This window comes from Netta rufina (assembly GCF_964035555.1).
Source record: "Netta rufina genome assembly, chromosome: 3".
In the NCBI taxonomy this organism is placed as follows: domain Eukaryota; kingdom Metazoa; phylum Chordata; class Aves; order Anseriformes; family Anatidae; genus Netta; species Netta rufina.
The window spans coordinates 71,358,205-71,502,383 of record NC_140125.1 but is presented as its reverse complement, the minus strand read 5'-3'; the positions used below and the strand labels follow the sequence as shown (position 1 = coordinate 71,502,383).

General features: G+C 39.7%; 1 protein-coding gene across 1 annotated transcript; it reads left to right on the top strand.

Moving 5' to 3' along the window:
• The first annotated feature begins 40,714 nt into the window (after positions 1-40,714).
• Positions 40,715-140,187, top strand: PREP (prolyl endopeptidase). Its single transcript, XM_084284109.1, has 15 exons — positions 40,715-40,950; positions 41,985-42,059; positions 48,740-48,873; positions 50,524-50,654; positions 52,001-52,210; positions 53,413-53,534; positions 63,043-63,148; positions 88,425-88,616; positions 98,848-99,045; positions 102,679-102,782; positions 123,170-123,306; positions 129,940-130,034; positions 132,384-132,515; positions 136,935-137,091; positions 139,368-140,187. Exons 1-15 carry the CDS (start codon positions 40,741-40,743, stop codon positions 139,660-139,662), a joined length of 2,298 nt encoding a protein of 765 aa, XP_084140235.1. The 5' UTR covers positions 40,715-40,740; the 3' UTR covers positions 139,663-140,187.
• Positions 140,188-144,179: the final 3,992 nt, after the last annotated feature.

Here is a 144,179-nt window from a genome sequence, read left to right as displayed (position 1 = left end):
AGTGGTTTGTTTAAATACCATTTATTTGAAGGACATTAAGTCTCTGGAGTTCAAGGGTAGCAAGGGAGATAATGTCAAGGTAATGATATCACATCTCTATTTTATGACACTAGCTGTGCCATAGATCATACTTTGTACATGATTTAGGTGTGGAGAACAGCTATTCTATTAATCCATTTTATCCTTCACCTTCTATCGTGACAGTTCATATTAAAAAGGGAGGTTGGGAGGATAAGCAAGTTAGCGCATTAGACATAAGCAGTTTTTTTGTCAAAGCTACAGTCACTGTGTCCCAATATTTTTGCTTCAGAGTCCACATTCTTGCTACAGTGCCTTAAGTCACGCACCCTCGATTCACCATTGACTAAAAAAAAATCAATGTTTTGCTTAAAATTAATCATGTTTCGCCTGGCAATATTTGGATGCTATTTCAATGCTCACTCTAGAGATGCTATTTTCAGAGGTACCACAATTTACTTGTCTACTAAAAAGCAGAATGGGTGGAAGCCTGGCTCCGCGGAATTGAGTGGCAGAGCTCCAGTTGAATGAATTGAGGCCATGATCTTATCCCATGATGTTCCCATAAAGTGAATTAAAAAAATAAATGTGAAAGTAAGACACAGCAGAGCTCTCCATGATCATAAATTTACACCATATCCTGCCATTCATACACAAGCAACAGTGCTTTTGAAATCACTGGGTCAATGAGAGGCTTGCCTGACAAAGAATTACAAGATTACATCCTCAAATTGTTGAAGTTTCATGTGTGTAGCTGAACTGAACTTCCTTTGAAATCAAGACAAAAACCCTTGTAAGGTTAAAAAGTGAATCTGAATTTTATATTTTTCTGAGTATGTAGTTCTTGCCTTGGGTCTCATTTTCAAAAACACAGACTTGGATGTGACCCAAAACTTTTTCAGCACTTCATCATTATTAACTCGGTGTTTCTGCATGAATGTAAATTTTCCAGTCCTCAGTGACTAGACAGGCAGACAAAGCTAAATCAGTCAGGGCATGTTTGACACATCTACAACAGCAAACAAAGAGTGGAAGAGCTTTAAAATAATGCATCAAAACACAAAGCAGCTAAATTCACCTTACCAGGGCAATAACAGAGAATCAGTTAAAATGATGACTGATAGGAAGCCCATAGGAAGTAGCACTGAAAATGAGATGTTTAAAGCAATGAGATTTACCATAAAACAGCATTTCAGTTTACCAGAAGCCATGGGAACTAAAACAGCTGCTGCGTATATGAATGATACTCATCTAAATAGATGGTTTACCATGGGTTTCCTTAACTTGCCAAGATTTTACTGTTCATTGTTTCACTGTGACAGCCATATCATTTCTGACCAGAGCATCATACATAACATAACATAAACAGAGTAAAGCTTAATCTACAAATGTTCACAACCAGCTACTTATTTCTGACATACTGACTCAGATAGGCTTATTTCAGCATCTGTTTCTTTTTCACTTCCACCTCTTGCCCAGACAGTGATGTTGGTGGGCCAAGGCAAAAAGAGGTCAAGTGATTTAGACAGTCACACACTGAGTCATACCTGTTAAGGTGGGATTGCAGCCTGAAATTCTCCCAGTTCCCACCATTTCGCTGCAGCCACCGGGCTTTACAGCCTGCCTCTAGGATGAAGTGTATGGCATTGAAGGTGCCCAGCTCCCTTTCTGCCCCAGCTCCCCATTCATGCCCTGGGCCTGCCCCCTTCCTTGTGTTGGCACCAGCACTTATGAAGCCCAATGGAGGAACATAGTTCAGGGAACTGGATCACATATAGTTGATGTGACCCACTCAAAGAGCCTATACAGCTCTTTTTTTCTGGACAACTCAGCTCCTCCTCACTCTGGTCAAACAAAAGCCTCCAGGAAGGTGGGTGGATGAGGTGGGAAGGAGTGGCTGGGGCGTACATGCAACCAAACTAAACAACGTTTGTTAGAAATAGACAAGTCACTAAGGATGTGTGTGTGTCTATAGGTGTCAAGGAAACAGAGGAGAGACTACAGAAATTAGAGCCAATTTGTGCCAGATTCAAGAAATCAATGTGGCATGAGTACACCCCTCATGAAGCACCAGAGGATTCACATGGGAGACAGAAATGGTGAATGAAAGCTCGTCTTGCATGGAAATCTTCAAGCAAAACTCACACCTTAGCAGACATCAGAGAACCCAACCACAAGACACAATTCCTCGCAGACCAGCCTCTATCAGCTCTGCTGTTCACAGACCTACTCATTTCTTTTTACTCCCAACGCTTTGATAAGATCTAGTGGTTCACTGCAGTCTAACCTCTATGCAGCAGATGAGTGAAAAGGAACCAGGTGATCAGAGCTTTTTCTGTTCTTGCATAACAAAGTGCAATAATTCCTGCAGAGCTGTCAGAATTGTTAACGCTACCTGTCAGGCTGCTACAGCAGCAGTTTAGGAAAGATCCTGATAGCACCTCCTGCCTTTGTTTTCGCCTATTTGTAACTTGTCTGTATCAGATTTGCAGTGCTGGTTCTCTTGCTTAATTTTGAAAACAGAATGAGCTCTTTATGAGAAGAAATCTCATGAAAGAAGTAAATCAGGTTGATCATGAGGATCAATATTATGAAGATGCAGGGTTGTCCTAGGGTCTGGTGTTTTATCAGATCTAATCAAAATAAACATGCTTTTTCACCAGCTCCTATGGGAGACAATTCCATGTGGAATTGTAGAACTTAGATAAAATTTTCCTGCTTATTTCTTCCCATTTTTGACATACATATCTGTATGACCTAAAGTTCTCAGTTATTAGAAATGGTCCTCCTTTAAAAAATGCATATAACACCTCTGATCTGTAAATCCTCTCTCATAAATTAATCCTTTCAAGACCCCTCATCATTTTTCAAGTAGTTTAATCTGATTGCAGTACGTGTTTTTGGTTAGCAGAGAAAATAACTATTTCAGTGACATCTGTCTGTGCCCAGCAGCCAAGAATTACGTTGGCCCTTTCTTGTGACCCTGTTGTTGCAAAATCATATTTAACATTTTGTCCATAAGAGCTGAACAAAAATGGTAATAATGCTTCATGGCGACTTTAGGAAAGATGTACTAATTTCTCATCTTTTTTCATCCCAGATTGAATTTTAGACTAGGATTTTCTTCCTTTCATCTCTTCTCCTTTAAATCTCTTACTTTATTTTTCCAGTGAACTGGAGAAGAAAAGCAAGAAAGAGAAGAAAATTTGTTGAATGACTTATTTGTAGTGTCATTGTCCTTACTTATTTCAGAGGGACATGGTCTAGAAATCTTTTTCCCCATAGATGTAGTTACTAAACCCAATCAATTTCACCTCTACAGCCTCTTTAACACTAATTTATTGTTCTCTATGATCCCACAAAATCACACAGAATGGCTGAGGTTGGGAGGGACCTCTGAACATAATCTAGTCCAATCCCCCTGCCAAGCAGGATCACCTAGAGCACATTGCAGAGGATGGCATCCAGGCAGGTTTTGAGTATCTCCAGAGAAGGAGACTTCACAATGTCTCTGGGCAACCTGTGCCAGTGCTCTGTAACCCCCACAGTAAAGTGCCTCTCATATTCAGATGGAATATTCAGATGATCACTAAGAAAACTAGACCACTTTTCTCCCTAGCTACTATAGTCCTCTTCTTTTGGATCTTTCTGACATTCATCTTGGCCTATTCCCAACTTCCCAAAATGCATCCACAAGACTTGTTAAAAAGTAAACAGCTGCCACCACTAGCAAGATTCTGGGGAATTGAAAAGCTAATTTGCAAGTGTGAAAAATTTACTTAGTGCTACCTGGAAATGACTGGTTTCCGTCCAAGTTGGCAAGAAACAAGATAGGTATGTTATCAGGATGCTAAAAAGCTGATGGCAAAGCAAGCAAAAACAAACGCTGGCCTGCTTTATGAAGCAGGATAAAGTCAACACTGCCTTGAGACCTAGTTCAGCCAGAACAGATTCATATCCTTGCAATTAAGCCTCAGGTATACAACTGAGATACAAAGCAAATATTCATTGGACATGCTGAGTTCAATATAGGGATTTGAATTAGGTTGTCTATTAAAACTCACATTGAGAGTGTTGATTCGCATTATCCTCTCCAGAACCTGCCTCTCAGTCTGGTGAAGGAAGTTAGTTCAGCCCTGCCTTGGTTTTGGTATTTGAGGTGTCAGTCACAGGCTGGGAGATTTCCAAGAACCTGTAGCTGCTGTAAATTTTGCTGATGGCATTGTTGTCTCCTCTCTGCACCTACATCATGGGCCAGCAAGTGGTCGGAAGAGGCTCTTCTGCTGGAGCTTGTACTGCTCTGATCAGCTCTAACAGCAAAAGCTACCAGGATATTCTGTGCAAAACATAGATGTCAGACAAGATGCCCAGACAGGATCTAACTTCAGTTTGTAAGCACTTCTATTCCCCTGCTTGTTCCTCCTGACCTTTCATTTCAATTATTGACAGAGGGGGAAAAAAGAAAAAAAAAAAAAAAAAAAAAACACAAACAAACCTCAAACCACAAAATCAAAACACCTACAGTCCACAGGAGAAATGCAGCAGACCACATAAGCACTGCATGACTCACGTTATCCACCAGTATGTCCTAGCAAAAGACAGGGATAGGGAAAATTGTGGGCCAGACAACAGAGCTCTGGACTAGCCACCTTCTGCACCCTTTCCCCAGGGCTGTCTGCACCTCTGCCCAGCAGCCCACGGAGGACACAGCAGCCAGACTCCACCTACACAAAGTTGGCCTGTCTGGTTGCTTACATGCACAGAGGAGGCTTCTCCCCTTTCTTCCCTCTGGGATTTTGGAGCAAGGACACAGGGCATATACAACGAATGAGGTGTGGGCTCTCTTTTGCCATTGCCAACTGGTGGTGCTCACCCTTGCTGGGACTGCGCACACGTTGGCGTGAGAGGACTTAGGACTTGTCCTTTCCCACGTTACCAGGAGATGAGACACAGGTCAGTAATGTGACAAAGCCTTATTACTACTGGGAGGGAAAGGCTGTTAGTACTGCCTGGAATAAAACACACACGTTCTCCCAAATTGTCACGGGCTATGAGTGAGGGACTGGCTTTCCAGACTGCCCCCATGGGACAGGACATGTATAAGCTATGCCTTGCACCCTCCAGGATTCACAAAAATACTCTGAAGTGGAAAAAAAAAAATAAAATCAACTCCCAGGACCCTCACAAGAGGGCTCCGCAGAGGACAGGCATTTGCAAGGAAAACCATCTTGCCATGCTGCAACATGCCAAGTGTGTCAACATCATTTCATCCAGCACTAACACTCACTCTTTCCTTTCAGGCCAAGCTTCAAATCAGACAACTTAGCCAACAGACCTGGAAAAAGTGTATTGGGCAATGCAGCTTTGAATAAGGAAACCCTCTTCAAAAAACAGCATCCCCATACCCTCCCTAAGGCCTGTGTTGTTTGACTGGCTGTCCGGACCAGCTCGAGTTCCTAGCCCATCAAAGAACTGTGTCTGCAAAGAAATTTGCTTTGCAGATGGTCTTCGGCAGCTCTGGGAGATTCTCAGACACATTGTGGAATAAAATTAATAATCACTTAAGCTATTCCCAAGACTCTCTGAATGGTATTCATTCCAAATTGAGGAATCAGTGGTACAAATGATGTGATTCCCAGATTGTTCCCTGGGTCCAGGATCTCCCTAAAACAACTTCCCAAGGCATCTCACAGGATGTCTTCCAAGAAGCATTGGTTAGAAACCAGGAAAGTACAGAAGTGTCTCTCCAGCACAGAAGTGTCTCTCCTTCTCTTGCCAACTCAGCAGCCAGAGTGGCGCAGAGCTAAGAAGCCCTGGGAGTGGGCAGTTCAGATGACAATTAGTAGCAGTGTTTTGGCTGCAACTTTAAGAAGTGGAAGAAGCAGGGAGAAAGGTGAGGCCAGTGAGAGAGCGAAAAATAGGCCCAAACCAACTGCCTGCAAAGGTCACAGCACTTCTGAAGAGTATTTCTCTGTTGGTTCAGACCCTCCCCACCCTCTGCATGCCAGGCCTGTGCCCCAGCATGCTAGGCCTGTGAGTGTCTAGGAGGAGCTGAGACCAGCCCCACCATGTCCAGAGTGCGCCTCTCAGAGGTGAGCCTCGTGCCTGCTTCAGCCCTGGCAGCTTCACAGGCATCTCCAGAAACTTCAGCATCATGCTAACCTATTCATGATTGACAAGAGGGAGTGCAAAGGTCCTGTGCTGTCTGGCAGGGAGCGATGTTGCCAGGCCAGGCTGCTGGTGTGTGTTTGTGCTGAGTGTGTGACCCGCAAGAGCCAGACAGTCAGCCCAGAGCCTGTGTGTGGCCCCACGTTGTCTCACCCCCCTGCCTGCTGCTCTGGGGGTGAGCTGGAGGGAAGGCAACCAGCGAGTCAGGACACCACACGTCCCAAAATCCATGCCTCATGGGGAGTGTTTTGCATCCAAAAAAAAGACCACACCTGTTCATGTTTTTTGTTGTTGTTGTTGCCTGCCTGCTTGTGCACTTTGGCTGTAGGCAGTGCTTTTGCCCATTCAAAACACCCGGCTGATGGGATCAGCTTCTTCTGGCAGATGGAGGAGGCTGTCTGAGCAGCCTATGATGGTGTGGCTGCACCAACACAAGGAAGCCCTGCTAGGAGCTGCCCTCATCTCTGTCTGGCTGTGGTCAGTCACGCAACAAACACAGGGAGCATGGCACTAGTGCAGAAGGGTAGCATGTTTTTTTGCAAACCATGGTCCAGGAGTGTGCAGGTCCCACTGAATGGCAGTGGGAGTGAGGAGAGCTCTGCCCCTACCACAGATGTAGGATTGCCCTTGGGATGCCCTGCCGTTAGCGAGGCTGGGGGTGTCAGAAGGCAATGGGTTGGAGTGGCAGTGGTTTTTGGAGTGCTGACGGGTACCCTGTAAAAGGACACCATGGACAACACAGATTAAAGTAGTCAATGGTGGGCATGAGCTCAATAGCATCTTGGCCCTGGGCTCACAACAAATAAAACTTCTTTCATTTGAGGGAGAAGAATTATTTTTCTTTTTTGATTTGTTTTGTTGGGTTTTTTTTTGTTTTTTTTTGTTTTTTTTTCTAGGCTATGCAACAGCAAACCAGGGGCTGACAACCTATCTAAGGCCAAGTAAATATGCACTAATTTCTGCTTTTTAGAGAGACATTTCAAAAATAATGTTTGAAAGTACTAAAGAACTAGTACCAATAAATTTCCGGGGGGGGGGGGGGAAATTATTTAATTCATTGTTTTAAATTCTAATAAGAAATGTGCTGTAAGTTTAATTTATGAATACAGTTGTTGAACATAAACATTGTATGAAGTGAACTTGGGCACGTATCTGTTGGAGAGCTGGAATTTAAATCCTTATGGTAGGGATAAGTGTATTGGTAAAATGCTTAGGCATATCCTTCCTTTCTTCACACCATTATAGAACTTCTGCCTGGATGACCAGCTGATATAATTCTGTAATTGCTTTGTTGACAAGCATTTGAGTAAGGACTTGCCTACTAGGGCAGAGAGCAGAGGCTGACAACTGACTCACCTCATGAAATACTTTTTCTGGGCAAGCACTTATCCTGTTCTCCAATGACAAATTGCCCACTGAGATTAGATTCTGAAAACAGAAAATCCAAGCACAGCAATGCCTGTTTCATTTTCATGTGGGTGCACTGAGGTCAGGAAATCTACTGTGTATCTACCAGACCTCTTTGCCAAACTGAGCCCAGTCTGGCCTTTGATCAAAACCAAATGGTTTCCAGAACTCTGGACAGAAAAATCTTGGCATACTTGGCTGATAATGCGTTATGTTGGCCTACTCTGATTTTAGTTCTTTTGAACAAGGGTCTAAGTCCACATCAGTGCCCAAGCTCACCAAAATGTTTTGATAAAGCCAGTGGTTCCAGTGAGAGCCTTCAGCAAACCCAAGCTCGGAGAGAGGAGGAAGCTGGTACACGCTGCCTGGCCTAGTCCATGTCCACATGCCCTCGTTGCAGTGAGGGCAGTTGCAGCACAAGAGAGGCCAAGCAGGCTCAACGTGTGTTTCCAGAGTTGATCCCGGAGTGCCTTGCAGCACTGTCAAATAACCACACTCAGGCAAGCGAGCCAGTGCATGCTCCTTGCTGAAAAGACCCGTGTCATAGGCAGCCAGATCCTCTGGGAAAGGCAGGGCACATTGATTCTGACCTGCCCCAAGAACAACATGGGTACGTTACACCCACATGTTGGCATCCCGGGGACAGACATGCAGCCTTTAATCATCCCCTGACCTGTGTCTCACCTTAGAGAGTTCATGTACTCAAAGAAACTTTGATTTCATATGTTAGGACATACTATATCTGGCAAGAAACAAGTACCAGTGTAAATGTGAACTCTTCTGAAGGATTTTGGCGAGTCATTGGTGAAATTTGCTGCCAACCACTCTTGTTAAAAAAATAAAATATAATGTAAACACTAGCTTCTTTATTAGTTGGGTCAATGGTTTGCTAGCTTAGCCCCAGGACTAAGTTGCTACCTGTTCTTTCAAAGCGCAGTGAATACATGTCTGACAGCTAGAAATTGGCTGTATAGCTTAAGAATTGGGAGGTTATGACAGTCTGAAGAGCAGTATGGACAGTTATAGCTTCGTAAATGACACTAAATTGTACCACTTGACTTATTTTTTAGTGATCACTTTGACATTTACTCACTACTCTCTTCAAAAGTTGTTCAACAACTGCAAGACTTAAACTGTGATATGAAAAGTTAGGTGTGTCTAGGTACATATATAAAGTGGCCTTAAGAGGAAGAATCAATGAAGGGGAAAAGTATCTCCTGTACAGAAGAGAAAATCCTTTCTCACAGGTGGCTTCAGTCAAGGACTAGATGTTGTATCTCGTACTTCGTGTACTTCTTGGTATGTATTTCCAGCCTGAAGAGCCTGGGGTTTTAAATAACGTTATCCCTCTTCAGAAGGAAAATAATCTGTAGTTTTCACTGAAAGGCTGATCTTGAGAGAGTTTTGTCCTTCAGCCTATGAATGAAATAAGTCACAGATGGAAGAAGGCTGTTAATTTGGATTCAGTTACTTCTGTGTGCACGTACTCTGGTGATGGTAAATGAGGAAGTCAAGGAAGACTAGAGAGAGTGTAGAAAAATACAGCTTATTCAAATGTATGTGGATATGCCTCTTTGACCTCTGTACATTTGTAATGAGAGAGATTTGTTAAGCAGACTATAACACTGTCAGAGAAAAGAATCATTGAAATGTCATGAATATTATAATTATCTGGTCATCAGCAAGTATGAAGGATTAAACGCAAAAGCTCTGCTTTCCATGTAAAGGGAGATAGGATGTGCCTTTATGACATGAACATTTATCTGAAAATAAAATACATAGCAGAAGCTATATGACTGCTAGTGGAAGTTTCGAAACCTAACTATTTGTTCATTACAGTGTAGCTGAGATCTCTTAAAAGTATTTCTTCAAAATAAAATAAAATAAATACCTCTTTCAGCAGATTTACTCCTTAAAAATGCACTGGGCTAACTTCTCTGAATCATTGATGAAAATTGCTGCAGATCAAATATGTTTACTTACAGGGTGTTTCACAGAAGAGTTGGGCTAATTACTGGATTGAACATATGGAACTATGCTGTGTGAACAGGTTTTTCTGATGTTTTTCTTTCAAACTCAAAAAGAAATGTCTGGCGCACAACAATCAGCTTATTCATTTCAAATATTTAGGTCTCATGCTGGATGGCTGCTGATAGCTTGCACTGGTTTTCTAACCTAAGGCTGGGCTGGCCATTTTCATGCAAATTATCTGATTTAATGAGACTTATTGGATGCTAAAAGTCCATTCCCTAAATTCAAAATCCATCTTACTCTCCATCTTCCAAGTATCTTTCAGAGACCACTTAGCCCACTTAACCTCGATCATGGAGCACCTCTCCTATGAAAAAAGGCTGAGAGAGCTGGGGTTGTTTAGTCCAGAGAAGATTCCAGGGAGACCTTACAGCAGCCTTTCAATACTTAAAGGAGGTTTATAAGAAAGATGGAGAGAGACATTTTACAAAGTAAAAAGGTATGTAGTGACAGGACAAGGGGTAATGGTTTTAAACTGAAAGAGGATAAACTTAGATCAAAAATAAGGAAGAAATTCTTCATTCAGAGGGTGGTGAGGCACTGGCACAGGTTGCCCAGAGAAGCTGTGGATGCCCCATCCCTGGAAGTGTTGAAGGCCACATTGGGTGGGGCTTTGGGCAACCTGATCTAGTGGAAGGTGTCCCTGCCAATGGCAGAGGGTTGGAACTGGGTGATCTTTAAAGGTCCCTTCCAACCCAAACCATTTTATGATTCTATGATTCATTCTTTATCAAGTTGTTTCTGAGATAGTCTTATCTGGGGAGGCATTGCATTACCTTTCTGGTCATTCTTCCAGCAGCTCCCAATAAATAAGCACAGTAGTGGTATATAGCAATCACTTTACTAGACAACATAGCTGATTTCATCTGTCTCCAAAGCAGGATTTTGCAGTAGTGTCCTTGAAATTATTAGGCTTTCCTATTCATAGGCTCACATCTCTGCTTCATACCTTGGCCATGACTCTATGTGGCATTCATTTCATTAGCATGCTATAGCATCTCACTTTTTCTTAAACCAGTGCATCTTCTGTGTGTTATCAAGCCCAAGCTGCAGTCGTTTGCAAAGGTAGTTGGAAATCACCTCAGCTAAATTTATACACCTGCGCACATAACTCCTCTGGCCTAATTTAGACACGTACCTCCAAATGAGATAAGTTGAACCCCCAGATGATGGCTGTTTCTCTTCACTGCTTCTAAAAAGAGCCTTGACAAATAACTCAGACATAGGACACCTACATGGTAAATATCTAATTGGGGGCCATAAGTCCCACCCAGTATAACAACAAAACAAGATTCCTCCGCGGCTCCATTCTGAGCAAGCCAGACATAAGCCAGGTCCGTTCTGAAAGTCATGTAGCTGTGCTATCATGGCAGCAAGCCCACACTAATAAACCATATTGCTGGAGGAGTATGTGGCAATAATAATGTGGCTACCTGACTCCTGGAAGGGAGTAGGCTAGGTAGATACAGCCTACTCTCATTATAAACAGAGTGAAAAGGCAGCTGTCTGAACTTGTTTTTGTACCCTTTCTGCATTGTTTAGTCTTTATAAACATTGTGATTGGCACTGGATCTGTTCTGGATTCAGGACTCTGATTTAAGCACCTGAATCAAGTGCTTTCTCCAATGTGCTCATTAGGTAAATTCTAGTGTATCACATCAGCGCAGAGCAAGTTAAGATGCTTACACCTTGCCAACTAAAATGTTATCCAGCCTACGACTTAATAACTCTTAAAAGTCTTGCCAGCTTTGCTATGAAGTGTGAAAAATTCACCTGAAGCACGTAGTCATGCCAGAAGAACTCTAATGTAGATATAATTATATCTGCAAAAATATCCTTCAGCTAGTGTAGTTTATTTACGTCAATAAAAATTATAGTTGCTTATAGCTATATTTAATATGCATCTTTGTGTATGCAGACGATCTTTATATATACATACAATACATACACCAGCAGCTACAGTACAAGACATACAGCAGACTATCATTAGTGAATACAAAGACAGCTGGAGGAAGATTGCTGGGTATGCTCTTTGCTATGCTTGAAATGCTCATGGTGTCTATGGAAAGATGGATGCTTTTCCCATTCTTTCTTAACAGGATATAGGTATAATGTTACCAGAGTAGGTTTTTAACTTGTTGGGTGCTTTTTATACAACCTAATTTAGTTATTTTTTTCCTAAATTAAGAGAGGTAAGCTATTCATAGCTTTCCTAGTAAACTTAGAATGAAAACAAAGTATGGTTTGAGACTCAACATACAACAGTTTAAGTATTTGAGTTTATTGGTTTGCCCAAGGCTAATTAGGTCCTGATCCAAAACCCATATGAAGACAGTGGGAGTCTTTCCATTGGCTTTAGTAGTTTTTGGATTAGTCTTTGAAGGCTATAGGAAAAGAAAAAAGAAAAAAAAAAAAAAAGAAAGAAAAAAGAAAAAAAAAAAAGGAGGGGGTGGGAGGAGAGAATGATGTCACAATTCAGCCAAATAAATGAAACATCTGTCACTTATCATGATTTGAAACTAATTGCATGGAAAATTAGATTTATGCCTCTAGAGATCAGATGGAATCTGGATTCAAGCACTTTCTTTCTCTTGTATTTTAAAATACTTCATTTTCACTTTGTTAGCTCATTTTCAAGAAATAATCTCAGTCCCTTCCTGTAAAAAGAATAGCTCAGTCCTGTAAGAGCCAAAACAAGAATTGATAATCATGGTTTTCCAGAAAAGAAATTCAATTCCTACTTTGTTATTGTGATAATAGCAAGCTTGTTTTTGTCTGTGAAAAGGGTGAGTGAGTGGGCTGAGAACACAATAAATAGGGTACCGATTTTTGTTGCTTTTGTGAGCAGCATCAAGTCACTGGCACTGGCCCCCAGCCCTGCATCAAAGGCCATTTGCTGCTGCCTACTGCTCTGCTGCTCTGGTGGCACAGGAGAACGGCCCCCTGCTTGCATCTCAGGGCTGGGCACCCAGGCTGTGCTCTTAGTCATACTGCTTAAATGATTTGCGAAATAAATAAAATATCTTTCTGACCCATCCTGGAAGTGATTTGTGAAGAAAATGAAGTCAGTGCCTTTCTTAGACATTCTTGAGAAATGGTTTATAAAAAGCACGAAAGTGAAAATGGGGCACTCCTTTCAATCTCGTGTTCTTGCTCAAGCAAACAAAACACTGTTTGGTTGTTTGGGACAAATCTTCAGCTTGGGCCAAGCGGATTTGCTTACTAGTCTGTTCACTACCCTAAACAATTATTCTGCTTCAGCAACCAACAAGACTCAGCCTGCTATTTCCATGAGCTTGCTATCAAAGGAGGTGAGCTGAAAAGCGCCCTATGTGAGATGCTTGTGGGGGATCCAGGGTGTCCTTCTAACAACCCGTGTTCCAACAGGCTTTTTGATACACAGCCACATTCCTGCATTTCCCTTATGAAAGGGAGACATGCAGCAGCACATCCTCGTGCACACTAACCTGAGAGCCGCAGCAGGCTGTTTGTCAGGGCCCTAAACAAGGGATGGGTGAAATTGTTTTGTCTAATTTCCAACCCACTTGAATGTCATGCGTTTTAAAGTTCATCAGCCTTGAATGGTTATTTGGTTTGCATTCCACTGAGGTGAGGATGCAAGGGTGGGGTGAGGCAGAGAGAGGTCCTGGATGAAAAATGGGGCAGAGGAGACAAACAAAAACAGAGAGACAATGAAAACAGGAGTGGTGGGAAGAAAACAGTTAAAAACAAATGAAGCGTGGCCTATCGTTATCCTCTGTAGGGCACCTTGCTCTATGGGATTGATTGTGCTTGAAAGCCAAACGCAATTGTATTTATGTTTATAAAACTCACGGCCTTAGGGGAAGTTTGGGGGTAAGAGAGGGGAAGAAAAGAAGGGAAAGAATATGGAATAATGGGTTTTCCACACCTCAACAGATTTTTTTTTAGTGTGTGTAAACAAACTAGAGATGGGGTAAGGAAAACAAAAACATAAAAGCGGGGAGAGTCGTGATTTATTGAGTTGGAGTTTGGTTTTGGGGCTGGGATTTAATTAGGAGATTAGTTACACAGCAATGCAAGGAAGGGACATGAATTACAGCAGAAGTTCTGGTGGCAAGGAAAAGAAGGGGAGCAGAAAAGAGGGAAAGGAAAATTAAGGAGAGCATTGGAATGGAGCTGTGGCGAATCTCCTGCAAACCCTGTTGTTGTGTACAAGTATTGTCTGTCTGGGAGGCATCATAAGGGACGCTGCTGAATGATCCTAGCTCTCAGTGGCTCTCCTTCCCCCTCCACCAGGACCCAGGTTCTTCACCCTTGTCACCCCTATCCTGCTCCCACTGCCCAGGCGTGGTGGGAGGCTCTCCTGCGCTGTGGATGCCCCAGGGACAGCGCAGCTCTGCACCACCCTCCTCGCCAGCCTGCCTTTCAAGAGTACACCTTGTTCTTGGCTATGAAAGAAGGGCCTGGAGGTGTTGTGTGTGCTGCGGGACACGTGCATCGCACTCGATCACTTTTCAGCAGAAGGAGTGCCATCAGCAGCTGAGCGGGTGGTGTGAGGTAACGAAACATTGAAAGAGCGTACGCTTTTTTGGCGCGCAGAGAGCACCGCTCTTGCATCACTGACAGCGTTTGGCTCTGCTGGGAAGGGAGGATCAGGCACCTCACTGCTCTGTAGCCTCGCCTGCAGCTTGCACTTTTCCTCGGCATGTCACCACCCTGACTGACATCAAGCCGTCACCACCTTCCCTCACCTCACAGGTGGGGCAGGTTACTCCTTTTGTGCTCTCTTACCAGATAGTCTGAGGCTTTCTGGTGGGATGCTAATGAGAACTGACAGCAAAGTGGGTGCAGGAACAGAACAAATGTTAATGGGATAATATCCTACTTTCGTTATCTCCACCTGCCTTCTATGTTCACTTACCTTCAGAGATAATTCCTGGCATTTAATTTAATGAGCTTTTGTGTAGGCTTGCTTTCGATTGTATTTTTAAAGCAGAAAAGCATGCTTATCAGGCAGGATTTTTCAGTCTCTTGCAGCTGCAATTAAAATGTTCACAGAAAATAAATAAAAAAAAAAAAAAAAAAGAATGTGGTAAGTTGTTGATGACATGCTTGTGGTCTGCATTGTTTTCTGGATCCAAAACAACCCACCACTCTCACCTCACAAGATAAAACCTGATAGACAGGAGGATCTGCACGGGATGCCTTCCACAACTTCTCCAGAGCAGAGGTCTGAAAGGACTTTTTTATTATTTGCTTAGTGTTTTGAATAACAGTTGATAAAGTGTGTTCACTTACCAGAAACTTTTGGGAAGGCAGACAAAAATGACACTTCAGAGAAACTCTCCCTTTTCTTTGTTTTGCTTGGTTAATGGGTATTGGCATAATATATCTGTTGTGCTTTCCATTTCTGACATTGCTGTTTCTTCAACAAAGGAAGAGCAGCTTGGTTTTGTTTCGTTTTGTTTTGTTTTGTTTTGTTTGTTTGTTTGTTTGTTTGTTTTTTATCACTAACCTTTAAGCAGACATCTGAGAGCCTGGCTAATGTCTATCACTGAAAACAAAGCAACAGTTATTGTACAGGTATATAATTCGATAGACAAATTCAGGAGCTAGCAGTGAGGCAGATGGACTTAGCAGAGCTTTTCATTATTGTTATGGTAGCCTGAAACCTGGCGTTGCCATTCAGTTGCCATTCAGCACAGACACCCAGTGTGACACAGTCCCTGCTGCAAAACCTTTGTAGTTTAGCTGTATCATTCAAAGGACGAGGAGAAAGGAAGCAATGCTAGCACAGGCGGGAAGCTGAGACATCCAAGGGTACTTTGTGGGTCTGTGTCAGCACAAAGCCCAGGACAAGCCCTCTGAGGTCCTGATCAGTGCAGTTGGCTTAAGGTTGCATCTCCTTTTTTTTCATCAATTGCTATCCTGTTAATGATTTGGGGGTATGACAGCACCAAATACTTTGACATCTTCAAGGTAGACCTGAGAAGGTCTATCTGGCGATGCTTCCTCCAGCCCATGACACCTCCTGGAGCTATTTTTTGACCAAAGGCATTGCCTCAGACAGCCGAGGGACACAAAAGTACTTGCTGCTCTGCTCCTCAATTGAGCAGACGTCACTTAGTGCTGCCCTCTCTGCCCACTTCCTATTTCTCATAGAAATCACCAAGCATCATACCTAACCTATCAGGATGTATCTGTGGCATCGTTCCAGGCAAGTAAACAACACTGGACAGTTTGGGAATACCAGACCAGGAAGGGTTTAGAAGCACCATCGTGGGCTGTCTCCTTCATTGTGTTAGCAACTGAACCACCCAGTGCTTGTTTCCTCCAAATAGCAGCCCTGTAATTGTTTCCTCTTGTCTAGTTCATTTTTAGAACTGCTTTAATTTTGCCTATTGTTGACCCTGCTAGTTTAGTCTATAAAGCTTTACAAACACATGGAAAAAAATAACAGCACCTAACTTCCTGCCTTCCGTAGCCTCAAGAGTAACTCTCAGGCTAATGCACATACGGAACTGTGAAAGATATATTTTAAGCTGTGATACCGCCAAAGTGGCAATTTAGAAGGTTAGTCTGGCCGGGATTTAAGATATGAAAGGGCAGCTCATCCTGTATGTTGCTCACTCACATTGCGTGCTCTGTGGGACAGCGAGTCTGGGCTTATGAGCTGCAGAGTGAGATGCTGCCCAAGAACCGGATTGTTGAAGCATTTTATCACAGATGTCTTTGGTTTTATTTCACAGGTCTGGTTTTCCCCAAGACAAAAATTCCAGGATTTTGGTAAAATTCTTAGGAGATTATATTACTTAATATTTGGATCTAAGTTCTCCAATAATTTTCCTTAATATATGTCCTTATCTTCCTGTTTGGAAAGAGTGTAGCATCTCCACTCCAAACCATTTCAAAAGAATTTCATCTTATTTCCCAACAAGCTTACCTTAGTCTATTTTAGCAGTCTACTATCCGGTGTTAGTTTTAACAGTGTATTAACTTAATATTGCTTTCTAATAGCTGGCCTGTGCTGGAAGAAAAGCTCATTTTTTTTTCCAAGAGGCCAACAGAGCTTTTCCTTCATTTGAAATGGCATCAGTTTCTGTCTTTGACCCCTGTAGACTTTGGAAGGTGTCCTGGTTACTGAAGATCTGATAGTGTCTCTCTAGCATGCTGTTGCCATACATGTCCACACCTGGACTCATCCATACCTGGACTAATCCATACCCCGATTCCCCCCCCAGTGACATCCCAGTGACCTTCAGCACTTGAAGGCATGTGTTGTCCACTACAGAGCAAGGTGAACAGGATCACACCAATGCTAAGCACCTGTTACTTAAGAAGACCAGTGTTGTGACCAAGGTCCCCAAAGGAATTTTGGTCTTGTGATAACCTGCACCACAGAGCTCCTCCTGGCTGTGGAGTGGGACTTCACGATGCTGGGTGAGGGACCTACACCCCTAGGTGGCTGAATGGAGAGAGGTGAGCACACAAGAAGGAATTCACAGCACCAAGCACTCAGCATGACAGGACTTCTGAATCAACCTAAGGAAGTGCTGAAGAAAGAGGCTTCAGGAGTACTTTTCTCTTGCTTGGATTTGGCGGCCTTGTGAAAGTGGGCTTCAGAGCCTCAAATGCTTTTCTGTACTCAGGCTAGCAATGTTGTGCCCTGTGTTTCCTTAAACCTGGATGAAGAAGAAAGTACCTATGCTCACCCTGGGCATGATGCCGTAGCCCCCTCATCCAGGAAGCAGGAAACCTGGCTTGTCTCCTCAGCCTCAGAGGGCTGGCCTCCACAATTCCCACATGCCAGAAGAGCCCTGTAACCACCAGGAGACTGATTCTTCTGGGAGAGATAAACCTCCACCCTTCCTGCTGGAGATGAGTCAGGGTGAGCTACAACAGGGCAAGCCAAAGGTCCAGAAGGAGAGTAAATAAGAAAGCACCTGATGTTGCACTCTCTTGAGGAGGACATGCAGCAGGGGAGATGGCATATTCCCCTCTGCCAGAGGGACCTGCAGCAGGGAGCCCCAGGTAGTGGCAGCTCACTGAGACCCTTCCTTCTGCATTCACAAAACTGACTCCAACGCTGAGGCATTTCGGTTGCAAACACTGTCATGGGTTTTGTTTTCTTTTTCCAAGTAAAATCTGTTTTCAGTTAGCTTTACATAAAAAGCTTGGAATAAGCTGTGTATTTTGGGGGTTATTATACTTAAAGCAGCAAGCATATAATGTACAGACAGAAAGAGAGAGATGATATATGATATATTTATATACTCAGCCCTTTTGTTGACAAAGCAATTTTATCATCAAGAAGAACTGTCATGACTCGTAACCTTAATGACTTTCCCTTGTATACAGTAGAGTGACAAGACATACATACAAAACCTTGCCTTTGGTTTTCTATACATATTTCTCTTTTTATCTCTTCATGTTTTGTTTCTTTCCTGAAACCAGAAAGCAAGCTGAAGTCTTCAGTTCTTTTCAATAGCATTTTCCTAATTCCAGTTTAATTTCACAGAGTCACAGACTGGGCGAGGTTGGAAGGGACCTCTGAAGATCACCTAGTCCAACCACCCTGCCAAGCAGGATCACCCAGAGCACATTGCGCAGGATGGCATCCAGGCAGGGTTTGAATATCTCCAAAGAAGAAGACTCCCCAACCTCTCTGAGTGACCTGTGCCAGTGCTCTGTCACCCTCACAGTAAAGAAGTGTCCTCTCATATTCAGCTGGAACCCCCTGTGCTTCAGTTTGTGCCCATTGCCTCTCATCCTCTCACTGACCTGAACTGAAAAGAGACTGGCTCCATCCTCTCGACACTCTCCCCTCAGATATTTCTACACATTGATGATGTCTTCCCTCAGTCTTCTCTTTTCCAGGTTAAAGAGGCCCAGCTCTCTCAGCTTGTCCTCATACGACAGGTGCTCCAGTCCTCTAATCGCCTCAGTAACCCTCCCCTGGACTCGCTCCAGTAGCTCCATGTCCCTCTTGTGCTGGGGAGCCCAGAGCTGGACACAATTTCTATTTTTATATTTAAAAAGTAACATGATAAAGGGCTATGAATGCATAAAAACAGGCTAGATCAACTTAAGGTGTTCTCTGTGAGCAAAGGCATGGATGCAGTAGAGGGACCCAAGTCTCTCCCACCTAATGCAGCTCCTGCCAGAAGCACAGTTCAGTTGCAGTGGGAAGGATGCCTGGCACTAGCTGGCAATGGGAACAGAGAAAAAATTGTGTCACAGCTTCAGTTAGGAAATGCAGCAAGATTCATTCATGCCTATATATGCTAGCTAGCACTCTTTGGTTTGCTGCAGATACAAGCTCAAAACTTTTTCAAAAACTATTTTCAAAAACTATTTTCAAAACACAGTTCCAAAAATATCCCCTTAGAAGACAAAAGGACACTTCTTCATGTGTGCCAGTGGTATCGTTGCCAAGCTCTGATTCAACAGTAATGTATGCACATTTCTGAGAACTGGAGACTTATTTATTTCTATTTCAGGGTGCTGCATTAATTTATCATAAAGTATGAATCATATGACACCAGCATTTACTTGAAGTGCAAGACTAAGTCTAATAGTTCCCAAATGCATTCAGTTTTCTTCTTGTCTTTGTTCAGTGTTTATCTCACAAAAATACTTCTTAATACTACTGTATACTTCGTCCAAGTATTTATACATGAATGAAACATCACACACAATATACTAATGAATTCTGAGTCAACTCTGAACATAGATTTTGCTGTTGTCAAACAAAGCACTAGCAACAATAGTGGAGCATCCAAACAATGAAATAAAAATCTGGAAGCTTTCAAGTATTTTGAAACCAAGTTTGTGAGGCCTCATATTAAAATTGGGACATATGGTTTCTCTGCTCACCAGGCGTGCTTTTACCTTCATTGTAACAACATGGCTCTTAAGAAAAAGAGGCCTCTTGAGCTCTTCAAAAAGAGAAGTGATAGTAGGTGGAAATTTCAGCCATTTGAAAAGCTGTAAGCATGAACTGCTCTGCAGTTCTTTAGGCGCTCCTCAAAGTCCAGTGCTTTGTCTGTGACCCTGAGTAATGCGAGTGATGCGTTATGTAGAGCAGAGTGACAGAGTTTGCTAACATTCCCATTTGTAGAAAGCAAGAAGAAACCTAATCCTAAAAGGATCCTGACAACGCTGGCTGCCAGACGTTTTAATTTTCAAGGAAGGGAGAGCTACTGGGTGTTAACTTGCACATGCCTGCATGCTGCTGCTTGGAGAGTAATGCATGAGAGAAAATCCATTTATCAAGACTCTGGATGCATGTTAGTTTGCCCTAAAAGTAAATACATGACAGCTTCTGCTTGCTCTCAGTGCAAGCTTCTGAGATTACAGTACTGTTTACCCATCTGCACATGGCTCAGCATGTTCCACGGCCTTTGCTATGATATTAAAGTTGGTGCTGTGTCACTCGAACGCCCTTCGGTGCATTAAATGACACAATGAAATGAAGCAGAAAGACTGATGTGACATTTCTCAGTAGGAAGTGTTTATCTCTGTTCCATCAGTGTTTAATTGCCTTGCAAACCACTCAGGGCTCTGCAAACATTGCGTGAAGAGATCTTTAGCAGACAGTAACACTTTACACCAAGTGTCTTTAAGTACGTTTGTTCATAGTGTAAATGTTCAATAAATAACAAAACTTAGGTATGCACACTGAATAGTAGCAATGCTATTTAACTTTGAGTTCCCCTATCTATACAATCAAAGGAAATTTACGCTTAGCATTTTAACAATATTTATGGTGTTACACAGTGAAATCTCTATTTGTCCCTATTAATTTGTCTTACGCAATTCCAAAATGTGCTTTGCAGTCTTACAGCTTGATCATCAGAAGTTGGTAAGTAATTGCTATGAATGTATTAAGCTGCACGGTTAGTGTCTATCATATGCTGTTTGTTTTCTCATCCATTCCCCCAGAGGAGAGGCATGCAGTGAAAATGTTTGGGGTTTGGTACAAAGTTCTGGCCTTTTTTTTTTTTTTTTTTTTTGCCTTCCTTTTTTTTTTTTCAATATACACATTACTATGGAGGAATCTAAGACTATCCCACAGAATGGGATACTGAGAACAGGCCTAAAAGGATGCCGAGCACATGTATTCCACATGTCTCCATGTACCACAAGCCATATACTTCTGGCATGCCACAGAAAAAAGATTTGTGAAGATTCTTGTGGAACTGTGTAGTGCCACAAGAAGGGAGCAAGTGAAACCAAGATCGATGACATTGTCCTCTGTATATTTGCTATTTGTCTTGCTCACATGATCATGGAAAATGTTTTATTTTTCCTGTTGTAAAGAAGTCCACACTGTCTCCAAACCACCCATTGGCCTTAGCAACATGGTGTGAGGGAAAAGTGTACCTGATCTCAAATCTGGTGATTACTTTATGTACTTAAGTTGGAGCCTCAGCACATCCTGCAAGATATCCTTGGTCTTACTGTGGTCAGTGTTTATTGCTGCAGGGGGAAGCAAGAAGAAATGATTTTGAGAACAAAGTGAACTAGGAGCCAAGTTTAAATCAAGGAAGACAGAAAAAACCTTTGGTCTCTGCAGGTGGCCAGCAGAAATATGAAACCTTACATTAATGTGACATAACTCATCAACAAAAGAGATCACATCTACTTTCAGTAATGATCAAGAGGTCCAAAAATGAAGCAGCCAAATACTGATGTCTTAAACATTAATCTGTATTCTGGGTTTGTTTTATCTTTTCATATAATCCCATCCATAAAGTTATCTTTAAAATACTTTTTTATTCTTTCCCCCACAATTCAGTAGAAAGTCCAATTCAGAACCCGCTGTCTCAGAGGTTGGAAAATGTTTCCTAATTCCTGTTCTAAATGCAAGTGATTAGTAGGCCAGGTCCAAGAAATGGGCCCCCATGTGCTAGGTCCTTGGAAATGAGGTTGATGGAATTTATGGTAACCCTCAAACTCCCCAGGAGTTCATTCTTGAGTCTGACTATTTGTCTTCTGCAAAGATTGTTATCCTTATTACACACAGCTTTACTACAGCAGAGGAAAGTTTTTGCTGAGGAGCATGAGGAGCTCTTGAGTTATGTGCATAATGGTTTGCAGAAGCTGGAAAAGAAACATATTTCAATACCTTCAGGTAATCTATGTACAGTAGTGTCCTGCACCCTTTGCAGTTTCTTCTGTGCTGAAAGCCTGTGAACATCACGTTGCTGTAGCCTAGCTAAAGGACATAAATAAACAAAGACACATGATCGTGTACTAGGATGAGATGGAAATTCTTCACTAGCTACAGATGACAGAAAAGCAGCTATATTGTCATTTATGATGAACAGGACTTCAACAATATTTCTATATCGCAGGTTGAATTAAAGACAAGAAAACTATTCACTTTGGCCACAGGACCATCCATCAGATTACTTTCCACTACCTACTCACACAATTTCTGTCATGGCTTTATTTCAGATCTGTGAAACTTTGCTCATAATTTGATCTGTCCAATAAAAGGGTTATTCTGGTAGCAATAGTGTAGTAAAAGAAAGATGGAAGAGATGTAAAGACTAGGACTTTCTCCAGGGAGATAGTGGTTTCATTCATTGATCTAAAACCCTACCAGTTCTCTCAGTGGAGACAACAAAGTCATGGCCATCATTTTAAAATACTAAACACGGGGTCTGGAAATGCAGGCATATCCTTATAAGCACACCTACTGATTGGAACTAGGAAATAATCCTTAATATTAAAGAATATATATATATATTTTCTGGATCTAAATATTAGTTTCAAGTAGATGAGCCTGTAAATGGCATATAACTCCTCCATATTTACAACTGGGGGATTTATCTAAGAGTATCCATCTATGGTATGGTCAGATGTCTTCAGTGCTAAGAAGCAAACTATGCATTTGATAAGGGCAAGGGATACTCATTCTCTGAGAGAGATATCGGCAATGTCAGTTCAGAGGTCCCGCAGTGGAACTTTTCTTCACAAGTCAGGAAAGACTGTAAGTCTTGAGCTAGATTTGTCTTGGGTGCTTTACTTCAAAAGTAAATTAAAGAACAAGCTGTGCAAATGAGCTGCTGATTGATAGGTACCATGCTGTTTGAGAAGGCAATTTGCATAGGTGTGATATTTTTCACAAAGGCATGAAATATGTTCAGACTCTTCCCTAAATGCTCTGTCCTGAAGTAGGCTGCAGATGCTCAGAGTTGAGGGAGATATTTGAATAAGGTTTGGTATCTTCTGTAGACTAGATATAAGGATACTCCTGAAGTGTAACATAGCTCTGGCATAGATTTTTGAGAGTTTATTGTGATTCATCTGTCTGTACAAGCCAACGTGTCTTTTTGGATCTGTAAACAGCATTGTGGTAAAGTGCATGACAGTTTTTAAAAGCAATCTATGTCAGTCCTGCAAACATTTTCCAGCTACGTTACTACAAATACTTTCCTTTTGAATAGTCTCTACTGTCTTCTTTATTTAAAATAATCGCAACTAAATTTCCCTCAACAACCTGATTAAATATTTTCAGCAGGAACTGAGGAACAGTTAATGACAAAATCTGCAGAATTTTGTGCACCACTCATCACATTTCTGTTACATTAATAATTTTACCTGTTTTACTTGCTTTCTTTCATGTGAACTATTCTTTGTGTAGGCATGTTTTGGATGCTGCAGGTTTTTCCCTCTGTTTGCATTGCATTGCAGGAAAATGATTTAGAGAAGCACAGAAGGGAAGAGGTGAGCAGGACACCTCAACCTCTTCTGGATGGAGGTGTGAGGGTGTAAACAGCACCTTCCCCTGCTGCATGCACAGCCAAAACAAGGAACCCAACACTCAGCCCTGGGCAGACAGGGCTGGGTACAGTGCCCTGGTTTTGGAAGGGAATTTGAACAGAACTTTATGTGCTAAAAGCATGGAGCATATTGCTTTTCTACCCTAAACGTCAGTTCCAGGTTAGTGAAGACTCTCCATATGGTGCATGTTTTCTAGTACCTTAAGCAGTATGTTAGAGCAGTAACGTGTGAGCTCTTGTTCTACCAGCTGTGCAGGTCCTTCTGAAATAATGTGCACTGCAAACATAAACAGTTACTTTTTATTACTTAAAACACCCCTTTCAACTTTCATTGTCACCAAGACAAAATGGCTTCAAACAAAAAGTCCCTCTAAAACAAACAAACAAATGAAGGGTCACGAATCCTCAAAAATAACAATGCTGCAGGTCTATTTTGGTAATGCTCTTGGCAGAGCAATATGGAAGCTTCTCTTAAATGAACTGCTTCCAAGTTTCAAGGGAACAGGTCATAAATAGATTGCTCAGGAAATTCACAAAGTTTGGGTATGGTAATGAGAAAGTAGTTAATTAAAGTTCAAGTGTGCTACCTGACTAGGTAACTTGCCCCCCAGACAGGACACCAGTGTTTCTCTTTTTTTAACCCTTTGTTTGTTTGTTTGTTTGTTTTTTCTAAATTAAATCTCCATCCTTTTCTTAAAGAAGGGTTTTATCTCTGGAGCCAGCAATAGCCTTTGAGCCAGGCGAGGAGAGGACACGCCACAATAAAGGACATAGAGGTCTTTGTGATGACAACAGGAAAAGCTCAAGAACGAAAAGAGAGTGGTGCTGAAGGACGTATGCCAGAGAGGGACCGGGGAACAGGGGAGGGAGGGGATGCAGGGGCCAGGCAGGGAAGAAGCTGAAGGAGCCCTGGAAGCCCCTGTTATTTCAAGAGATGGCACAGATAGGCAGAGAGCAGGCTGCAGAGCATGGCCGCTGACCTTTGGGGAGCTTCATGTTACAGCAGCCCTCGGCGGCAGCCCTGACAGAGCTGGTCCGTCCCCAGCAGTACCCTGAGACATCCCGAACTGCACCGCAGCCACTCATCCGTCTGCTCGCTTTCCACAATTTCTTATTTTTAACCCCCATGAACCTCCCCGTTGCTCAGGCAGGCTGCCTTCATTCAGCACACAGCTGGGAAAAGTTTGACATCGCAGGATTTGGGGAGGAAAGGAGATTTTGATTTCTCCACCAAAACATGCGGTTTATCTTTAATCCCTGTGAAAGAAATCCAAAGGGAACTCTGAAGCACTTCCAACTTTCCTCTTTTTGAGGGGAAAATACACATAAGAGTGATTCCTTCATCAGGAAATAATTTTTAAAGAAACAGAAATTATGTAGGAAGCCTTTCTCTTCCTTTTCAAAACATTTTTATTTTTCTACTGAAGAAAATACTCCTACAGACTTAATATTATTCTCTTTGCAAGAATAGGGAAAAGTAAATATTTCTCAGTCATTTCTCTGTTTAAAAATTTGCAGAAGTAAAAAGATTAACTCTCTTCTGGATATCTGTCCTTCTATTTTTAGATTAGTCATAAAAAGAAAATGGCACTTGTGTTATCAATAGTAAAAATATATATACATTAGCCAGGATGTTTCCTTCCAAAGTATCCTAAAACATTTTAGATAAATACTCTAAGGGGTACCATGATATATTACTGACATTCAGTGATTCGTCTGCTGAAACTCAGCACCTTGTCAGCAGCAACACTACCTGGTTATTTAAGACAGGAAGTGAAATATATTTCACTTAATTGCAGGAATGATATGTGTGGCTAGAGTAATACTTTGATTTGGTATTTGGTCACGTCACACATTTAGTAGCAGTGTTATTGTGACAAGTGCCATGCAATTCTCCACAACCCCAGTGGTCAACATCATTTTGTCTGAATGACGGCATCCTCAAGTACCGAGTACTGCCCGAAACATCACCTGGGACTCAGAAGGGCTACACTAACCTGCCAAAGCGTTTCAAACACCATTCTCTATACATGTTTCCTGGATGTTTTCTGCTCAAAGCAGGGTCCTTCTTAAAAGTACTAGTTTTGAGAGCTGAAGAAGAGCTAGCATATAGGGTGTGGAAGCTTCCTTTAGTGAATTAGAGATGCTACTCACTCTTTCTTTGCTATTCTGGTCTAGGTATGCTGGCAAAACAAAAACAACACAGAAAAACAGTGCAAGTTCTGCAAAGTTTCAGCACAGACTTTATTGTAATGTGGATAGATCCTCAAAGCAACTTTCACTGAAATCCATTCTGTTTTCCAGAAAAAAAAATCACAGAGTTTTCTTCCTTTAAAAGTGGGATAAGTAGCAAGGTAAGTCTTGCAAGGAGCATCATTCAAACTTGTACAAAAGTGATCATTTCCACTGAATACTCCCACATGCATCGCAGAAGGTACCACATCAAGAAAGTGCAGCAAAACTTCTTGTGTCCTAATAAAAAATAAAAAATAATAATAATAATTAAAAAAAGGATGCCGTGTTTGTTCTTTGCAAGTATTCTGTATTTTTTGGTCATCCCCTTGTCCCGGAACTGTTTTCTAAGGTATTTGAAGAAGCACGGCTCTTAGTTTCCTCCCCCAGCCTGTTTTGTGAGAGTAAGACAAGTTAATTGTGCCTGACGATATGGATGGCCCTTTCAAGTCATGTAAAACGATACTGCTTTGCTTATCGCAGGTAGATAACCATTAATATTACATGTGCCATCTATGGGAAGAGAAAGGGTCTTGTTTGTTTTGAATGTTTTCAAAGGTAGGAAACAAAGGGTTCTGTGGGGACACCAGCACACAGCAGACAGTGCAACCGTACAAACTGAAATTGGAAGACAGGAACCTGTAGTAAAAATGGGTGAAAGACAGAAACTGTCTGTTTCATTACAAAAAGGATAAGTTATTTCATTGAGAGGTGCAGCAATACAGAAATAGAACAGCATTGTGTTTAGCTCAGGCAGAGCTCCAGGCCAGAAATCCCTCTTGATCAGTTAATACTTTTACTGAATAAAATCCTCAGGTCTGACTCGTTTTTAGACTCGGTACACCTCTTATCATAATTGGTATCTCTCAGAATTTGAACCAGAATGATTTTGTCCAAGAGCCAAAGAAATGAGGGTGTAGAGATGAAGATTTTTTTTACTTCTAACTGGCTTTGGCTCAAGCTCCAGAAGGTTTTGAAAAGACATCCCCAGTGTCTGAGGGCTTCAAACAGTCCCACTTCTCAGAAATGGCATTTCTGATGCTATTTTAAAATCATATAATGTGCGCCGCATCATAATAACACGTAACATGATAACAAATATCAAGTCTAGATTTCATCTGACAGATTTTGAGCTATCTGTAGAGAAAGAATGTAAAGTATAGAATTGCTGGGCAGGCAAGGAGCTGATTGAGGGGAAGGATCTCTCAACAGAGCTCAGTGGGACCATGGTGCTTCAGAAAAGAATGAAGATCCCAGATCCCCGGTGCCGAGGTCATTTGGAATAATTAGGGGTTCACTTGCTAAAGGTCAGATCATCTCTTTGACCTCTAAACTTTCTGATCTTTAGGAACCTCCTCAAAACAGGCAAAAATCAAACAAGAACTGCCTTTTCAAGCAAGTACTCAGGAAAACAAAAAGATGTGATTTCTCTGAAATTATTCAAAACGGTTTCTTTTTTGAAGCCTTTCAAAAAGGTGGCCGTTGCCTTTGTTGAGTGAAAAGGTAACATATCTCTTATATCTTGCAGAAAAGAAATGCATTTTAAGATTGCTCTAAAGGAAAATTACCTTTGAATCATTTTGCTTTAAAAAAAATAAATAATCTTTTTCACCAATAATAGAAAAATCTCCACTTCATGGTGCCTGGAACACTTTTGTAGTATGTGAACAAAGAGACATAAAAAATGATGAAGTTGGAAACATGTTTCATTAATGTTTCAAATGAAAAACTAAAATTAAGCTCTTGATAATGAATAGCATGTGCATAGCTGGTTTGCAGAAGGTTGCAAGAAAACTATCCAAAAGAATTTTCAGAGCAATAGGACTCAGTATTGATCCTGCAGTGTTGTATTTGAGTAATAGCCTATTTTAATGGCTACACGACCTAAGTTCACTTGTAGAGAAAGACTTCAAAAAAAAAAAAAAAAAAAGTTTAAAAAAGCTTTAAAAACAGGAAGCTTTCAACTTGAAAGAAAATTATACCGTTATTTGCTGATATTTTTTGTGTGTTTTGCAGAACAAATGGTTCTTTTGATTTTCTTTGGACATACCTGATAATGCCATAAAACTTCTCTTTAAAACATTGCATGAAAACTTCTTCCTTTTCAAAAAAATCTTACTACTATAAGAATTTCTCCAACAGCATGCATACCTTTCACTAGAAAATAAATAAATAATAAATTAGCACCTACAGAGAAATTAACAGTTTCCCCACTACCCTGAAAAAATACCTCTTAAAAATGAGAAGTGCCCAAAGCATCATGAAATCCCCTTGTGGCCTTGCTTCTGCTATTGATTTTATGTAGAGGGCACATAAGACTTCAAAGATACACATGCATCTAGACCCTCTGAGATCATGACACTTAGGCACTTAAATACCTTGTAGTATTTAAGCTTTACCTGCAATGGTAGGCTGCAGTGGGCAATTCTTGGGCAGAAAGCCATGCTCTTTCAAATTCCTTTTCAAAACTACTAGGAATACTTGCTCACTTTAGTTTTCAAAAGTAAAAATTCAATTCAATACATTTTTCATGTAAGGATTCATTTTATCTACATGAAATTCCACAGGTATTTTGCTGAATCCTCTAGGAAAGGCCCTATTTACTTACTATAACCTACATGCAAAATAATTTGCTAGAAACCACCGTGAGCATAAATTTTAGAGCACTCATAAAACATTATGCATGGGACAAGCGGGGCCATATTACACAGAAAAATGGACTCTGTCCATGGAGTTATCAGTTAGGTTAGTGGTTAATATGTAATCTTCAATCTACAAAGCCTGAAAAATGAACTCTCCGCACTCCATATCACCTCAAAAAATGTGTGGGTATAGTCACTTTCCATGATCTCATAACTTTATCACTGATTTTGTTAACTTCACAGTATTAAGTTGAACAAAAACTCTACTTCCATCTATTTTTCTGCCATGCAGAAACTTTTCATGCTAGAAAGCTACTTCAGTAGTTCTGCTGAGAAATGCATTTTTTTTTATTAGAGCATTTTTACTTATATAAAGAATCAAAACTATTATACTTTTTTGTATATTATATGATCCAAAACTGTAACATGGAAATTTATGAGTATCTAGAAGATGTATTTTACTTAGGTCATTCAAGAATCTAATATACCATTTTGTATAAGATCCGTGTGATTGCAACAAATTTGATCAAACAAGGTGCCACTAGTTTTAAAACTTGATGGCCTTTTTGTTAATATCTTTTTAAAAAGCCATGCTGTATCTTGCTAGCCAAACATGATTTAAATACAGAGGTTGTTGTACTGCATTCTCTTCCCACAAACCATGGGATAGATACATGTAGTGCAGAATTATGCAGACACCTTTATAACTATGTTGTTTGCTGCTACTGCACACTAAAAGTAGAAGTCTGAGAGAAATACTATTTGTGCTAGGTAGGAATGGATTTGGCTACACTATTTTCCTTTAGTATGATCCATACCCAGAGGAAACTGTTACTCAAATAGGAATGGGAGCACATACTTCAAGCTTCAGGGGGACGTTGTATTCCCTAATGAACCCTAAATAAAGACCTTTTCCCTAAATAAAGACCCAACAAAACCTGCCTAAGAAGCTACGGAAGTGACTGAACTTTTATTGAACCTCGAAGTTTTGGCTTATCTCTTGGGCAATGGCTGGGCTGGTTCTTATTTATATCCCTATTTAAAACAAGCAGATTAATTCTTGGGTTTGCTTTCAAATTCAGTCACACATGGAATGTCTTAATTGTTTGTTAAAGGAACAGCAGGTTGTGGTCAGGGTCAAATGCCCTTGTGCTCAACAGATTTTAACTTTGCATAGTACTAACTCTTGAGACTATGATAAGCAAGCAAAGCAAACCCAGAGGAAGATCTTCATGCTGTGTATGAGGGAAGCGCTGAGTGTGCAGGTATGCAAGGGCAGGGAAAAGGGAGGAGGGAGCCTGAGCCCACGAACTGGGCATTTTTTACCATACTGGGTGGTGTGGTATGTACTGGTACATGGGCTGTCAGTGCATGCACTTCTGTGAGTATGGGATTCTGCAAGATTAGCAGCAAAATATTGCAAGATGCAGAGTTGATCTGAATCTTGGAAGAAGAGTTTAGGGCTGGAAACGGTTCACTCCTGCTAGAAGCTCATCACCTGCTTTGTACTGGAGCTGCAGGCTGGACCTCAGACCTGCTGAATGCCTTCCTACAGTGCCATTCCAGAATTGCCTGTTGCCCTAGAATGGGTGGGCTCCTCTCTGAGTCTCTGGTGAAGGATCTTGAGATTTGCAAAAAAACAGTGACTCAGGAACCAACGCAAGTATTAGAGAATGGCTTTTCTCACCCAAAGTAGATTTGATGCAAGTGTGGAAAAACACAGCCAATTGTTTCTGTTCATGTATGGTGGGGATGTCCTTCAGATGTACATGAGCAAAAGGTGAGGGCCTGGTGGAGTGACACAGCCACGAGACACCGCAGGAGAGCTGCCCATAGACATTAGCCCAGTAGTTGAACCAGCACAGCTGGGAGAGCCGTGGGCTAGCTGCCTGGGTGCTAAGGCAGAGCCCCAGGGTGATGGGGAATGAAGGCTCTCCTCACCACTTCGTCAGTGGCCTTCCAAACCTGATCCTGCTGATCCTGCCTGTGCAGGGATGGATTATGAGGGGGCCTGGAGTGGTTGGATGTCATCAGGGAAGACACAGAGAATTCCCTTTTCAGGTGACCTAGGAAGCATCAGACACAAGTGTAGCACTCCCTGCCATCACTGGGTCCCTCTCCCAACTGGCAAGCAAATCCTCCCAAAAAGGAGAAGTTAGCAGGAGTAAATAAGGGGGGTTCAATATCCCTCACCACAGTGGGCTGGGGGATGTGGATGGCTCAGTGGGAAACTGCCTGGTGGCTGGCCCAGCATCTCACTTGCGCATCAGGCAGCCTCCAGGGAAGAGAAAAAGGTTATTTTAACTCAGTCAAGTGTGGTTTCAGCTCTATGCTCTTCTGCAAGAAGTGGGGGGGCTGTCCAGTGTTTGGGACTAAGGCACTGCTTATGTTTGTTTTCCCATGGAGAAGATGGATTGCCAACTTTTCCACCCCTTGGAATGAAGGGGCTGGCTTCGTTTATTTTCAGCACCCTCCAGGAAATGAGGCTGTTACATTTATTATCCTGGAGCTGGAAGGCCAGATCGGTTTCTTAAGTAGGTGTAGGGGCACGGTTACTAAATTTACTATGCTTTTTCCAAAGGCTGAGCCTTGGAGCAAGTCTGTTATTCCCACTAATTACCTGGTGCCTCCACGTGCCTTTAGCCAAACCTGCCACTTCAGATCGTCACCTGCCAGCATGAGCAAAGCCTTTACAAAGGGAGCAACCTTCAGTTAGTTCTGGTAAAAGAGAAATCCTATGAGCTGTGTAGAAATGTGCCTGCGGCTGGGTCTGTATGATACTGGGCACGGTGGTGGTATCACTCTGGAGCAGTGAGGGCCAGCTTACAGCAATGTGTCAGTCTCCTGCAAGACAAAAAGAAAATCCAGGTAGCATTACACAAGAGAAAGGTACATTTCTTTCTTCGATCTCTTTAGTGCTTACAAGATTCAGATAACACGCTTATCATGAGGCAAATGGAGATATTTTGCAAGTTTTACTTGGTGTGGTAACCATTATTACCCTTTATACCTTTGCAAATACCCTGACGTCCGCAAGAGTAAGGGCATAAATAAAGCTAACAAACACAGCCGAGCTCCAAATACCTCCTGGCTTTTCACATACATACCTAATTAAATGATGAGGATGATTTTTTGTGAGGTTGTAATAAAATTCAGTTATTTAAGTAGATATCTAAGCAAAATAGTCACATTGCCATCATATCAACATCTTTTTTTTTGATTACTGAAGTACATTCTGGTAGGAGGAAATGAATAATACTAAAAGATTTAATTAGTGAATTCAGAGAGAGGCTATTTACAGCACGAACATCAATGACGTTACATCTAACGGGATCGAAAAAAGCCTACTACAACACTAATATCTAACATAATTAGAGATCAAAGAAATTCTACTAGGCAAGCAAGACCCTTCTTGCAGTAGAAAATGTGGTCTCCCAGTTCTTAGTTCTTGCATTACTCTCCTTTAAGTTTCTTCCCCAAGTACTTTTATTTCATCTCAAACACTTAACCATAGGCAATTAAATAATTTTTGTAAGGAATCAAATGAGCTGCAACAGTCAACTGTTCTACAATGACTGTAGTGGTACTTCAGGGTACCACTACCTATGAAAGTGCAATGGGAAGCAGGACATGTCACTGTTATTTCATACATAAGCTAATTTTTTAATTTCCCCCTCTCCCCCCAAGATGCATAAAAGGTCCTTCTGGGTAATTTCAGCAGAGCTTTGGAATAGTAGGTCTGCCCTATAACCAAAGGTTATACATTCACCTTGTCCTGTGTCTTTTGATGACTCAGGCATGTGCAGGATTAAGAATAGGACTCCTGCCAGAATTTGATGAATTATATGAATTAGATGTTTGTGAGGATTTTTTTTGTGCAATTTTCTTCCATCAAAATGTGTCACACATATTTCTGCAATTTCCCTGATTTGCTCCATGTTTTCTGGCTGTACTTGGGAACCTGTTCCAGTCAGTGAAGAGGATGCCTCCTCCACCTAAAGTGAAGGCACAAGAAGAACATCTAATAAAAATGTTCAGAGAAGGAATTTATTTTCACAAACCTGGTCTCAGTTTCTCCTTCCCCTCACTTCCTGTCAGAATTCCAAACCCTATAAACATAAAAATTAAAAAGATATGAAAGCTTGAAAAATCATGAAAATTTCCAAGTGAAAAGAAAAAAAAGTTATACTTATTTGAATATCTATTGAGTCTTTGGAAGTCCTGTTCCTTTGAAATCACTGCACACTTCTCCATGAGTAGGAAATAAAATCTATTCAAGGCATTTGTTTTCAGTAATATTGTTTTAACCTGAGAAACTTAAAATTCATCTCCCAAAGTGACTATTTTCTCAGTAAACAACAAAGGGTTTCTGTACCAGCTCTGCACTAGATTAGAATCTGTGTATTAAAAAGTTTTGGTGGTAGGATTTAAAATCACATAGGTATTAAAAGCATTTATTATCTATAAATCTTACACTAAAATAGGTGAATGATGTGTCCTCCCTCTGCTGAGGGCACCTCCTCTCTGGGTAAGCTCATCTCTAAACACAAGACCGACCGCCCATGCTGATGACTCAAATCCACTCTTATGCTCCCTTCTGTCCAAGCCCAGATCTCAGCCTGCTTCTCTCCGAATGTCTAGCCATCGGCTCAAGCTTAGTATGGCTCACCAGAGCTCTTAATCTTTCTTCTAAGCTTTCTTTGCTGCTGCTTTCTGCAGTCGCTGTGGCTAACACCACTGTTCCGTCTGCTGCTTAGTCCTTGAATTTGTCAGCACCCTTAGACTAGATCTTTATCTGCCTCGGCTTCTCATATCAAGGTTCCGTGTAAATCTTGATACGTAAGACTTCAAAGCTATGACCTCCCTCATACCTTCACACAGCTAAAATTATCTGTCCATGTTTCATCCTTTTACATGTCTATTCCCACAAGACGGTCCTCCCTAGTTTTGACAGAGTCCTTTCCCACTCTTTCCTCTTTACTCACAATTCTAAACAGATTTCCTCTCTCCTTGCTTTGTCACACCATCTTCCCCATTACCAAGCACAACATAATTTTCCTCTGTGCAGATTCCAGCCCTACTGTCATCTCTGACAACCCAGAGATGTGCCAGCAATCATCACAGCTTTTACACCATTACTTTTTCTACATTGTCCTTCCAGTCTGGGAGGAGCAATCTGTAAAAAAAAAAAATCAAATAAAATTAAAAAAAAAATCACAGTGCATGGTGAAACCCTGGTCCGTGCCTGAATCGCATAGACACTGCAATACTAGAAATACAGAGATTTCACATGCAGCTATACAAATGTTAGGAATGTGTTCTTTGGATACAGAACTAGGTTTAATTCAGACTCTCTTAAAAGAGGTGATACTAAAATCACTTCTAAATGTAAAAAGAATAAAAATAAAATTGGATCTTTAACAAATATAAGTATTTAGTGTCTACTGAAATGTAGTGCCTTTCTTAGAAGGCACTTCTGGAACTAAAATTACATCTTTCTTTTAATTTTTGTCTCCATTATTGAATTGTAGTTACAGTATTTTAACTCAATTGTTATATGGGGTGGCCAGAGCACTACAGTGAGTGATAACCTAGTACATTGTCCAATATCGTTTCCATTTCCAATTCAGTGGTCACTAAATTACAGACAGTCTTATTTCCTTCTTTTTCCCATGTATTGAGAGGTTCTTCTCAAAGGCATGAACAAGTCTTGTTTGGAATCATGTTTCTGGTGCTCCAAGTTTTATTTTTTCTTCAGGGATCTATAGTTTCTATAGCATTATAACCCAAACCAAATGTTTTCTGAGGCACAACGGAAAGCTCTTTTTCTAAGGTATTTGAACACATGTATTCAAAATGGATTAAGCATGGATAGATGATGACTGCTGAAGAAGATATTTCTAAATGTGGAGTCTTTTAGAAGGAGCTAAAACTCTTTTCCCTTCCAAGAAAAATATATCAGTTTTTCTATGTTTAGTGTATTTCAAATTCTGTCAACAAGTCATAAGCTGTTAACAGGAAGCTGCCTTCTGTTTTGCTTGCTGCCAAGATTAGGGGTGACATTCCTATCCTCTTGAAATTAATGACAAAACTTCCTTTGACTTCAGTGGGGAGAATGTTTCATCCAGAGCAAGAAAATGATACTTTCTCATATTTTCAGAACTGGAAGAAATAAAAAGCCTCCTTCCAATTCATATCCCACCCCCCTCTTTCTTTTTTTCTTTGTTTCTTTTTTTTTCTTTTTTTTTTTTTTTCCCCCAGATACTGCCATGTAACAATTATTTATACTGTCATTCTTTACAATATGGTTTTAAGACACAAAATTAGCTTATATCTTTTTCACAGCATAAAACACCAAAATAAAAAAAAAAATAGAAAGAACAACAACAACAAAAAAGTCCCACATAAAAATAAGCACCTTTTATTAATACGGATTTGCAGTCTTCCCACACAAAAGGATTAATATAATTTTATTAGACAGAAAATTATGCTTATAAAGGTAGAGTTCATTTTGAAGAATCGTGTTTGGTGGGAGGGAGGAAGGGTTGATTGGTGAAACGTGGGGTGAAAAAAGTAGGTAGAAAAACTTCTGTTGACTGTGTGGAGCTTTATGTCACACCCTTTCTTGCCTATTAAATGGTGTGTAGCAACAAAAGTTCAAAGCCTTCTAACTTTTTTGAAAAAGCCTTCTTCAGAAGAATAGCAAAACACATGAACTTTGGAGTCCCAGCTGAATTGTAAAAGATTAGGATGCACTTCCAGAAATGCTGAAGGGAGTATATATAATCTAAGTGTCAGGAATAAACCATAGTCTGGTGGATAAGTAGATAGTTACCTAGCCTTTCAAACTCTGGAGGACTCCCTGATAATTATAAAAAGACCCAGATACACCAAATTCAGTAAAAGTTGAATATTCAGTACCTACTCAGGGATACAAGAGCCCAGATTTTCCTATGTTGTCTCTGGTGTTTGGTAAATCCTTCTTTTAATGGCCAATTGTAATCAGATAACAATTGGGGAACAAAAACAAAGGGCCAATTAAGAAATCTTTGGTCATTGACCTCTTTTAGGATTAGAATTTTGTCCATTCTTCACTTCACAAGGAAGGTCACTGTGGAAGGAAAAGGTAAGCCTAAAACAGTTTAACTCTTACCTGGCTGAAAAGATTCCTGCAGTTTAAGAAAATATATTTTAATTGAAGGTAGTTATTCTAAGATGATATTTATGTTGATACTCATGAGCCAGTTTAGATGTGGTTTATCACACTATACTCATGATAGATTTGCCCAAGGTACTTTGAAATAACTATTCTGTAACTGCTATTCGATGCTAACTCCGTGTGTGGATATCCCTACATTACTTAACCGACTTCATAGCACCAGAATGTAAGCATACCAGTCCAGAACACCAGGGTGAGTAGAGTAAGATTCTGTAGCATGCCACTGACTTTAATGCACCCATCCTGTCCCTTAATGTGCAGAGCAGTAAACGTCAATGAAGTAGTGCTTTGCTTGACAGTGCTTTCAAATGTTGACCAGTCCTACATCACATAGTAGTTCATGTAACTTAAATAGTAAAAACATATTCTGTGTTATGTAAGGTACTTTATAAATCATCAAAAAAAAAAAAAAAAAAAAAAAAACAACCTCCAGATATCCATAAACGATACTGAATTTCCGAATTTTCACATGTAAAATGTACTGTAGGGGAATAGTATTTAGAAATCAGATTCACTGGAAATCAGCAGGAGTTAGTCTTTTGAATCAGTGCTTTCAAAATAGAAAACCAGCAGGGCAGACACTTTTAGAATCACATTCCTCTGAAACTTGAATTATTTGTACACCTCAGCACGTTCCTGTTAATGAAAGACTGAGGTTCTGCTGACACCTGTTGATAAATGTCTGAACAGCAGAACTGGTGCGTTACAATTAAGTAAATGACATCTTAAAGACTAAGAAAACGAGAGCAAAGGTACAAACCTGCCTTTTTGCTATAGCAGAAAAATTTCAAGTCATTGTCAAGTCATAGTGGTAGGGTGAGGTTGGGGAAAAGAATGAAAAGGAAAGGTGAAAAGAAAATTTGATGCTTTTTTTTTTTTTTTTTTTTTAAGATCTTCCCCGACGAGGATAATGAGGTCACTTCCTACTGAGTCAATACACAACTTGCAGTGAGTCATTGTGGATATGCTGACTAAGGTGAAAGAAATTTACTAATGACTGGATGATCAGCAGAAGTGTAATTAATATCAGCAGACATGAGAATGTGTTTCTCAAATGATCAAATTCATGCTAACATGGGAGTGTGATAAGATGATAAAGAATACCGAGAGATTTTCAAACTTTTTTTTTTTTTTTAAAGAACAGGAAGAGAATTTTTGCTTACTCAGCAGCGTATCCTCAAAACTCAGCAAATATCATATCTGAACTCTACTGGGTTTTTTTAGGCCCAAGAAAAGGTAAAATTTTACTAAAATTTTTACCTGCTGCTGCAACACTAAACAATTAAACTAGGCTTCGGAGTTATGATACAATCCTAACATTAATCCCTTTTAACTTTGTGTTAAACAAACATACGGAAAAAGGGAGAAGATTGCTACATCTTTTGTAATAAGTACCTCTGTTAACAGAGTGCACACTGCACTCCCTTTCATTTGTACAGGGAGTACAAGATCACTGGTAAGAAAAACATGTCTGGGGCAGTGTTTTAGACACTGTGTAACCTGTAATAACTGCTTTTCTGATAAGAAAAGTTCAGACAGTGTAGATTTTCTCCTTTAGCTATTGTTCACATGCAATCTCTTCCCCCACCCCCCACGCCCCATGAAACAAAAGAGAAATTTACATTAAAGAAAAAATTCACTCTCTGCCTGTCCCTGGTGCTCACCTTTGAAAGAAAATTACTGCTTGTAAAATACAGGCCCAACGATCTTATCTCAGACAACCATGTACTTGGGTTTCTTTGTACATTCCCGCCTTCTCTGTATCCAGGATGAATTGGAAGGTATTATAATGGATAATTACTGTGATTACTGGATGCTCGCCAGCCCATGCAGTAATTACTGTGCACTGGTTGGAGAGGGTTGCTCAAGTCTGAAAAATATGGGCACTCCTCTGGGTCAGCCGCACAGTGGCATGCAGTCAGCCTGCCCTCTCCTGGCAGGTCAGATTTCTTCATGTGCCCAAGGTACATCTGTCCAAAACTTTAGTACATGTCTGCTGGGCTACTATTACTGCATGATGCTGATCTACAGATACCTTGTGGAAATGTCTGGGCTGCTCGGATGTATGGCTGCTCAGTCAGAGCTACCTGCAAGTTTGACCAAGCTGCTAAACATCCAGAAATTCTGGACAAATGTGAAATACATTCATTCTGGACAACATTTTAAGGCTGAAAAAGAAGACATTTTCTGCAAGAAAACTGAAATCAGAAAATCTGAATCAGATGCAAGGCCTTTGCTATGTATGAAGTGAATGTGCAGTTGAGACAACTCAAAATTTTCAGCTAAACAAATGTTTTGAGACTACTCAGAACTCGCTCGGCTGAACTGCTGGGCCTGGAGGGCAGTGGTCAATGGTGCAAAGTCTAGCTGGAGGCCAGTAACAAGCAGAGTACACCAGGGGTCAGTACTGGGTCGAGTCCTGTTTAACATCTTCATTAATGATCTGGATGACGGGGTAGAGTGCACCCTCAGTAAATTTGTGGGTGACACAAAACTGTGGAGAATGGCTGACTCACCAGAGGGACACGTAGCCACCCAGAGTAACCTTGGCAGGCTGGAGAAATGGGCTGACAGGAACCTCATGGAGTTCAGCAAGGAGAAGTGCAAAGTCCTGCACGTGGGGAGGAACAACCCCAGGCACCAGGACATGCTGGGGACCACCTAGCTGGAAAGCAGCTCTGCAGTTCCTGGTGGACACCAAGCTGAACAAGAGTCAGCAGCGTGCCCTTGCTGATAAGAAGGCTAATGATATTCTCAGCTGCGTTAGGCAAAGTATTGCCAGCAGGTCAGGAGTGGTGCTCCTTCTGCTCTACTCTGCATTGGTGAGGCTGCACCTGAAGCACTGTACCCAGTTCTGGGCCCTCCAGTATGAAAGAGACCTGGACATACCAAAGAGAGTTGAAGAGGGTCACAAACATGATCAAAGGACAGGAATACCTCTCCTATGGGGAAAGCCTGAGAGATCTGGGACTGTCCAGCCCAGAGAAGAAAAGGCTCAGGGAGATCTCATCAATGTGTATCAATGTATACAAATGCCTGAAGGGAGGGTGCAAAAAGGACAGAGTCAAGCTGTGAGAAAAATCTCAAATAATTTTCTTCAGACAGGATCTTCTGTGAAGCTATTTTATTCGTGATTGCAATGGCGGGCGTCCCGTCAATCAGGAGCACATTTTAGTAAACAAATCATAACCTTTTATTCCCTATTACCCAACGCCTGATCACCTCCCCTGTATCCTCATTGGCTGAGTATTACAGGTTCACAAGCTACTCAACACTCCTCTATACCATATATGTACAATTTTTTTTTTTCTCAACCCTTTAATTTCTCCTTTCTTGTTTTGAGAACTTGTGATCTTTGTTTTGCTGTTCTCACACTGCTCATCCTGTTTTTCTCAAGCTTCTACCTTATTTCGGAACAGTGAGGCATTCTGCTGTCCACTTATCTACGTAGTATTTCTCCTTATTATGACTACACAACTACCTTGGAATACAGAAAAGTAATTCTCTACTGCAAAACCACAACTTTGTTTCTCACACAAGCTCTTTCCAGTTGAGCTGAGTGCCAGGACCAGAGGCAAAGCGCATGAACTGAAACACAAGAGATTCCATCTGAACACCAGCACTTCTTTACTGTGTGGCTGACCAAGCACAGGCACGGGTTGCCCAAAGAGGTTGTGAAGTCTCCCTCTTTGGAGATCTTCAAAAACATCTGGGCAAGCAGCTGTCAGTGTCCCTGCTTGAGCAGGGGCAGGTAGCCTCTGGAGGTCCCTTCCAACCTAAACTGTTCTGTGATTCTGATACACAGCACACATGGCAGTGTATTTGTGTAGTACACGGGCAAGCTTTACAGAAGTATTGAGCTAATTCTCTATACGATAACAATTAATGTGCATATATGTTCTGCCTGGGTAGCTTAGCCTTTCCTTTTCAGTATTTATCCGAGCAAGTCACTGAGAAAACTAGCAAGCTTTTGGCAGCATTGGGACCATCAAGGCATTGCCATTAACCATATTGGTTAATGTTTTAAGTGCTGGAAGAAAAGGTGTAGTTGGCAGGTATGCTACAGCCTTACACAAGAAGATTAATAGAGCAACAAGGTAAGAAAGAAAAATGACCAAAAGAGGAGAGACAAGAAGCCATATGGGTGTTGTTTAGGATGTAAATGAAGCTGAGGAAGATAGTTATGTCACTTAGTAACAGTGATCATTATTGCATTGCCTTGTTTCATCGTACGTACACAATCCTCCCCCAAAGTATGCCCAATTACAGATGGTAACTCCTTTCATTAAGGGAAACTAATCAAGACACGTTTCTGAGATGGTAAGTATGACAGTTTGATTCAACATCTGGGATATTTTATATCATTGTCATTCCAAACTGTGTCTTTACTGGGGACTGTGAACACTCCTTGGTCTGCTCTAGCCTTTAGACACCACTGTGTGTAAACATAATTGTCTCCAGCTTCACATCACGCGACACACATAAACATGAGTTTACCTTGGGGAAGTTCAGTTAAACCCTCCCCACAGCAGCAGAGTGATTTTGTGAGGGCTATGAGAGGAAACTTCGAATCAACATCAGTTTGGAAGGAAAGCAGCTTAGCCATGATGCTGGTCAAAGAACCACCAGCCCATCTACTGCATGTTTCCACTATTTTTATGACATGAGAGTCCAGTAAGTCACTTACTTCAAAGGAAAGGGCTTTATAAGCTGTACAATATGAGAAGCCCTATTGTAAAATAACCACCTGGCTGAGGAGCTCCAAAGTCATTGATCCAAAACTTTCACTGGGTGAACTTCCACCCTGGCCAGCCTCTGTGCGGGACCAGAGCTGGGACACCACAGGGACTGGGACAGACACCAGTTGGCCAGGGTGCTGTGCGGGAGCCATGGGTCTCACAGGGCCTCTGTGGCCAGCTAGGACATTGTTTTTGGAGTGAAACCACATCTCCAGCAGCTTCCAGGCAGTGTGAGAGAGAGCAGAGCCCAAGCCTCTCCCCCCAAACAGCATCAAGGCGGAAGGAAAGCAGACCCAAAACCCAAGCATGAAAACGCAATTTTATTTCATTTTTTAACCTAAGCAAGGGTGACCGGTGAGGTGCCAAAGGGGAAAGAGCCCCCTCAGAGGGGCAGAGGCTGCGCCAGGGGCGGCGGCTCCCAGCAGAGGGCGCCGGGCTCCCGTGGCCGCCGCCGGCCTCCCCCTGCGGGGCGGGCCCCGGCCCCATGGCGGCGGCGCGGGGCGGGTCCTATGGCGGCCGCGCTCCGCCTGGGCCGCGCTGCACGCCTGCTGCCGGCCGCTGCCTCCCCGGCCTCCGCCTCAGCGCTGCGGCCGCCTCCGCGCCTCGGCTCCTTCTTCTCCTCCTCGTCCTCGTCCTCCTCCTCCTCTCCCCGCCGCCGCCAGCCGCCCGCCGCCATGCAGGCGTTTCAGTACCCCGAGGTGTACCGCGACGAGACCGCCGTGAGTACGCGGCCTCCCGGCGCCTCGCTGGGCCGCGGGGAGCCGCCCCGGGCGTGGGGCGCGGCCGCTGAGCCGGGGGCAGGGGAAGGGCAGGGGGGCTCCCGGCTGCTTTTCAGCCTCCTGCTGCTCGTGTCGGGCCGGCAGGGCCGAGCCCAGGGTGTCCCTGGCAAGCCGGGCCTGCCCCGGAGGGGAGCGGGGCTGCGGGGTGAAATAAACCTCTCCCCGCGTGTCGCGGCCATGGCTGGGTGCACACGGGGGTTGCCCTGCTGTCTGGGTTAAAACCCTGCCAGTCGTCTCCTTCCACAAAGTGCCGTGCCTCAGGCACCGGTCCAGGCACCATTTACAGAACTAAGCTCGCTTTTGAACCAAAACGTGTGCCGGGATGAGCCAGCAGTGGAAAAAGCTTCAGTGTTTCTTTTAGCGCTTAAGTGAAAGGCAGAACTGTGCAACCCCCAACAGCAGGTATCTTGTTTGGGTTTATTTTTTGTATGCTGCAGAAGGCATGCAGGTAAAAGACCTAACCTGCATGGTAAAACATGTGGTTTTACGTCCGTATTGCTGTGTGTGCTTTGCTTGGGTGTTTGTGAGGAACATTAGCAGGAGGAGGCAGTTAATTACCGAAAAACCAGAGGCATAACCAGAAATTACATTTTGGGTGTATCCCATAATCAGGTTTTGTGACTGCACTTGAGCATCTGGATTTGGAAGAGGGGTTGTGTTTGTTTGGTTGGTTTTTAAGTCATTCTTCTCATCTAGCTTGTGGAAGGAATTAATGTTTGTGTTCTGCATCTCCCTGGTGCCCTGTGTTTTTTTTCTGATGATAACTCTGCTACCTCATTTCTTCCACCAAAAATGATAAAATTAGTAACTCACCTGACAGCAAGGTGCTGCTTTCCTCATCTTTCGCTTCTTAGCCCTATGTACTTGTGTGAATTTACAAATACACTTAATTTTGATGCAGCTTATTCCCTGATTAATATAGTTTGCTTGTACGCATATCTCTTTTTATAAAGCATTGTTTCTTATAAATGCAGGTGTTGGATTACCATGGGCATAAAATCAGCGACCCATACTGTTGGCTTGAAGATCCTGATAGCGAGCAGACAAAGGTAACCTTTCTTTTTTGAGGAATGTCTATTTCAACTTACATCTTTCTTACAGGCTAAGTACGTGGGTATTCTGTACTTTTTTAAAACTTCCTATTGTGAATGTAGGTGTAATGTGGTGCACCTGATACTTAAAGGTGCCAACAGTGTAGTGCTGTTATTTTGCACCTTTGTGTTATGGTGGGGGAAAGACTGAGACGCTTGGTGTAACCTAGGTGGGTCACGTGGTTTGGAAAACAAAGGCCCTACTTGACTTGCACCAGTTTTTCTTAGGCAATTCAAATGTTCAAGGTTATATTGGCATATTGAAGAGAAATGTTCTGATTTTAGAGCACTTTACCTCTGTCCTAAGGACATCTAAAATTGCCATAAACAGGTAAGAATGGGTAGAAAGAAAACTTTTCTTGGTACAGTGACAAGTGTGTGATTCCCCCTTAGAATAGCTGATAACTTTGTGACAGCTGTAGTTCCAGAGCTGCAGATCTGCGTTCTGTCTGGTGTGCTTGACTGTGTGAGAAAGAAGATAGAGGGCAGGTTCTTCGTTTAGAAAAATCCTGTAAGGTATCTTTCCATTCGTGAGATTCCTCCTAGGTTCTCTCATATGTATGCTTACATGATAATATTTTGATGAGCTAGAGGATGGCTAAATGTAATTTACTTTAACAGTTAAGAGTAAAACGAAATGTACACAGATTTAGAAGTAGGAAATAGGAGGCTGTCAGTATTTATAAATATTCACCTGAATTAAAAGGGTTTTGTATTTTAGTGAAAAACTCAGCAGTGGACATTAACAAGGGAAATTAGATTGGTAGTATTTGATCTTTTGATTCTGTTATCCTTAAGAAATGGTACACATAGGATAGTTTTATGTCAAATTCCGAGGGATGTATTTGTCGGGGGTTATGGTTCTGTCTTTCTCTTATAGCAACCGTATAAATACCCATTCAGTTGGTCTCAGAATCCTGTGGAAGAGAGGTAGGATTGAGAAAATGACAATACATGACTTCTTGAGTCCCAATGTTCAATGTTTTTCCCACATATTGTGAACAGATTGGGGAAGAAAAGTTAAAGGAGGCTGAATCTCCTCCAGAGGTTGTAGCTTATAGCAGACAAAATAAAGAATGGGGAATTGCAACATCTTTATTAAAAAAAAAAAGAGAGAGATGCAAATGGGAGGGAGTTCCTGTTTGTGTTTGAGTAGGTCATCTTTTTCCTATGTTCCAGGAATTAGTGAGCAACAGGGAATTTCTCTTTCCTACTTCTTTCACAGAAGAGGTCAGAAAAAAGTCTTGAAGTGCTAAGCCTTTCATCTACTTTATCGCTCGCTTTCTCATGCTGTGCAGCAGAGGTTGCTGACAACCACTCTTCATTGCTAGCCCTTCTCAATAGTTTTATCTCCGTGTCCTTGAGATTATTCTACAGGACTCATGAAGCGTAGCTGTTCTGTACCCACCAGATCAAATAATAACCAGACACTGGTATAGAAGCAGGCTTCAGAGAGAATTTGGAGCGTACTCTGTAGACTTTCCAAGCCTTCAAGTCACTGATCTGGAGACCTGTGTCCTTCCCTACTCCTCTTCCAAGTCCCCCTCTTCCTTTATGTGCTCCTTAGTATCCCACACTTCCATCTGTTTGAAGAAAAAGTCAAATGTCTGGTGTACACTCCCCTCCAATAGGCTACCTTTTAATTTGCTACATATTAAATACAGAACTAGAAGAATTCCTGAGGCATTCATGTTTATCTGCAGTGAAAAAGCTCCTACTCAGTTCCTGTTTACAATACGCTTGATTTGTGTATGTACAACAGGGTGAATTCTGGTTTATGCTAAAAGCAAAGGGTGAACTTCAGGTAAGTGGCTAGGAGTATTTCCTCACACAAAAATAGTGTTTAGTGTGTGCTGTTGAATAGCTGGACAAATATGTTTATAATTCTACTTTTGAATTCTAAACATTGTAGAAATAGTCACATCAGGCATTGGTGTGGTCATAGAAAATAAAAGGGTAGGCTCGCTTTTTTCTGTGTTGACAGGTGTCAGTGAAACATCACTTAGAAGAAATTATTCTATAAAAGAATTTTTTGAAATCAGCAGGTGGGTAACCAGGACTATTTCTTGTCAGGTGAGCAGTTCTGGAGGTGATGAAGCCAATAATCAAGTCACATCCTCAGTCTCTTGAGAAGCTGTTGTTCAAGAAATGCACACTTCCATGTCCATGATCTGTGTGCTTGCTGTAGTACTATTTTTCTTGTGTGCACATGGTGGATGTAGTTATGCGCAGTTATAAGCAACTAAAAATTCCTTCTGTAGATAAGTAAATAGAAACAGAAGCACCGCTCAGAGGAGGAAATTCCTATCTTTGGAGAAAAGAGGACGGACAGTGGGTTCCTGCTGTACTGTTCATTGACCTTTAAGACAAACTGAGGAAACTTCCCTGGCTCAATTGCAGTGTTCTGCTGCTCTGGTAAAGCACTTACGGTGATGACACAGGCCACAACTGCAAAACCACACTTCGCTAGTGTCTTGGGTTTGGCTTGGTTGGACTTCTCAGCTTCTTGGCTTGTTTTATACTTTGTGGGATATAAGCTCCATTTTGGTCTAGGAAAGTCTTTTGCTTCTCTAAGTTAGTGATATACAACATCATACCTTCCTAAAACAGCTGTGTAGACAGGAAGGTGTAGCTTGTTTCACACATGAGGTGTGGACAAGGGATTAAAAAAAAAAAAGGGATCGTGTAGCAGACAGTTGACCTGTGGTATTATGAACAGGTGGGTGTTTGGGCTGAGACTAGAATTGAAACTCTCAAAGCTAAAATTAAATGGATTTGTAATTATAAGTGAACAGACTTTTATTTACTTTTTTTTTTTTAATAGTTGTGCAATTGCACTTTGAATTTTGCTTTAGTAAATCCTAAAGTAATACTAAAAGTAAATGCTAAGGATCAAGCCACCAGAAATCTGCTTAGTTTTATTTTCATAGAATCATTAAGGTTGGAAAAGGTCTCCAAGATCATCTGGTCCAACCGTCCCCCTACCACCAGTGTCACCCACTAAACCAGATCCCTAAGCACCACCTCCAACCTTTCCTTAAACACCTACAAGGAACAGTGACTCCGCCACCTCCCTGGACAACCTGTTTCAATGCGCAACCACTCATTCTGATAAGAAATGTCTCCTGATTTCCAACCTGAACCTCCCCTGGGACAACTTGAGGCCATTCCCTCTTGTCCTAGTTTTGTAATGTTTGATACAATGTATGTGCCCTCTTCTATTCAGAACTGCACTGAGAAGATACATATGGAGGTAACTATTAAACTGTAAATATTTACAGGTTAATGACAAAGACTGGTAATGCTTTAAATACAATTTATATCCTAAGAATTCTCCTTGGAAAGTATACTGTGAGCACCTTTGGCAATTTTCTTCTTAGGTAGAAATCATTATCTTGCTGAGAGAATAGCATGCGGAAAGCTGATGCTTTGTAACAAAGCATGGTTAAAAAAATGTCACTTGTTGTTCAGATAAAAATTAAATATGAAGTTTTTAAAAATAACAATTTACCAGCTCAAGTGATAACCAAATGCTTCAGCCTTAAATAGAATGTCTCTGCTCCTACTGCCACGCTTTAGAAATTGTCCTTTCAAAGTTAGGTTATTTTCTGAGGTGTGTGTAAGCATACGCCTTACATTGACCCTTATTCTGTTCTTCTAGTAGTAAATTCATTGCTGGGTCAAGGCTGATGATAGTTTGTCAGATGTGGATTTCAACAGGTAAAATCTTTTCTGTGGAGGTTCAGGAAGGTGTATGGACAGCTGTTGTTAGTCCTATACCATGGGTGGCATCTGTTTAACTCAGCATGGTTGATACTGAGTTGATACTTCAAATATATAGTGACTTTTAAATATGAGTGCAACCACATGATCAAATATCTGAGAACATATCCCAAATTGCACAAGATCTCTTTCAAAAACCCGTAATTCCTACCTCATTTTTTAGATAGCAATGATATTCCCTTTTATAGACTGGAACTCTTTCGTGCGTTATCAGTGGAAGTTGGGAAAAATGTGTGAAACTGCTGTAAAAGCAAGATTACTAGTAATTCAGTTGAGTGCAACAGTTGATTTGCAAGCATGTTCTTGTGCAATGAACACTTCAAGGAAAAGTTTCTCTCCTTGAATACCAGTGATGAAAGCAAATGTGGTGAAAGGGTGGCTGTAGGTAAAAGTGAGTCACAATGTGGTCCCATTATACCCTTGCGGCAATTCTGCTGTTTTGGTCGCGTTATTGATCTAGGAAACAACGATCCATGCCAATTTCTGTCCACTAAATACAACAGTAAAGTTCTTTTGTCTGTCTAGTACAGTGGATAGTTTTATACATCTTTTTAATAAGACAGGTTTGCTCTGGGAATGTCACAGCACTTAAGAGTAGGTAGTGTGGTATGTGTTGTCTGGTTTTTCGTGTCTGTGCTTGTTGAAATCCATGTGCTTCCATTTAGAGAAAAACGGATTCAGATATATGTAATTCTTGGGTAGATTTGATAAAGTTCTTTCCTCATTTGGTGGAGGTGGGGAACAGAGTGGTACAAGGTGGAGGCTGCAGCCTGTTCTGAGCAGAGCAATGTTTTCACTTACCACTGGGATGTGCTGTGCTGCTGTGCTGGATGCTAAAGCTGCCTATGCCAGTACCATCCTCAAAGGGAAATCGGACGCAAAAAATCGGCTTTTCCTTAGCAATGTATTTACCTCTTTCCTTCTTCTGTCTCAGGAGATAATTTCCTGACTTTGTCCTCACTGATGCATGGAGTCTAACTTGAGTAAAGGTCCGGAAGTTATTGCTGTTAGCCCTCTGTACCTTTCCCTTTTCAGTGCTGTGGTAGTCATTTTTTTTGTCATACTTGAGCGGTGACTTGCATGTAAGCAGCCCTCATGTTCTTAAACCAGTGCATTTCAGCACCTTGCCAAGTGTTCTTGGAGCATTACTAATTCTGCACTTGTATTTAAAGCTTATCACTTTCTGTATGCTTTGTTGGACATGAACAAATACCTCTCAAATGGAGAGTGGCCATAATTAATGCACTTTCTCCCTTACCTTGTAGCCTGACAAGTCTCCGAAAACAAAGCTTGGCATGCAGTGCAGCTCTTGGCCATGTAATGCTGTGGCAGCAAGGTGAATGAGAGAGGGAGTCTGTCATTCTCCTTGCTTCATGGAGTCACTTTTCACTGTGTGAAATGTCTGTAAAATACCACTGAAAGAATTTTATGTTCTATTCTTTTCGCTTTTTTACCTGAAGAACTGATAAATGGGTAAACATTGACCACAGTTGGTACATGTGTGTCGGGTGCTCTGTGGAGCAGGTGGCGTTTCTGAAGAGTCGTGAAATGCAGATTGTAGAACATGGTTTGTAGCCCACCTGCTCCTGTAGATCATACCCTGCTGTGAAATGCAGCTCAGGCATTACCGTGCACTGATCTGCTTGCTGCATGACAGAATCAGGACAGGTAAAAACAATGACCTCACTCAAAGGAACAGGGGAAGAAACCCTTGTAGGCAAGAGATGGGGTCTGGGATTTCAGCCTGGAGTCCTTGCTACATTGCAATGACAGAGGATGGCTTCTGTGTGGTGCTGCAAAATGCCAGCATCACAAAGCCCGGCTGTGATTTAGAGCTCATGTGCTGTCCTTTCCACTCCATCTTAACAGAAAAGCCTGTTTGTCTGCTTCTTAACAGCTGTGGTTCACGCCGTGTCACCTTGAGATGCTTAGGTATTAACTTTATGTTAATGTACTGTGCTGTAAGAAGGGATGGTGAAACGCCAGCATAGCACCAGTTTTTCCATCTTCCTCATGGGAGTGGTAGCCTCTAACAAGCAGCTGTAGTGGTAGTGGTTTTGGCCACTGTAGTTACATGTTTGCATCTTTGAGGTAGTGTTTTAAGGAAACCAGACCCCTTGAGGTTACTTCCTTGGACGTTACATATTCTTGTCTTTTGTAACTAAGATGGGGTGGGAAAAAATGCCTCATCTGTACTCATGAAGGACAGTACTTCGGCCCTTCCAAGAAATACTGGCTGGGACTAATGCTAAGTGTTTTGTTAATAGGGTGACCAGATGGTGCACATGACATTTTATATAATTTTCCAGCTCTTCATGGTTCCAGGAATGATAGTCATAGATACGGGCAAAAGGATTCATTACCAATTTTCTAATTGATCTGCTCTACAGTATTGGAGTATTGTGTATTTGTGATGAAGTAAGAAATGAATTTTCCTAGGTGTTTTCTGTAACTTAGCTTTATCCATACCATTTAGATAAATACAGGGAGAGTTGGTTTTTTAATAAATAAATAAATAAATAAAAGAAAATGAGCTTTGGTGGTTTTGTTTGTTTTTGATTGTTTTGTTTTTTTTTTTTTAAAGGGGAGTGGCAGGAATCTAGCTTGTCTTTGTCCTGACCACTGCTTACCCTAATGTGTGATGGAGAGGTTATTCAAGATATAAAATCAATCTAGTTACAACATTGCAGCATTTAATGATACAGCCAAGTATGTGAGGCTGTTCAGGTGTGACTCTACACACCCTATATGGGGGAAAGATGTTGGCGATGCATTGCATCAAAAACAGTGTTTCTTGTGGGAAGTGTAAATTTGTGCTTGAACTCATGTATTCTGGGGGGATTCTTTTCTTACAGGCATTTGTGGAGGCTCAGAACAAGCTTACAGTACCCTTTCTTGAGCAATGTCCCGTCAGAGGACTATTCAAAGAACGAATGACTGAACTCTATGATTATCCTAAGTACAGTTGCCACTTCAAGAAAGGAAAGAGGTAAGTGAGGAATGTCTTTGTAGATGATGAAGAATATGGAGCAAGTCAAAAGCAACTACAAGATAAATTGGAAATCATGCTTGCCTTTATTCCTTTGTTGCTGGGTCCTAGGAAAAGTATGTGTCAAGCCAGTATTAATATGTTGCATGATGCAGAGCATAAAATGCTTGATTGTCTCTAATTCCCAGTTATATTATTGTCCTGTGGTTTTGTCATCTTTTTATAAGAGAAATAGTGAGTTTATCAAAACTACATTGTAGAAGAACAAGTAAAAGTAAAACTCTGAGGAATTCCTTTCCGGGCCTGTCAGGGAGAGGCACTTAATCCTAGAAAAAGCACAAGTCTGTCAGGTGTACGTTGTTCTAAATATTTTCTAAAATATGTTGGTCCTACTTTGAGCAGCTGGTCAGACTTTTATTTAGTCACAGCCAGTGAAAAGCACTAGGAATTCCTTTTTTCAAAATGGCTGCTAAAATCTTAAATTGAATATGTACCAATTTTCTGCTGAAGAATAGTCACTAAAGGACAGTGTCTGAAGAGATGTTCTGTAGGATCTGCAAAAAGGAGGAGTGTCCTCCTGTCGCAGTCATATTGTTTGACCTTTGCTTCTCAGCTTATTGCTTAGCATAGCAGAGATAAAATTGGCTAGAAAATGCATGGTCAAATGGAAGATGACATATTTTTGTTGCTTTGAATATTTCTGTTTTCTTGCTCACTGAATGTACGTTTAGTATTTGAACATTTTCAATGTGCAGATTGTTAGCCAGGCCTTTGCAAGTGTAGTTCCCCCTTTGGGGTTTACGAGCTTCCTGTGTCCAAGTACTAGACATCCTTAGGGAATGGGTAAACTTATATTTAGGCTTGAGCATTACCCCATAACTTTCCCTGCTCCCCTGGGTAAAGCTGCTACTTGGTCTAAGTTGCAGGTTTGTTTAGAGTTCTTGAAGGAAACTAGTACCTATGAATTACATAAAATACAGTTATTAATTTTTCTTCTCTAGTGTCTTCTACTGTGTACAGTATCTCTCACTGAAGAGAATTATGTAACTCCATTCCTACAACTGTTTCAAAATGCACGCCCTGTTATGGATCTTGGGAAATACAGATGAAACAATTTCAGTTCTGTTTCATTTGAACATTTGCCTACCGCCCAGTGCAGCTTGAAAGCAGCTACGTGAATGACAAAGCATAGATCATAGGAGATGGGAACCTTTGCCAACACTTGTAATAGAAACGCTAAGGCTGCCAGAGCTTTTTAGCAGACAGTTACTTGGAATTTATAGAATGTTTTGCTTTGTTTGAAATGCACTGTGGTAAATGCAGTTTTTATTGCTCAAAGATATTATAGGTGCATCCTACAGTCTCCTTTGTATAATCTCTATATCTTGTTGAGTTGAGATTCCTCTGATCTTCATGGAAATTGGTGTCTGGGCTTCCTCTGTGCCAAGGAGAGAGCAAGGCACCTACTAAGGATGACTGACTCCCTGATGGCCAAAGGAAAGACGTGGTTCTTGCTCTACTACAAAGCTTGTTATTCTATATATTTTTATCTGCCTTTTATTTCTTGACAATCTCACACAAATTTGTCTTGCTAGCCTAATTGAAAATCTGAGTTCTTCATACTGATTTTACCCTCTTCTGTTCTTTTAGGTATTTTCACTTTTACAATACTGGACTACAGAATCAGCGAGTTTTATATGTACAAGACTCCTTGGATGCTGATGCCAAAGTTTTTCTTGATCCAAATAAGCTTTCTGATGATGGCACTGTGGCTTTACGAGGTTGGTGAAACAGCAGTTCCTGCTGAACAAAACCGGGTTTTGTCTTTCCAGCACAAGTTGGAAATGGTTTGCGGCTCTTCATGTGTAGAAGTATGGCTACAGTGGTGTGTTTGCATTAAAGCAGGCACAGTAGCCATATGTGGATTTGTACAGCCTTTCAGAAGAACACTTCTAAATCTACATTTTATTCACAAAATACTGCAAAAATGAACAGTTTTTTTTTGCTCACAACTCTGGAATGTATTTCACTGAAATATAAACTGATCTTGATGCTGTCCATAGCTAAGAAAGAAAAGTTGATGCATTCATATCAACTAATTCTCTTAACGTTTTAAAGCCAGCAGGTTGATGCAAGATGCTTTGAAGGAACACAGTGTTAACTTCTTTGGGAACAAAATAACTTGTGTTCACTAGGGTATTAACTCATGTTATCTGTCCATTTTCCCACTTGCCATTGGCTTTTCTAAGTTCAAGAGCCTTGCTTCTACAAAGTCTTTGAAGTCTGTACAAGATCAATTAATAAAAACTATGCAAGAAACTTTTTCTAGTTGTAACTTTCAGATGTTGATAGGCCTGCAGTAATTCAGTCTCTTCACTTGAGTTGATTCGCAAAAGTGAATTTGATCCTTGTTAACTATGATGGAAACTTTTCTGATTTTTTTCAGAATAATTTATTCTTCACAGTTCAGATGGAACTACGTGTATCTTAGATCTTAGCTGAGAATACCAGCAATGAACCCATTAGCTCGCTGGTGGGGAGTTTTTCCAGTTACTTCAGTTTTCGTGGTTTTGCAGGGTTTAGTTTTAAGTGATTCCAATATTGAAATGGTAGCTGCCTTATATCAGGTTTTACTGTTTGCATTTCAATTCATGTTGACTTCTTTGGTGCTCTTATTGTCTTAGAATCTCATTTTATGGTCTATACCTATGTGCATTTTCAGTCTCCATCCCTTACCCCAACCTCAGGGAAGCAGAAGAGCTATTACTCAAATTGTCTATCAGATGTTGGACATGAGTAATATTACTGAACAGATTTCCTGAGTGTGCATGCCTAAATATGGATCTATGAATTATATGAGAAGTCCACAGAGACAGGGAAAGTGCTGCACATCCCAAATAATAACATGTAGCTGCTTCTACTGTCTTTTAGAAAATAAATCCTCTCTTCTTCATGTTGAGTAAACACAGTGCTTTTACCTGCTTTCACAGTTTTACTTCCCTTTTGTTGGGATTTGACTATTGTGTAGTAAATAGTAAAAAGCTGTGTGGCAAAATAAACACTGTATTGAAAATACTGATTTGTTGTACTGGTTCTTACCACATCTTGTTTGGTTCCAATTTCCTAGGTTATGCGTTCAGTGAAGACGGCGAATACTTCGCGTATGGCCTGAGTTCCAGTGGTTCTGACTGGGTTACTATCAAGTTCATGAAGGTGGAAGGTCCTGAGGAGCTTCCAGATACGCTGGAGAGAGTTAAATTCAGTTGCATGGCATGGACCCATGATGGAAAAGGAATGTTCTATAACTGCTATCCAAAACAAGATGGGAAAAGTGATGGTAAGTATGGCTGCACTGATTATACGCTATGAGGAAACAAAATGACCTTTTCAGTAAACTGGAGCAACAAATAATTAGATATACTACTTTATACAATTAGATATCAGATTGTCCTGTATGACCAAAACCTATATTTAATTAGCGTCCCTTCCTTTCATAAGGACACTCTTGTCTGCCTGGCCCTGTCTGTCTTCTGAAAGTTTACTGGTCCTCTTCTTTTTCTCTGCAGTGTTTTTTCTTTGCTTTCATACAGGGTGTTGTTGGCTGGAATATGATGTCTTGTGACAGTTTATTTAATTTACTTAGTTTGCTGTCCCTTACGTATTTTTATGGCTATAGGTGAACTGACTTGGGAAGTTGACTTGGTGAAGAGCAAACTGGGGCATAAGGTGTTTATTACTCAGTCAGGCTAATTCGTCTGCGTTTCACTGCCCAGTTTAAGCTAGCAGAACTCTAGGAGTAGCGCAAGAAAGGAATTTAGCAGCTGTTACTGTAAGGCAGTACTACTGAGAAGTTTCTTCTGGAGCTATGCTCTTTATTAAACCCTACAGAGACCACCTAAATTTCGTCTATATTTATATTTGCAGCCTATAACTTTGCCAAACTTGCAAGTTAGGTACACACCATGTGTTTTCTTTACTTTTAGGCATGTTTGTAGTTCAGAAGCTGAAGCGTTGCATTGGAAAATGCTGCAAGAACAATGTTAAAAGGAAGAGACAAATAGCACTTCCTGCAGCTCTTCAGAATGCTTTTTATTTTCAGCAGAAGGAAGTAAGAAAGTTTCTAGGATTAGTAGTAGTTCTCCCCTTGATTGTCCAAGATGAGATGGGAGCAAACACATCGTTGAATGATGTGGCAGAGGCTGTTGTTTTTCTTTGCATGTTTAGTATTTCTAGAAAGTGAAGCTTGAAATGATGAATCCTGACATTTGAAGAAAGTATCTGAAGTAAACGAAAAGGGTAACTGAACAGGTCTGCCATGTGGTTCCATGTGGTTTGATGTCTTATTTTATTGTGTATAACGTTGCTTGTTTGCAGGAGAGTGGTTTGTAGACTTGAATTGCTCCTAGTTCTTTTTCCTGAATGGTTCTCTTTTTTTTTTTTTTTAAAACGTAGAGGGTTATTGAAGGTCCTGAGGGTTTTATGTGGGTGTTGTTGGATTTCTTTGACAACTAATTAGTTTAAATATCTACATTTCACTAGGCACTGAGACCTCCACTAATCTGCACCAAAAGCTGCATTATCATGTATTGGGAACTAACCAGTCAGAAGATATCCTATGTGCTGAATTTCCCGATGAGCCAAAATGGATGGGTGGAGCTGAGGTACGGTAAACACTGTGAAGCTTATCATCAAGTCTGGCTTTTCAGGTTCTAACGGCTGGTAGCAGCTGTAGAGTGGAAAACAGTTTGTTAAAGAAATCTTTTTATTAGCGTTGCAGAGCTGAGCATTGAACTAAGAATTACTGACTAAGAATTGCTGAAAGTAAGACTGGTCTGCTTTAAACCAGTCCTCAAGTCTTTAACGACACCGTCATGTACTCTTTTTTTAATTCTTTGAGGACATTCAGTCTGATGTAAATTCCAGGATACACAAGGATCATTTGATGGACAATCTGTCACTGTTCTGTTTGCTCAGTGTCAGTGTCAAGCCCCAGCCTTCATTTCTTGCATAGAAAGTGCAGTCCAATAAGCATCATGTCTGGATATTCCCTGCCGCATATTTATTTTGCTTTTGTTTTCATGGTGTCTTTCCTGAAAGTAAATGTGTGTTCTACTTATTTGAAGAATAGAGGCATATAGGTTAAAATTTCTGTTAATACTGTATGCACAGTTGGAGAGTTTTATTTTTCCCCTTCAACAAACTTTATCAACACAAATATGGTGTGGACGGTGTTAGTAGAGATGGAAAGAGTGACTGCTGGAAATGACTTCTTAAGTTTTATTTTGTTGTGCTAAGTATACATTGTTCGAAGTCCCAGTTAACCATAGTTGTAGGTAACCACGCTCTTTTATTCCTTACTTGAATGCTTCAAAAGACCATAAGTTTTGTCATTGGTGTGTTTTATTGTTCGTATTAGAATTACGCGCTCACTTAAACACTGTTGAAGTGCTGTTGGAACATAGAGACTGTCCTATTAATTGGGGAACTTACATTTTACCAGTGGATAACATCCTGTTGCAATTCTTTGTACTTTTCTGGCTACCATGCTAAATCTGTAGGTTTTGCTTCTATGAAAGGTCTTGTTTGGTCTAACGCTTTTAATTGAATATGGAAGGCACTTACCCTGACTGGGATATTCAGTTCCAGGAACTGCTTTTCCCTAAGAGTACCTCCTTTTAAAGATTTGATCATCAATTTATCCTCACCATTCAATATATCAACACATGAAAATGTTGGGGATTCTTTTCAGTGGGCTGCCAGCAAGCAAAGCATCTCTCAAAGAATTTGAGCTCTGAGATTCAAAATGAGACAGTGAACGTGCGTGTGACAGGTTTTTCACCAAGTGACCACACTGAACTTTGTCTATACAAATCAAATTTAGTCATGGAACCTACAGATAAGCAGAACCTTTTTATGTAATGTTATCTGTTCATGAAGCATACCTTTGCCATCTGACCTGAAAATCAGTATAAACTTGCAAATAGGGCTTTGAAACTTTTTTTACCGTTCAAAAGTTAGTTCTGTTGAGTTAAACTAGCAATAGCATGGAATTTAGAAGTCATTATCCTTATTTTTCCCTAGTGCCATAAATAAATGGGTTTCTTTCTGTTGGTGACAGATGTCTTGTAGTGATGTATCCACTGATTCACACAAGTGATACATCAAGTGATTATTATTGTTTTGCAGTGTCTGGGAGCGAAACTACACATGTTGTTGTGATGCAAATTCCTTTTCCTTGGGGGAGTGGTATTGCAGTCTTGATTCATTAGCATATCCTGCTTTGTAGGTGTACTGGGTCTGGAAGAGAACTTGTAGCACAGTTCTTACAGGGGGTAGCAAAAAGTTTTCCAGGCCAGGGTATAGAGAAGTAGCCATCCTGCATCTTCTGGCTCTTCTGTTGTGAGCAAAAACCTTGGGGCAAACTTCAACATAAAAAGTGTCTTTTTCTCTGATGCCAAATGCTTGGGTAATATTTGTGATAAATGAAAATATACCCCACACACTTTTGAGCATTTAATATAAGGGATAGGAAGAGTGTACTGGTAGTAGTAGTTCTTGCTATAGAACACGAGAGTAGTAGAATCTATTGCAGGTGCTAGTTCTGAAATCACTGGGATTGAAACATCCCCCTGAATATTGGGATAAAGGGAAAGGTAGTGAATAGAGAACACACATTGCTATTGTGCGTTCTTGTTTAATAAATGAATGTGGCTGCTTAAAACTTCTCCTAATCCGTAGGAGGCATAATCTTCTGGAGGTACTGATATTTAAGAAGAAATGCTATTTTAAGGTGTGGCAAAGCAGAGATCTGCCTCAGTAAATAACCATGAGGATATCTGAGTGACGTTACTGTATAAAACAGCTGATTTTCTAGGGTTGTGCTGTGAGCTCTAGCTGTTAAATGTGGCTCTGTTTTCGTGATATTAATGAAAGATGGTTTTTAATGGTCAGGAGGAAACAAATATTCTGCAATTAGAGGATACCAGTGTGACTGCAAAATGTGGTTTCATCTTTGTGGAATAGGTCAAAATCTCCTTTTCAGACCATCCAAACAAGTTTTCTGGTCAGTTTTTTTAAAGCATGTCCTTGAGAAAGTGGAAGACCACAAAATAATAGGGAAAAATTAAAGTAGCCTTAGTAAAAATCAAACGATACAGCTTATTGGCACTACCCTAAATATAAATATTCTTACCTGGTACTAATATGCTGCCAGAGATTTTAGAATACAGCTTTGCACAGCTCAGCATTTTATGAAAGTCTGCTTACTTGCATTCCTGTCAGATTAAAATAAAAACATTTGTTTATTAGAGGGCCTTGCTGGCCAAATAGGCAGAGACAGTTGGATTCTCTTCTGTTGTACACAAGCTCCAGGGAAGATGGTTGGATTATGGCATGGGTGGTTTAAGTATCAACTCACTCAACCTTTCTTTATATCAGGGATGGAACTTGAAGTTTTGTACTTAAGTTTTGAGCAGAAATTGCAGGTGTTGAAACCATAGGGTAGATGGAGAATAATACCTTACTTGCCAGCGAAAAGTACCTGACAAGGAGCTCTTTCAGAGACTGCAAAAGCTCTAATGTTGCCATCATACTTGAAAAAAATAAGTAATCTTGGGTACATTGTAGGGAGTTGGAGCGGTTTTAGCTTCAGTGGAGAGAAGAAGCTAGGTGACTGATTAGGACAGAAGAGGGTTGAGTAAAACTTTGTCAGCTTATTGTATTTACAAGGCAACAGGTAAGAAAATACCTTCAGCTTTTTAACTTGTTACTCATTCAACACCAGCATTAAGCATGCTTAGTCTGGTGCTGAAACCGGTGTTGGGATAGAAAGACAGATGCGTTTCCATCTCCTCACTTGAATGGATTGCTTTCGAGAAAAACCTCTGTATTGCTAGTCATACTCGGTATCTAGGTCAGTTTTGAAGAAGATGCTATCAAATCTTTTTGTTAGTTGAGAAAACACTTAACTTTTCTGGTACAGATTCTAGGATGGTAGAGGAGTTGGGAAGAAGCAGAGAGAGAGCTCGAGTAACATCCCAGTAGATGGCAGTCTGGTATGATTTTTAAAACCTTTGCAATGTCATCGGTACTCTGAAAGTAGAGGAGCTTCCCAGGCTTCTATCTCCGTGGCGTGTTCTTGTTTCTTCTCCAGACTCATGTATCATAACTGTCTTTCACAGCCAGACTGTTATTCTCAAAGTTAAATAGTAAATTATATAAGAGCCTTTCACAGTTGGTGGTGTTAAAAGTCACTGCTGTAGAGGCAGGAATGTAAACAGGAGGGAAAGGAGAGGGCTGGGGAACCCTCCTGTCCTAATTCTGCCAGAAGTAAACAAGTACGGTTTGTTGTCTGACACACACTGTGTGCAATCCATAACCTGACGAAAATATATATATTTTTTTTTGAGGTTCAGAGCTGTCAGTTTACATCAGTGGTTCCCAGCCAGGGAGGTGAACTTGCAAATGAAATTCAGAGTGCAGAGGAACAACCTCTGCCAGGCGTGTGCTGGCGAGGGCACGTTTTCACTGCAAGAATGTGAAAGTGCAGCATCCACAGGGGAAGAATGAACAGAAATAAACAGGGAAGGCTCAAAACATTGTCAGTTTGCTCAAGTGAAACAGCCAGGCAAACTTTCTGGCTGCAAACAGGGATGGTAATCTCTTACAGAGCCAAGTTCCTGATGCTAGGGCGCTTTCATTGCACTCAAAAGCAAGTTAACGGCCACAGAAAAAAACAGTTTCAGTGTTAGTCTGTTACCTCAGAAGGCTACTAATCTTACTCTGTGCTAGATTTAAGGAGAATGCCTGTAAATACCCATGTGCCCTTTGGAATAAGGCTGTCTCGTGTAGGAAATTGAAGGAATAGGGAAATTGAGTTAATATCCAAAGCAGTTTTTCTAGGCTAGGGAATGGATGGTGGGAGAGCACACTGATATGTTTACATATAATAAGGCTATGTGCTGCCTAGAATATATCCAGCCTCCTCCTGGATGTAAAAAGTGGGATTGTGTTAGACCTGATCCTGAAATCAACCATTGCTGTGATCACCCGCTATCATTTCTTCTGAAATGTAGTTGATTAAACCAGTGTGATACAAATAGAAAACAAAACAAGCATTTGTAGTAGCTGCTGCAGTGCTGTGTTTTGGATTTAGGATGAGAATAATGCTGATAACTTGGGGATGTTCCAGCTGGTGCAGAGCAGTGCTTGCACAGCGCCAAGGCCTCTCCTGTTCCTGGTGCTGCCCGGCCAGCGAGGAGGCTGGGGGTGCCCCAGGAGCTGGGAGGGGACACGGCCAGGACAGCTGGCCCAGGCTGCCCAAAGGGATGTCCCACACCGTGTGGTGCTGTGCTCAGCGATAGCAGCTGGGGGTGTCAGCCACTGATCGGGGATGGGCTGGGCATCGATCAGCAGGTGGTGAGCAATTCCATCGTGCATCACTTGTCTTCTATATTCTTTTATTATTATTTATTATTATTATTTTCCCTTCTTTCTCTGAGATTATCTGTCTCTATCTCAACCTGTGATTGATTTATTTTATTCTTTACCCCATCCCAGTTTTCCACCTTGATAATAAAAAGGGCAAAAGTGGTAAAAACTAATTGATTAGCTTAAAATGGCCTTGATATAATAATATGCATTTGGAGGGATTGTATTTGTGAACTAAAAATAGAAGGCTCTTTCCTATCCTAAATCTTGCAGTGGTGACTACCCAGATAGTACTCAAAGAACTAGCATTAATATTCACTGGGGTTGCTGTCAAGCCACTTTACTTGGAAGCAAAGCACTTTAATGTCTCTCCTATTGACTTTTTAGTTGAGCAGCAATGCATAAAGCCAGGAAGTCTGAAAACCTTACAGCCTTCTGCTTGTTCTTGTTTGTTTGTTTAATTATGTATGACTTGCTGGTCTGAAATGTGTTGCTGTTAGACAAAATAGAATCACAGAATATCCAAGTTGGAAGGGACCCACAAAGATCATCGAGTCCAGCTCCTGGGTCCCCAAATGACCACCCCCCAAAAAAATAATATCTGACCATGTGCCTGAGCATTGTCCAAACACTTCTTGAACTCCTCCAGCAGGCTCGGTTCTGTGACCACTGCCATGGGGATCCTGTCCCAGTGCCTGACCACCCTCTGGGTGCAGAACTGTTTCCTGATATCCAGCCTGAATAGTTAACTTCGCTTTTGCTGTGGATCCTCATAGACTGTTACTGCTATTTTAAATGCAGAAGATACAACTCTTTGAGTTCCTTACATGACTTGTATTAACTACATTTTGTAAAAGAAAGAAAAATGTAAGTAGTTGGAAAACTTTTTACATGTATGCACTACTTAGGCTTTAAATAAAGAAACTTATATCCGTTAACTTATCTAGGCCACAGGTAAACTGCTTCCTCTCGATATTTTTCTAAGCAGTGCTTACTATATATGGAAATGGAGAGAACAGGTAACACTGAAACAACATTGCTAGTAAAGATAAAAAAAAACATCCCCCTATAAAATAAAATGTCCCCCTATAAAATAAAACATCCCCCTATAAAATAAAATTTGATTTAGAAGGTGTGGTCGCTGAGAGTTTAAACAGAGCATTACTTGTGAGCAACTCTATCGTAGTGATACACCGTATAGACACAAAGAAGTAAAGGTAGTTAGAAAAATATGCCAGAAATAGCAGATCTAATCCATTCCATACTGTCATTTGACTGAACAGCAACAGCAAAACTGCAAGCTATACACCAACAGCTGCTCTTTGAAATAATCCTTCCTTTAGCAGTGCTGAGTTAGGGCTTCTTGCTGTGTTATGCCAGTAAAGTCATTGTTAAGCTGAACACTTTTTTCTAAGTATTGAGCAGGCTCGCTAGCTCAGCTCCAGTTGGAAGGCTACAAGAACTACTTCTGGCCTATTTTGCCAGTGTCACCTTAAGATGTTTACTTGTTTTATAACCTCCTTACCTTTTATCAGGTGTTGCCTGAAATGGTAGAAAGTATATTACTGCAATATGGGGTTTTACAGTGAAAAGTATATTACAGAAATATGAACTGAATGTTGTGAATCTCTCCTCATAGAAATTCTTGAGATATGTTTCTCTTTCAGCTTGGATGTGGGAAAACAGAAGAACTTACTTCTGCTTCAGGCTGTCAGTTCTGACATTACAGCTGTTGCCCTTATGCTGAGCCATGAGTGCATGCTAAGGTTTGAGTGAAATGCTGGTATGGGATTTCAGTTCGTAAGTTTGTAGGCCAGGAGCAAGGATTGCAGTTGACCTCACGATGATGTATCTGTGCAAGGATAACCAAACGATAGTTGGGAAATCCTATTTCCTTCTGTCACTTTGAAAGCAAGACTCGTCTGTTTACGGTATAGAGAAGTCAGGGGCATTCAGGCCGTGATTACACATTCATCAGTACTACCATCTGAGCTGCCTTCAAAGCAATCTCTGCCCCTATTACTCATGTTTCCAGTTGCTCGGTGTGCTGTTAGCTCAGCCATTTGAGCAGCTGCACAGTGAACTGACTGAAATACTACTTGGGCAGAGGGGCTTTCCCTTTTATTCCTTTTTTCCTTTTTTTTCTTCTGGATTTTCCTTTTTTCCTTCCCCCTGGGTTTTTCTTTCCTTGCAAGGGGCAGTGAGGACTGGTTTGGGCATGGTATTTTTACAGCTGCATCAGTTCCCCAGTCTGGTTTGCTACCCAAATGGTAAATGCCTGCAATGGTATGACTAGGGGAATGAACTTGTATGGATACAAGCAACAATAGCAGAAAGAGGAGCTAGAGGTGGAGACTGCATAAGCTGGTACTGCTGCCCAGATTTGCTCATCAAGCTGTAACTTTGGAATGCCAGTGTCTAAATTTGTGCTGTAATACTGAACACTTGAGCATGCTGCAGTCAACAGTGCCTCGTCCTGTTTCTGTCACATTCCTTTGGATTACAGAGCTCACTGATGTAAGAACAGCCTCAGTGATAGGGACAGACCTAATTGGCATCCCACCAGCAATATGCTTTGGGAATTCCTGCTTCAAATTAAACATAAACTGCTATCAACTCTTCACTTGTCCAGCTGGGAATGTGGAAGGAAAAACTCATTAGATGTGCTCAAATTTGCCGTCGTCAGAGGTTCTGAATTGCCCTCACTACAACAACATCTGAAACTTGCAAATAAGTTTTCTTTCCTGGGTAAAGTGAGCAGTCTTCTGTTAACTGTTAACTCACAGCATCAAAGAACAGATTTGTGTGGGTTCTGGCTGTGACTGAAAGACTTTTGTTCATCATACTGTTGAGCTAAACTGAAATTTATATTTGTGTATGACACTTGCTATTTCTTAGCATGTTTTATGACTTAGTGAGGAAAAGAAAGAAAATCGGTGCTTTTGCAAGCATGAACAGTTGTTTAAGCAGCATATTAAGCAGTGATTAGTTTAATTAAAACTGTTTCATTTTTGTGTAAAAACACTAAAGATGCTTCTCTCAAAAGAGGTCACCTGATCTTGGTTTTCGTTTCTGGATATAACCCATCTTGGAAGGAGGAGGCATATCGTCTGAATTTTTCAGACTGCCTCTTGAACCTGTCATAGCTGTTTTTCTTGGTCCAGGAGGAATCCTAGGTGTTCAGTTCTGTTCATCTCGTAAACTTTCAGATGTATGGACATCTTTAGTGGTGTAATTCACTGTTGATAAGAATGCTTGTCAAAAAGATAACTTGGAAACACTCATTTGTTGGGTTTTGTTGTTTTGTTTTGTTTTTTAGTCAGCTTCCTTATTCTGAGATTTGATGCTGTAGTTTAAGTTCCTCTGTGTCCTTCAAAACCATGGATGTGTTTGAAGAGCACATAAAATAAAATAAAATAAAAAATAAAAAAATAAGTGCACAGCTAAAGTTAGGAATATTAACCCAAGGAAATCTAAGAGGTTATTGCAATCTATGAGTAAAAAAATTTTTGAAGATGCTTAGGGCCAAATGGAAAGCTTCCAGAATTTGGACTCATACTTTGTGACTAAAGATTTGATTTTTCCATTGCACGCTGTTATGTAAGAACATGGACAGGAACCAGCATCCTACATCAGCTGTTAATAACACATCTAAACCTGGTAATTTTGGAACACGCCCAGAACAGCTCCACGAGGAGAGGGAAACATTAAATTGATGACTTCCTGTTACTTCCTGCCTTCTGTTCATGAACTTGCACTTTCAAAAGCTTTGCAAGGAAGCAGGGTATGTTTGCAAAGCTTGAGTAGGAAGAAGGCTTCGCTGATGAGTTTGTGTACCAGCAGATTCCATTCTGGAAATTTTATCCAGTGTATGTGTTTCTCAAAAGACAAAAACCAGAAGCTTCATCTGAAAATTCATGATGTGTTTGTAGTTTATGATATTAACTTAACAGCAGCATGTAAACTTAATGAAAATGACAAAAATGAAAATTCTGTAAGCGTCGTTTAATTTGCCACGGGAAGTGCATATATGCTTAAAACTAGCATCTTGGATGACTTCTAGGACATTGTGTACTGCTTTGTGACATAAACCATACCTAATTAATTGTCACTTGAAAAATTGAGGGTGAAATTGAATTGTGAAATTGTTGTGAATCACATTATTGCTGTGAATAAAGTGACTATCATTCAGACAGTCACTGGGAGACAAAGCTGCTGGCCTCCTTGCACCTCCAAAGCAGTGAGGGACTTCTAGCAGGTACATTGGAAACTCATTGTAATGAGGCAAACCAAAAAATCCAAAGCTATCCTCTACCACCTGGTTAAATCACTGTGTTGTATGTGGCACTATGAATAACAGTATTAAGTAGGGAAGCGTGCAGCTTTTTCTAGTTTAAAAAAAAAAAAAAAAAAAAAAAAAGGTGTAGCAAGGATGTTTGTTTCACACACAGACTCCTTTTGTTCAAATACTTATAATATTTTTTTAATTAAATCTGGGAATAAGCAGATAAAGCTGTTTGATTTTGATCTCCTGAAATGTCGGCAGATTATACTGATGTTATTTGTTGATGCAAGTGGTGAATGAGGGTTCTTGGTGAGTTCTCATGTTCCATATACATCTCTTAATTCAACTAAATGTAGCATCAACTAATTTTTTTGCTAGGGTTTTAGGGACTAATTTTTCAAGTTAGATCTTTTTTTCCAGAGGATGAATTGGCTTTGATTTTCTGTAATTTCTAGGTATCAGATGATGGTCGATATGTCCTGCTGTCCATTCGGGAAGGGTGTGATCCAGTGAACAGACTGTGGTACTGCGACCTACAGAAAGAATCTCAGGGTATATCAGGTACGTGTTTTCTTTGCAGCTTTTCTGTATTTTAAGACAGTTTAAAATATTTGTTTGAACATATATATTGAAATAGGTATTGCTTAATCTCTTTTTTCTAAGAGTATGAGAAGATAAGTTTTAGAACTTGCTTTTCTTTGTTATGTAACAGTAGATGGATAAATCCATTCTTAGTTTCGTAGTTTGTTAAAAGGTCACAAGGGAAAATTGAAATAATATAGGCAGTCTTAGGCTTTTTTTTAGTTTTTTCTACACCAGTAGTATTTTGTTCAATTTTTTTCATGGTTCAAAAATACTTGTTTCTCTTAAAGAACTGCTCAGCCCTATGAAAACAAAACAAAAACATAAACCCCACAAAAAAAAGATTTCTATGCTTTTTTTTTTGTTTGCATAGTACCAGGACATGAACAAAATACTATAATGTTTTATTACTAAAAACTTTGCTTTGTAGCACTGTTATTCTTACAGTAGAAACATCTACTAAGGATTCAAACACACATTTATGAACTGTCGTTTACTTGCTTGGATAGTTGAGTTCCATTTGGCTTGTGTAGATTTGTTGTATTAGCTTCAGTACTATGGGTAAAAAGTAAGGTGCTGTGGTTGATGGTTGGCATTTTTCTGACGATTGGTGTTTTTTGTACTGTCAGATTATTGCATTGTTGAAATCTCTTCCTTAATATATGCTTTACACAGAAGAAAACAACTTAGTTCTTTTTGATTCTTTGCTGCTTCTATTTTCAAAAACTTCAGGGACAATAAATAATGCAGTACCTCCTTGTTAAATATTGGATCTTAAGAAACTTGTTCTCTTAGCCATAAACAGAATATTCAAAGCGTATGAGAGTGATTAGAACTGATAGCAGCTCTGCAGTAGGGGGTGTATTTTTTTTCTCCCTGTCAGTGCCTTTATTATACTGCAGGGTTGCATGGTTGTCTCTCAATTAGATCAATAGTTGATCAATAAGACTTAGTACAGTAGTTTGAATTTTGGTGAGTTAAGTGTTAGTGAAGATAATATACTTTTAAATTCTTTTCCAGGGAGATTGTTTTTTTTTATTTGTAGGCATGTAACTCTGCCCTTTTAAAATATTTCTTAATTACTTCTAAATTTGTCTCAGGCAACTTAAGTAGTTGTTTAATGTCCACTTGAATGTAGAAAATGTAGCAGACCTAATGTAACTTATCACAGATGCTTCCCATGGAACATCATTACATGTTACATTTCCATGGAACATCATAACTGAGTAGGTAAAACTGTTTAGTATAGCGAAGGGGTTTTGTAAATGATAAATTGTATTGTCATTCAAGATGACATTTTCCAGCTAGAGATAGAATGCATAAAAAGTGTAGCTCTCCTCCTCTATTCACCCTCTCATTTATAGATACACCGGATAACCTTGAAGACAAAACTAGGGGAATCAAGTCTTACTTTAAAAATATCTGTACTTTAAAAAATATTACATTATCCTTCTATTTTTAAGAATAGAATTTATTTATAATGAGAAGAATTCATACTTTTGGTTACATCTAAGATACTACTTATGATTTTCCTTTCTCATTGACAGTTTAATCTGTGCGATGCAGAAAGAAAACCATGACAGTTAGTGTATTTCCAGTGCCCTAGGTGGTACTTGAAATTGAGGAAAAAAATATAGTTTCTCAGACATTTCTCTTCCTTCCTTGCTCTTTTAATCCAGGTTGTCCAAGGATGCTGTCATTCTCTTTTTTCTTTATGCTTTAAGTTTTTCAAGTATTATACTTCTTTAGACTTATTCAGAGGGTGTTGAACATCAGAGGCAGTGAAGTCTTTTTAGAAGGTAACAAGTTAGTTGTGGGGGTTTTTTTGGTAAGGAAATAAAAGCAGCTGCTAATCGGAAGGTAATGGATGAGATTCGAATTCCTATGAAGCCTGTAACAAAACCCCAGTTATAGAACGACAGATTTCAACAGATTGTTTTTAAAGCTACTCTGTAGCCAATATTGGTTATAAATACCATTTCAATTATATAATCACAAATTTCTCTTTAAAATGCTTTTTCCCAAGGTCAACGTACCACTGCATAATTTGAAATGCTCGTGTGTAAAGTGATGAGTTACAGAATTTTCTGTCACTTAGAATTGCACAAAAATATACAGAGCTGATTCTGATCTGTGATTTATTACCTGAAAAACCTATTTTCAAATGTCAAGTTAACTAACTTAGGCACACCTTTCTTGCTTTTGATTGCTAGCAGTGCAATCTTTTCTTTTGACAGGAGGTAATCAAATTTCTTAGTTGTTTAAAGAGTTTTCTTTAAAAAGGTGTTTTCAGAGTCAAGAAATATGACCACTGAAGATTGAATTTCTTTTCCTTCTGATGTACTGAGGGCCTCGTGGAGTTAATTGTAGTTCTGTTACTATTTCTCTGAGATGATGGTTGCAATGAAAAAGGTCACTTGTTTGGCCCACTTGCTCACAAATGGTTGTGAAGAAGTCACGAAGTTCAGTGTTGCGACCTCAGTACTGAATGTCAAAAATGTCAGGTTGTTGGAAAATTGCCAAGGTGTCTGTGGAATTAGATTAATTGTGGTTCAAGACCAGTAGTTTATTCCCAAGACATGGAAACTTATCTTTTTACTGGGAGATAAAATCCATACTTTGTTTCAAGAAAAATGTGATAGTTTTGTTTTCTAAATAATGCAATTGTTTATTTGTAGGAACATTTTTGGTGATTCGAAAGGAAAGATGATGAGTTCTGAAACCCCAACATAAATACTGTTATTAACACTTTCTGCTTCTGGGAAGTTAGAAAGAATGTCTTGGATGATGGGAGCTAAGAAAGTGTCTTTCTTGTTAAGAATTAAAATAGCCAAAATCTAGAGGGAGAAGAGAAAGCTCCCATATCTGTAGGGTAGATTCTTACAGAGAGGGTTGAAAATGGCAGGTTGTATTAAAAGAGTGTGTGTGCATGCATGTTCCTTTTACAGCCTTCTCTTCTTTTATACCTGTGGCAGTCTGTATTAGAATATTCTGTGTAATGTCTTTTTCAGTAGGAAGGATGTGAGGACAAGATAACGTACAACCTAAAAGTTGCATCAGACCTAGGTTTGGTGTGTTCTTATTGAAAAATTGGTAGTTTATTATCTAATATGCATCAGATCTTTTAATTACTGAATGTTTTTCTGGTGATAGTAGTAACACCTGTTAGTCTCCTTTGCTGATGTTATTGAAACCACAAATGGTTAACTTCTTGCCTGCTTATGTTTATATGGTGGGGCATGTTTCACAGCTTTTCAGTTGTCATATTTAGTGTCACATTTTAGCATTCATCTGTTACTCTACCAGTGGCTATCTTGATTTCTAGACAGTTAATGTCTAAGGGTAACAGGAGTAGTATTGTTTTTGTTGTTTTAACTTGGGTTGTCTTACACCTCAGTCATCAAGATTAAAACTTGCTTCAGTGGTACTGAACAAATACTCCAGAGATTTCACAGCATCAGGATCTGCTAAGGTCTGTCAAGGACTCATTCAAGCCTTGAATAAGTCAGTAGAAGTATGATAAATTGAAAAAGGTAATTTCTTGAAAACAATCCAGTCTTACCCCCAAAAGAACCAAGTTGCTCTATTCGGTGGAGGCTGCACAAAGAAATTTCTCTTAGCAATAACACGTCATCAACACCATTCCCTGAATGAAATTAGATTTTTTTTCCTTCTCTTGAGCCCGGATGGTTATTAGTTGTGTAGTATGTATAGTGATAGAACTTATTAGTATTCTTTATTTCATACTTTATCCAGTAGTGTCATTCATTAACACAGTGAAAAAAGCAGTAATTAGTGTCTTCCAAAGGTATATTCAAATGATCTACTTTTCCAGACTATAGTCTTCTGAAAGCTTGTATTTATAATTTAACTTTCTCCAGTGACAAAGTCTTTTCACTTTTGTTTTATAGGGGATGAAAATAAAGGCTGAAAAACCTCACCTTAGGGAGAAGTGAGAGAACATAAAATATATTTGGCCTCTTCAAAAAAATCATGCTGCATTTTCATAGTGCACCTCTTAATCAGTAGCAGTCTCCAAAACTGACAAAAATCCAGTTTCCAAGGCAGCTGAGCTCTAATTATCCTAATAACACTTCTAAATGCAATTAACTGATTATCTAGATAAAATTTTACAATGAAGCAGTCTAATTAATTATTACTGTCCTCACAGGTTCAAGAATGAACTGAAGGCAGCTAAAAGGCAGTTCCTGTCTATCAGTGTATAATCAGTACCTTTTTTTATTGTATTTCCTGAAAAGGAGAAGACAAGTCTGAGATATTTTGGCACCCCTTCATGATGGTCCCTGTCAACATACCCTCTACTGCCCTTTTTGCTGAAACGGAGACCTTGAGCAGAATTTACAACCAATAGGGGAAGCAGTGATGCATCCATAGGTTTTGTGTTCTTCTCAGTACTACCCTCATGTTGGAAGTCCTGAGCCCTTCAGGTCTTCTGGCTGATTGAAGCATGTGTTGAGGCTTCCCACTGCTCCATCTTTGGGATGGGATGGGGTGGGTGTGTAACTTGAGTTATGCTTATGCTCCTACACTAAACTAACTTGTGCCATTACACTGAAGCCAAGAGGCACAGGCCAGCCTTCCCCATGTGCCAGAGCTCCCTTCACTCCCAGGCATTGTGACTGTGTCCAAGTTGTCTACAGAGAATGTTATTGGCAAACACTGTCCCCCATACTGTGACCACATATTGTCTGCTAATTGGCACAGACCAAAAATGTGACAAGGGGTCATGCTAACAGTTAAACAGCACCGAAGTTATGGAGCAGTGCCTCAAGCCCATGCCCCAGCTCTCTCGCATACTCATGTGTATACCTGGTTGATTTGACACAGCAGCCTGTTTTGTGTTGATTTCTTCTGCAGCTGGGGTTGTGAATTACCTGGCATTAAGTATAGACTTTTATCTAGGTGGCATGTTTCCAGCTGAGCTATTCTAGAGCTGAGGAGATGGCAGCATCGGATGACAGAAGCAAGGAAAGGAAGCAATACAGTTGCAGTCTGCCTGAATGAAAGTTACATGCCTTTAAGGAGCAATTGTCACAAAACAGGGATGGTAAATGATGGTAATGACTGTAATAGATCACTTTTACAAGAAAGCTGACTTACAGAAACCTCTGTTTCCTTAAGAGATGATCTCCATCTTCTTCTTTCTCTATACGCATGTCTGTTATACTTGTCCAAGCGCTAATTTGTCACATACAGAATTGTTTAGGCTGGAAGGGACCTCTTGAGATTACCTAGTCTGATTCTGCCTGCTCTAATAGGGTCAGCTAGAACAGGTTAAAGTTCCCCATAAGAAAAAGTAAAGATAAGGCTTCTCCCAGTTATCTGAAGACCACCTCTTCTTATTCTTCCTGATCAGGAAGGTCTGCAGTAGATACCTACTACTGTCGCCCCCATGTTGGTTTGTCTGCTCATCTTGACCCATAGCTTTTGACAGGCTCCTGATACATCCCAAACCCACCACAACTCCATGATCCCAGTGAGCTTCATAGCCCTGTAACGGCACAGAGACTTCTGACTCCTCATGTTCGTTCCCCATGTTGTGTGTTAATGAGAAGGCATTTCAGAGAGGCACCCAACCAAGCTGATTCCCCATGCAGGTTTGAGAACCTCCCAATGAGGCTGTTCAGCAGGCACTTTCTCCTTCATGTGCTTACACTTGGAGTGATTCCACTTCAGTTCTGCTGTGCTGATTGCTGTGTCCCTTCCTTTCCTGTCACCCAGGCCCTTGGCTTGCCTACCCAACCACAACTTCTCTACTGTCCCGTCATTTTTAGTTTAAAGCTCTCCTTATTAGGTTGGCCAGCCAGTTGCAAGGATACTTTTTGCCCTGCTTAGTCAGGTGGATAACAGTATAGTAGCACAGAGTGAGATATAATAGCTGCTGTATCCTTAGTTTTTCTAATGGATTTGTATGGATGGATGTTTTCTATTCCTTAACTTGTTTTTTTTTGTTGTTTGTTTGTTTGTTTTTTGTTTTTTTTTTTTTTATGGAAATAAGAGGTACTTAATCCCACTTTACATTGTGAACCATTTGCTCCTACGTTCAATCTACATGTAATGCTTATAGGTCCAAATAGGCTGCAGCCTTCACGATACTGCATGGAAGGTCAAGTATCCAGGGAGAAGCAAGAGCCTGTTACATGAGAGGCTGCAACATGAACTAGATCTTGTTATACCATGAAGATTCACTCAGATGAGTACCATTATGGGTGCCTGAAGTATGGAGAAAGCTTCAGAAGATATTTTTTTGCCTTAGTTGACTTGAGACACTTTAAGTTCAGGTTTTATCCCCAATGGATTACCTGAGACACGAAAATCAATGAAGTTTGTCCTTCAGTTGTGACATTAATAACAGTGCTCTTCTCTGTGAATTCTCTGATGAATAGTAAGATGGCATCTTGCTTATGCTGAATCTTAATACAAATTGAGTTAAAATGTCAGCAAATGACTTCCTACAAGTCTGTACACCAAGTTTCAGAATATGTGACTTAGATTAAAAATTTCTTTCACTATCGCGAAATAATGAGAGGAAAGGAATGAAAAGATGTTGGAAAATTGCAGTGGCTCCTGTCCTTGAGGGGATGATTGATCTCATGACTAAAATACTGCATGGGCTTGATGTACTTCTTGTACAGATTTGTTTTCTACAGAACTTGCATACTTACCTGGAGGATGCCAGTTGGTATTTTAATACAAGTCCTCAAGTAGAAAGTAGATACAGAATGACACCCCTTCCAGTCTCTTTGTTTACTTGAATTATTGTCATCTTCATCAGGGCTACCTCATCACTACTATCATTGTGGCCTGAGATGGTACAGTTTCAGAACTGGAAGAAGCAGTAAGAAGCAGCTGTGTTTCTAGGGAACTCCTTAAGTTCTGACTGTTTTCTTAAGTTTTCTGACTGTTCCTAGAGATGACAACTAAGTCAGAAATCAATTCATAGTGTTTTACAACTCTATTCTCAGAGTCAAAATAAAGTTTAACTGTTATAACTGGAAAAATGTACCAGAATACCGTTGTGAAGGAAGGTTAGACGATGTGGTATGTTATTTTAAGGACGTATATGGTGAACAGATATGAGGTAGTGGTTGGTTTTAAATTTGTGTGTCCTTTTTCTTGAACTGGCTAATAACTGAGATGTAGGTTGTGTATGTAATAACGGGCCTAAGTTGTTCTAAGTCTCTTCTGATTTCAAGTGTTCATTAAGCTAATCCTACAGCTAGTTGCATTATTCCCTGCAGTGAGATCCCATTTGGCTAGGATGGGTAATGAACTTTGCTACATTATGCTGTACTGCAAAAATGCAGTTACTGCTGAGTTCTGCATAAGAGGTAATGGGAGAGTCACTTCTAGACCCTAGAAGTCTTCAAGGAGGGAATGGTGGACTAAGTTGACCTGTGTAGGCCATTTGCTGAGGCTCCTGCATTCCTGCCTTTTCCCTGTAGCTATCAGGGAGAAAGAATCCTTGTGAAATCCAAGTCATCGGGATAATTACAGGTAGCCTCTGGATGAACCTAGGCTTCTGTGCTGAATGCAAAGGGTACCCATGGCAGTGAGGCTGTTATCTCCCATGCTCATAAAATTAAAGGGAGGGAAAGAAATGGGCCAGACCACAAAACTAAAGACCACTCTCAGAAATTAAAAGGCAAAAATTCCTCCTGTGGTATTTGAAAAAAGTACACAGCAGAAGTGAGGGAGAAAATGAGGCAATTAAGATGCAGCTGTTCACAAAGATCTCAGAGAACTAGTTGCAGGACTATTTAAATGAGCATTAGTTATTTCAGAAATTGTACAGACAGGCAAAGAGGGAACGAGGGATATTGAAAAATGAAAGAAAATGTCAGGATATGACAGGTGTTAACTCTATCCCAGCCAAAATCAGGACAGTCCCAGATGTACCAGATAACACATCTGATATAGGTGCCTCCTACATGTTGTAAGGACAAAGTGCTTTGACAGTGTAACTCCAATGTAGTGACCTTAAAGAAAAGATGAAATAGCATCAAATTAGAAATAGGAGGGGCTTTGGTTACTTCAATCAAAATACCTTTACATCCTGTAGAAGCTTGCTGTGGAGAGACGTGTACCAATAGTCTGACTTTGCAACTGGAAGCTAAGATAACACTTTTTTTTTTTTTTTTTTTAAACACCATGCTAAGGTGAAATCAATTAAACTAGGTATTGGATTGTGGAAGGCAATTGACTAAAGAAAGCTTCTGTCATATATGCCAGAGATAGTACTCTGGTTTTGTAATGAGGAAAGAACTGCTGATAATTTAAAAGAAAGGATCTAATACATGGATTGTACCTCAAAACTGAATGATTGTGACTAGGTTTCTGGTAGTATAAATGGTTCTGTAGGAATTCCTTGCTTTGGTTATCTTTTTTTCTTTTCCTTCCTTGTCCTGTTAGAGGCCCTTGACATCCCTGTTCCCTACAGCGTTTGGACATGTACTTTAAGGTCTTATAGGGCCAGAATTCTCGTAAGTTATAGGAGTGTCCTTCATCCTGTTTAATTCCTTTCAGATGCATCAGAATTTAAATATTGTTTTGAGCAGCAGGTCAAAATAATAAGTACATGTGAATATACGTGTACGTAAGGACTAAAGCTACACTTCCATTATAGAAGCTCATGTGCTGATTGTGCTGATCATGTCTCTCCACAGCAGCATAATGGCTGTAAGGCGGAAAGATAAACGGAAGCAGATCTTACTACTCGTGTCTAGACAGGGCAAAACAAATGTAGGGCTTCTCTTAACTACAGAGGGATCAGGTTAATAAACTAAGGCCATTTATTCGTCCCAGATAATTTGTAGGCATGTCACATGTTGCTATGCTGTAAGAGAAGGGCTGTCAACGTTGTGGCGTTTAGTATGATGCTCTTCTATTTAGTGAAAGATATTTGTGTTGCCATGAACAGGTTTGTGGCTTGGATCCCTGTGATATTGCACTGTGCAACTTAAAGTTTAAAGCAATTGCTATTTCTTTTTCTGATTTTAAAAAGGCCTTCAGAAAAGAGGGGGGGGATCATGCAGTATGACAGCACTACTTGGAGGTTGGTAGGTGGCAGACTTCATACACATGTATGAAACTTGGTCATCTCTGTCATGTTTAGATAGTGTCTTCCACTAGTAATCTGTCTCTGTTGGTTTTAGCTGTCCTAGTCTTAACTCAGTGCACAGATACAGGAGTTACACTCTTCGAATATTTCAAGTCTGGTATCAACTACTTTCACATAGTTCAGAACTTTAAAATATAAGTTTAAAGTTTAGAAAGCTATGTTGCAGCAGTAAATACACTATTTATGAAGGGATCCTAAAATTACTGTTGGATAGTTAAGGCGTTTCATTCTTGGTATTTGTGTTTCTGACTTACCATGTTAGAAATGTGCGATTAAGAAAAAACGCATGAGCTATCTATTAAGAAAGCTCAGAGTAAAGTTTTATTTTTAGTCTGAAAGACAAAAAGAAAAAATAATAAATCATTGTCCTTTCAACAATACAGTATCCAGTTGAATTATGTGGCTTATATTTGCAGGAGAGATTGAAGAAGTGGGTAAAAAAATATATCTTGGGAAGAGAAAAAGAAATAGAAATGCAAAATGATGAAACAGTTTGTTTCATATGTTGAAATGAGAAACACTTTCCAGAAATCTGCCTGAGAGAACTCAAGATGATTGTGAATTCAAGGATGAGTCAGCTACTGTGAGAATTACTTAACTGTGCAACACAATATAACCCATAGCAGGCTTACAGGAGTTCAGGTATTTCTTTCCCCAGTAGATGGAAGGAATGTGTAGTCCTTCCCTTTTTACCTTTATTTACATATAGCGTGTTTTTATAACAAGAAAAGGATTTCATTTTTAACTGCAAATTGAATTAATTTGTTTTGAAAAGATGAATACCACACGATAAGCATATCCAATTGAAAAGTAAAGCTCTAAAACCTTTTTTGCTTCCTTAAATTACAAACTCTTTTATGGTCAATTACATGCTCATCCTGTTTTTCATTGGGTATCTAGACAATACAAATAAGTGAATCATCAGCTTTTCCATATTAGAGACTGAAATGGAAGATCACGATTGTCCCGCGAGAATCAGCAGGAATGGAACAATTGAATAAAAAGGTCACCACTTTTTTGTTAACAATCTATTAGTAGTAGGAACAATGGCTTACTTTCCAAAGCAGAAGAACAGTATTCTAGCTGTTCTTTTGTCTCTTATTCCTGACAGGGATTTTGTTTTATTATTTTTCAGCTCCTTTAAGCTTTTCTTTACTCCACTCTTCTCTTTTCCTAAGGGAATCTGGTGGGCAGTGACACAGTTTAAGTGCTTTGTTGTCTCAAGTTGCCTGACGTAGCTCACTCATCTTTAGCTGTCTTTAGTTAGAATAATTTCCATCTTTTTCCTATGGAATGTGATGCTTTCACTTACAAGAGTGGGCATCATCTTAGGTAATCTTGCTCATGAAGAAGAATTACAAATATGGAGCATAAAGTATATTTCCATGTTTTGTCCTGTATTGAATGGATGTGTTCTTTACTACCCCTCTTCCTTATTATGAAATAAGTTTTTAATGGTTAATAGAGGTTCAAAATGGCTGGTGTGACCATGTAGTTTAAGCATCTTACTAACTTCTGTGTTAGTTTTGGTTTAGAAGTTAGAATATACCTTTTCAGTGTGCAGTCCTGGTTTTAAAATAGAACTCTGTACAGGTGTTCTTGCCAGATAAGTATTTTGCTAGGAACAAAATTTCTCTTACCTATCATTTGTACCTTGAAGGAGCTGACTTTGTTTGTTAGCAGTGTAATCCTGTAAAATGGAATCCATCTGTTTTTCTTTCAGTGGGCATAGCATTGTTTGTGTTTATGCTGTTTCTTCAGGCCAGAAGAATTCTCTGTTAAATGCATTCCAAAATACAGCGTGGTGGCGATAAACAGTCATATTATGTAAGAACCAAATACACTTGCAGTTAGTTACCAAATTTCAGAACAGGACTTTTGATTTATGAACTTTGTCCTGTCTCTTTGCTAGTCTTAAATAGTTCTCAAATACCATTAACACGGATACATGTTATATCCTTCCTGTAAAAAAAAAATATATATATATATAAAATACATGTATCTTTTAAGTCTAGAGAGGGGATCTTGCTCAAACTACTGAGCAATGAATTCTTTTGCATCATACTTTTTCTGTAGAACAGTCTTGTTTTTTTAATCTCAGGTAAATTATCCACCATGGCTTGGCAGGACTAATGTTTATGTAGCAGGATAGCTACCTTCTTGGGAATACCAAGCGAGATTCACTTGACATATGGTAAAACAAGCTAGTCTTTACAACATCCAAAGCTAGTTCATGAATTGCTTGTAGATAAGAATTAAACAATGTATGTCTGAAGTGTTTCTTTGATCACTGTGCGGGGGCGCTACTGATGGAAATGGGGCTAATGCAATGCTGGAATTACTTTTTTGGGGGAACTTATCAGAAGATCTATCTAAAATTCAAGTGAGCATGGTCTGAGTTTGCTGGTGGGTTACAGACGAGGTTTTGGAAAAGAAATTGACAAAAGAGCAATCCGTTTACCAGAACAGATAGATAAATCTACAGGAACTCACCCATGAGTTCTAGAAGAACTCGAGGTAAAATATCCCAACTATTGAGGTAGTGTGCAGGGTAGCAAGTGAAAGGTAGGAAAGGAATGCAAAATCTGTAAAGGACTTCTAGGAAGTCTGATGTCTGTACAAGATAAACTAGTAGGAAGTATAGGAATAGAATTAGGAGGCACCCGAATAAGAATAAGTCTACCTGGGTTCTGTGAAGGAAGATCTTATCACAGAATCATCTAGGTTGGAAGAGACCTCCAAGATCACCCAGTCCAACCTCTGACCTAACACTAACCAGTCCTCCACTAAACCATATCACCAAGCTCTACATCTAAACATCTTATAAACCAGTTGATGTTCTTTGAAGGGAACAACAAGACTTTTGAATGTAGGTGATGTGAACTTGTACAGTTACGTTGGATTTCCAAAAAGCTTACAACCATGTACCTCAACAAAAATGTAGTCCTTGCAGTATGGGCATAGTATGGTGAACACATACTATGGTCTTTGCTGTGACTGCAGATGCTTTTTGAGAAGAGATTCTGTATTCAAGCCATACTTTGTCTTCAACTTAGCCTCTTAACTTAAATGCTATGTGCATTTTCATCAAGTCAAAATCTGAAAATTGCTATTTTAAATACTATGGGGAAAATATGTTACTTGTGGAAATCATCTGCTGTATGTTTCAGTGCAGCATCCTAGATGTCAGCAAGTCCAACTAAACCACACTGATGTAGAGGGAACCTCTGGCTTAACTGTCTCACAAGTCATCCTTTTATGAAACATGGTTTGCCCAATATTTTACACTTCATTATTGCTGTAGTAATCTTGAGTTAATGCCTTTCATTAACTTCCAGCACAGTATGAGTTGTGGCTTCTCTTTGTAGGTACTCCATTTAATTTACAAGCGAGGAGATAATGATATCATTAAAGACTGTGCAAGCATGACATTGTATTAGTTTTGCTGCTGTGAGTGTAGTTGTCTTGCGTGTTCACTGATTCTTTATTTCAGTGGATGTGGACCCATGGAAGTCAACTTGCTTTGTGTTGGTTAGGAAATGCTCTTGACTCTGAGTAGAGATCACATCTAACAAACAAGAATGGGCTACTTCTAAACATTTAAGAAACACAATAGATTTCATTTGCTTATTTCTGCATTTGAAAATTTAAGTGTCATCTAGCCCTTTTCTGCATGGGAGTACTCATGACACTTTGTCAACAGCCATGGGTTAATTGAATTTGCAGTGCAATCTTCTATAATAATCCTTGTCAATGTGCTTTCCATTGACAGGTTATCCAAGATAACCTGTAAAACAGTGCTTCTGTTTCCTTTTACTAACACTAAAGGAAGCATCTTTTCTGCGTCTCAGGTTCAGTAAAATGTTCTTCACGCTTCCCTTCCGTCCTTCACAATCCCTCATACTGTATACAGACTGAGTCATCTTGCTCTTCAAATATTCAGTTTGTTTGCTAGGGTTTTAACTGGGCCACTGTGATCTATTTGTGCCACGAATGCTCCTTTTTAGAATAGAAAATCACTGTGTAAGTAACTTCTGACAAATGCAGTGCTACTTTTTAATGAGAGTTGTGATTTAGGCTGCAGAGACAAGAGATTTGGGGGAATATTGTTTTCCCTCCCCCGCCTTTACCACATGTACCTCACAAATCCCACCAAGTTAACCCTGTTCATGGCTTCGTTTTTACCACAGAACTCTTCATGTTAGGAATGGCCAGGCTTGTTAACCGCAGTTTGATATTTGCAACCAATTTAATCAAATGCGCCTTAAAAAAAAAAAAAAAGCTTTATATTATTTAATTCTAATGTGTTCTGCAAATGCTTCATTCTTCAAGACTAGACACTTCTGCTCTTAATTCACAATACTATGAGAAGTCTTAGACACCAGTGGAAGAAGACAGCTGGGCTGTTATTTAAGCTTGTGGAGAAACTTTCTTGTTGTACTCAACTTGAAGGAGGTATGCCTCTTTGGGTGCTTATGGGATTGGGTTTAGAAAGATCAGGGAAAACTAAAGTGTCAGAATTCTTGCTGGTTTTTCACTCCTGTTTGTCAGCCACTGAACAGACTAATGAGGTTTGATTTTGTTTTATGAGATTTCAGTAGCAGAGGTATAGCAGCTGCGCCTTTTATCAGGAAGGGTAGCACTGTGGGCTCATGTCCCAGAGGTTATCCCTCATTCAAGACTCCCCATTTCTTTACTTGTCTTGCCAAACTGAACATAGGTTTCTCAAGCACAGACTTCTATAACACTTTTTAAAATGATTTAATGGTGAATATTTATTTTAAAAACAACAGTTGCCCAGTAGCTGAGCACTGTAAGGCACAATTTTTAATAGCTGTTTTATCAAACTTGTCTTCTGCAATGCTGGCAACATTCTGGAGTCTGCATATTGAACCAGTCAAACAAAAAAACTTTTCTCATTCGTCACCTTGCTTAATTGCTGTTCTCAGTATGCCTACATCATTTTAGCCAAACAGCTGAATACATAGCAATCAAGCACTTATATATTAGCAAACCTTGTTGTACACCTTACAAAAAAAGAAAGTAACAATTTTTTTCTCCTGACATGTCTCTTATTGTTTCTGTGTCAGGTAATAACTTTTTTCCCTTCTAGAAAATGTTTTTTGATTAAGTTGTCAGCCTTGATTATTTATTCTTTTGAACGTGTGGCTTGGTGAAGGTAGAAGGGGATTTAGCACATCTGTAGGCGTGCAAAGAGAAGCAAATGAAAGCTCTTTAATCATCCTTGGTTAAAAACTTAAACCAATGTGACGTGGCCAATTGGTCTTTTCAAGTTCTTAATACTGACCTTTTTCTTTATTTTGTATTGTGGCAGTTAGGAAGCCTAGTAAAGAAATGGGATCCTCTGGTTATAGCACCACAGAGCTGATTTACGAGTCACTGCCTCAAGAGCTCTGGATGGATCTTCCTTTTCCTGGGGGGAGCTAAAGGAAGAGAACAGAGTGAGAAAGGAAGGACACGGTGACGAGAGGTCTTGTGCTTGGGTAATGGGAACTGGAGACTTGGGGCTGCTTGGAGCCTGGTAGTTTGTCTGGTGGGAACAGGGGGAGGTAGGAGGAGGACATGGGAACGGGAAGAGAAGCTAGTCTGAAATACTTGAAAACTACTGGCTTGGAAGAGGCAAGAAAAATTGAGCAAAAGCTGAAGTTGAGTTTGCTAGTTGCTTAGTCATCAGATGGAATTGCTCTGTACTCGACTGGTAGGGACAGGTTGCAAGAAGGAATTTTAAAAGCAGGGTTATCAGCTGTAAGAATTATTTTGGAAGGGTGTTCTATTTTTCCTAGGCACACTGAAGAAAGTGTTTATGTGCTTTGAGGGCAGGTAGAAAAACAAAGGTGATGTTTCCCAACTTCCTGTTGAAAATGCATTTATGTGACCTTTTGTGTTTTAGTTCAGCCTTGCAGTTTATAAGATCATCTTTAAAATAAATAAATAAGAATGAACAGTGCTATACAGTAACATCAAAAGGATGAGTCAGTATGTGATTGCTGTGTAGCCTGAAAATGTGGATCAAAACTTTTATAATGATAATGAACAAGAGAAAGAACAGCGAGGAAGGAGACAGTAGTCATCAGCCAGAAAGCTCAACATGGTGGTGGGGAGCATACTCTTTTTTGAAAGACTTTTCTGTGATTCAAGTAACTTAAGAAAAAACGTATATTCTAAAATCAATATTGAAACTAGGCCACTACATCCTAGTTACCTAGCAAACAGAGGGGAAAGAAACAATTGAGTCTTGGAAAATATGTGGATGCCTCATGTCGTGTTAAGGGTATGTGGCTGAGGGAGGCCCTCCTGTTGAGTCACAAGATTCAGAAAGGGTCCTCCTGCTTTCCAAACCCCTTCTCAGAGGGCAGCCTAAGTGTGGCTGGATCCAGTCCTGGTCCCAGACTTGCTCACTGGTTTATGTCCAAAGGGTTATGTATACAGCCTCTTATTAGAGTCAGCTTCTGCCTTTTTCAGAGCCCTGCCAAGGGTTTTCACTGAGACAGTTTGGCAAAGTTGAAAAGCTGGGTCACTTACTAAGGCGACAAATATAGCAGATTCAGAACTGTCGTTGATAAATTCACTTACTGCAATGATTGAGCTCGAGTTAATAGTTCAGTGCTTTAGTCATCAATATTTTCCCAGGTAACATCAGACAGAGTTGGAGGCAAGCATCTTACCAAAGAGGTGTCCTGCTTGGGAATGAAAGAGGTCCAGGCCCATCAACCTGTCCAATAGTTGGAGTTCTCATCCACAAAACAGGTTTCTGAATACCAGACTTACACTTCTGGTGAGGTAGGACTGAGACATTAATCATGTGCCGATTGGCTCTCAGCAAGGCTCGCTGTGTGGTTTGGTCAAGAAGAAAAGAGGAGGAAGGGGTGATGCTAACATTTGGTCCAGAGGCAGATTGCTTTCTTAGCTTTACTCAAACAACATGGGGCTGTGAGGCTTCAGCCTGACTGGGCACAACATTTATAAGTAGCACTCACAGTAAGGTTATTTTTTAGACTATGTATAATTCGTGCATTAGAGAAGGCAAGGTATGAAAGAGGTCACCTTTGGTTCCTGTTTTTCTGTTGTTCTGTTTTGCTGCACGAGGATGTAAGCTATAACTCTCAAAACAAAGCATATATATTCTCTCCTGACCTTTGAGTAATCATCCAAATGGAAGTAAAGTAGAAGCCTTGAAACTGATGGAGAAATCTCTGCTCATAAAAGTGCTTGATTTCTTTCATCTGGGCTAGTATTTGATATATCTCGACATGTCTGAACTTTTTAACTCAGAGGAATAATGCATTATATTTTGATGAGTGAGTAGCCATCATCCACCGCATGAGTGGTACTGAGAGCCCTCTCAGTACAAACACAACAAAGTTGCATTGCTTTCAGGAACCCTTACTACCTCCTCTCCCTCACGTGTTCCTAAGTGAAGTCTGGTCCCAAGAGATTGAGATGTTAATAGTCCGAGAGTCCAAGTTTCTTGGACTCTCTCTTACCTTTGGAGACTGGAATGACACAATTAAAGGCTTGTGGCAGTGAAGAAGAAAGAGGGAAAAAAAAAAATTAAAAACACCACCGATCCTAAGGTCCTTTCTGTAGCTGCCTAGCTCTGAGTGAGAGCCTAAAAACAAGCATGATTCAAAATGCAATTACATTTTGATGTCCGAGTGAAGGGCTGCGTGCTGTCATTCATTTTCCAGGATGTGTTGTGGTCATAGCACCATGACGCAGTCATTTCCAGTTTGAACCGTAGTATGCACCATGAGATTATCTATCATAGGTTGAACATAATTTATGTATATTAATACTGTGACAAATACTGGAGTAAATGACTGGTTTTCAAAATCTCCTCTCACAGAGGGTACTTGAAATTTAGATGCCTCTAAATATGTGTATTTTCAGGGTCTGAAAATTGTCTTAAAAACCTGATAGATCTGATTTGCTGGTATTCTGCAATGAAAATGTGCTTCTGCATGAAAACTCAGATACTTCTTATATGGTGACTGTATCCTAAACCATGCTGGCTTTGTGCAGTTAAGCTGTTGGCTGGTATGAGTGGCTATAGTGAAAATTAAAAGATAAACTTCATCTGCTATTCAACGTGATTACTTTTCCATGCAACATATTCACTAGCACCATTTTTTTGTTGGTTTGGTTTGGTTTTTGTTCATATGTTGAACACCGGAAAAGGATAGTGGCTATATAAACTATCATCCTAAGCATCGTGTGGTTTTTGTCTTCACAGATGTCTTCTCTGGTGACAAATGGCTTGAAATTTTATAATAGGGATGAAACTTGTTGTATTATTTTTAAAAGAAATTCACCTTTCTTTGGCACCGACAGTAACAAGTTCAGAAATTGAGATAACAAGGGTGTTTTTTACATTGAAGACATCAGAAACAATACGGTGTTTTTCTTAAAAACCTGTGTGGTACATTACTGAATTAGTTAATCATTAGATATTCTCCATGAGATACATTTTATTCTTTGTACTTGGTAAATAGGGATAGCTAGTTACAGAATCACAGAATTACAGAATTGTTTAGGTTGGAAGAGACCTCAAGATTGAGTCCAACAACTGACCTACCACTACCAAGTCCTCCACTAAGCCATATCACTAAGTTCAATATCTAAACGTCTTTTAAAGACCTCCAGGGATGGTGACTCCACCACTTCCCTGGGCAGCCTGTTCCAATGCCTCACAACCCTCTCAGTAAAGAAGTTCTTCCTAACATCCAACCTAAAACACCCCTGGTGCAACTTTAGCCCATTCCCCCTTGTCCTGTCACCAGGCACGTGGGAGAACAGACCAACCCCCACCTCGCTACAGCCTCCTTTAAGGTACTTATAAAGAGCAATAAGGTCGCCCCTGAGCCTCCTCTTCTCCAGGCTGAACAAGCCCAGCTCCCTCAGCCGCTCCTCGTAGGACTTGTTCTCCAGGCCCCTCACCAGCTTCGTCACCCTTCTCTGGACTCACTCAAGCACCTCCATGCCCTTCTTGTAGCAAGGGGCCCAAAACAACACAGTACTCTGGGTACACACAAGCATAATCTGCCATCCTCTTAGGTTTTATAGTTGATGGGTTGTGGTTATTTTAATTGTTTTCTTTCTGTAAGAAAGTTACTGGTAGAGCAAAGCCTGATGTCTCAGAACCACAATAGAGCTAGGGAGCTGACTTATCATTTCAGAGTGTTTCTGAACAGAAGTCTCCAGCAGTTGGAAAGTACAAATCCTGTGAAGAAGCACAGTTGATCCCAGCTGCTGACATAAGAAGCAGGAAGCAGGAGATTGACATCAGTATGGTGGCTTGGGTTTTACAACAACAACAAAAAGCGGTTATCTTCAGCCTTTAAAACAGAGCCTCCAACTTAGCTACAGGTCTAATTTCTAAACTGAAATAAATTTGATAGCATTCACCAGTTATTTGGAATGCATTTCACCTTTCACCAACTCCTTTCAAAAGTTGTTTGATTATTTCAACTAAGAATAAAATCTAAGAGTTGAAAAATCATGATCTTTCCTTGAGTAGAAGTTTGCCTACATAGTGCATATGTCGTAACGAAATTTGGCATAACTCTTTCAGATAAAATGCCTATCCCTTCATTCCAAACCAAAGCTCATGGTTCACCTGGTTCCCTATTCATTCATTCTCAGCACTCCCCTGTTTCCAGAAAAACTATCCATCTTACAAAAAATGTAATTGACATAATGTGGGATGAATTATAATTTAATGGAAATTAGCATTTATATCTTTACCTGATAACTTTGACTGCTAGCATACATGAAAAGGGCTGAATGAGAGGGATTTTTGTAACGTCAGATGAAAAACTACCATTAGCTGATCAGTAAACCTTGTCTGCAGCCAGCACAGTCAGGAGGTTATTTGCTGCAAATGGATTGTTTGGCCTTTCCATGAACCATGAAATACAGAAGGAATTATTGAGAACATTTGCTAACTGATGAACAGTGACTCTCAAGCTCTCTGTCTTTTTCAAAGAGGGTTGACAGCAGGCTCTCTGTGATCATTCTTGCTGTTATAATCACAGTTTGTTCAAATTAGTTTTTCCTTCCACTGTAGTTTTCATCAGTCGGCCACAAAACTGCTTCATCATACAGAGAGCCCTTAGCAGACCACTGAACGTTTTGCTGTGTTCAGAGGTCTGCTGAGGATTGAATCCGTGCTGCTTACTGATATTGTTTCCCTTTTGTTTTCATTGATCTGAAAATTTTGTTTAAAAATCCTGCCTGTACACTCTAGGTTGTTATCGTTCTAAGTATTGCTGAAGAGGGCTCAGCTCTGTAGGATTATGACTTTCTGCAACGTGGCACATCTTTTACTGACCATCAACTAAAGGTTATAAATCCTGTGTCCCCCCCCAGTTCCTATTGTGATGCAGTTACTCATCATGGATAGCAGTCTGGTAAAATATGTATGCAAAAGCATCTATAGCTCTTCAGCAATGTGTTTTACTGGAAGGACTGGCAGAGAAGAGTATTAGGTTATAGCAGCAGTATACAAAGAACTAGGAAGGGCTTCAGCCTTATGCTTTTTCCATACAAAATAAATCTGTCTCCACTGCATGCTCATGTAGATTAAGATCTTGAGTCTTCAATGGATTTGGTGTTAAGGATAAGGGAGCCTGGACTACAAATGCCACTTTTCAATGGCTCTTCTCAAAGGCATGTTCTCAGAAGGTTGCTAATTAAAAGAGCAAATCTTTATCAAGAACTTGTTTTTTAATTACAGGTTTTGATAAAAGTTGCTTTTGGAGGGCTTTTTAAACTCATAATTTATATATGTGCTTCTCTTTCTCTTGCTTAAAGGCTCTTTGTTCTGGGTTTGAATCTGAAACAAGGATATTTCAGCTGCCTCTAGACCAGGCTGCCTTGTCTTAGAGAAACTATGTAGTTCATGTCCCTGTATCTTCAGCTTTATGCCCCTCAGTAAGGCATACGCTTCTTTGTCTACTGCTGCGTGTTCATTGATATCCTCATTGACTTTCTCAGGTCCCTTGGAAATCAATACATGTGACTTTGTGCTGCAACAAGTGACTGGGGAGGCTTTGTTTCCCATCTCTTCTGGTGTAGTCATCTTTGTTCTTCTTCCAGCAATAGTTATAATGTGGGTCCTCCATGGCCAAGCACACTTTCCTATATCTGCACGGCATGCGAAACTGCTTTTCTGGTTACCTCTGATCACTGGAACATCCCCTTCTGATGGCGCTTTGGATAACAGCCATCAGCCCTGCTTGTTCAGCTCCTGTAACAGTGTGCTCTGTTATTACCTGTGGATAGTGAATATGTTGTAAGGAAATGAGTGCTGCCTAAGGTCTGCAGTACAAATTTGGCCACACCTTTAAGTGTTTGACCAGTTGCTGCAGAATCATCTTGAATTCAAGCCAGGTAAAAGCTGCATGCAGATGCTTTCCATAGTCACATGTAATCAGTCACATGTGTAAACAAATGTCGTGGTTCCGCTCGAGTGGGCAGCCGAGCTCCACCACAGCCGCTCTCTCACTCCCCCTCCTCAAAGAGGAATGGGGAGAAAATATGTGAAAAGGGCTCAAGGATTGAGATAAGGACGAGAAAATCACGCAATAATTATTGTAACGGGCAAAACAGATTCGGCATAAGGAGATAGTAAGATTTATTGCCTACAACTAACAAGCGAGAGAAGTGAGAAAACAAAGGAAAAAAAAACCAAAAGCACCTTCCCCCCATCCACCCTCTTCCACCTCCTCCCCCCAAGCGGCGCAGGGGAACGGGGGAATGGGGGTTATGGTCAGTCTACAGCACTTCTTCTCTGCCGCTCCTTCTCGGTCACTCTCGTCCCCTGTGCTGTGGGGTCCCACCCACGGGATGCAGTCCTTGATGAACTGATCCGGCGTGGGCTTCCCACAGGCAGCAGCTCTTCCAGAACTGCTCCAGATATGGGTCCGTACCACGGGGTCCATCCCTCAGGAGCAAACTGCTCCAACCTGGCTCCCCTACGGGCAGCAGCTCCTGTCAGATCACCTGCTCCTGCATGGGCTCCTCTCCACGGGCTGCAGCGTGGAACCCTGCTCCACGTGGTACTCCATGGGCTGCACGGGGACATCCTGCTTCACCATGGTCCTCACCACAGGCCGCAGGGGACTTCTGCTCCGGCGCCTGGAGCACCTCTCCCCCTCCCTCTACACTGACCTTGGCGCCTGCAAGGCTGTTTCTCACTCCCTTGACTCTCCTGGCTGCTGTCTGGCACAGCGTTTTTTTCCCTGTCTTAAATATGCTCTCACAGAGGCGCAAAACAACATCGCTTATTGGCTCAGCTCTGGAAAACAATGGGGCCCTTCCAAAACATGGGGCAGCTTCTAGATCTTTCTCACAGAAACCACCCCTATAGCCCCCTGCTACCAAAACCTTGCCACGTAAACCCACTACAACAAAATACATAAAAAAAAAAAAAAAAAAAAAAAAAAAAAAGAAGAGTTACACTTAATTTGCTTGCACTGAGTTTAAATCAGGAATGCATGTCTCCCTGTCTAGGCAGACCTGTAGACTTATTCACACAGAATCATTCCTGACAATAACAAAAAAAAAAAATCTTTGACAAGGAATGCTTCACACTTCATGTTCATTCAAACAGACTCACCTCCTGGTGTAGCATCCTGTCTTCAATAACAACGTATTTTGTTTGATTGCCTGGGTGCTTTGGGTACTGGAGAGACAGTACAGAGAGAGGTTTGAGACAGAGCCAGCCTAAGCAGTTGCTGCCCTGAAAGAGAGATGTCCCATCTGTCTTCACGTGCACGGGCATTACCTGCTGCTGTCCCCTCCATTCAAGTCAATCAGCATCTTCTGTCTCACCCTATGAGCGGGTGATTGCATTTGCTAATCTGTCAGGGGGAAAAAAAAAAACCTGTCTCCTGTAGAACAGAGAAATTAATTTTCTTCTAGGTTAACTAATTTAATGAGCTTTACTATTCACTCAGGCAAATGCCAAACCAAGCGTGAAAGTGGAGACATGCTGATGGAGGAGGAGGGCGAAATGGGCAGGGGCAGCATTCTGCAGTCAAGCTTATCTTATCACTCATTGGTAATGAAAAATGTTTGTGATCCTCTGCCTCTTTGTTGCTGCCTCATGCACATTGGCTGCCTTGTAAATGCTCGTGTTCCTCTGCTCTAGCAGTGAGCTGGTGCAGGCAACAAAAGAGAAAACTTTATTTTGTAGCACAGGTGGTTTTGGTCACTTAATGATTTGAAGCAGCTCCCTACTAGGGCAGATGAGTGAACAGCAGTGGGGTGAAGGACAGCTCCTCTCAGGTAGTGAAGAGATGCTAGATGAACTCAGCTGCATGGTCGGGTTGCTCCTCATGGTGTGGTGCCATGCTGCAGACCATGCGACTACAGCTGCCCCCTCCCTCGTGCTGGCATTGGTGAGATCTGGGGATCAGCAGCCAGGAGGAGCTCAGCCACCTAATAAATGTTCCCCCACCCCAAGTCATTTTTCAGCCCAGTAAACTCCCCGTGCTGGTCAGCAAGCTGTTAGTCCTCGCTCAAAGGAGAGCAAGACGGAGCAATTCCAGGCAATCCTAGGATGTGCATTTCAGTTGTACGCCACATCTGGATCAGCTGCAGCCAGCCATAAGGATACACTTCTGTGGCTGACACATCTCAATGCAAAGGGTTTCTTCCTCTCACCGAGAAAGTACAAGAAGTACTAATCCGTACAGTAGCCAAAGTACTGGATGTAACTTTTCCTTTCATCTTCTTGTAGTTGCCCTGTTACTGGCTCTTAACTCTGAGCAGATACTGATGTAATTAACCACTTCAGTGAGACAATGGTTTAGAGGTAATTCATCTGCAGCATTTGTCTTCCAAGGACTATATAACATCCAATTTAACAAGATGAATGCTCTTGATTTTTGTAATAACATTTTAGTGTCTCCCTGTAGAATATCAACCCTCTCGCCGTGTGCTGACTGTTCACTTGGGAGTGGATGAATGAGTTGCAAGGCAGCGATGTAAATCGCTAATGTAACAGTGTTGTCCTTTTTCTCTATGGGATATAATTTTTGTTGTGACTGTGCAGACTGCAGCTACTCTGTGTATTTACCATAAAAAAATGATTTTTTTCAACGGTCTTGGGATTCCTTTTTATGAAGGTTTGTTCTTCCTTAGTAGAATGGTTTCATTCTGTCGGATACTAAAATATAATAATATTTTTATAGTGTTACTCTGCAATTAACTTTTTATTTACCAAAACACTTGTGCATTGATTTGAGATCTTTGAACAGTTTTGCAGGTGTACATCAGACTTGGATATAGTCTGGATTTTCTGTTTCATGGGCATCAAAGCACATATTTTCTATGGAACTTGAGGGACCTTCTTTAGCAGGATTTTTCTTCAGCATGAAATCTCTTGAGAAGAATGAAGCTTTGGACCTCAGTGAAAAATCAAAATTTCACATGAAATTGGTCCACTCAGACAGAATACTACGTTGACAGGATTATCTGGAAAGTTTGTATTGCAGTAGTATTATAAAGGAGAATTTAATTGGCTAATTCCTTAGTTTACATGAAGAGGCAGGGAAATTTTCCTTAAACTGAAACAGCAATTAAGAGATCTGAACTTCATGAATGTACTAGACCTTATTGCATTTAATGGGTTTAAAATGCCATCCCACTCCTTCCTCAATTATTCCTTAGAGCAGTTATAGCTCAGCTATGATCTAATTCTATTTTTTTGCTCATTTTTTAATATTATAAAGTAATCATGTTGTTTTATGGAAGCAAACATTATATTGTGGACTTTCAACAACAGGTTTATGCACAGTTTGTTTGTTTCGACTTAAAAAGCAAGGACCCAACCTTTAGCTTTAGGGGTGAGGGAGGGAGTGGGCAACTGTTTTCAGATGGTAAGGCTTCAGTTTCTCTCATCAGTAAGGACTGGCTTGGGTTTTTTTTTGTTTTTTTTTGTTTGTTTGTTTGTTTGTTTGTTTGTTTGTTTTGCACAGCTAATGCACAGTTCTTATGATAATATTTTGGCTGATGGCTTGCGTTGTAGCTATAGCAGGCATATTAAATACCTGATATAGCCTTGCTTCTTTTTCTTTCTGCTACCCTCTAAACCTATTTCAAAACAGTAAAATGTGAATAAATAGTGTAGTCTTTCACTCCTAACTCTTGGTTTTGTCAATACTAAGACTGCGAAAGAGAGCACAAATAAGCTGAAGCAATTCATATTTAAGCAGTATGCATGTATATTAATGGGTATGATACTCTAGAAGGTTGATAGGGGGAAATGCAATATCATTCTCGACAAACCTAGTTAACAGTTTAGCTAACTGTGTGTTGTCCTTCTTGGTGGTGGTGACAAGCATTTGTAGAATAACATTCCAGAAACATCATCTCTGAATTGACAGGGAAAGGCTTTATTCTTAAATTTATTATACTCAATTCAATTATCGTCATTTCTATTCTGTGGAAAATTCGGTGCTTTCATGGAAGATGGAAAACTTTGTGCTTCAAGAAAAAATAACTTTTCAGAAAGAAAACAAAGAACTTCTTTTATGGTTAAGTACTATTAAAAAAAAAAAAAAAAAGCTATTTAGTAGAATCGAGCTTGAAAGCGTATTGCAGAGTTCTTTGGCTCAGCCGTAACTCTCAATTCCAAGAAATCCATGTAAGTGGGGGCTGGTGAGCTCTGTTGCCAAGACCCTCATGCACTCAGCATTGTTGGCTCCAGGGCAGACAGTGTGGTAGAAGTGTCTGCACAGTGAATATCTGAGCTTTCCAGCAGCCCCATAAGAAAGCTGATGAAAAGTCGGCCATGGTTCTGTCAGTACTATGCATGAGTTTAACTAGAAATTCCTCAAAACCAATGTGTTAACATGTCCATGATCTGGCATTTTTCCTCTGCAACCTATTAAACTGGCCAATTCTTCATAAGCTTTAGTACATACTCAGCCCTTCTCATAGCTGTGCCCCTTCTGGTCAGTGCTCTTGCTGGAGGAAGAGCCTACAGCAATTGTTGGGAAGACTTTGCTCTCAGGTGTTAAAAAATAAAATAAAAATCTTTGTTTCAGTAGGTGAAGAATTTGCTCCATGTGTTTGATCTTGCAGGAATTCTTCATTGGGTGAAGCTGATAGATAACTTCGAGGCTGAGTATGAGTATGTCACCAATGAAGGAACAGTTTTCACCTTCAAGACAAATCGTCATTCTCCAAATTACCGGTTAATCAACATTGACTTCAGTGACCCAGAGGAATCCAAATGGAAAGTTCTCATCCCTGAACATGAAAGAGATGTTCTAGGTAAGAGTTTATGTCAAGTAAGACTCTTCACACTAATTCAGTCATTAGTCTCTTGAATGATCTTGTACAGACCTTGTTACTTTTTTTATTGTGTTTAAATTCTGTTTAGGATTTGACATGTTTGCTTGCAATTAAGGCTTGCCTGAGACATGAGAGATCCAAATTCTGTTTCTTGCTCTCTAACATCCTGTGTGGCCATAGTGAAGTCACTTCATCTGTCCTTGTGTTTGTAGGAAATGAGGGGAAAGTATTTTCCTGCTTTGTGTCAATGTAGTAAATGTTTACTAGACAGCCAAGAATTACAGCAAGGGGTGCTTTGTAATCAGAAGAAGGAAAACAGCAAGCGTAGAAGTGTAGCACGTTGAACAGAACTGGTCAGAAGCAGGTTTATCTGTTGTTCCTAGGATAAGAGGAGTAGGCACCACTTGAAAAAAGAATTTTCTGAGTGTAAAAACGAGTTCAAAACATTCAAAACATAAAAGATTTTGATAAAATAAAGGATGTATTATGATAAATGTTCTGAAAGAAGTTTCAGCATTAGGGTTTTTCTTAATCTCATCATTTGGGGGAAAATTATATTAAAACTTAGTACTTGAATTAGTTTCAGATAATACAGAAAAATCTCCCTTGAGCTATTTTTTTAACAAATGCTTTGTGTACATTTATGTAGTCTATTCTCCAGACAGTGCAAGATATAACTATGATTTATCTGAGTAGCATAATTACAGCTATGCAAAAAGACTCAGCGTTTATTTTTTATTAATCCTTCTTTATACAGCTCCACTCATTCATTGTCTGTTACTTCTCCAGTGAAGAGCTGTTTTTTAGAATGAGCAGAATTCTCTGTGTATATGATTGATAAGTGTATATGCAGTAACTTCTGTCTTTTCTCACTAAGACAAATCTATTTGGCTACTATTTCAAATTCCTCTCAAGATCTTTCCAGGACCTCTAAAAATAATCTCATTTTCTGCAATGTGTCCTCTGATTTCTGCCACAGACTAGGCAGGCTGCATCTCCAGTATGATATAAATGGAGACTAAAGCTATTATAACACAATGTTTGGTAGGTTCTTAGATAATCAAAAGCTGTCTGGCTAGCCCCTGTGCCATCTGTCTCATATAAGAGATTTGTGAGGGAAAATGAGGCACCTATAGAGCATGTCCTACTCTACTCTGCTCTGGGGCAGCCTCACCCCGAGTACTGAGTGCAGTTTGGGGCGCCACAATATAAGGAGGATATAAAAACTATTGGAGTGCATCCAGAGGAGGGTAACAAAGATGGTGAAGGGTCTAAAGAGCAAGACATATGAGGAGTGGCTGAGGTGCCTTGGTGTGCTTAGCCCCGAGCAGAGCAGGCTGAGGGGAGGCCTCATGGTGGCCTGCAGCTCCCTCTCAAGGGGAGTGGAGGGGCAGGCGCTGAGCTCTGCTCTCTGGGGACAGTGACAGGACCCGAGGGGACAGCATGGAGCTGGGACAGGGGAGGGTCAGGATGGGGGTTAGGGAAAAGGTCTGCACCCAGAGGTGGTTGGGCACTGGGACAGGCTCCCCAGGGCAGTGGGCACGGCACCGAGCCTGATGGAGTTCAAGAAGTGTTTGAACAACAGTCTCTTACACTTGGTCTGGTTTTTGGGTGGTCCTGTGTAGAGCCAGGGGTTTGGACTCAATGATCCTCGTGGGTCCCTTCCAACTCTGGATATTCTGTTATTCTATTCTACATCCAGAACTGTAGTGATGTTGCAAACAGCTGGGGTTTTGAGTGCAGCCAACTTTTTGCTAAACACAAAAGTAGCAAACAGAACTTAATGAAAAACAAATCTTCTTAAGATTGTGAACTCTGAATCAGGAACAATCTGGATTTTAAATGAAGTACCTTTGAAGCCGTAGGCAGATCATAAAGAATAAGTAAAAGCGAAAAATTACTTTCAAGTCTAGTTTCTGATTGCATGCAAATTTGCTGACAGTCCATAAAGCCATTTTTAGGTTTATACAGCGATTTATGAAAAGGGACAAAGTTGAAAAATTGACTTGGGGATGGCACTTCCAAATAAAATGGGAAAGAAATGTGATTGGCATGAAATGTTTACTGGCTATGGATTTACCTGAGATGTGGTCTAGGGCAGCCTAGGAGCACTGAGCAGTGGTTATATAGGCACTAGCTATATGTTCCTTCCTAGAAACATATCTGTTCTTAACTACAATGTGATATTTAGCTCAAACTCCATTTTGTTTTCATTCTAACGACAAAGTTCGTGTTTGTGCACATATGTATGTATATGTACAGAATGTATGCAACGCTCCTCTAATGGATTATACGTGGCAGTCTTGACTTGTATAAACATAACAAGTGCTGCAGTTAGAGAATCAAAAGTTCAGATAAATGGATTTTCTGAGGGCACTGGCCTTCAGACTATAAACACAACGGTCATTCAGTTCTTACATACTTGAAGGCAAATATAATCTGTCACATGAAAACATCCCAGTGACTTTCAGGAGTCCATTATGTTATCATCAGGCTTCTACTGTATTTGAATTTGGAGCCAGAGTAGGCAATCATATGCACGTGTTTCTCTTCAGCGTTTTGGGGTGGCACATAAAGGAGTTGTGTTAAATGAGCAAATGAAAACATCTTTATAGGAAGATGCATTATAAGTAAATCTCAGAGTTAGTGCTACAGTAAACTTGATCTGTTTGCTTACTTTTTTGTGGCTCACAGTTGCAAATCGATGTTGTATTCTCTGCTCCAAGGTAAGGGAGTTTTATCATTTTCAGGAGGTTATCGCCTGAATAAATTAGAACACACAAAAACCACCACCAACAAAAAATGTGCGTTCACACTCAAAGTCAACAAGCAAACCAGTCTCTGTCATTTTGTTTTAATCTTTCCAAGATTTGGTTTGGAAAGACATAATTATAGCAGAAGGCAGTTAATAATTCATTGTCTTGAAAGCCTTGCAGTCAAGGGAATTTGATTTTGTGTGATCCAGAGATGACTGTAATGAAGATCCTTCTGCAAAAGCTAGGACAGCAGTGATTCAAAGGGTAAATGCTTCTTGTCCAGTTTTCCATATGTGGGGACGATTGTTTACCCAAATGTCCTTAGCTGTATTAGAATTTCATTCTAAATGTTGTAGTCAGTGATCCTCTAGGTCACAAATGTATCTTCGTACTTTTACTGGAATATATAGTTACTCTGCTCAAAGCCTCCTATTCTAGCATGATCTTCGTTTCTGTGTGTTAACGGATTCAGTTTCAGAAAAGCAGCACCATGCACATACAGAAATAAATTCTATTTATGATTAATAAATTAGAAACTACGAGTGATAAAATTCTTCTAGTTTCCATTAATGGTGAAAATAAATTCCACAAAGTGTTAAAATGCATTCTTAGGGAACATGCTATAGCTAATGTGATTTAACCAATAAATAAATATACTTGCTTGCGAAACCATGTGAATGTTGTTTGGTTTCATCAACATATTCTTCTAAATATATATATATTTTTATATTGACTTTGACAGTTTTGTTTTTAGGACTGTTTAGAAATGAGGTAATTTGGGAAATACAGGGAGGGGGAAACATTTTCCTACAATGAGGCTGATCATACACCTCATTTTACAACTCTCAGCAGGGACTTCACACAGAGTTGAGGTAAATTTAGATCTCTACTCTGAGAGTTGAGGGGAAGAAATAAATGATATCTATTTTAAAATGAAATTTAAAGAAGAGCCTGAGGACGTCTTGGCTCATTTTCCCCCCACCTTTGGAGTTTGTTTATAAAGTGTTTTAATTTTCAAGGAGTCTAAAACTGACCCATAGGTGAGGTTCATGTCTAATGTTGAGTTGGTGGTTTAAATGACCACAGAGCTGCAACTGGGTGTGCTCGATTAGTTAAAAGGCAGCTATCAAGCTGTGACTGCATCATGACCATTATGGGCACTTGGACCCAGGTCCTCAGGTATTGGACAAACCTGTGGTCTTTAGAAAGTTGTTTGGTTTTTTGGGTTTTTTTTTGAGAGAAAGTTCCCAGTTTCTCAAAAGTTCCCAGTACCAGTGGAGCAGGGCATCTTGAAAGTAGCAGTAACGCTCAGCTTTATCCAATTATATCCATATATATATGTAGCTGTGACAATTAAAAATACAGTAGATCTCCTGAGTAGGAAGTGCTAAGAAATACTGAGTATTCTGGAATGTGTCATAGATCAGGTAAGTGACCTCATTCAGTTCCTTGAATCTCAGCCATTTAACAGGCATAGGCGGAGCTAGCAGTACTCCTGTACCTTGCAGATATCTGCATACCTAAAACATAGTCCATGCAAGATGCTTCCTTCTATTGTGGTTTAACTCCAGCAGGCTGCTCGGCCCCACACAGCCGCTCACTCACTACCCCAGGGTGGGATGGGGGAAATAACTGGAGAGGTAAGAGTGCCAGACCTCATGGGCTGAAACCAAGACAGCTCACTAGGCAAAGCAAAAGCCACACACAAATGCAGCAGAACAAGGAATCCATTTGCTGCTTCCCACCAGCAGGCAGGGGCTCAGCCATCTCCAGGAGGACAGGGCTCACCCTGCGGCACAGCTCCTTGGGAAGACAAACACCATGAGCCCAACATCCCCCCTGCCTCCTCCTTTCTCCCAGCTGCTGTCGCTGAGCACAGCACCACATGGTGTGGGACATCCCTTTGGGCAGCCTGGGCCAGCTGTCCTGGCCGTGTCCCCACCCAGCTCCTGGGGCACCCCCAGCCTCCTCGCTGGCCGGGCAGCACCAGGAGCAGGAGAGGCCTTGGCTCTGTGCGAGCACTGCTCTGCACCAGCTGGAACATCCCCACATTATCACCCCTATTGTCATCACAAATCCAAAGCACGGCATTGTGCACAGCAGGCAGTCTTTCAGACTATATTTGATTCTTCTGCATATAGGTTTTACTGGAAGATGGTAAGCACCCAGAATCATCAAATGTATTTAGAGATGACTGTCGTTTGGTGCTGTAGCAAAATCAGGAGAGAAAGTCTGAACCAAGTAGTCACAAAATTGCTAACTAATCCTGAATGACAAAGATGTGTATAGGTGTGAGCAGTCCCTTGTGTTTATCTCTGTTGGGAGACTTGTGCATTCCATTACCCTGTGTAGTCTCCTAAAATACCCATATTCCACACTGGGGATTTTTGTGTTCAAACTAAAGCAAATGAAGGTTTGCATGGGTATTCTGAGGAGCACGTATGTGAACTTCCATCTTAGGGCCTTGAGGAAGTACACTGTGGGGACAGCTAGCACAGAGGTATGGCAGAGAGGAAGAAATCTGCTGCAGTGCAAAGGACCAGGTTGATAAGATTCTACTGTGAAATGTGTTTTTTGTGTGTGTGTGTTTTATTTTTTTAATAAAAAAAAAAAAAAAAAAAAAGGGTTAGCTCCCATGTTTCCTAGCAACTAAAACTACCCTCTAAGATCTGGCCAGGCTAGATACAGTCCCTCAGTCACTATGGGACATGGGGAGAGGATGAAGTCCAGATGCGTGTCCCACTGAGAGTTTTATTCTGCTCCTCTTTGTGGCTCTGATTAACTCAGTTTAGCATGGAAAAACCTCAATCAGTCACAGATGACTGAAGTCTGCCAGTTACTTGAAGAAGCTTTCGAAAGAGCTTCAGAAGAGCTGTGCCTTCCTGCTCCTTCTTGTTTGTCTCATACTGAGAGAAGGTGGATTATAAAATCCTTGTTGTGTTAAAGTTGGTTGGAGCCTTGTCCTTAACTTAAACATGGTGGGCAGAGGATGGTGTCTTAGAGAAAAGGCATATTCTGTGAGGGCTCATGAGCTTTTACTCACAGGTTTCAGAATGATTCATGCTTTATTCTGCAAATTGCTAATGATTTACTTTCAAGTCTGCCCGTAGATAAGCTTCAGTGGCAGTTATGGGTCACTTTATGGGAGATCAACATGCATACCTGTTGATCTGCAGGGCGCTGAAACTTATGGTTGCTGTCTGTGATGATCAAAGAAACCAAAAATGGCCTTGCAGGTCTATTTTCCAGCTAAAGCTTTGGCAGTCCATTCAAATGTGTTCTTATTTATTAAGTGGATGGATAAGCATATTGTACAGAAACTAACTCAACTGTTTCTTCTTATGACTACATAGTTCTAGCCTGGCATATCCTCCATCATCAACATTTCAACTTGCATCTGTCAAAACACAGTTGTACACAGGGACACTTAGCATGCTGGAGCTACTGCTGCAGAAATGAAAGGTATAAGGTATATATTACTGGTGTAAGTAATTAAGGTTAGTGGCACAAAGGGCTCAACATTTCTGTAAGGATTCAACATTTTTTTTCCTAAAACTATTTCATAAGTTTTTATTACACATGGCACTAGTTTGGCTCTCACAGTGTTGCTGTGAAAGCTGCCAAAGTAAACAAGCTTTTGGAAGGTATCAGTGTATGGATTTCTGAGAAGTTGAACCTAGACCACTTCTATTAAAGATAGATGGTTGAGCTCAGAGCATTGACAACTTTTCTAGCCCAGATTTAGCAATTTTGTGGAACATAATGTAGTCATCAACATGGACATCATCGTCTTTTAGGGTAGTACCAACAATAATCCTTTACACCTGCTTTTAGCACTGATCAGTGTTTCTAAATGTGTCCATCCGTCTCTGATGCTGAAGCCAAAAGGGTCAGGTTGGAAAAGGCAACCATCCACTTGTTTGTTACTTAGTAAAGTAAATCCCTTGCCTGATGTGGATTGTAAGTATGCTGGAGAACAACTAATGAATTTAAGTGTACCTGAGCTTGAAAAAACATGTGAGAACTACTCTGTCCATTGGTATTAACTGAAAATAAACTGACCCTATGTGTTGAAGAGGCCTCTGATGGTAAACCTAAAAAAAATAAAAATTAAATGAAATTAAAAAAAAAAAATCTTGTGAGTCCACAGAGAAATTCAGTAAGCAATTCACAGTGTCCAGGAACAGGGTAGGCAATATAGTTGGGTGAATTGCATCCTAAAGGTGCTTATTTCTGCCCATTGTCTGTAAAGGGAGCCTACAGTAATGATGTCAGCCTTAACTTCTAGACATGTGAAGCTGCATGCGCACAATCTTAAAAGCTTCAAGAAAGTGCAGAGGCATGCAGGATGCTTTTCTCAGAGCATGAGCAAAACTGGGAAGGCTAACTAGCAAAACAAACTCAAGGGTATTTGCAGTTCTTAGTGCTGATCATGGGAGTAACAGACTCGGCTTGCAGTCAGAAATAGCACTTGTTAATAATTCAGCATTGTTTTTGCTTGCTATGTATATAAATGTTGGTTCTTAAGGTGTCTTATTTTCTTCTGCTCTTATGTCTGCCTCAGTTGTTTTATGTTTTGATTTACACACTTCAGCATTCCTTACTGTAAGTTTTGGAGGTAGTTAGCAAGGCACCAAACCAGTTCTAACACGGGCATGCCAAAGAAGCTGTGTTCCGAAATCTCATAGACAATTTGAAAAACATTTCCCATTGTCTTCTCATCTGCTATTTTCACCATGCTGAAAGCATATAATTTGTAAATGAAAGGGGCAGTGATGAAGGTAATATTGCTGCTTCCTAGGCAAGTTCCATAGCAGAAATCTTCGTGTAAGCCAGCAGCCTTACCCCTGAGCATGTGAATCGTTTTTAAGAAAAAAGTAATACCTCATGTACTTCAGCTTAATGAAAACATCCACTAAACTGCAATGCTTTGTTAAGTAATTAGTGAGGAATTAAGGTTCATCACAATTTAATTTTAAAATAAAGACTGCCCAACGTTTTTTTTTTTGCTGAATCAGAGCTACATATTATATACATTTGAGGCAGATCTGACAGTATCTCAATCCTTTTTGTGAAACTTTATCAGGAGATTTCCAGTGTAAAACTGGACATTTTAGTCTCAGATGTTACTGATAATATTAACAAGTTCACAAGAGCAGATTCTTACTGCACGATGTTACTGTAGGGATGTTATTTTTTTAATTCAGCTTTTTATTAATAAACCAGTTATACATGTGACTGTTGGCAGATTTGTGCAACGACAACGTAATGAATATTTGAAATGACTGCATATTCTCCTTGTGTGTTCAGCCAGGAATGGTTCTATATTTCAAAATCTGTAATTGGATATAACAAAGTTATGAAGTTTATTCTCGTCTCCAGTCTCACTTAAGAGGTTTAAGTCACTCCAGAGCAAAAATTACACAGCAATTAAATTTATAGACTATCTTACATTGTGCTGTATCGTATTATTTCAGGTCATGGCTTCGTGGCTGAAATTTCAATTAGTGTTGTACTCTGGGGCTTTGGCTCAAAAAATTACAGATTTAGGCTACAAGCTCATGAGGGAGTTGAAAGCCTAGGAAAAAAAAAAAGTAATTTCATTGGTAGTCTTTTGGGAGTATTGTTTTTCACAAATTCTTATGGCTAGAAAGTCAGAATAGTTAAATTTTGCTGGTTCTTTAGGAACGAGCTGAGAGGAAAGCAGACTCCCTGGACCTATTAGGATTTGAAGGTCTTCGAACTCTTGGGGATCGTGACAGACCTGAACTGTATATAAAAGCAGAGACTGTTGAAGATGCTGTGCTTTGCAGAGTAATGAGTTTCGACCTACAATTCAGAAAGAGCTTGTTATCCTTGAAGGAAAGGGCACAGGATATGTCTTTGAACTTTGTTCTGAAACCTGAATGCTCCAAGATGCTTTTAATAAGGCTGTGGTCAGTACAACTCTGTGAACTCAAATCACTGGGTTCTATAAGGCTTTGAGAAAAATTGAAAGAACTGTTAAATGTGAATAATATAGTGTAAGACAGAAAATGAGTCAATTTTTTCTTGCTTCCATTTTATTTTGTCTGTTCTTCCTGTGTTGGTATTTTGAAGTCTCCACCTTGCAGTGATACTTTGACACTGCAGTGTGGTCCAGTCAGTCCTGCCTCATTTTTCTTGCTTGTTTGAGTCCATCTTTTTTGGTTTTGCTTCCAGTAGATAAGAAGTTGTCTAATGCTGCTACCCTGTCTACGATTTGGGTCTCTGGTCACGCGTGTCAGGGCAAAAGTAGCATATGTGTGGTTGGAAGAAGGCAATGACTACAAACAAACAAAAAGTCCCTCCTTCCATCCTTTTTTGTTCATGACTTTTAGCCTTATTTGTATTTGATTTTCCAAAGTAGAATTAAAAAAAAAAAAAAAAAAGGCATTCAATGAAAAAGTTTCCATTTCTATGGTTGTTTTTTTATTTTTCCCTGTAATTCTTTTGGGGGAAAAATCAGCACGTGAAAAGTTAGGTACAGCAGCAGCTCTCATTCCTGCACAGCTGCACACCTGAGGTCCACAGCTCTGCAGGGGCTTGGGGCTGTCAGGAGGGGCATAAAGGAAAGGAAGTTCTGCAGTGCCATTTGGTCCTGGGTCTGTATGCCAGGCTGAGGTCACTATACTCTATCCTGTCCCTCCAACTATATAGTCTTAAAAACGCTGTTTAAAAGCATGAATTTCTTGAATAAGCAGGTGGTGGTTTGTTGTTCTGATTTAGTTGTTTGTTTGTTTGTTTGTTTTGGGGGGAGGGTCATTATTTTGTTTGCTTTTTGAAAATGGCATGTTTGAGAACTTCACAGGGCTCAGAACAGCCTTTTTCATATACTGAGTAAAGCTTGATTACAAGAATAGTCTTCTGAATACTGACAGTAAAACCAGGATGAATAGTAACCTCTAGGCTCTATACTTACTGTGCAATACAGGATAACATGTCTCTCTTCCGCTATTAATTTAGCGTAAGTCTAAATCATACTGATTTGAATTCTGCCAGCAATACCTATGGAAATACATGAAAATTAAAACAATTTTTGATGGCCATTTTGTTTGGTCTTTTTTTTCATTTAAATATGTGATATTTAAGAACAATACTGATGTATAAACTCAAAATGCAGAAAACTCTGGGTTAAACAATTCTTTTTATCTGTGTCTGCATAAATGTAAATCTACATGGTTAGTGCATGTCCAAAGGATGTCAGCTTTTACATTTGGATTCATTTTTTTGGGTTCAGAAGGCAGGTGACTTTAAAGGCTTTAAGAGTTAAATTTGGTCAATGTCAGAAGGGTTGGTGCTTTTTTTTTTTTAGGTATGCTAAAGAATTTGAGTCAGCTCTTAACCTGATTTATTTTCTTTTGTGTAATTTATCTGTATTTATTATGTCTTTGTTTTTCTTTTCGACTGTTTTTGACTTTTTATTTTCTGTGCAGAATGGGTTGCCTGTGTGAGGTCCAACTTCCTGGTTTTGTGCTATCTGCATGATGTGAAGAATGTGCTGCAACTTCATGATCTAGCTACTGGTGCACATCTCAAGACTTTCCCACTAGAGGTTGGCAGTATTGTGGGATATAGTGGTCAAAAGAAGGATAGTGAAATATTCTATCAGTTTACTTCCTTTTTATCTCCAGGTAAGATGTTTTTTTCCCTTGTGTATTGTTCCTTTTCCTGGGGATCTGCTTTCTGTTGTTTAGTATGTATTAGGTACATCTAAGATGCAGATAAAATTGCTTTCTCTCGCCCTATGGGCAACCATAGCATGTACCAGTGGAGAAGTCCATGATCTATATAACAATGTGCCTGCTAACGTTTGAGATCTGTATTCAGAAACTACAAAAGACTGACTTGTGCTAGAGATGAAGTTCTAGCATTTGCATTGCTTCATACAGTAAAATCGAAGTCTACAAATGGTGTTGCAGTGTATGCTTAGTGTGACTGCTGCCACAGAAGCACTCCTCACCTGAAAAAGCGAGTTAATTGTGCAGACAGTGAATCCTTTTTAAAGCTATTTCATGTCCCAAACTAAAGGTTCCTCTTTCTTCTTCCAGAAAATATATGTTAAATTGAACAACAGCTTTAGTTGAATCTAAGGAAACTTACAAACTTCCCAATTTCGTCTATATCCTTGTTTCTTCTACTTGTTCTTCTACTCGTTTAAGCTCCCACTTGCTTTAAGGATGGCAATTTGGGTTGCATCTTAGTAATGGAAATGAGCAACCGACTGGAAAGGATGTTTTCTAAAAACAGTTTTCAGGCATATTTCTCACTATTTCGTAGCTCATGTTTTCAGAGATTCTCACATGATTTCTATCATTTAAAGAGAAAAATGAGGGTGTAAAGAGGTCAAAGCAAAACTAATTAAAAGCTTAAAGTCTTCAAAATAGCGTAATATAATATAGCTAGATAGGTATTGTTTTGTTGAGGTTAATACACGTATTCTAATTACAGAGAGGGAAGGAGGAGAGTTAAAGTCCATTGCAAATAGGAATATATCCTGAAGGCCGTCTTCATTAAGCTAGCATTGACCTGTATTGAGAGTTTCCCTCATCGAAGTGGTATTTGTTCCCCTAGCATTACATTTCATTTTTCCAGAGTGATATCATTCTGCTCACTGAGTATAGAAATCTGTAGGTTTGGCATGATTGTAATGTTTGACCTGAGTACAGAGCAAAGCATGAAATGTGGTAGTGTCAGTTGCAAGATGGAATCAACTTTAGATCTCTTGCACCATCCATATTCAGAATCCAGTAATTACCATACAATGCTGGAATTGAAATTAAAACTTATATTAGAGATAACTAAAATAAAGTTTTCTTGTAATGTTCCTTGTACTGTGTTTAACAATAACAGTGAAAAAATACTTTATCTTCTAAGAGCAGTATTGATTGTGTACTGTTCAGGAAAGCCACGTTACCAAGTGGTGTTTATTCCCAGCAGAGAAGTCCTTCTGTTGCTGCAGTCAGATATAAATGATTTGAAGAAAAAAGGCCGGTATCCCTAGTGTAATGCTTTGAACTTTAAAAGGGCCATCTTCAGAGCAAACATGGGGATTTAATGCTGGGATTCCCAGTCATGTAATGATGTCACTGCATTAACAAGAAATACAAAACTAAACCCCATGTGCTGTGTTATTTTGGAATCTGCTTGGGCTTTCTGAATGATCTCTTACTTTGAACCTAATATACATTCTTAACAGTAACAGTCAGGTAAACGAGATAGTAAAGCTTCATAGCAATGCTCACTTGCTGCTGCTTGTATAATTCCATACTACTGATAAGTTATTTTGAAATCCAGCCTTCGTAATTTTTAAAAGAACCTAAATGTTGTTGTACAAATTCTGTGGTTTGATAAAAGACTAAGGTGAGTGTCTCATAATGACTCTTGAGTATTAATTTCAGTTTTCAGGTTTGGAGTTAATGCATCAGATGATTCATTTGACGTAGGAAATACTTCACGTAAGATCAGAGAGCGTGTATCATGTCACTTTTAATTAAGACACTAGGACAGTTATGATTGTTGTCTCAGAAGTGTGTTTTCTGGAAAAAAGAAGATGCCTTGATCTTTTATGGAATCTGTTTTGTAAAAGATTTCAAGAGGAAAAACAGCTTTATTTTTTCCTTTTTCTCTTCAACTTGACGTGGAGGAAGAATTGGGAAACTTTTCTAGTTCTCATTCCCATTGTTAGCCATTCTGCCTACTCCGGGCAGCAGTAAAACTGCCCTGCCTGTGACCAGCTGGTGTATTTTCCATTTTCACATCACTTGCTGGATCCTTGTACATAAGGGAAATGCTGCTTTAATGCCTATTTGTATCTGTCACCCCGCATTAGTTAAGTTTGCTAGTCACTTTGTGAAGGAAAATGGAGGAAAAGTATTCCTAGCAGTTCAGAGCAGTCCTCCTTTTTATTCCCCTATTAATTGACCATTATGGAAAAAGGCTGTATCAGTTATTAGAAGTATTGCTTTTTGTCTGTGTTTCTTTGCCAATCTGTATCTTTGATTTTCCACAGTCCATAAAAATGATTTAATGAGGCAATTAACTTGTATTAGATGTGTCCTCGCTATTTCATTTTTCAATATAATTTTTATAGCCATAACCTCTGTAATACTTTCAGGAAAACAGAAGTAATTATCTAAAAGATACGCAATATAGCATTATTTCAATCAAGTCTTGTCCACCTTGGTTAATTTTATTACAGTGAGAATTTCTATAGAGAAGGCCTGTTGCCTTCAACTTTTAGTGTTCTTTTCCTTAATGCACATTTAAAATTCTGCAGAGACCACCTGGTTTTAAAGCAGAAAACCAGAACAATTAACATTGCGGGTATATTGTATGTGTCTGCACTGTATGCGTGAATCATAGGATTTTGTAGTATGTGAACTAGGGTGCAAACACAACAGTAGCCTGAGACCCTTTCCTAAAGGTCTTACCCTGTATGGCACATGTTCAAGTGGTACCAGGATTAATTGACAGAATAGGTGGCTTGCTCTAAATACAAAATTATTCTTGGCCAGTTACACATCTGTGTAGTGTCTAGACTGCTACAGTGTCTGTGATTCTGCCTGTGTTGCAATCTGAAAAAATGTCTTGAAGCCTAGCAGTTTTGTACTGCTCAGAGGGAGAAATTTTCTCATGTGCACAATCATTTGGAAATCATAGGTGCAGCTCAAGCAAATGAAGTTGCCTTCAAGCCTTCAGGATCAGGATGTAGAATAAATTGTTGTAGACCCAAATTCTGTTCAGTCACATAGGTAACCTGCTACTCTGCCGCAATTCCAAGGGGATGCCCAGCTCTTTCCATTATCTAGGGTTCTGTTTCAATTGTAATTTAAAAACACCATATTATAGAGAGAAAAAAATGTAGATTTGAATAAAATTCTTGGTGTATTTATTCTTAGGCTGTTGGCTATGGAGGAGATGATTTAAAGTGGACTTTATAATTCTTTCTTCCAATTTTATCATTTTCAAGAAAGGTTATGTAACTTCATTAAAACTTGTTTTTCAGTTTAACCCTCTTTGAATACAGACTTTGTATGGGCAGCCAGAATTATTCATTCTGTCTTTATGGAAAGCCTTTGCAGCCCTCTTAGATGAAGTGCATATATGTATATGTTAATGTATATCAACTGAAAGAACGTATCAGGAGCTATTGTTTTTCACCCTGCTGAGTTATCTTTGCTTTCATTACTCCATCTCAGTGCCTAAACCAGCATCCTTTTAATGATGCCCGTACACTAAGCTGACAAAGCTGCGCTCTGTTATAGGTATTATTTATCACTGTGATCTGACCAAAGAGGAACTGGAGCCAAGAGTTTTCCGCGAGGTGACTGTGAAAGGATTTGATCCTTCAGTTTACCAGACAATTCAGGTAATAAATGTGACTCTTTCTGTCTTCTTTTAATCACTTACATGAGAGTTTAACAAAATTGTCCTTGGCTGAGGGTGAGAGTGCCTTTATTAGCTGCTGGATTGCAGGTCTGTGTGGGAAGCATAGCACACTGAAGGCATTGCATTAAGTTTTGTTAGAGATTGGAGGATGATACCACAAGCAACCAAGCAGGCTTAATTCTTAGTTGTCTATTGGTACAAGGCACTGTGTTCTATAATCTTTTCTTGTGTTATGGTATTCTTTGATATTTGTTTTAACATCAGGCTCTTTCTTTTCCATATGTTTTTTATTTCTTCCAGCAGGGCAACTTGCCATGCCTCCAGTAAGTGTGTAATAGGGCAAGGTTTAAGAGACAGTGAAGAAATAGAAGAAAGCTGAATAGCCATTCTTCTTCCCAGCATTTCCACAGTATGCCAGAGCCCACAGTGGGAAGTAGCAATAATAGATAAAACCCTCTCTCCTCCCACCATTCTTATATAAAAATAGTGATGGCTTTTGCTACAGATTCCTGCTGTGGGAACTCTAAGACATGAAGAAGACATTGGGAGGAAAGAAGGAAATGCACTGATTCATTCAGAGCTAGCATCAAATATGTGAAGTCTGCCATAGAAGTATGAAATATCTTAACCATGGTGATTTGGGACAAGAGCAGGAATATATCTAGTGATGTGAACAGAAAAATCACTTTCATTCGTGTTATATAAGAATTTCCTACTCTGTCCACCTTTCCAAGAAGTGGCATAGTATATTATGTTTAACATATGGGTGCAGTTACACTTGAAACACTTCACTTTGATTTCCGTAAAAGCAGGATTAGACCCTTTGCTTGCAGTGCTGGCACAACTAGAACAAGGAGCAAAAGATGAGAGTAATTTAAAATACACGTATACTTACATGTAAGTAATTTTCTTAATGTAATACACCATGAAGCAATTACTGTACAGATCTAACATCTTTTGATATTAGAAGTTTAAATGATTTTGGACAGGGATCTTTTTATTCTATCTGTATGCTGCCTGCTACCAAAGGGGACTGGGACCATGGGATGTTGCTGCAGCACTTAGTAAGTAGTAGGGTAGAACTGCATAATTCTGTTTTAATTATTTCCTAACATTGTAATGATTCACTGGGACTCCAGGAATAAAGAATTAAAAGGCAAATATAGTTGTCCTCTGTGGAATTGTTTCATGGCAAACGTGCCTGCTGCCTTTTGGAAGGGGAAGGTTGTATGGGTGCTTTATAAAGCTATCAAAGGATTAAATTTCTTAGAAGACTTTCTGCCTTGATTAAAAAAAAAAAAAAAAAAGGCCTCTGGATTTAAAAGTTTGCACAGATAGTGTCAAAATGATTTATGTGGATGGTCGACAAACCATTTCTCCACAGGGAGAGATGAGAGAGGTCTTCCCTAGCAAGGTCTAATGCCATTCAGTAAATTTCCCAGAAATCTAGAGAATAAAATCTTTGCTGATGAAGTATTTGGCATCAACAAAGATTGGCAGGTAGCAATGACAAGGACAACAGGTTACTGATTTAGAATGATGTAAACTTTTACTAAATGGTCCCATTATGACAATCTGTCACTCAGTGTATATATAGCCAAGTGAAGGTAAGATATCTGGACACCAGAGGGATTTATTGCACTTCACAATCTGAAATCATATGCATTGTGTCAGTTGGTTACCCAGAGGTCTCTTTACAATCCCTGGAAGGCCATAAGCTACGTCTATAATAATAAGCAGCACGGCATAACAGGAGCAGATCTGTAGAATCCAGCAGCTTGTGCTGAGGGTTCAGTGCCCATTTTTGTGAGTTTTACTTAAGGCTAGCTTTAGACCTGTCTTGAGAACTGATTGAAGCGCTTCTGATGCACTCACGCAGTGTATCTGCTATTTGAGTTTCATCCAGAAGGAATCCAGTCTGCATGAAACCTCTCTGCTGTGTGAGCCAAGGCACGAGAAGGGTGGTGGGGAGGCTTACTTAAAACCACACCTGTGTTGAACTGAAGTGTTATGGTAGGTTCACAAAATAGTCTCTAAAGGCTCAGACTGGTACCTCAGTTGAGTAACACAGAAACTTTGTTGGAGGTGCCTGTTTCTCTAAGACTTAGCTAAGTTTAAGGCTTATAAAGTTAAGTGAAATTACTCCTATGAAAACAGCAAGCTATGGATGAGATGTAACAGGCCGAGGAAAATGCGGAGCTCTTTGTAGACATGTGCTTTGAGCTCATAACAAATATTGTGGCTAAAAAGATTATGTAATAATACTTCTAGAGAGTGCTCATATAAATTTGTTAAAGAATTAGAATAGTCATTACATTACATTACAGTCATTACATTATGAGGTGTAGCATACTTATGGAAGAAAATTTGGAGAGTGGTTTAGTTACTTTATATGTAAGATTTTGCAACGGAGTCAGAGTGGAATAGAGGATTTTAATTTCTATGGACGAAGGTATAAGAACCAACGCCCGAAAGCAGAATTTAAATATACCTAGTACAGAAAAAGGGGAAATTACCTAGTATAGATCGTAGAGTTAAGATAGATATATAGATATCTTATAGATAGAAAATATACTCAATACATCTATAAGATATATATCTTATAGAGTGTATATCTTACAGATGTATAGAAATAGTATAGTTAAGCAACAGTGTGACACCGTGGCTTGGAATCTTTGAAAGGAGATTTGGTATTTTTCTTAATTTCTTACTTCTAATTTTGCCCCTGCTATGTATACAGGACAGATTCTGTAAAAGCAGAATGACAGTAGTGTGCGTGCCTAAGGCTGTTGTAAACAACCCCATCTGTTTGTCCATGCATCTGCAGACAGAAATAAGCGTTTTGCAGATGACAGTTTGCTGAAAATGTACTCACAGTGTGTGTTTCACTCAAATTCATGACAGAGACTTCCACAAAATAACTTCAGGGCATAGTGAGCTGAAAAAGAGAAAGAAAAGAGCATTCTCTTTAGGGAAGAGCTTGGTACCATAATAATACTGCCATCAAACTCAAGGATAATAATGGAACACAAATACCCTTATAATTAAAAAAAAAAAAGAGAGAGAGATTTAGGGTTGCAGTAAACTAGAAATAATGCATTTTTTCACATTTAATAAAATAAATATCTGGAAAAATAAAATCTCATTTTACATTTAAATCAATTACATGCTAAATTAGGGCAAAGCAGAGTAGTAATACACCTCGTTTCAAGGAGGAAGCATTCTGTGCTATGCCCTTGGAAACTTTTACTGTGGGAATCACTAGCAGAGGTTCACTGCTAAGTTGTGAGGAGATAAAGTCAGTATTATTGTTAGTAGTTTTCTCCTTATTCCTTCTCAGTGTCAGCTCTAGGTAAATGTGACCTGTGCAGTTACGCTGGGATCTGTGTTCATAAAGAGTACTCTTGGATCACCACTGTTTCTGTTTTGCCTTTTATCAACAAATGATTTCAGGGTGGCAACACATTGGAAAATAGTTTTCCACATCGTTTGGATCCATGGGGAGCTCTCAGATGAGCCATGGAGGAAGCTGTTTGTCAAGGCCAGGGCTGGAACCACGTGGTTTCCATGCTTCAGCAAGACCCCAGTCCTCATCCCCATTTATGGGGTCCCATGTAGTTTGATGTTTTTTCTGCTAAATAGGCGTTGGAGGAGGGAAGGAGATGTAGTAGCTGAATCAAAGCAATTTACAAATTCCTCTCAGCCTTGCATAGTCATTTGAAAACTCAGGCAACAGTTCAGGGAGTTGTGAAAGAAATTCAAAATTAAGAATAAAAGAAAAATGATGAGGATAGGCAAAGATTGTTAATTACGGAAGAATAAATAACACTGTGGTATGTATTTCGGAATTTTAATTTCCAGCTGAATTGTTAAAGTAGTAAAGGAAAATGTTGGCCCTGTTCAGATCCATGCCCTTAATGAAAGGCAGTTCCCCTGCAAAGGTTCTTCCTTTATTCTCATATACCTGAAGAAATATCCGTTAAGCTTAGCAATCTCCCTAGTTTCGTTTGTGTAGCATATCTGAAATTTTAACGAGTTGTTGTTCTTTAGCAGTCGTTGAACATGATTGAGTTAAGAAGACTTGAACTGAAGTGGTAAGGTGTCGTAGTGGTAGAGGTATCATTGTAAAGTAGAGACTGACTTTTTACACAGGCAGATAGAGACAGGACAGGGGGGAATGGTTTTAAACTTAACGAGGACAGACTTAGATCAGGTGTTAGGAGGAAATTCTTTACCATGAGAGTGGTGAGGCCCTGGCACAGGCTGCCCAGAGAAGCTGTGGATGCCCCATCCCTGGAGGTGCTTAAAGCCAGGCTGGATGGGGCTTTGGGCAACCTGGGCTGGTGGGAGGTGTCCCTGCCCATGGCAGAGGATTAGGACTGTGTGGGCTTTAAGGTCCCTTGCAACCCAAATCATTCTGTGATTCTTTGTGTATGAAATCTGAATTATTGGCAGTTGGAAAATGCCACCAGTGCCTTTTTATTTTTTTTGGATCAATTTTAAAGCATTTCACAGACTCCTTGCAGACTGTGAAAGTATGGACCAGCAGTAAAGTTTACTACAGTACGTAATTTATGGCAGAGCAGCTGCTTTGTAGTACCTGAGGTTATGTTATCACTCTTTGGCAGCCCAAAGAAGAAATTAGCCAACTCATCTTGCACCGAAGCGAGAGCTGTTCCACCATACCTGACATTTACGCCAGGGTATGAGCGTGCCCACAGATTGTTGGCTCTGTGGGACACACTGCAAGTACTTAGAGTAACTTACCTTGAAAGGCTCGTGTGTGACCTTCATTACGGATCAGGCTGTGAGAAATGCTTGTCACACATCGAAGTTGTATCCTGACTGTGTTTGTTAAATGACATGTTGAGTAGTGTTAATAACTTTTTTCTACCAGATGCTTTGCAAAATTTGTCTTTGCATCCCCAAATGCTTTCATCCGTCACCGTGACAGACGTTTTCAGGAAGCAGCTGAAATCCATGAGTGGGTTTTACGGGAGAGGAGAAACACTTCTGCAGGAGCTTACAAATGGCAGTTGGCATTAGTAGTTCACTGCATAAATAACTGCTGCTTTAAATAAAAGGCCTTAATTTTATTTTTACAAACTAAACACTTCTGCGCCTCCCTATTAACACCTCACTGTGACACCGAGGCGTGGATAAGCAGTGCTCTGTCCTGGCTCAGGACTCACCTACTTTTAGGCTGATACGTGTGATTGTCAGTGTTGAAACTGCAACAATTGAAATGTTGTTTGGCTCCGTTTGCCATTCTTTGAATACCTTCCAGTACTGCCCTTAAAATAGTCTGAGATGAACCAAAAATAGTTGTTGCTATTGACAGATGCACTTTGTGTTAGGCCTTGCAGAAGAACTGTGTAATTTGTAGTACTACTTAGTTTGGTTTGAAAGCAGCTGGTGGTTAGGACAAGTCTTTAAAAGGACATTTGTTTTCTTGCGGCTGGGATGAATCATTTCCTCTTTTGCAAAAATCATTTTTATAGGTGAAGTGATTTTCGTAAAAAGCTTGTTCTGTTGCTCCTCCTTTCACCCCCATCTTCAACCTGTTGAAGCGCTGATCTCAAGTTATGAGTCACTGGTAGGGAAAATTAACCTCCAGTCGTTCCAATTCCTGGAGGAACTTTACACTGTACAGTTTGGCACAGTTGTTAATCTCTGTTTCAGGAAAATAAAACACCGGGAAGATGAGTCAGGCCTGAGGTTGATTGGCAGAGCTGTGGGAGAAACTTGTGCTCGGCACCTGCCCACGCTATTCCTGGATCTTGCCCTCGCCGTTAGTGTCATTCCCTAAGCATTAAATGCGCTCATTGAAATAACGAGTAAGAGAAGAGACTGCAGCAGAAGAAAGCAGTGTCCTATGAAAGCTGTAGTAAGCTCAACCTGCTTCGCAATACAAGAGCTGACATTATTACTGTTTTTTTCAGTGTTGATAAAGAGATGGTCTTAATATTGTTTCTGTCACTTGTCTAATAGGTATGAAGAGATCACTGGAGTTTGGAAAGAAATTCAGTAGCTCTGGCACCTGTGTTAAGAAAAAGCATTCCCCTAGCAGAGAAGGGCATGTACTTTTTAACACTGAATCTGTGCAGAGACAATTCTTCCCTTTGCTTTAGGGAAAAAAAGTTGTTTTGGCATCCTTTTCCATCCCCTCCTGAGAACTGATTGATTTTTGAGGAGCTGGACATTCTTGTTTTTAACATTATTTGGAATTTCCCTCCTGCCTTTTCCTCATGGGATGGGGTGGGAGAATGGAGTTAATACTTGGGAGAAACAAGTTGCTTGTTGTTGCTTGTTTGGATTTTATTTCCTTGTGGTTTTGTGTTGCAGTGGGGAAGAAAATGACGTAATACTGTGGTGGAGGAGGGAATGTGAAGAAGCATATCGGTTTTAATGCTTGCCACAGTGTAACAGACACCTGCCCTCTTCCAGGGAGAAAAGGAGCTTTGAGCTGCTTCACTTTCTATCAGGATTCCCGGGAAGAAGGCTGAAGTCTTCAGCTCTGAGCTCTGCCGGTGTTTTGGTAATAGCTGTGGTTTTGGCACCAAGGCAACAGTCTTACTCTGGAGGACATCAACAAAATCACAGTGACAACTGTGGCAGTGTTGGCAGGATGCCTGTGTGAATTTAGCTTCTTACACCCTTGGCATGTGATTGTTACAAACACCACTCTAATTTGCCATTACCTTTCCTAATCCCAGGTCAGTGAAGAAACACTACCTGAAAACAGTCTTCTAGCTTTTAGGCTCTGTATTTCTTTAAAGCCCAGAGATTGCATATTAAAAATTATTTATATTTGCAGCTGTAGTGCACTCCATTTAAGGTGAAAATTATCAATATGAAGGATATTATGTCTAGAAAAGCATCAAGTGAAGGATTTCCCATAAGGACCTTGCATGCTCTTGAGCTTTGAAGTCCTACCTAGGTAGAGGAGTAGCAGTTCGCTCTACACCCAGCATAGTTAAGCAGCCCCATCCAATGCACTTCAGATAATTCACACCAGTAGTTCTGGTGAAGCATGATATTCCCTAAGTGTCTGGAGGTGTAGGAGGAGTAGGAACAAGGGATCCCTATTCCAAGTAAGAGGATGAAGGGATAGGAGACTGCATTGCTTTCTTTGTAAATCCAGTTCAAATTCTGATTTAAAGTCTAAATGTCCAAGGTCGCTCTGTCCCCTTCTTACATACCACAGAGGATTGCTGCAGAGTTTAGGATGTTGGGAGCTTTTGTTCAGCAGAATACAGAACAATGGAAATGTGGTTTGGGATGGAGGAGTACAGAACTGCTCACTGCTCTTTGGAAGATTTATCACTATACCAGACCATGGGGGGGGGGATAATACTAAAATACCATTCTCCTTCTTCAGTTGGATCATCTTATATGCTTTGTGATTCACTATTTCCAAACTTTTTAATATGAGATTGTTTCTTTTTCTGCTGAATGCACAGGGAATTGAAGAACTTCTTTAAAAAGTTAGTCTGTAGAACCTTCATACTCAAAGCATTATAAAAGTGTTAGTTTGCTTTAAGTATACAAGAGAAGTGATTGCTTAGTAGCTTAACTAAAATTCTTTTCAAAATGTTCTTCCTGTGCCTTATTAAGTAGAACTTCTGATTGAATTTGCAGTGGTTTTGTTTCCAACTTTTATAATGAGTAGAGATGTTAGCTGGCATGCTTGATCCTGAGCTGCATGCTGTGCTCCATTTCTTTCTCAGAATTTCTTAAAACACAAGGTGAAATAACATGGATTAAAACACAGCCATAATCATTGAATCTGGTGTACATAATCCCTTTTTAAATACAGGAGCTTTAAACAAGTGTAAGGGAACTTCAGGAATTGTTTTACAGCCTCCCATGTCTTAAATTACTGTATCATTACTGGTGAATAAAAACAGTTTAGATCTCCCCAGTAAGTGGCTAAATACATTTTGCCATCAAGAAAAAAAAGATAGAAAACATTTGTTTATTTGAGCACCTTAAAAGAACATGTCTGTTTAAGCCCTCAGGTAGGTAGATTCGTTGCCAATACAAGGAGATTAAAATGAGAATGCTGTTGCAGGGAAAATGCTCATTTCTTGTCGTCTTTGTAAACAAATCACTGAAGATTTTTCCCTTCGCTTTTTTTCCAGCTTTCATATTCACTGCTGTGATTGATCTCACCTCCAGTAATTAACCATGAACACATTACTATTTTAATTAACTTCCTTACAAGATAAGAAAGAATTCTCTTTAATGATTCTCAGTGGGTATATTCTCTCAGCTTTTATTCTCCCCTTTGTATAAGCCTATCAGTGTTATTTCTCAAAGGCAGTGAGCATTATTAACTTCATTTTACAGGAGCAGAAGCGTTCAGAATGAGACTTGTCCGTGGTTACACACTGATGAGGTGTTGCGCTAGGGATATGTTTGGGTACGGTCTGATATTCTAGTGGCAGTGGTTCACTGCTACTCTTTTTTGCTGATCCTGAGCTGGCCTTTCAGATCTTGTTAGAAAACTGTTAAGTTTTTAGCCTTAAACAACAGTTCAGAGACCTTTAACACCAACTAAAAACAATAACAAAAAACAACTCCCAATATCTCCAACAGTATTATATCATGACAAAAAAAAAAAAATAAATCTTTTGATTACTGTAGTATTTGTTGTATATAGTACAGATTGAAGAGTCATGTTCCATACGTGGTGGAGGGTCAAACACATGGGATACTTCCACAAAAAAACTGCACCCAAAGCTTGTTTGTTGTTCTTCAGTTCTTGTTTGGATGCAAGTAGTCATAAAACTGGAAAATTTTACCACACTAGGGATTACATGTATAGTCCGCCTCTGAAAGAAAGTAGCGGTAACTGCCAGTTTTCTTTCTCTATCCCTTTCTTGGGGCTAAAAGTTGGACATTGTTGACATGCCAACATTGTTCATAACGAGAGCGCTCCTCTGCAAATGTGGGATTTTTTTTATCCATCCTGCCCACCCAGTACTTTGCCTTACTTGAGCCTACCCAGTAGGGTGTTAAATGGTGATGATAGTACTACATTGAAGACAGTTCTCTCTGGGACTACAATTACTGGTTTTATTCACTTAGCTGGCAGAAGGTCATTAAATGATTGCAGTTGTCAGCCCTCACTGATGTGGGCGAGCATTCAGGCCATTGATCTAGCAGGGAAATACACTGAATTCCATTACTAGGCCACTGAGGCAGCTAGACTCTTTAGAGGGCTGCTGGCAAGTTAAATACTATTTTTTTATTATTTATTTTTTTTTAAGTGCACTAGTAGTGTCACGTAGGTCTGTTGAATAGTCATTGGGTTTCCAAAGAAGAGGACTCATATTTAATAAGTTGTATGGACAGATATTTATCTGTTTCTGCCACAGGATGATTTTGAAATTGGAGCAGATTTGCTGAACGATGGTAATTGCAGTTGTTTACTTGTAAGGGAAGCTCATGATACTTGTGAATAAAATATTGAGCACTCCATTTTTATAGGTGTCTATGCAACTGCAAAATAAGAATAGGGATGTTTTACAACATTACAATTTTCATTTAATTATTTAAAAGACTCTCTGTAATGTAGCTAATACTAATTTTCAATGCTGTTGGTGGATTTTTAAACTTCTATTCTCACCAACTTTTCCTGAAGATACTATTATATCATGGCTCTGTGAAAAGCAGAAGGTAGACACTTACTCTCTTTCAATCGCCTTGTTTTCTCCACTTCTGTTCTAGTTCTATTCTCTAGTTTGCTTCTTCAAATTATATAAAGTGTTAGTAACAATTACCTCAAGAAATCATTGAATCCATTGAAGTTCAAGAGGTAAGATACTGGCTTTTCCTGCAAGAGCCGTCTGTTACTGCCTGACAAGTGATATTGCAGCTGTGAAGAGAAAAGCCTGTGGCAGAGCTGCTGTAATAACTATTGGACGTTAAAACTGGGAAAGAGAAGAACCTGCGATGCCTGAATGTGTCGTGGCACGTGGTAGCGACATGGTCATATACCCATGTACTGGAGCTAGCCATCGTGGCTTCCAAGGCTAGTGTGCTGGAATCTGTGGCAGGTCACTTCTGCCTGTACCATTATAGACTGGCTTTTATCTACTTTTGGATAAAAAACTTAAGCTTCCCTAGACAATCTGTCCCAGCATCTCACTATTTATTATAAAAAAGCTTCTGTTACAGGGAAGTGAGGTGTCCACCAGTAGGTCTCACCTAAATTCCCTTACTACACTTGGAATGCATTGCTTTGCGTCCCTCACAGAGATGGGAGACAGGCAATTTTCTTCTTAGTTACAGCAAACTTCTGTATGTTTAGAGACTGTCACCATGTGTCCCTTCAATTTTTTTCTTTAGACTAGGAAAAAACTGCAGTCTGTTCAGTTCTTCTAGTGGATTGTCTTCTGGCCTCCTATCACTCTTACCACTCTTCTTCCTTCCCTAGAATCTCTTTAAATGGCCAGCTTGTGACATGCCACGTTTTAAATTGAACCACCATACTATAGCTGAGGCTATGTAAATGTTGAATACAGCAGAAAGGATTGCTTCATATGTCATACTCATATTGCAGGTGAGACTTCTGCCTGTGTGTGCCAGTAGAGGGTTTTCTCTCTTCTCTCAAAAATCATTGTTTGTTCAGGTTCGGTTTAGTATGTTTGAATATTTCCAAGACGCTTCTCTGAATTGCTTTTTGTCAGTTGTTCCCCACCCTATAGGTGATCGCACCTGTCAAAGCATAATGTATTGCGTTTATGGCTTTTCTGGATTGCATTTTATTTTTTCATGTAATTTTGTCTTACGTTTGTTTCTCCATCCAAAAAGCACTCCCTTGTCCCCTCTTTGGTGCAGTCATGGTGCTTTCTGTTAGCAGTGAAGCTTCCCTGCAGTTTCATATTCTGTTTAGATACCTCATAGTGAATGAATCTCTTTCTGAATGACGTCCCTGCAGGCTACCAAGGAACTGGGGTGTTTTCAGAACAGAAATGGCTCTGGCAGAGCTCGGAGGTTTATGTTTCAGTGCTCCAGGCCTCTAAGTACACACAAGTTAGTAGCTAGTTTATGCAGTCATATATTAAGCTTGACATGACGCAACTGATGCAAAGACATTTAACATAGTACAGCAGCCTACAGAGAACAAACCAGGAGGTTATTGCTTCTTTATCAACTTGTTTTATTGTAGCACTTTCGAGGTTTAGTCATGGACCGTGTTTAGCAGCATGCTGAAGAGCTATATGAACATAGGCCATAGCAGGGCCCTTACCAACCACAGCTTGAAAGCAAGGCAGAGCAATAAGTTGTGTCTGGAAGATTAATATGCTAACTATGTATTAACTGCATAGAGGTGTCAAAAATTATAATTAGCAATATGTAAAAGTAATGAAAAATGCCCATAAACTTTATATATATGTATAACAACAGCCTGATAGAGTTCTACTTGTGCTCTTCACGTAGGCCCGAAGCTGCATGGTGGATTAAGGTGATTGTTGTTAATTAACATTCATCACCATGGTAGAAGATAGATGGATAGAGCTGAATGGTAAATATAACAATTTCAAATGTTGGAGAGATCTTAAATAGACGTGCTTCAAACAGTGTAACTAAGTTGTTCATAACCAGGGAGTCCTCTGGAAAGTAAATAAAGCTTTGCGACTACTGCTCAAAGCAGACTTGGCAATTGAAAGGAAAAAGGGAAGTAAATACTAGCATATTTGTAAACTGAATCAATGACTCTTGCTTCCACTGTGTATGTGATTACCTTAGTAAGGGATGCAATTTAAGGAAGATGGCCATATAATAGTTATGAGCAGTTCAGTTTGTGCTGAGAAAACAATTCTTACTAAATAGAAGTGAGAAGTTTTTGGAGAACCTCTTCAGGGTTTATCTTCTGTCAGTGTTTTCTTTGGCAGAGATCAAAATGGCACAATCAAGCCTCTTAATATTATGTCAGTGTTCCTAGACTCTTTCAACAATATAGTCTTCGTTTTTTTTACTAAGCACAGAAAAAATTTGCACTTGTAGGCAAGGCAGAGCTAAAAAAGCTTCTTCATCAATACTGTGTGTTTTTTTTTCTTCAATCTGGAGAGGTCTGCTGGTTGGTTTTCTTTTTCCTTAAATTATCATTTGCTAATGAAAAGATGGGACAAAATTAAAGTGCTTTGATAAGTATCTGAGGCAGTTGTCAGCTTCTGTATGTGGAGCACTCATATTGCGTGGGATTGTTCAGAAGACTTCTCTCTTACCCATCCTCAGTGTATGATAAGAAACATTAAAAATCTTTAGATGACAGTATCTTGGTATATTCTGAAAGAATGCTTTTCCCAAAGAAAGGGAAGGAAGGTAGCACTTTGCTTTCCAACCAGAAACAGCTCAGTCACTAGTTACGAGTTTTTTTTCTTCGGGTATTTGTCTGCATATGATCCAGTGCAAATTCATCAGTGCACGATTTTATTAAGGGTAATCTAGTTTGCCTCTTCATTTAGCAGTTGATTTGATTTTATCAACACTGCCCGGAGGTACCAATAAAGTATCATCTTTCCGTAGATTAATTATTTCTGCTCTGTCCTTGAGACATGTCCCAGAATTTATGGGACAAGGGAAGCCTTCTAGAAGCATCATCATTATTCATAACAACTAGTTTTCAAACTGTGCAGATGAATGATACCTGCTTGCTTTTCTCAGCCAGTTTATCAATTACTTTTGAAAGTACTAATGCACAGTGATCACAGATAATGCCTGAAAATAGACAACATACAGAAAAGATTCAAAATATGTAATAGTACAGTATCTGAAATCAGAGAATCTTTTACCAGTAGGAATATCCGTAACACTTTCCTTCCATTTGTTGGTGTTTTTGAACTATTAGCACTCACTGAAGTTAGTCAACTAACTAACCACAGCAGTGGTTAAACATTTGGTCTGTTCTGTGTGATTACTAATAGTCGAATTCTTTATGACTGATACAAGTTTGTTGAATTTTACCACTTTGTTCACATTTTGCCCAAGAAAGAAAAGATTGCTGGAAGTTGTTTTATGGCTTTAAATAAAAAAAGTGTTCCTCTTTTCTCCTCATATTTCTGCTCCTTGTTCCAATGTTATTATAGGGATGTATCAACAGACTTCTTAGTGTTCCTGTTATGAAGTACCATAAAGTCTTGTTATGATGTCTGTCTGGAAGTTGCATCATGAAGTCAAATTTTTGCATGGTTGTGTTATACTAATTTTAGTGTATTTTTTTTTTTTATTTTTTATCGCTGTTGTTACAGCAATATCCCAAACTCATTCTCATCATTCTTTTCTGCTTCCTGCTACTCACTAGGTGATTTTTTTCTTCATCATAGAATGAGTATTGTAAATCTGAAAACAATAGATGAGCCTGAAGCCTGCCATCTCCACAAGTGAGGATGCAGGCACCAAGACACAACTGTTAAAATCGACAGGATCTGATCCTTAGAATTATTTTCTTCTAAACAGGCATTAATTATAATTTATAATTTTTATAACTTTATAAATTATAAATTATAATTTATAAATTTTATAAATTAATTTATAAGGATAAATTAAAGTCCTAGAAAATACCTTGACCATTTTCAAGTGTTGGTGTTTTTTCATTCTGCTGCCCTTTTGTTTGATTAGAGCATGTAGGGATATGAACTGGGAACTTTAAATTCAAGCTTAAATCTCAGATACTAAATTTTTAGCTATACTTTGAGAAACCTCACATAGAAGTGTTTCATTGTACTTTTAAGTGACCTGTTTTTCTGTAAGTTCTTGAGGATTCTGTAGCATGCATTGTTCAGTGTAGGTGTTCCCTGTTCAAACCAAAGAGTAGAAATGAAGAGTATCACCTATTTTTTCAGTACTGCACTAGCCACATGCGGAGCTTCTGTCGGTGTGTGGTGATTTACAGTGCCTCTGCTTTTGGGTAGCCAGTGACATCTCTAAACAGGGTATTATTTTCTAAGGAAGAAAGAGCAGATCACTGAAATTGTCCAGCTATTGGAAGTCATAAATCAAGCTTCTTGCCAGTTTAAGTGAGGGTCCTCTGGGGGGCTTTGACACAAGCTGGGTACTTGACATCACCAGTGTCAAGATTGAATTTGTTCTGTGCTAGAGCGTCTGTAAACAAGTTTATGGGTAAAATTTGAATACTTTGAATACTCCAGATGCCTTTGCATTAGGACGAAGAAACAACAAGGTTTGGGTTATCTTTTTGAAGCCTTCAAGAGATCAACAGCAGAGCTGTGTTTGAGAGAACCAAGCAAGTTCTGAACAAAATAGAAATAGGAGAAGCTGAATTAGCTGGTTACTGTTTGAGTGCTTTCTCAGCACATCCAAATAGATGTGTGTTTCTATCAAGGTGTAAAACCATAAATCAGAACAGTTATTGTGGAGTAGCCTACATAACGTAAGTTCTCTCCTTTGCTTACCCTAGGGTAAGTTGCCTCTACACTTGAAGAATAAAAGTATTTATCATTACAACCTGAATTTCCAGCATGGTACAGACAAATGATGTTTGCTTTCAAATGCCTATACAGTGTTACAGTGAATTGTCTACTGTCAGAGCAGATTTCTCAATGAAATAAATCTTGATTTAATAAAAGAAACTGCACTAGCCTGCAGCTTGTTGCTTACACATTTATGTGTTACTTCCATTGAGACATCCTTTTACTTACTTCATGCTGTACTACTTCACACAGTAATACATTTCTTGAATACCTAAGTACAGAGGTAATGAAGGAAAGATACCATAATTTTCGTAGGCCTGTAGGAAGATTTTCTATTTAATGAGACTGCCATATATATTTAACTCAAAAGGTAAAGTGTATTGACCCGATATGTCTCTACACTGTACGCTCATTTTTCTTTACAGCAAATTGAGAAAGAAAAGGAATAGCTGTACATAGCAAATGCTAATTGTTCTGTTGTAGGGAGCTCTGAGATCACTGTGAAAGGAGCAAGATTAACATTGAAAGAGAAGCCAACAAGTCGGTCAGGTTGCAGAAGTGGAGTAGAGGGGATTCCTTGAAACCAATTCACCACTAAGTGTTTATGTAATAGGAATGTTGTCTCTGAACTAATCAAGAAAAATGAGATTTAAAAATATTTTCTGCCATGCCTGCCCTGCAGGATTTCTGAACTTTTGACTGCATTTTTCTCTTGCCTTTCCCCACCGCCACCCTGTGAGCTACCTCCCTGCAGCCATTTGCAGCTAGGCAGCTGAACTTAGCAAGAAGGCATTTCTTCTAAAAGACCATCTCCTGGCACTTCGCCTCTGTCAGCATGGGGCTGCTTCTTGTCCCAGCGGGTGGGTAGTGAAACAATTTCTCCTAAAAGGTTTCTTGATTATTTTCATAGTGCTTTTGCAAATGTCTTCAGGGAGTGCTCTTCTTCCTGGGTTTTACCTGCATTAATTCTGGCTGTACTGAGTTACTTTGGCCCCTGTCCAGTTCTGTATTAAGCAAGTTTTGCAACCAGCACAGAGAATTGCTTCAAAGCTAATTTAAGGGACTTAAAGAAGATTGATGAGGATTCCCCTCTGAAGAAGGGAAGCCTCAGATGCTGTGGATTTGCTGTGTAGTGGTAGTAGTTCCCTGTTCATTCTCCTGTCTTCTAGCTCATCCTGTGTACGTGAGAACACGAAATGGTGGCTAGCAATAGCTTCTCGTACAGATTGCTGCTGGCTGGCTGCCAGAGCTGTCCATTGGGCCACTGGACTTCAAGTGTGGGTCCAGACTGGGGTGCAGACTGGTTCTGTGGCAATCTGAGTTTCCTGCCCTGACATCTCAAGCGAGGAAAGGATTTACCCTGCCTGCCGGTGCTGATGTTTTCAGACCTGCTGATGTGAATGCAGGGTCTTTGTGACTTGCCTCCCTGAAGGCTGAGTAGCAGCTCTTAGGGTTTGTCAGTGGGAGGTGTTGCTACACAGCATCACTCAGCCTTGGGTGCTGTGTACCTAAATACAGGTTCAAACACCCTGATGCCACCATCTGTGTAGTCCTGGGATTCCCTAGCACTGCGTGCATCTTCGTGGTGGCCACAAGTGGAGTCACAGCAGCCCTCTGAAAGGGCAGACATTCCTATCTAGCAGCACAAAACAGCTAAATTTCACAAGACTGCTACGTGCTGTATTTGTTTCAAAAGAAAAGGAATTATCTCGGTAAAACTGTAGTAGAAAACATGGGAAAAAAAGTCATTTTGAAGGCCTTATCTTGGTATTCCCGTATTTAAGTTACTGAGCACACATTTTTAATAAGGACTGTTCACTCATGATTTGTATGCCGCCTTAGTTTTTATAAAATTCTTTGGCCTTTTAGCACAATGAATGTCAGTGCAGTGACAAATCTTACCTGGTTTGGATCAAGCACACACAGACATGGAAAGAATTGATATCTGTGGTATGTGGCAACTAATCTTGAAGGAGAGATTGGGAGAGACGTTTTTAGAATCACTAGTGTCTTTCTAAGAATGATTGGCCTACTGTGATTTAAAGAGTGTTTGCAAATCCCAGAAGTCAAAGTTTCTTTTCTTATGTAAAATTCATGTATATGCAAGGAATAATTCTTTCTGAATAGCCGAACTAATCACTTCTTAATTGGATTTTAATTCTCTTCGCTATTAATGAGTGAGTCAGAAAAAATTAAAATGTTTCTAGACATTCAGATATTGTTTGCAGTTTAAAAATATACACATTAGACCTATTTGGATAAGTTTTTTTAAATTATTTTGCATTTCACAGAAATATTTCAAAACCTGTGTTGAATCTTACCTTTATAAGGTTAATTTAAAATCTGTACAAGTTTGAGGGGCATGTTTTTTGCTTAGGATGATTTTCAGTTTTATAAAAGCAAAGGGATTTCAGATGTACATGCCCTTTTTTCCTTGAACAACTGTGATTACATTCATCCTTCCATCTCTCTATTCTGTAAATGGAGAAAAGATTTTTAAAAGTGAGAAGAAGTGAAACTGAATATTTGCAAATTGCTGACTCTATTTTTAAAAGTAGAAGTTTGTATTTATTTTCAGCAGCTTAAAGTACTTTTAGCTGTGTGATGCAGTGTGAGTATTTGGACAGATTCATTTTGTTTGTTGTGATGATCATATCACTTCCTTTAGTATAAAAAGCTACTGATTTCATATTTACTCACAGGAGAAGCACATAGTGGATGGCTGCCAAAATATTTTTAATTCAGTGTGTAAGTCTCAATAGCTATCTATATTATCTTAATAGACAAATAAAAGGAAAAACTTTGTTTTCAACCTCTCTCTTTCAAACCCTGTTACCTTTTCAGAAGCAAAACTGCTATGTGAAGGAGAGGACACTCGTCAATACAGAAGCAGAAATTGATAATCTTAGCATCTTTCTGAATTTAGGTCTGTGACTGTGATGCTAGGTGGTGGTTTTTCTATTTCCTAAGTAAAGATCATATAACAAAATCTGCATTTTAAAACAAGCAATAGTTAGGAGGGCAAAGACCTTCACAGGAGTAAAGGTTCAGAACATTTTTTATCTTACTTTAACTAGCAAGTAAAGTTACAAATCGTATCACACAGCTGTTAACTGCATTTACTTGTAGACCTTACTCTGCAGAGCTAAACTTCCAGTGTCTTTGTTAGATGGAAATTGTGCATACATTGTTTTCAAATGCTAAAGCTTGTTTATTTAAATATTTTTATATATATATATATATGTATGTATGTATGTATGTACTAAAGAAGAATGACAAGGATTTTTGTTTGTAGTTTAATCCTCACTTACTCTGTAGTGATGTAGCTGTGCAAGCAGCGTTGCTTTCTCTCTGGATCATACTAATAAGAACAAGGGCTCTAAATTAATGCTTCTGGTTCCAGTTGCTGAATTGAGAGTGATTCTTTCTGGCACAGAGACCCCTCTGCCATGTGACAGATAGGTACATCACTTTGCTTTCTATATGTGCTAATAGCTGTAGTGAAATGAGAATCTTTATTTGAAAATATGTGAGCAATGAGTAATATAACGTGGCTAGCACAAGTGGATCACTTCTAACTGTGATAAAGCAGAAAACACTAGTACCCTTTTATGAGCATTTACTCTTGTAAAAGCTGTCATCTTCTAAAATTAGGCATGAAATGTCATCATGGGAAATTCTTCAGGGCTTGCCCTTTCCAGTTTACCTTAATCTTTGAGATAGCAGCACGTCCCTTTATTGGCTACATGAATAAACCATTGGACTTGCTTCAGAGATAACACCTAATTTAAAGGTGAGATTGAATCAGTTGTTGAAAATAGTCTATTCGGAGAAGCTTAAATAGCTTCGTATATCTCGGTGTCTCACTGAATTGATTTTTTCCCCCTCCCATTTGTTCATCTTGGTGAGAGAGGTAATCATTATTTTAGCAAAGATAGGAATGAAAACTCTTCAGTTGCAAATGTCACCTTGACATGCATCTTTTTTGTTGAGTTTTCATTTAATGGTATGTTATTTAACGGTAGCTGCTGATGATAAAAGCCCTACTGAAGTCAGTTTTCAGAGTTGTTTAAAGGAAAAAAAAAAAGTCTCTTGGTCAGAGAGAAACAGGAAAATTAGTGGTATCCTTTAATCATCAGGCAATGACTGGCCAGCAACAGTGAGCGTTACTGGAAACACAGGAGGGCCAGGTGCTCACTTTGTGTAAATTGCCAGCAAGGACTGGAGCTGATGGATAGCATTTCAGAGAGGAGTCTCTCCGGGATGCCTCATCTCTGCCTCAGCAGTTCTCTTGTCCGTCAGCTGTTTTATTTGGTTATAGTGTTCAGTTTGTTTGTAGCATCCAGCTAAATACTTGAATTCTCCTGTAGTGAGTTCTGGTGACCACTTTAGGAAAGATATGTTTGTGGCAGTAGCTGGAAATCTGTGTGAAAATGCCTTCAGCCTTTTGTTCTAAACGTTTCCATCTAATGAGGACTAAAATACTGAATTTTACCTAGAATAATCCTACATGATTTGGTGAAGCCTTCAGACATAGAAATAGTTTCATTTGAAATTTCTCACATTTCCTTAGCGACGATCAAATTAAAGTCAAATGTGCTTTTTTTTTGGCCAAGCCATGTGGATTTCCGTGTTTCACATTACAGGCAGTGCTCAGAATAAACGTGTTGCACAGGATCATATTACTATCATATTACTGTTGGGGTTTGTTAGTTACAAAAATAGATCCCGTTGATCATGTATGCTTTATAAAATACGATAGGTCTATTTCCTTTAAAAGCACAGAGGTTGTAAATTTGCAATGAAGAAAGAATGTAATCCTCTGTTACTTCTAGTTCTTAAACTAGAAGCTGCAAATACTGATAGCAAAATGAAAGCAATGAGAAGAAGTCAACCAGAACTTGAGGATGAGCAGTGGGCTCCATTCACACCCACATTTTGTTGATTGTCAAAATGAGATGTGCTGGATCCTAAATTAGAACATGCACGCAGATACATGCATCAAAACAACAAGACATGGGAATTATGCTAAGCAATTGCAGTGGATATTTCTGTATGTGGAAATGGGCTTTTATCTTACTACAGTGCTTTGACAGTAGTAGAAAGGCATATGTGAAAGCATATGCTGTGTGTGGATGCTTGGTATTTGGGGAGCTGGTTTCCTGAAAACCAGCAGATAGCTGTGTTGCCTCGCTGTGTGGTTTTGGGGGCTCTGCAGAGCTAGCACTCCTGGTTCTAGCTGCTGGGAAATGCCTGAAAATACACCAAATATTACAGAAGTATCTGCCATGGGTTGTGCTACCACCGTGATGAGGTAAAGTGGTTGTTGAGACAGCTTGGAAAGACTGGCCAGTGCTTGATCCATGTTTGCTGGATTGCCTTCTGCTTGTGATTAAATTTATATTTTTACAAGCAAGGACCACTGCATCGACTGCAATAAAATAATTCTCTAGGTCTTTGTTATCCAAAGCAGTGTAATGTTTAGTTGGGCCTCACTGAGTCACTGCACTACCATGAGCTGTTTCTTCTCTGTACGCTATTCTCTAGTGTCAGAAATTTTGAATTTTTAAAAATGAAAAAAATTTAGAAATTAAAATTTTAGGTTAAAAATCTCATTTTAATTCTGTTCATTCTCCTTGCCAGCTCAGTCAGGGTATAGGATGTGTAAAAATGATACAGCCGTACCCTTGCATTGTCTCATTTTGATGTTTTTTAGAGCTATTAAACAACCAAGCTGGTGATGGCCATTATTTGACCTGACCAGGCTGAGTATAAGGAAAAGGCTGTAGCAATTGGTGCAGATTGCTGAGGAAGTTTTACCCAATGTGCAGCATGGAAGGGATAACCTCTACTTCTCATTTACAGTAGTTACATAGAGTTAGAACAATAACAGCATTTCACATTTCTTCTTCTCTTGTTTTAGGTTTTCTACCCTAGTAAAGATGGTACTAAGATCCCAATGTTTATTATTCACAAGAAAGGAATTAAATTGGATGGTTCTCATCCTGCCTTCTTGTACGGATACGGAGGCTTCAACATATCAATTACACCAAGCTACAGGTAAGCAGGATAATTTATGCCTTCTTCTAAAGTATCTGATGTTAACGACTGTCAGACAGGTCTGTGGATGGATTACGGATCTGATAGAGTTAAGGATTTCAGGTCCTTGAGAAGTAAGATGGGGCCACAAGGACTGTACGGACAGCGTTTATCTGCTTTGCTGGTTCTGAATTCAAGGGAATTGCTCAGGGTCACAGAAGAAATTTGTGTCAGACTAGAGAAGTGCCATCCTTTTCAGAGGTTTACAGTGGGCACCCTACTCTTTCGATTATAGCTTAACCTCTTCCTGCTTTGTCACTAACGGAAAAGCATATGGACATAATGAATTAAACAAGTTTTTTGTTTAATTGTCACAAGAATGGAGCTTCTGCTGAACTAATAACATAGGATTTTTCCTTTTTATCAATTTATACAATCACGACTAAATATTAAAGAAAATGTATTTAATGTAAATCATGAAAATAGTTGTATTTTCCTATTATACTTTCGATGAAGTTGTCAGAAGCAAAATCATACTGTGTTCCTTTGTAATTAGGAAAGAGAAAAGATGATTCTTTCTCGAGGCTTGTATGATACAGGCTCTGCATGTGCAAAGCAATGCATTGTAAACCAAAAATGCCGTTTGCAAAACAGGATTTGTAGCCCTCAAAAGCCATAAGCTTTATTGAATAGATCATCTCTTTAAAGAAAATTCTTGTTTCCTCAGTTAGAGAATTTGAATAGATTTAGTAAAAGTGGCACTGATTGTCTTAGGGCTTTAATACATAACAAGTGTTCCAAGGTAAGAGGCAAACAGAAATGCAAAGGACTGAATGGAGAGCAGTTTTTCAGACAGCAGAAGAGCATCTCACTAACACAAAAGTAATGTATTATTAAACTGCCCTATTAAATTTGTGTGCTACCAGTCTTGCTTTAGAGTCTGCACATTTCAAGAAATCCTTTGTACTGCTTGCTCTTCCAGGTCACTGTGACTGTATTTCTGAACAGCATTTACAAATTCTGGTCCTCTATAGCAAATACCTTGTCTAAGAATGGACCTCACATCCTGTAGTCTGTGATTGTTTGAAAGTTTTTTATATGCCTTGTAAAACTACATTTTTAATTTCCTGTAGTTCTTGTGAGACACAATTATATAACCAGAATAGGTTTTAAATTCCTTTTTAGATTAGACTGGAGCATCGATTTATTACAGTTTATTGTAGATGCTGAAAACTGTGATAAAACCTACCATGTTTTCTTTTCTAAAGTAAATATAATGTATTTATTGATGTGGGTTACAATTTCACATACTGCAGAGCAGACATGAGCCGGTTGCTGGCAAAAGCAGGAGGAAGTATCTCAAACTACCTTGCTCTGTCTCCCGTTAGCCCTGATGCTTGCTGGAACCTTTGCTCGTTTCCCTCACAAGGATGGCAGAAAACACTCCTAGCAAAAAGAATGGGTTGTTTTCTGCCAAATGGCAAGTTAAGAATTACAGAATTTCTAGGTTGGAAGAGACCTCAAGGTCATCGAGTCCAACCTCTGACCTAACGCTAGCAGTCCCCACTAAACCATATCCCTAAGCTCTACATCTAAACGTCTTTTGAAGACTTCCAGGGATGGTGACTCCACCACTTCCCTGGGCAGCCAGTTCCAATGCCTAACAACCCTTTCAGTAAAGAAGTTCTTCCTAACATCCAACCCAAAACTCCCCTGGCACAACTTTAGCTCATTCCCCCTTGTCCTGTCACCAGGCATGTGGGAGAACAGACCAACACCCACCTCGCTACAGCCTCCCTTGAGGTATCTATAGAGAGCGATAAGGTCGCCCCTGAGCCTCCTCTTCTCCAGGCTGAACAAGCCCAGCTCCCTCAGCTGCTCCTCGTAGGACTTGTTCTCCAGGCCCCTCACCAGCTTCGTTGCCCTTCTCTGTACCCGCTCAAGCACCTCCATGTCCTTCTTGTAGCGAGGGGCCCAAAACTGAACACAGTACTCGAGGTGCGGCCTCACCAGAGCTGAGTACAGGGGGACGATCACCTCCCTAGCCCTGCTGGTCACACTGTTCCTGATACAAGCCAGGATGCCATTGGCCTTCTCGGCCACCTGAGCACACTGCTGGCTCATATTCAGCCGACTATCCACCATCACTCCCAGGTCCTTCTCTGCCTGGCAGCTCTCCAACCTTTCCTCTCCCAGCCTGAATTGACTGACAAGAGTCCAGCAAACATGAGCAGGCAGCAGGAGGGTGTAGCAGACAGAAAAGAGGAGGAAGGGAGAGGAAGGAGCAGTGATCTAGATCCTCCTGAGCCCCATGAAACTATTCTCTTATTATAAAGTTGATTAAATAAGAATATGAACCTGTAACAGTTCCTTAAAAGTAAACGCACAGTGAACTATCAGTCATCTCCAGATCAACATCCATTATTCCACTAACAGTGTAAAGGAAACACAGGTGTGCTGCACCTCCCTCCTCATTCTCTTCCCTGTAACAGCACCACATCCCTTCTCAACATTTCTAAAAGAAAAATAAGAGAAGCCAAAGCCTTGGAATGCATCTTTACCTTTAATAAACTCAGAATTGCATACTTGATGAGGAAGCATGTTCCAAAACTAAGCAGACAAGATCAGGAAAAGAAATTGTAATAAAAGAACCTATGCTGGAAAGGTCAGACTTCTTTCTAGCTCCCCATTTACTTGGGGGATTCAAGTAACGTGACTATGTCCATGTTTCTATGTACTGCACTATTCAGGAGTAGTTCCCAGTCTGAAGAGCTGTTCCCACCACAGCCCCACAGTCTTTTTTGTAGATGAACTCAGGCACAAGTGCTAGAAAAAAGCCACAATATGGTCAAGGCCAAGGCCTGCCACAGAGTTCATCTGATGCTGAGCCGAGATAGTTATGGAAATGCAACTGAATAACAGCTTGCTTGTCAGACACCACCAACAATAAAACACTGTTTCTGGGTAAATATTCCTGATTTTTATTTGAACTTAAGGCTCTTGTAACTTTTTACAAAACACACCCGTTAACATCAGCCAGCTCTTGAGCTTGGAAAACTCATTTTTGCTCTATTCAGAAGCAGATACTGCTTTTCACTTATTCTCTAATGCGCACACACACACACACACATTTTTTTCCCCTGAAAGTAAGAGAAACAAATCAACAAGTTAGAGGATCCAGAAATAACTACGAGGCTAAAGTCATTAAGTCAGTTACGCAGTGTTTTATTTTTGAATACAAGCATGCATCTTTTATGTTCCTCTGGACTGAAGAGCTGTATTTGGTAGCATTTCTAATATGGTGCACACTAGAGCACTGTCATTAATTATACAGCTTGCACGGCAAGCACAATTTAAAACTGATGGAGTCGGCACCTGTGGCTTCGCAGAGCTGCTGTGGAAATGGTGTTGCAAGCCCACCAATAATGCCACAGGTTCTGCTAATTACACTGCAGGAATCAACATGTTTTGCTGTGTTGTTCTGTGTCTACCTCTGTAGGTGCAGTAGAAGCAATTTCTAATACATCCAGAAATACAACTGATTGTGAAGCAGACTGAAATTTTATTTCACTGCTACAGGGCCAGATTTGAGCAAGCCTTTAAGGAAAGAGTGCAGGCAAAGTCTGTAAGCCCACAAAAAAGTCAAGCAACACAGCATAGACCAGAGCAGAGTGCAAGATAACTCCTCCGTTACCACTCCCTCCAGCTTCACAAAAGCCAAGAAAGCAACAAAGTCAAGTGACACAGGATATTTTCCCTACCACCAATGCATCAGCCTGCATTCCTCCAAAGAAGAAATCTGCAGCAATCAGCTGCAATACCCAACAGCACATCATTAATTCTGGGAAAGCATTCTTGCTCCTTGAAGCACAGCTCCTCATGTTGTTCTGTACTGCAAAAAGTATTTTTTTTGTTAGGCTTTTTAAAAAAGAGTAATAGGCATAGGAAAGAACTCTCCAGAGAAAGAACTACCCTCTCCTCCCTCCACTGACCTTGTCAATCTTTCCTTCACTTTTTCTTTACCCTGCTTCCAGGAGAAGACAAACAAGGCTGATGAGAAGAAGGCTATAGAGACTGTTAGGAAGGACAGGGAGCCATGTAACGAGGCATTTTCTGGACATCCAGGGCTACTGGGCAGTTTGCTGCGACTCAAGCAGCAAGTTCACTTGAAATTGTATCTGGAAGCAAGAACCTACCTGGAATAACATAGGAGGCAATAGCAGGGTTAGGTTCAAAATTATTTTGTGCTGATTGTTTTGGATTTTCACTTTCTTAAAAGTTAATGAGTCCAGATTATATACTAATAAAACCTGATTCCCTGAATTTAAAAGCTGCTTTGAGAAAGCTTATTATAAACTCTAGGCACACCCACCTCAAAGTATTGGTCAAGTTAAGACTCCCAACTCACTTTACCGCTAACTATCCCCAAGAGGGTATTAATTGTTATTTGCAATGATGTTAGCAGATATGTATGTTGGGGGGTATGGCAGTAATATCAGAAGTGCCTAAATCTCAGTAGTATTGCTGAGATTGAACACAGATGTACTAAGCCTTACTTTGGCAATATAACAATTGTTCCCAAACCCTGGAACTCATCCCACTGAGGATCTGTGTGATAGAAGGAGCATTTGCTCAGGGAAATGGGGACTACGTTCCTATAATAAGACTGACTGGCTTCATTAGGAGCTCTTCTGAAATTAAGTATCTTATGAGATCACAAGTCACTGAGGCCCCTCTACAAACTACCTTCAAGTTAGCATCTCTGCTAGAGGAGTCTGTGGATAGGATGCACTCAAGAATTTAGTTTTGTGTTGCTCAGACTCTTTGTTGGATAAATATGCTGATTCCTCAGATAGGCACAGTTTCTTTCAGACGATGGGAAAGGATGGACTCTGTTCTGGCATGTTTTGTTTTTCAAATATTCTCAGGCAATATATTCGGGTAGCAAATTCATAGCTTACCTTCAACTCCTATTCTTTCGATTACTAGAAGATCAGGGAAGTTGGACCAAAATTTCTATTGATTTTTTTTGGGATGGAGACGAGGAAAAACAGTGCAGAATATTCTGGGAGGTTTAACATACCAAAAATTAAGAAGCCATCATCTCATGGATTAGGCTACTGTCAGGCTACTCCACGTCCACATTAGCAATGTATCAACTTGTAGAAATCAGGCATGCTGGAGTTTGACGGAATAATTCTCTCTGACCTATGCACAATATGCTTAAAGAATATAAATCTTACATCTGATCAGCATGTCCCAATGATGTAAGGAAAAATATGATTCACAGTGATGGACTTAAGAATTGGTCTTCACAGAAGCAGAGAGAATTCATGCCTCCTGAGCCATCTGATGGCCACAGATAACCTGCCCAGGATGGAATTTTTTCCTTTGGGTTATGGAAGTACAAAAATCTCTTATCAGTCATCCTTTTACTTTTCTTTTTTTCTTAATCCTTAGTATATACTGTCAAGACCAATGCCAGTACATAGATAATTGCTTTGAAATATTTACTTATTTTGATACTACATCCATGTGTGAGATGCTGTAAGACTACTGTCTTTCTGGACATTTCTGATGAGCATTAGGGGGACTTAAAAATAAGAAGGCCCAACCCTTGCTCTTGTTGAATAGGATTAATTTTTGCAGGAATGGTTTCTTGCATGAGCAAAAATTTCAAGAAGATAATAAATTTTAACCTACTAGAAAAAAAAATGATTTGTTGGGATTAAGTTTGAATATATTACTGTTCCCCTTGGCATATGCATGGTTTGCCATCTGGAGCTTTTGCTATGTTAAGCTACTGCTTCAACAGATCAGAGATCTATTTTTCTTCTTAATTGTTGAATATAATCTAAATTACTTCAATTCCTTGTAAAAATATAGTAGTAACTTTGGTACTTTTGCAATTTAACATTAAAAAAAAATAAAATTAAAAAAATAAATATTTGTTTTAAAAAATAAACAGGTTTGAAAGATATTAGGGAAGGCAGAACTTGTAATTTCAGTTTTTACTATTTGTTATGTATTTAACAATGCAAGTAGAAAATAATGAGGGAAGGGGATTGACCAGAACTCGACTGCAGAACCTGGTACAAAACAAGGGCAGAAGCAGAACTTTTATTTGCAAACACAGTTTTAAAAAGGTGAAAGAAAAAGTGTTAAGCAGAAGCTGAAAATACCAGCCCTTAAGCAAAGTTCACATGCTGATCATAACTCTTAATTGTTTGCTTTCTTCATTTGGGCTAAACCCTGAAAAAGCAAAGGGCCCACCGTGGAGGAACAGGTAGAAAGCCACAGGGGTTCGGTGGTACTGGACAGTTTTTGTCCCCGCACTGAAGGCTTCAAAGATGATCAAAAAATGGTGACGTGTCTTGGAGGGTTGTCTTCGAAGCAGAACCACTGGCTGCTCTCCTCCAGAGTGCAGAAATAAAGGAACGGTGCGGGTTCCTTTTGAGAAGCTGCCGGGTGTTTCATTTCCATATAAAACCATTGAAGAAAGCCTGCCTACTCAGATTTGCTGCCAGGGCAGGACTTTGCTCATGATTTCATCATTGATCTTGGGAGAGATCCTTTCCTAAAAGTATTTTTGTAAAAGTGTTAGGAACATAAGCAGTTGGAAGCCTGAAAATAATCCTTTGTTTGTTTTTTCAGTGTGTCAAGACTTATTTTTGTGCGACACCTAGGAGGTGTTCTAGCAGTGGCAAACATCAGGGGCGGTGGTGAATATGGAGAGACCTGGCACAAAGGTAAATCAGTCCAAGCCTGGAAACAAAACTGCAGGCTTAGCTGTGAAGATGACAACATTCTTTCTTTCCCTCTTCCATACTCATATCTCCTTTTGGCTTGTAATTATTCCATCAAAAAGTATTTTTTTTCTTATATATATATATATATATAAGAAATTTTTTCTTATATATATATATATATCTGTACAGTATTTCCAGTGTATTTTCAGTGAATTTTTGCAACCTACATTAAAATACTTTTGTACAAAAACAATATTTTCTGAAAAAAATCTTGTTTTTTTTTAAAGTAAGATTAATTTTCTAAACTTATAGCATTTGGAAATCCAGCTATTTGTCTTAAACTATCTTCCAAAAATGTCTGTCTGTGTTGCAAGAGATCTGCCTCACTTTCACCTACCTCTTATATTATGTGTAGATGCACATGACATGTTCTAGATCCCCAAAGCAGCACCAGCTGACTACTTTGTCTTTCTTGGTATCACAGAAAGAAGCTAGCCATTTGCAGAACCCTACAGAAGGTGTGAACTTTGGAGTTCAAAATGCATCTATTCCAGCTTTGCATGTTAGAAAACAGACATCACCAGATTGGTTTTGCACAATTTATGAATAGGCCAGGTTTCATTTTTTATTTAGAGAATGAGATTGTTTTCATACAAACTTCAGTCAGCTCCACAAGTGCAGTGGCATATCACACACTCTGTACTCTTAGGAGGTCCAGCTTCTTGTAGACAGGCATTTTTTAAGCTGCCTTCAGTGCTGCAGGGAAGCCAGGTCACTCACTACAGAACTCTGTCAATCTCTTTCCCTTTTTCTTAGTATCTTTGATGTATTACTCCATATTTTTGCAGTACAGTCTTTGTTTAAATCCTTTGATTGCCCTTGTCAACTTGTCTGATTGTTGACAATTTTCTGCATCCCTTCACTAGAGGAAGAAGCTGAAGGAAGTCCCACTCAGCTGCATAACATACGCAGTCATTATTCAGCGATGATGCCTTATTAATATCCCAAGAATTTGATGGATAAGTTGCTGGAGATGTTGTCAGGCAAATGGACCAAAACAGTGATATTTATGATGCAACAGTTTGCACTGGGAGTAATCCATAATAACTTTGTATCAAACAAAATGGTATTCCCAGATCATTACATCTGTCACTTTTCGTTTCATCTGTGGTAACTTTTTGTCTGGGTCATTTCCTCACAATTGAGTTAAAGATGTAATGGTTTTATAAATAGAAGCTATATAAGCTTGCAGATGCAGGATATTATTGCTAAAGGTGAAGTATCCTTCATTAATTTTAATTTGCCAATTGATTTGTAATAGGTTTTCATAAAATTTATCTTAATATGATAATGCTTTTTTTAGTCCACCTATTTCCTGCTTAATTTTGACCCAAGTCTTTTATTGCAGTTGCGAAATTAGATATGCATCTGTTCTTTGTTAACTCTAAAAGCAATTACAGAAGACTGTTTAACTGTATAGACAGGCTTCTGACCTTACACCAAATCAGAACTTCAAGCAGAGTAGTAAGATTTATTTCTCTCGCGTTGCCACACTTTTGAAGAATTTTTCATTGTCCCAACATGTCTCTCTTCAACAGTCATGTTAATGTGAGAATGATGTTTGTTTTAAGAAAATAAATTGCTGGTTCCAATCCTACAAGGAGATCTCTATGACTAAAGGCTAGAGTTTTCTTACCTGACTTTTTGCAACAGAGAAATGAAGCATCCAGGGTAAGCCGAGTGTGTGGGATCATTGGATGGACTATGGAGATAGAGACACCTCCAGATGATAGCTCGTTCCACTTACTTTAGAGTGAAGTCCTTATTTGACCACAGCCATATATCATCTGATTTGAAAGCATAATAGAAAAAAAAGGTAAATTGCCAGCCACATATTCTATGCCCAGGAAATTAGAAGTCCTTATATTATATAGGAGCAAATTGGAAGTTTTATTCCTTTAAGAAACTGCCACTGTGTTTAATGCTGTTAAAGTCCCATTAAATCAAACCTCAGGTGGATTGTATGTGGTCATTTTGTTTATATTTTGCAACACAAAGCTTTTAGCTTTAATTTTTCTGGTTTGAAACGTTACCTGGCACTCACTCTACAGTATAGGTATGTATTATTCAGAGTTTCTGAAAGCATTAGAGTTATCGACAGAACCATTTTATACTCTGTGTTGAAAGAATCTTTCGTTTTTGCTGTCTTTCTGACCTGTATCAATTATTAAAATGTTCATGAAACTGGAACTGTTCCCAGGTATTTTTGCACACATGTTTTCTGAATAGATGGTATTAAATGGATTTTATGGAATTGGATTCAACTGATTTGTTTTATTTGTGTGCTAGGTGGTATCTTGGCCAACAAACAAAATTGCTTTGATGACTTTCAGTGTGCTGCCAAATACCTCATCAAAGAAGGCTACACATCTCCAAAGAAGTTGACTATTAATGGAGGCTCAAACGGGGGCCTATTAGTTGGTAAGGACTGCTTGTATATTTCCTGGGTTTGATACTTTCCTGGGCTTTATCAAAGTAATCAGACTAAAACGTATCAGATCCTCTTCTTCAAGGATTGCCAGAATGTCAGCGCAATGACATATACCAAGCATTAAATTCCACTTCAGTTCCACTTCATTTGACATTCCCAAAGAACATTAGGATTCTGCAGTCTCTAACAAATGCTGACTGTTAAAAGCCAAGCTTATGATTACTTCTGTGCTAGAGCTAACCCTATGGTAAAATCAGAGAGTAAGAATGCTTTAAAAAAAAGCTTAGTTATTTTAATTTATTTCTTAAGGCTAATTAGTATGAATCAATAACAGAACAAACAGAAAATCTGTTACGTAGGATCAGGAAACTTTGTACGTTGCATAAACCAGAATCCCATGTTCTGCAGTCCTTCATCAATTTCTCATTCAGTCTTCTGTGGTCATGCATTCCAATTCTTAGAGGGAAAATGAAAACATGACAGTTCTGCATTTATGGTCTCTGTACAGAAAAACGTTGACTGCACTTTAATTGTGTAGATTTAAAACAGGACCACAAATAAAACCATGCAAAATGAAATGCAAAATACAAGTACGGTTACTTGAAAAAGACAAGATCTTTTGACAAACTATGTAAACGTAATACCATTGTTAGAAAGGCATCTTGTTCACATATAATTTACTACCGTGTTCTTAAATTCAAGAAAATTAATAGCCTTCTCAGAAAAGCTTTCACAAAAATCTCATAGTCTAACTAGTATTTGAAGAGCTACAGAATTTATTTCTGAATATATCCCGGTGTCTAAAAGTGGCAGAAGAAAAAGAAATGTTTTTATTCAGTCTTGAAAGGAGAAGGAAGTGCAAAGGAATAATGTTGAGGTTTGTTTGGATTTCTTTAAACAACATGAAATACATGTGACAGTATGACAAAGATAAGCTACTCATAAGAAGGAAAAAAAGCATATTTCAAGTTCATAAACATCTGGTTTGTAGGAAATGAGCAGATTTATTAGGACCACCCTTTGCATGCTCTGCTTTTTATACTCCTTCCTATTTATCTGCTGCTGCTCAATACTGGCTCTGTTGATTTTTTGTTTGTTTTTGAGTAAACTAGTATCCTCTCTAACAGATATTTGCGAGCACAAATATATGAAAATTCAGTTATGCTATGCAACACGTTGTTTAAAACATTTATTTTCGGAAGCTTACTTGGACTTTAGTTTCACTCAGGATGGGATTCATCCTACCCAGCTTTAGTCATCAAAAAATCTGTGTTTTTGCCTGAACAAGTCAGCTGGGCTCCTTGTTTTGGTTAGGGGAAGCAAGTGACATCTGCAGAGTGCACAGCATGCCAGTGTGAGACAGGTGCTGTGACTCTAAACCTCTCTGCTGTGAAAAGTCTAGCGTTAGAAACCTTCAGTTGCAATTGCAGGCAGATTACAATCTAGCTGAGTTTTCTTGCTATTACAGAGCTAGATGGGGATTTTTCTTGACTGGGTAAAATTAGATGAATTTAGAAAATACTCGGAAGTGTTTTTTCATCAAAGCAAACCTAAATTTTGCAGTAGCTGTTCCTGCAACACTAGAGAACATAACAGATATTTTAGGTGCAAGAACACAGTGCTAGATTTTCTTAATTTTCATTTATTGAGGAAAAAAATGACAAGGAAGAGTACTGTCATTCTTCCAAAATACTGTTTCCTTTTTAGGCTTAACTAACAAGAGATGCCTCTGAGGAGTGCAGCCTCATTCAGCTGCAAAACAAAACTTCCTTGTCCTGCAGAGTGGCATCCCAAAGCTTAGCAGAACAGCACAGCTGTGAGCTGCAAACCTCCTTCATGCAAATGCAGTGTTCGACCTCTCGTGTTTGCTTGGACAAACAGTTCTGAGGTTCTGAAATCTTATTTTAGTACCAAATTTTAAAGCTCAATGTGTAGCAGGGTAAAACTCATGAATAAATTCTGGTTCGAGGTAACAGTTCATCAATGCATGTAATTATGGCTAATTAAAGGGGTGCAGTGGGAACCGATGAGTCTCCGGAAGTGTTTTCTTACTGAAGTAACAATTCAGAGAGCTAGGAGCAGGAGTTTTGATCCAGTCCCAAGCAACACATGGTGCTTCAAGAGACTCTGCAATGAAGGGTACTAAAATTCATTCTTATGATAGGTGTTTCAGCTTTTTTTTTTCCCTATTATAACAGCATTTCTGTTCAAGAAAGGAAATAACATTAAAAGGAGGGATTTGATCAGTAGATTGAGATAAAAGGATGAAGACCTCTTAGGCAGCAATTATTTAAGACACCATATGTGCCTTATGGAAAAGGCTCAGAAAGGACCCAGGAAGAGTCATGTGGTTATGTCAGAGATGACCAGAAGTAGAATAACATATTCCATAAAGCAGAAATCACATGGAAATGAAGAAAATTGGATAGAGGTGAACTGACAGGGACTGATGGAGCACAGGAGATTGATAGCAAATTGCTAACAACAAAAAGATTGGCAATAAAAACTTTCTGTGCAGATCAAAGCAAGAGGCTGGCCAGAGAATCTGCGGGGTCATGATCTATAAAAGGAGCACTAAAGAAAGATAATGGCAGAGCAGCACAACTAAATGCTCCATTTATGTTGATGTTCCCTCCTGGGGAGCACGGGGAGTTCCCTGCACCAGAGTCTGTCTTTGTGGGGAATACTCTGAGGAGCTGACTCAAGCTGAAGCATCAGCAGAAGAGGTTTTGGAATAAATCAATCAACTGAAAAGCAGCGTCTTGCCAGGACCAGATGGTGTGCACACAAGATCTAAAGTGAACTCCAGTGTGAAATTGCAGACTACTAAGTCGGAATATCTGAGGAACAGAAGGGGATGAGTGTAATGCCAGTTTTTAAAGTGGCAGTCTACAAACTGCAGATCGGTAAATCTGACTTCTGTAACAGGCAAGCTAATTAAAAGCAATAAATAATAGTTGACATGCCTAGGGAAGAATTTTTGAGGCTGAAGTTGCAGCTTGCAAATCTTAAAGCTACTTGAAGGAGTCAGGGAGCACGTGGTGCTTATAACAGTGTTCTAGTTACTGGATTTTCAAAAGCTTTTGACAAGGTCCCTTGCACAAGGCTATGCAAGAAAGTTCTTGTTGAGCTGGAAGGAAGGTCATGATATAAGCAGGCAATAGCCTGCTTAGCAGAAAGCAAAGAATGGGAATCGATCCATTTTCACAATGGACAAAAATGAGAAGATAAAGAATTTGGGAATGACTGTGCCTAGATGTGGATGCACGGTGATTAGCTCTGAATTAGGAAAGGTATTCTGAGATCCATTGTAGTTTGGTGAAAATCTCAGTGATATTATTTCTTATGCTACAAATAAGTAGGGGAATATGTAAAATCCTCAGGCAACAGATTTAAATCAAGCAGCAGAAGTTGGATTGAAGAACTCATTGCTACAGGTTATCACAACACTAGATAAATAAACATTCAGAAAGGAAAAAGTTGTATTTATGGAGAATATTTGTTTTGATGCTTGCAGATAATCTCTTAACTGAGGGTAAACCTAACCAACTAATTGCAAAAGCTGGTAATGTACAAGGAAATCTCTCAGTATTTGCTGTATTTCTTACAGCTTTTCCTACAGCATCTGCCAGTTGCCACTCTTGTAAATTGAATGCTAAGCTAGATGGAAAAGTACTCTGGTTATTTTTATAATATGAGGCAAGCATTATTCTTAAAGAAATTACCATTCCAGTAGCAGGAAGATGGAAATAATTTAAAAAAAAAAAACTAATTTGCTTTATTAAAATGAGGTTGTTCCTCTGCTTTTTAATAGTTTGCTTTTATTAGAACTCTTTTCACATGGATTTACATAGTAATTACAGAGGAAAACTTTAATCAGTAAATGGAGTTTTTTCTCTTTAATGTCCTTTTCTTTATTGACACTATTATTAGAAGTTTAGAAAGTGAATGGTTTACTAAACTTCAATTTCAGTAATCTGAAAGCTCACTTATTTAAAAAGTACGTGTTGTCTTTGGAAGGCAATTTTCTAAGAACAGTATGTTTGGAGGAGAGAAGTAGCTTTTGAAAATGCCATCTTTGGGAGGTATTTACCCATTTGTATATTTGCTTTCTGTTTTGCTTAAAAGACTATTTGATTGCATAGACACTGGCAGGCTTCTCTATGTAATTGATTTTATATTGTATTCAAGTTCTTTGGCTTCAGATACTGTATGGGAACCTATATTTCTTTTCTTGTTTTGACTTAACAGTTCTATGTTTTATATTTTCTTTTGAAAAGAAACTGCACATTTATAAAAGACAGCTCTGCAGAAGTTGTTCTGATGTGAACTTGTTGGCAGTGGACCTTTCACTGCTCAGTCTAATTCTTTAAGATAAGAATACTAACAGAGTTGTTTTCCTGTCAAAGCTGCCTGTGCTAATCAGCGCCCCGACCTCTTTGGTTGTGTTATTGCCCAAGTGGGAGTGATGGATATGCTCAAGTTCCACAAGTACACCATTGGCCACGCTTGGACTACTGACTATGGTTGCTCTGACTGCAAAGAGCAGTTTGAATGGCTGTGCAAGTAAGTGTCTTTTAAATATTTCTGTGCTTTTGAAAATGCAGACTCTGATCAACAGTTTCAGGTTGTTGTGATCAATAGCTATTTGAAGAATTATTTCATCCTTGCACAGAATTATTTCCTCCTTTCCCACACTGGTTTTAGGGAGTTCAGAATTGCCTTACAAGTCAGCTTTGCTTGAACAACTGTCTTCAAAACCCTGTTGATTCAACTGGCCATAGTTTCAAAGACCATATTCTACTATCAGCTTTAATGATTTATAAGATACTCTTTCTGAATAATGACTACTGTAGGCTGTAACAACAGAATTTACTCAAGTGAACCACTACATAAATTGTATTTTTATGATGGGGGATAGACTATCACCATTATGAATTATATTATACTGTGTGGATAGGGTTTATTTGTAGGAATTGAATGGCAGTAGACCACAACAGGATATTAATTCAGTTCTCAGCCTCTTGCTGAGAAGGTCTGGAAAGATTATTTAGAAGAAAAAAAAATCAAAGAGACACTGTGTGCGAACAGAAATGGTTTACGTATTTATATGGCAAATAATGACCGAGAGTGCCATCATTTTAAAATATTTTTCTGGCACCTCATCTCCTGTTATTGTATTTGTATACCTTTAGTAATGAAGATTGACATTACTGGAGAGTGCCTCAGACATACTAAACAATTTGGCTTGTCTGAAATGCAATAGTGTTTAGATACATTTTTTAGTTTAGAAAAAAAAAAAAAAAGGCATATCCAAATGCTAGAGTCTGTTGGGCCCATTGTAATTAGTTTGTTTCAAGGCCTCCTGCTGTTCCATTTAAGGCTTCAGTGGCAAACACTTTTTTTGTAAATATAGTGCACAAAGCAATTAACAAGTCTCATAATTCATCTTATTAGTAGCTTTCAAAACAAGATTTAAAATGATCCAGATACTCTTCATTATTTTGAAGAATAAAATTCACCTGAATATGTGTGAATTCAGATACTCTGAAGAGGTAAAGTGGAAGCAAAGTTTTTAAATTCATTCTGTGATTAGGAGGAACACATACGTAGAAAGCAGATCATTCTGTACCTACTTGTATTCATTATACTTAACTCACAAAATTTAAATGCATAATTTTAAAAACATCTTCCATGACAATACATTAAATACTTATTTCTTGATGGGAAAACTTCAGCTGCTTTGTTTCGCATTCAACTGTCAAAGTATTTAAGGCAAATAGGCTGCTATGTGCTGACCATTATTTAGCTTTTTTTTTTTTTTTTTCTTTTCAAAACAAATCATTTCGAAATTCTCTGATTTCTTCGTTTCCACTTAAAAAATAAAGCTAGGAATCTGTTGGGTTAGATGTTCAAGTGTTGTCATGTGTTCTTAAAAATAATTTGGGTTTACTGTACGAATACTTATCCACATGTGAAATTGATTCAAAAGTAAAGCAAAATTATCTTTGTATTTCCTGTGATGAAATAGGGGAAAAAAAGAAAACTACTACCCTACTCTTGATTTAAGAAATGTAACGCTATTTCTAGCTGTAGATTTGTCTAAATGAAGTGTGAAATGGTTAGGTGGAATACTTTGTGACTTACTATTACATTTCATTTCTAACATCTGAGAGTATCTTGTGTTGAGATGTGCAGATATATTTTTAATGTTATGCTGCAGTAGTTTAAAAAAAAAAAAAAAGTAAATTCTCCTGCAATGAAAACAAGTTTTTGTAAGTCGGATTATTCCTTGATCAAAAAATAGGAATCAGTCTTCCATAGAAAGCAGGAAAACCTACAGTTTCCTTTCAGTTTCCTGCATAGTATTCCCTAATGCATGTTCAAAAGTGGTGTAAATATTAGAGGAAGCAAATTTAATAAGCCTACAGCACTTGTGGCTTACTATCAGAAACTGTCTCCAAATTTGCATGGAAAAAAGCTATTCACATACAGACCTGGACTACACGTGTGCTGGGGAAAAGTCTTGATTTTCTTGTTTCCCAGTAGGATGGATCCTGCAATGAACTTTACAGCTTTTGCTCAAGTTTCCCTGTTGCCCATTTGTGATGTTTTGATATTTCTGTACGGTGTATGCATATGCCTCATTGCATTTAAAGAAATGTACTTGCTTTACATTTGCGAGCCAGAGATCTATGACATATCATTTGCCAGGGGTGTAATTCTGACCTTTGCAACTGAGAGCTGTAGTATTATGAGCGCTGTGACAATTTCAGTAGGAGAGGACCTTCTTGTTGGGTCTTGAGGAAAAAATACCTGAATATTTTGTGTGCTTTTTTCAGGTATTCTCCGCTTCACAATGTCAAACTACCAGAAGAAGATGGCATCCAGTATCCCTCCACGCTGCTCCTCACAGCAGACCACGATGATCGTGTGGTCCCTCTACATTCGCTGAAGTTCATTGCTACTCTGCAATACGTTGTGGGCCGAAGCCGTAAACAAACCAATCCACTTCTCATCCACGTTGACACCAAAGCTGGGCATGGAGCAGGAAAGCCCACTGCTAAAGTTATAGAAGAAGTGTCCGATATGTTTGCTTTTATAGCACGATGCCTAAATCTTGATTGGATTGAATAGGCAAAATGTTTATTACTGTCTCCTTTAGAAAAAAGGGCTTTAACACCATTTAAGACCAACCAGACTACTACTTGGTGTAGTACTTACATTTAAGAACTGCAGTTTAATATTTTATTGATCCAACCTGCTATGGAATTTTGATCTTCTGTGCTTCCCTTTTTTTTTTTTAGAGTTTCTTTGAATTTCTTTTCTACTGCATTTCAGAGTACGTTTTAAGTAGCATGTTCAAATAAATAGCTGAGCTACTGTCAGTGCTATTGTGAGCATTTAGATTCCAGAGTTAGTGCTAGCTGAGCTGATTTCATGTAAACAATTTCAATGTATTTTGCACCAATAAGCATATCCAGGTCAACTGTAATTAAATGTAAGTACTGTCCACATACAAGAACTCTGAGCATACTTTATTTACACAGTAACTTATTTAAGAATGGAAATTGAAAGTGTTCTTTGATAATCATGAAATACTGAAGAGATGGTAATCTGGGTAATTAATTACCCAAATATTATTAAAAACCTTATATTTCATGCTCTTTGTAAATGTGTTACAGTCTGTGATAACAGTGTTGCTAAATTGTTTTTTCTTTCTAAAAAGACTTCAAACTGTCACTGATTTTCTCTTCTGTCATTTATTTCCTCATAGAAGAGAAAAACTTGAAGAATTCTTAGATTCTCATTCTAAGCTCAGTCCAGGTATGCGTACACACTTAACAATGTTCCCTGTCTGCTGTTAGCTCTTTAACTATTTCTTAACAGTAGACCAGACACTCATTTGTTCAGATTGTTCAAATTTAAGTTTTCCAGATGCATCTGACAGAATATTTTCTAAGGAGCCAAAATCTGAAGATACGTATATAATCTAGTCCTGGCTGCAGAACAACAAAAGCACGTAGGCAGACGCCTTAATGGTTTGACACACACAGTATTTGAGCTGCCATTTCCTGACTTTGATTTGGGCTGTAGAGCAATTAAGTAGATGTAAGTAGATGTTCCCTGCTAGCTGTCTAAATTCTGATGCACTGCAGCAAATTAGGTTTTGATCTGGGGGAGCAAAAAGGAATTCTACCAATTACTAGTCTTGTTGCCCCTCCAGAAAATACTGCCACTTTCCAGTTTTGGATAAACTAATATACTCTTCCAGGATCATGCTTGTTGTCATATTCGTGCTTGGACCCTAAGGCAGGTACTTTAACTCTGGACTGAAGAGTTTTATCTCTAAGCAAATGATGTCTCAGCCCAGGAAGAAGAGGGAGTGGTATTTAAAAGTGGAGTAGGCTGCCATTTATTCGCACCAGGTTCACGCTGTTTCTCTCACGCTCTCAGAATTCTCCTGATTCCCCCTGCAGTCCGGGAAGGATCATGCCTCCAAGGCCTTTATAATACATAATCTGATTTTATGGAGGGGGAAAAAAAAAAGAAGTCTGCTTTCCTATGAAATACCATACTGCAAAACCCTGTATGTCATCTGGGGCCTGTTTGTGGGTATTACAGTTTTGCCAGATATATTGTGGACTGATGTATTGTGATCACAGCACTGTATTAAACAATCAGACAAACAGTCAGGGATTTTTTTTTCCATCCAGGTTGTGAAAAGAGGCTTCAGGTTCAGCTCAGCCCCTCTTCCCCACCCTTTTCCCATAGGCACGGGAACTATTTTCTAAGATCGTTGTGGAATTTCTAACAGCTGCACTGTAGTGGCAGGAACAAAGGACATGAGCAGTGCCATCTCTGGTGGTAACGCCCAAGGGCTGCAGCATCTGGCCTCTTATTGAATGTTACAGTACCATTAAGAGGACAGAACTTTCTCTCCAAGACAAGAACTTTTCAGGACAGGGTGTGTAGAAAAGCACATTCCTTGGACATTGAGGTGAATTGTATTGGTGCCTTGAATTGCAGTGCCTTGGGCACAGCTACCTCAATCGTCTCTTCGGGTCTTTGTTTTACTCAGCTGCTCAAACACGAAACTTCTGGCACAGGATAAAAATCATTCATTTTCCTGCCAAAGCTTTCTGCTGAAGCTTAGTTCCCTGAATGGCTCCGTATCAGGCCAGATGACCAGTAATGGGGGTGGTGGAAAAATCATTGCTCTTTGAGTAGCAATCAATAGTATTGAAAGTGGATTTAGCTTGCTGGAGACACCACTCAAAAAATAAATGTTCAAGAGTACCCGCTGTAGAATGCTGGTATCTCTATTAGTGAGGCACTTTGTTTCCCTAATAAGGTCTTAATTTCAATATTTTAATTGATCTTAATCAGGTATGCCAAGTACAGGATTCAGGTGCCAGAAAGTGATGTTGCAGGGGTGTCCTATTGGCTGCATTGCTTCTTTCAGTACAGAAAGGATTATGGCCCCAAATGCAATCCATAATTAACTCTGAGCAAGTAATACGCTTGTAATACAGCGGGATTTAAGCCTTTAAGATCTGGATTAAACAGACCTGGAACCAAACCATTTCTGGTGTATAAAACGATAACGAAATCTCAGTTAATCCGCTTTCAAGGGTAGCTTCTTCTCTATACAGTGGAAATGCTATTTCATGGAGGGGCTCCGTATTCTGTGCCTTTTATTTCCAGTGCATGAAGCAAAATTCACTGGATGGGTGCAGTGCGTGGTAACCTCATCACAACTAAATACATTTTCAAAGTCTCGTTTCTTAGAAAAACAGATACCAACATTTTGCTCCAAGATCAGAACTAGAAAAATCTTTAAAGTCCTGTAAGAGGCTTATATTACATAAACCAAAATCTGATTTTAAGTGGAAATAAATGAACTTTTTGTATGCCGTTCCCTTCTGATATTCTTCACAGCTAATGTAAAGATATTGTAGTCATCTTTGCACCCACGAGAATACATTTGCATCAGTGTTAATATATGTGAAAAGGGTTGGAAGTTTTTAAAAAGTTTAGTCTTCATATTCTTCACAGAAAAAGACAATTGAATTCCTTCATATTTGAGTTGATTTAAATTTTGGTGTCTGGAAAAAAAATTAAAAATCCTGTATTTAGATAGGTGCTGCACCCTCCCCAGCCATATAACTGCCAACATTTAAGGGCAGAAGAAGGGCAGCTGACTGGTGGATATACAAGAATAAGGGACGCTCAAGATAGATTTTGGAGACAGCTGTTCCTGGCACCCAGAGCTTCTCCTGTTTCACCAGGATTTCTTGACTTGGCTTTACTTTGCTGTCTGTCTGTGGGAAGGCAGAAATATGAGCAGCAGTACTTTGGATTCGATATGGCAAGCAACAGCTTTCAAACATCTCTGTTTGAAAGGTTATGTCAGGTCGTTTATTTATTTTTAGCCTGAGGTAGCCCCTCAGAGTTGCCTAAAGATCTGCTTATAGACTCTTCCTGACAGCTTCTCCTGTGAAAGGGCTTTTCCAAGCTGAGTAGGATTTAGGGGGAAGGGCCAAGGGAGGCACTTGGAAGCCTGGCTAATTAACAACCACCCAATTTTCTGCCAAGCTCTCCTACTTTTAAAGTCTTTAGTAGACAGCTTTTGTGAAATTGCCTCTTTGTGCAGACCTCTCAGGGTTTGGATAGTCCATGCTGTTTGAACAACCAGGTTTGGCAACTTTTTTCATTTCTCCATGTGTTCTTTTAATTATTTCTGCCTTACTATTATTGCTTGCCAGGAAAAGAAAAAGCATTCCTCTGATTTATTTTTTTTTTTTTTACCCTTGAAGGAAGAGGAGGTCTTCCAGTACTTGTGTCTGTGAAGATAGCCAAGGTGTGTTCTCAGATAACGTTATTCCTGAATAATTCCACTCAGTTTCTGAATAATCTCATGTCTTCAGTTTATTCATGGCAGAGAGATCTCAGTGATGGAGTCCCTGAGTGGAAGCTAGAGTAGCTACTGGCATCTGCAGAAATAAACTGAAATTCTGGACTAGGAGACGAACTGTGATTTGGCCGTTTCTCTTTGTTTTTCATAGGAAGACTAACTGAAAATTTAACATTTAAAACCAAAGCTAAGTGGTAACGTATCAGTAAGAATCTCTGCTCTGTAGACAGCCCTCTACATTGACAGCAGGAGTAACAGAGTCAAGGAACAAACATGGTGCCTGCATCCTTACCCACAGCAAGGTAAGTTTAGTGCTGAAGGTCTGAAAAGCAAGGGTCAATCATTTCATGGTGATTTCCACTGAAGATTTTGAGCTTCCACAGCAAATGCAACATGAGAGCTGGAGTCAATGGATCAATGTCTGCAAATGTGATGTTTCTAGCCTGGTGCAGACTGTTCAGAAGATAACCATTTGTCCATTACTACTTTCAATGCGTATCAGGCATCTATGTACAAGAAGGAAGGAGACGTTCTTCTTGAACTGCTTCAAACGCGTGTGGGATGGTGTTGCAAGCTATTTTAAATAGCGTGCATGTTAGGTAGGCATCTCATAGTGCTAAATGGAAGAATAAAGTAGACATTTGTCTATAAGCGGTACACTATTAGGCCCAAAATATTATCTATAATTCTCATCTTAGCATTGCTGTCAAAATATAGTGGAAGTAATCAGATGAAA

Bases quoted from the DNA above. Each gene is read 5' to 3' on its own strand.
- PREP (XM_084284109.1), top strand. From the start codon at position 40,741: ATGGCGGCCGCGCTCCGCCTGGGCCGCGCTGCACGCCTGCTGCCGGCC. The intron at 50,655-52,000 runs GTTGGTGAAACA...CCAATTTCCTAG, and splicing joins TGGCACTGTGGCTTTACGAG to GTTATGCGTTCAGTGAAGAC. The intron at 53,535-63,042 runs GTACGGTAAACA...TGTAATTTCTAG, and splicing joins AATGGATGGGTGGAGCTGAG to GTATCAGATGATGGTCGATA.